The 144179-nt window shown below is 42.5% G+C and overlaps 9 protein-coding genes and 2 long non-coding RNA genes across 17 annotated transcripts; 4 read left to right on the top strand and 7 right to left on the bottom strand.

Annotated features, from left to right (window-relative positions):
- Window positions 1–51254: 51254 nt before the first annotated feature.
- Window positions 51255–52082, bottom strand: LOC121594139 (putative ATP synthase subunit f, mitochondrial). 3 transcript variants are annotated; one of them, XR_006004902.1, is made up of 3 exons: window positions 51967–52081; window positions 51465–51871; window positions 51255–51396 (listed from the first exon to the last, which is right to left on the bottom strand). XR_006004902.1 is itself a non-coding variant. In XM_041917141.1 (2 exons), exon 2 carries the CDS (start codon window positions 51843–51845, stop codon window positions 51522–51524), a length of 324 nt encoding a protein of 107 aa, XP_041773075.1. In that variant the 5' UTR covers window positions 51846–51871; window positions 51967–52082; the 3' UTR covers window positions 51462–51521. The 3 variants fall into 3 exon arrangements, 1 of the variants encoding a protein (XP_041773075.1); XR_006004903.1 differs by having other exon boundaries at window positions 51465–51877; window positions 51967–52057; XM_041917141.1 differs by lacking the exon at window positions 51255–51396 and having other exon boundaries at window positions 51462–51871; window positions 51967–52082.
- A 1236-nt stretch (window positions 52083–53318) lies between these two features.
- On the top strand, window positions 53319–54861 carry LOC121592869. The gene is made up of 3 exons (XR_006004702.1): window positions 53319–53765; window positions 53828–53922; window positions 54003–54861. It is a non-coding gene; the product is annotated as an uncharacterized LOC121592869 (long non-coding RNA).
- A 389-nt stretch (window positions 54862–55250) lies between these two features.
- LOC121594469 lies at window positions 55251–57565 on the top strand. 3 transcript variants are annotated; one of them, XR_006004982.1, is made up of 4 exons: window positions 55251–55661; window positions 55801–56078; window positions 56152–56297; window positions 56436–57565. It is a non-coding gene; the product is annotated as an uncharacterized LOC121594469 (long non-coding RNA). The 3 variants fall into 3 exon arrangements; XR_006004981.1 differs by having other exon boundaries at window positions 55251–56075; window positions 56436–57563; XR_006004980.1 differs by having other exon boundaries at window positions 55251–56078; window positions 56436–57563.
- Window positions 57566–65658: 8093 nt separating this feature from the next.
- On the bottom strand, window positions 65659–67112 carry LOC121593968. Its single transcript, XM_041916777.1, has 3 exons — window positions 66754–67112; window positions 66597–66691; window positions 65659–66515 (listed from the first exon to the last, which is right to left on the bottom strand). The coding sequence occupies exons 2-3, from the start codon at window positions 66616–66618 to the stop codon at window positions 66118–66120; spliced, it is 420 nt and encodes a 139-aa protein (XP_041772711.1). The 5' UTR covers window positions 66619–66691; window positions 66754–67112; the 3' UTR covers window positions 65659–66117.
- A 9311-nt stretch (window positions 67113–76423) lies between these two features.
- Window positions 76424–96964, top strand: LOC121591956 (histone-lysine N-methyltransferase E(z)-like). 2 transcript variants are annotated; one of them, XM_041913085.1, is made up of 6 exons: window positions 76424–76678; window positions 76761–77638; window positions 93224–93324; window positions 94561–95278; window positions 95354–95536; window positions 96641–96964. In XM_041913085.1, exons 1-6 carry the CDS (start codon window positions 76554–76556, stop codon window positions 96865–96867), a joined length of 2232 nt encoding a protein of 743 aa, XP_041769019.1. In that variant the 5' UTR covers window positions 76424–76553; the 3' UTR covers window positions 96868–96964. The 2 variants fall into 2 exon arrangements, with proteins under 2 accessions (XP_041769019.1, XP_041769020.1); XM_041913086.1 differs by having other exon boundaries at window positions 76590–76678; window positions 76747–77638.
- On the bottom strand, window positions 84374–85643 carry LOC121591957 (uncharacterized protein K02A2.6-like). The gene has a single exon (XM_041913087.1). It carries the CDS (start codon window positions 85641–85643, stop codon window positions 84552–84554), a length of 1092 nt encoding a protein of 363 aa, XP_041769021.1. The 3' UTR covers window positions 84374–84551.
- LOC121591955 (uncharacterized protein K02A2.6-like) lies at window positions 84374–89387 on the bottom strand. Its single transcript, XM_041913084.1, has one exon. It carries the CDS (start codon window positions 88960–88962, stop codon window positions 85804–85806), a length of 3159 nt encoding a protein of 1052 aa, XP_041769018.1. The 5' UTR covers window positions 88963–89387; the 3' UTR covers window positions 84374–85803.
- A 1089-nt stretch (window positions 96965–98053) lies between the features above and the next one.
- Window positions 98054–99036, bottom strand: LOC121592604 (protein DPCD-like). 2 transcript variants are annotated; one of them, XM_041914225.1, is made up of 3 exons: window positions 98886–99036; window positions 98263–98817; window positions 98054–98202 (listed from the first exon to the last, which is right to left on the bottom strand). In XM_041914225.1, exons 2-3 carry the CDS (start codon window positions 98764–98766, stop codon window positions 98074–98076), a joined length of 633 nt encoding a protein of 210 aa, XP_041770159.1. In that variant the 5' UTR covers window positions 98767–98817; window positions 98886–99036; the 3' UTR covers window positions 98054–98073. The 2 variants fall into 2 exon arrangements, with proteins under 2 accessions (XP_041770159.1, XP_041770158.1); XM_041914224.1 differs by having other exon boundaries at window positions 98263–99035.
- Window positions 99037–115358: 16322 nt separating this feature from the next.
- LOC121594854 (uncharacterized protein K02A2.6-like) lies at window positions 115359–119247 on the bottom strand. The gene is made up of 2 exons (XM_041918581.1): window positions 118925–119247; window positions 115359–116709 (listed from the first exon to the last, which is right to left on the bottom strand). Exons 1-2 carry the CDS (start codon window positions 119245–119247, stop codon window positions 115359–115361), a joined length of 1674 nt encoding a protein of 557 aa, XP_041774515.1.
- Window positions 119248–125733: 6486 nt separating this feature from the next.
- LOC121594853 lies at window positions 125734–127757 on the bottom strand. Its single transcript, XM_041918580.1, has 2 exons — window positions 125803–127757; window positions 125734–125755 (listed from the first exon to the last, which is right to left on the bottom strand). The coding sequence occupies exons 1-2, from the start codon at window positions 127755–127757 to the stop codon at window positions 125734–125736; spliced, it is 1977 nt and encodes a 658-aa protein (XP_041774514.1).
- Window positions 127758–137977: 10220 nt separating this feature from the next.
- On the top strand, window positions 137978–140136 carry LOC121594852. Its single transcript, XM_041918579.1, has 4 exons — window positions 137978–138189; window positions 138253–138658; window positions 138754–139061; window positions 140132–140136. The coding sequence occupies exons 1-4, from the start codon at window positions 138060–138062 to the stop codon at window positions 140134–140136; spliced, it is 849 nt and encodes a 282-aa protein (XP_041774513.1). The 5' UTR covers window positions 137978–138059.
- The last annotated feature ends 4043 nt before the right edge of the window (window positions 140137–144179 follow it).

Genomic DNA, 144179 nt, shown 5'->3' with positions numbered 1-144179 from the left:
CGTATGGCCTAATTAAGATGCAACATTTCAATAAAAATAAATAAAAATACATAGCAAAAACAAGATTTGCATCGCAATTCACTGCGGCCACGGCAAAAGCCGGAGACATTCCTTGAAGCACTGAGTTGAGATGTCGAAGTCGAAGCAATCCGAGACAGTGTTGAAGACAGCCGACATGCGGAACATAGGGTCAGACCGACCAGCACTGGAACGGGGTTGAGCGAGCCGTAGAGTTTCTGTAGACCTAAGTGTTCGGGATGGTGCATAGATATCGACTCGATGCAACAAAGGCGATGAGTCGATAGAGCCATTTAGCAATCCAGCGATGAAAGAGCACTGTGCATTGCGTCTTCTAACCGAAAGAGGTTCAAGGCCTAGAAGACGGCACCGCGCAGCATACGGAGGAAGATTATTGCGATCCTGCCAGGGAAGTAGGCGTAGGGCATATCGCGTGAGCTTACGTTGAATCGCCTCAAGTCGAGCAATTGAAGAAGCGGTAGTTGGGCTCCAGACTACGCACGAATATTCCAGAGCCGAACGAACTATACAGTTGTAGACAGCTTTGATGCACATGGGGTTGCGGAATTCATTAGTTGTCCGGATAACCACCCCAAGTAATTGATTTCCTAAGGCTACAACGTCATCGATATGCTGTTTAAAGTTCAAACTAAAGTCAAGCAGAACGCCCAGGTCTTTGGCATGATTCTGTCGATTAACTGCAGTGCCGTCCATGAAGTAGGTCCCAGTCACTGGGCTCCTGCATCGAGTAAAAGACACACAGTAGCATTTCTCGATGCAGATAGTTATTCCATTACGCTTGCACCACGAACAGAAAATTTCGATGCAGTCTTGTAGGAATGTACAATCACCTGTATGTGAATAGGCGCAAAAATGTTTGCTTCGTCGGCAAACAGACTGATACTGTCGGGAGGTAAAGCGAGGGTAACATCGTTGATAAACAATATGAAGAGAAGCGGGTCAATATTGCTTCCTTGTGGCACACCCGAGCTGCTGACTATTTCTTTGGACATGTGCTTATCAATTTTCACGATGTATGTGCGATTAATTAGGTAAGACTTAAGCCACTGTACGAGCGAGCTGGGAACTCCTAGCTTATCGAGTTTAGCGAGAAGAATTGCGTGCGGAAGAGAGTCAAATGCTGCTTTCAGATCTGTATAAATTGCATCGACTTGAGCTCCGGCATAAATTTGACCAGTGCAATAGGTTACAAATTCAACCAGGTTCGTGGTAGTCGACTTTTTTGGCACGAACCCATGTTGATACGGGCTTAGGTAGCTGCGGCATGCATGTAGCAGATGTTTGTATATTACTAGTTCGAACATCTTGGCAATGGCACACAAAGATGTAATACCCCGGTAGTTGATGGCATCTGTCCTGTCGCCCTTTTTGTAAATAGGAACCATCCAAGATTTCCTCCATGTTTTGGGAAAGTAGCCATTGGCTAGCGATGCATTGAACAATTTGGCAAGGATAGGTGCTACTGTCGTTTGACAGCGTTTCAGCACGGTAGAAGGAATTCCGTCGGGTCCAGGAGCGAAGGAAGGCTTTAGTTGCGCTAGGGCAGATAAAACGATCTCACTGTCGATGAAAGGAGTGCTCATGTTAATTGCGCCAGCCGGAGTGTTGACGAGAGCAGCATCAATGGTATCAGTATCATTTATGGCCGGTGAAAAGCAATCTGCGAAGCGATCCGCGAAGAGATTGCACATTTCATTAGTGTTGGCACTTGTTGCTCCTTTGTACGTAATGGATTTCGGTGTATGCGTGGATTTTGTTTTGCTGTTGTAGAAGCGCCAAAACGAGTCAGACCACCTGCAGAGGTTACGTTGAATTTTACTCAAATATCTGCCATATCGAAACCTGTTATAGCTGCAGTATAAAGAGTGCGTGTCAAAGTAGATCGAGCGAGATCTTTGGCAGCGGCGCGTTTGGTAGTGACGATAAGCAGCTCTTTTTACACGTTTGAGTCGTTTGAGTGTGCGGTCCGCCCCCTCTTCCCAAGCGAAATTTTTCGGGGATAATGAACACAAACTCATGCCATCTCTTTCTATTCATCAGCCCTACTCTCTCACACGCATCGATGAACTTTTACACATCTCTTTGTTCATTGTACTATATTTGAAGGGTTTAAAAGTGATAGATAACAATTCATGTTCATGAACTAGTTATGGTCAAATGTTAATGGTGTAATGTTTGTACCATGGTCGACCTGAGTTCAATTCCATTTTTTTTGTTTTTTTTTTATGATTTAAAGTTTTATTTAATTTTTAAAACATCCAGCTCCAATAACTTCAAACCCATTTACTCATTGTTAGAAATGCGTGTTTAATAGTTAATCTGTTATTTTTATTGTTTTATTTATTTCTTTTAATTCTTTTAGTATCAGTACCCCTTCATACAAACAAACCAGTAAATAGCACGATAATGAATAATAATATGGTGGCGCAACTGGCAAAGTGATTCGAAGTAGAACTAGCGATGTGGTTGGTAGTATCAAGGATGAAGCATGATCATGAGTGGAGGGAGTGAATCCGAATGTTCATTTCTATTTTTAGCTCTTTTTTGCATGGGTTCATCTTTCACGTGTGTTCACTATCCCCGAAAATGCTCTGTATTTCGTTGGTCTTTTCGGGGATAATTCGTTAACGAATTATCCCCGAAAAGACCAGCGAAAACCAGCGTGGTCGGGAGCTTGGGTTTGTCAACATCGTCGCAGCAGTTGGTAGATCGATCCGATATCGCAGCATATCAACTGCTGGCTCCCAAACCAGACCAAGCGTCGATACAAATTGGGGATCTTGCCATTCGTGAGTAGGAAGGATGGCCAGGTCTTCAGAAGGAATTCCGTTTAGTGCTTCGGGTACGTTCGACACCCACTTCTTCAACACGAATCCAGCCTGCTTGAGCATCTCGGAAATCTGCCTTTGCATTTCAATTGCATCTGCCAACTCATCTGTTCCCGTTAGCAGGTCATCCACATAAAAATCGTGCAATACAGGATCCACTGCTCGGGGGTATTGCATCTTGTGATCGAGAGCGATCTGCTTTAGCGTTCTTGTGGCTAAAAATGGTGCGCAAGACGTGCCATATGTAACATGTATATGTATATGTAATATGTTTGTAGTTGGAACGTCTGAATCGGCTCTGCGGTGTTTCCTCTATACCGAATGCGCAGGTATTCAGTGTCGCGAGAATCGTGGAGAATTTGGCGATACATTTTCTCAACGTCTGCTGAGAGTGCAACTGCGTGAGACCGGAAACGAACGATGATGGTGAAAAGATCGTCTTGGATCACCGGCCCAACCAGGAGTTTGTCGTTCAAGGAGTAGCCAGAAGATGTCTTGCACGACGCGTCAAAGACTACCCTGACCTTGGTGGTTGTGCTCGATTCCTTGAGCACCGCGTGATGAGGGAGATAGTAGTGTTCACACGAATCGTCCACCGGCTCGGTGAGTTGTTTCATGTGCCCTAAGTGCTCATACTCCGACATGAAATTACTATACTCCTCCTTCATTGCAGGGTTAGACTTGAGCCGCCGTTCCACCGCTAGGAGACGACGATCAGCGATTGCTTTCGATTCTCCTAAAACGACATTCGAATTAGGATTTTGTGGTAAACGTACGACATACCTACCAGATGGGTCTCTGGTTGTAGTAGAGATGAAATGACGTTCACACATGTCTTCCACCAGAGATAGAGCGGACTCGTCGAAGATGGTCTTGCTCTCCCAGAACCGCGTCAATATGGCTTCCAACGGACTGTCGCTCGTTGCCATATTGCATATCCGATGTTGTTGAGACGAATGTGTTGTGTTTCCTGCTACCGCCCATCCAAACTGCGTTTCTACCAACCATGGCAGACCCGAACCGAGAGATTGCTTGCGTCCGGTATGCAGCTCCCAGGACGTATCGCCACCGATGACCACATCGACCTTGCCTGGGATGTGATACGTGGGGTCTGCTAGCGTTACATCCGGGACGTTCCACGTAGACACGTTGATTGGTGAGGTGGGAATGTCCGCCGAGGGTGTATCCAGGATCAGAAACTCGAATGGGGTGGTGAATTGAAGGTTCCTTGAACGAACGATCGCCGTGGTCGAACCCTTTATCTGCTGCCTTGAAGTTCCGATGCCAGACACTGATACATTAACTCTCGCTCGAGGTGTTATGAGCTTCCGAGCTAACGTATCCGAAATGAAGTTGGACATAGAGCCCGAATCCAAAAGCGTGCCTCATGTTTCTCTCCATAATCGTCTACGATGAACACCCTTGCTGCAGGGCTAATGAACTTGAACGAGCGCGAGAATTCGAAATGGCGCGAATGATGACTTGCACCATGCTCGTGATGCGGAGCGTTCCGAATTTGGCGTTGCTCTTGATGCAGAGCGAAAGAAAACACTTAGCACGCACGTATCCGGCTCGAAGGACCAAAAATGTGAGAAAACCTCACGAATGTTCGTATACGTTGTACAACTCGTTTTCTTTCCCGATATTAGAATAATTTGTGCCGGTTATGAAAATAAAGGCGACCCGTTGAAATGTCCGTTTGCTACTGTATATTCAATTGTCAAGAGTTCATTACATAATTCATTTTGAGTTCATTCTGTTATCCTTATCTATGCCTATGAGTTCATTTCCTATCCTATTTCTAAATTGAGTTCGAATTTCGAATTCGAACTAATAAATTCAAATGATCAATCTCCAACAAGTAGTTTGAACTGTTTAAATAATCTTTTTTGGTAAAAAGACGAAAAAATAATTCACTGTTTTCAGTACACTGATGTACACAAAGGTTATCCGTGTAAAAAAATATTCGACCGCATGTCCTCGGCGCGGACCAGTGTGTTTCGATAAATGTGCCGCAGATTCAGCATTGTATCCGATGAATTCAGGTATCATCAACGTTTTCAAGCATCATACCGCAGTCTTGGCTTTGGCTAAGACAGATTCGGGAAGGGGTCCCGCGGTCTTGAGATAAAGTGTGAAACCCTGTAAGCGCTATAGAATGTTGAAGAGCAAGCCTTGAGTAAAATAGTAGGCTATGATTATTAATGTAAGATTCTAGAAATATAGTCTTGTTCCAACCAGCAACCTTTACACAGCTACTCTCTACAGGTTATGGGCCCAGACTCGAAAATTGATTAAAGATCCAGAATATCGAAGACTTGAATCTAGAAAGTTTAGTGAAAATGGCGCTTCCTAGCTCAAGCAATTCCTCGTCAAGTTTCGTCGGTTCGACAAGTATTCCCTCCATTGAACGTCTGCTCGGTCGGGAAAATTGGACATCCTGGAAGTTTGCTGCTAAAACGTTTCTACAACTCGAAGGACTTTGGGAAGTAGTAAAACCTGTGAAAAAAGAGGATGGAACTTTCGAAACGGTGGACGAAAAAAAGGATTTGCAAGCCAGATTGAAGCTCATCCTTTTACTCGACCCAACAATTTATGTCCATATTGAAGACGCGGAATCGGCTCGATCTGCTTGGGACAAATTGGAAATGGCGTTTGAGGATAAAGGGCTTTCTAGGCAAATCGGCTTGCTTCACAAGCTGATTAAGTCTGATTTGGATACATGTGGCTCAATGAATTCATACGTGAATCAGGTAATATCCACGGCAAACCAACTAAATGCCATTGGTTTCAAATTGCCCGACTTGTGGGTAGGAATGATTCTTTTGGCTGGTTTACCGGAAGAGTATCGACCGATGATTTTGGCTATGGAGAATTCTGGTGTTGCAATCACAGGCGACTATGTGAAGACAAAACTTCTTCAAGAGAGGCCGTTGCTACGTAACGAAAATGTTCAAGCGTTAGCCACTAACAAACGTCGTGAAGTTTTCAAGCCAAAACAGAAGCCTTCTTCGTCGAAAGGTCCGCAATGTAGGAAATGTGGCCGGTATGGTCATATTGCGAAATTCTGCAAGGATGATCGAAAAGGAGGAACAACGTTGTGTACGGTGCTATCGACATTTGGAAACAGTGAAGCTAACGAGTGGATTTTGGATTCGGCAGCGTATGCGCACATGACTAGCAACAAGGATTTATTGAGCAACCTGCAAAACGCAACAGGTAAAGTAGTTGCTGCTAACGGAGGAACTCTGGACATTGTCGCTCGTGGAACTGCTATAATACAACCGAAATGCATGGAAGAGATTGTAACGATCAGCGATGTAAAGCTGATTCCAGGTTTAACATCGAATTTACTTTCGGTTAGCAGGATGGTAGAAAAGGGATATACTGTTCAATTCAACACCAAAGGTTGCAAAGTATATAACCCTAGCGGCAAGTTGGTGCTTACTGGTATTCACAACAATAATCAATTCAAGGTGGAACAGGTAGCGAACAACATGCAGGAGGCTCTGTCGTGTAACACAGCAGAAAGTTTCGAATTGTGGCATAAACGGATGGGGCATCTGGGTGCTGTGAATCTCAAGAAACTTGCTGGTGGTTTGGCAACTGACATCACATTGAAAAATATGGACGGTGCGGATTGCAGAGTTTGCCCGTTAGGCAAACATTCGAAGTTACCGTTTCCGAAGAAAGGTTCTCGAGCTGAAAATGTCTTGGATTTGGTTCATTTGGACATTAATGGACCGATGGAAACGCACTCGCTTGGTGGACATCGATACTACATCACGTTCATCGATGACAAGACGAGGCGTATATTCGTTTATTTCCTTAAGACGAAATCTGAAGTAGAAGTTTTCGAAGCCTTCAAGAGATTCCACGCGATGGCGGAGCGTCAAAGCGGAAGGAAGCTTAAAACACTACGTACAGATAACGGTAAGGAATATATGAACAAATCCCTAACATCGTTCTTGCAGAAAGAGGGCATCCGCCATGAAACTTCGAACGGATACACACCACAGCAAAATGGACTGGCGGAACGTGCCAACAGAACTATTGTGGAAATGGCGCGGTGTTCGAAGGAAACATGACCAAAGGTTTTTGGGCGGAGGCGGTTTCAACAGCAGTTTATCTTATCAATCGTTCTCCTACACGTGGACACAATTTAACTCCTGAAGAAGCGTGGAATGGAAGAAAACCTGATCTTTCACATCTGCGTGTGTTTGGAACGAAAGCGATGGTAATGATTCCGAAGGAGATGCGACGTAAATGGGATCCAAAATCTCATGAGTGCGTTCTGACTGGCTTTGATGAAGAAACGAAAGGATATCGTCTGTACGACCATAAAAAGAAGCAAACGATCATTAGCCGCGAAGTATTTTTTTTAGATGAAGGTTGTTCATCGAACGTGACAGTTACAGCAATGCAAGAGCCAAGAAGAACATTCGTTAGACTGGACATCGAGGAAACAACTTCAATCCAACCTGTGCAAATCCCGGTTCCCAATTTTGCACCCGATGCTGGATCAGACAGCACGTTGGAAGAAAATGATGCAGAAACGGATGGTGAACTCGATGATAGTACGACAGATGACGAAAACAACACTAGTACAGAAACGATGGTACAATCTGAAGACGATTCGAGTGATTTTCTTGGGTTTTCCGGAAGCGATGTCGATGGCTTTGTAGCAGTTGCGTCTGGTATGTACAGTGGAACATATGCTGATCCTGTTTCACACCAAGAAGCACTCGCTAGAGATGATAGCAAAGAATGGGGGACTGCCATGCAGGAGGAGTATAACGCTCTGATGGAGAACAAAACCTGGACGCTAACTTCGCTCCCGAAAGGAAGACAAGCCATAAAATGCAAATGGGTGTATCGGACTAAATGCGATTCATCTGGAAATTTAACTCGATACAAGGCTCGTTTGGTCGTCAAAGGATTCTCACAGCGAAAGGGGGAAGATTATGATGAAACGTACGCTCCCGTGGTACGGTATTGTTCGCTGCGATACCTTTTTGCCCTGGCTATCAAGCATGATCTGATGATAGATCAAATGGATGCAGTAACAGCATTTCTGCAAGGAGATCTTGATGAAGATATTTACATGGAGCAACCACCTTGCTTCGTTGATGGACAGCGGAAAACGTTGGTATGTAAACTTAACAAAGCTATTTATGGTTTGAAGCAGGCGAGCCGAGTTTGGAACAACAAACTGGATGCAGCATTACAACGGTTCGGCCTGATACCAACTCAGTACGATCCTTGCGTGTATGTAGGTAGCGAAGGAGGTAAGATCATTATCGTTGCTATATACGTTGACGTCATGATGATTTTTAGCAACGATGTGGCATGGAAAAAGCAGCTGAAGAAACATCTTTGTAGTTGTTTCCGTATGAAGGATTTAGGAGCAGCACAGCACTGCCTAGGTATAAGGATTCAACGGACAAAAGAAACCATCAAGTTTGATCAAGAAATCTACATAGAATCTATTTTAAAGAGGTTCAATATGGATAAATGTAAACCAGTGGCAGTTCCAATGAACAACAGTGAGAAGCTGACCAAGGAAGAAAGTCCGAAGAGTAACAATGAAACTGCTGCGATGAAATATGTGCCGTATCAAGAAGCCGTTGGGTGTTTGATGTATTTGGCACAAAGTACTCGACCAGACATTCTGTACGCGGTGAACATGCTGAGTCGATTCAACAAAAATCCAGGACAAAAACACTGGAATGGAGTGAAGCATGTTATGCGCTATCTTCGAGGGACTTCTAATTTTAAATTGGTTTACAAAAAAAATGTAGATTCGAAAATTATCGGTTACTGTGATGCTGATTGGGGATCTGATCCAGATGAACGAAAATCCACCACTGGCAACATCTTTATGGCGCAAGGAGGAGCAATTTCATGGATGTGCAAGAAGCAACCGACGGTAGCCTTATCTACGTGTGAGGCTGAATACATGTCTGTATCGGCGGCGGTACAGGAAGCCTCATGGTGGCGCGGACTTTCTGCGAAACTGGCGAATGCGGATGAAGTGATTGAAATTCGTTGTGACAATCAAAGCTGCATTGCGATCGCGAAGAATGGTGGGTATCATCCACGAACGAAACACATTGATATTCGTCACCATTTCATCAAAGATGCTCTCAGCCGTGGGATTGTCACTCTAGAATATGTTAGCACGGAGGACCAGATTGCAGATGGACTTACTAAACCATTGCAACGGACTAAATTCGAGATTAGTCGCGAGTTAATGGGTATCTCTGAGGCTTGAGGAGGAGTGTTGAAGAGCAAGCCTTGAGTAAAATAGTAGGCTATGATTATTAATGTAAGATTCTAGAAATATAGTCTTGTTCCAACCAGCAACCTTTACACAGCTACTCTCTACATAGAAGCCTCCAAAATGTCGAAGGCGGCCTTGCGTGCAACTTCTGACACTCCGCAAACCAGCAAAACAGTGCAGGAAGTAAATTTAGAAACATGGGCGACAATAACGAAAACAAGAAAAAGGACGAATAGTGGAGACAGCAATGTTCAAACTATTATTAAGGGATTTGACGAGGGAAACAATAAAGTAACTCCCAAAATGAAGAAAATTAATGATGTGAAGGAGCCCATGGGAAAAAATAAAGAAAATAATAAAACTCTGGTTATTGTTCCTAAGGTGGTGCAGTCTTGCGATAAGACAAGAGCTGACCTACGCGCCAGATAGGATCCGAGGAAGCAGCAATTGTCGGAATTCCGCAACGGCAGAGACGGTCAAGTATATGCACAATGTCCTGCTCTGGCGAATTTAGACAGCATTAGAAAAGAAGTAGAAGACATTTTGGAAGACGATTATTCGACATCCTTACCTATGGGACGCGTTAAAATAATTGGAATGAATGAAAAATATTCTTCTTCTGACTCAGTGATCTTTTAAAATCTCAAAATGAGGGAGTTCCCTGGAAACAGGTGAATGTAATTGGAATGTTTGAGAATAAGATCTACAAGTACCAGAAACATAATGTGGTTTTGGAAATCGATCATGAAACTGATAAGTGTCTGGCAAAACTTGATAAAATCAATATTGGATTTGATCGGTGTAAAATTTCTTGATCCATTCACGTCATGCGCTGCTTTAAATGTGGTCAATTTAGCCATAAAAGCACTGACTGCCAAAATAAGGAAGCGTGTTCAAAGTGCAGTGGTGAGCACCGAACGTCGGATTGTACTTCATCTATCCTCAAATGTGTAAATTGTGTTTTGGCTAACAAATCCAGGAACCAGAAACTACAGGTACAACATGCGGCCAATAGCTATGAATGTCCGCTGTTTAAAAAAACATGTAGAGAGACGAATGCAACTTTCTCAATAGCAGCGAGGGGTGGAATTAAGGCGGTTCAGAGAGATTTTATATTTCAAAGTTGGCGGTCTTTCATCTAACCATGCTATGTTTCGTGAGACAGTAGAAAAAGTTCAACCCTTGTTGGTCTTGACCTCTGAAACCCACGTAACCGAGGAGGAGGAATCGACGAATGCCTATTCGAGCAATTTTATGTAAAAGGATATATGGTAGTGTCGTGTTTATCTCATTCACGTCACACAGGAGGTGTTGCAGCTTATGCCAGAAGTGACGTTGTCCTTAAAGTGATTTTAAAAGATTCATTGGAAGGCAATTGGTTTCTCGGTGTAGCGGTTTCTTGGGGTATAACGGTAGGCAATTATAGCATATTGTATCATTCACCTAGTGCGAGTGATTCGATGTTCGTAGATATTTTGGAAGAATGGTTAGACAAGTTTTTGGATCTTAGTAAGTTGAACATTATCGTCGGTGACTTTAATATTGACTAGTTAAATGTTGAAAAATCTGCGAAACTGAAAAGTTTAATGGATTCAGTAAACATGAACCAAAAAGTCAATGAATTCACACGAATTGCTAGGCAGACCAGGACATTGATTGATCAGGTATACAGTAGTATTGACTCAATCAAAGTCACTTCTGATCCATTATTGAAAATATCTTATCACGAAACACTTGTTTTGAACATAAACAATGAACGTTGCCAAACTATTCAACGGAAAGTTAAATGCTGGAATAGGTATTCGAAACATGCACTTTGCAATAATGTGTCACAAGGCTTGCAGTATGGTGCATCTGATCTTGATGAAGCTGATGACTTGTTATGAAACACATTGAAACATGCAATGAGCACCTTGGTGGAAGAAAAGACAATTGTTTCTAGAGAAACTAGTAGGTGGTATACTTTGGATCTTGCACGTGCTAAACGGAAAAGAGACAAAGTGTATAAAAAATTTAATAGAACGAATAGAGATAATGATTGGTCTGAGTATACTAAACTTAGAAACAGTTATAGTAGGGATCTCAAAAATAGACGTAGCGATTTCTTTAGCAATGAAATAAACAAGTACAAGAAAAATAGCAAGGAGTTATGGAAAGTCCTCAAAAGCATGTTACAACCTGATGAATCATGCTTTTCAGTTGTAAAATTTAATGGTGTGATTGAATCTGACGACTCCATAATTTGCAACAAGTTTAATTCGTTCTTTGTGAACAGTGTTTTAGATATTAATCAAAACATTGCTTCTGTCAGTGAACCTAGCTATTACGTAGATAGTGCTACTTCACGATACCTTTTCAGATTTCAGAAAATTACTCTTGAACAACTAAAAACCATTTGTTTCAACCCGACAAAAACGGCAGGTATAGGGAATGTAAGTTCAACAACCATACAGGATTGCTATCATGTGATCGGAGAGGACCTTCTTATGGTGATTAATCAATCACTAGAGAGGGGATGCTTCCCGAAATCATGGAAAGAATCATTGATTATACCTATTCCTAAAGTGAACGGAGCTGCCAATGCGGAAGATTTTCGCCCCTTAAACATGTTGCAGTAGTAAGTAGTTAAGGAGCAATTGGTTCAGTTTCTGAACAGAAACGAGCTGTTGATCCGAGAGCAATCAGGATATCGGGAAGGACGCTCTTGTGAGACTGAATCTTTTACTAGCGAGGTGGAAGTTGTTAATGGATAAGAAGGAATCAACAATTGCTGTTTTCTTGGATCTAAAACGGGCATTTGAAACAATATCTAGGCCATTGTTGCTTTCTACCTTAAGGCGTTTTGGTATTGTGGGGAGGGAGCTCAGTTGGTTCAAAAGTTATTTAAAAGAAAGAACTCAGAGAACTTTATTTGGTAGCTCTGTATCCGAGCCTATAGAAAACACCCTTGGTGTTCCGCAAGGTAGTGTTCTTGGACCAATTTTGTTTATCATGTACATCAGGTATGTCAAACTGGTGGCCCGTGGAGTATTATAGAATATTTTGAGAAGTACTGAAAGCACTGCAAACCAAACATCTGTTCAATCCTGTATTCAATTTTCCAGAGAAGAACAACCATTGTGTCGCTATATTTTTCTAAATTAACATTAATGTTCCCATAACATCTAACAAACTTATTCTATACGTACGTACAGAATAGCCGAGACCCTTAAGAAACATTAAATCGAATACAAACTCATTTTATGTTTCGATTAAATTTTGAATATTAGCATAATGTTGTGCAGACTCGATTGCACATTCTATATGGAAAAACAGATTTGCGTCTGTATATAAACAAAATAGGAATGAAAATAACAAGATACACACACTTGGAAACTTTGCAACAACTACTGATGGATTGTCAAACCAACAGTTTCACTCGTTGCCGTCCGAAGCCTATAGAGCCGTCTAAAGTCATTCGGAATGGAGTAATCGGTTGTCGCTCGAAGCGGCTAGTCTGCAGTCAGAAATGGTTCCGGTCGGTCCTACCGATCTTAATGCCTCTGACTGCCGAGTAAAGGCTTCAGTCGGCTCCGAATTGCTCGGCACAGATCTGTACGGCTCCGACCTTAGTGTGTTACATCATGGATATTCGATTGGAGCCACTTCTGTTTTTTTTTTCATAATTATCCCACCATAAAAATCAATCAATATCCCATATGTACGATTTATCGAAAGCGTTTGTAGCCAAGTTGAATTTATTTGCATCTCATATTCTACAAGACGAATTGTACTTTGCAACCTCCCCAAAAATCAAAACCCAAATGAAATGATTATGCTTAAGATAAAAGGATTTACATTGAGGATTAAAATAAACGAAATGCCGAAGTCCTGCAATACATAGCTTATTAATAGGTTAGCTCACACAGTCCTTTCCTTAATTCGCGAATCATTTCCCTTCAAGTGTCAACAAAAATATTTGCCAATCTTTTTGGGTTCACACACCACGAATCTGCGTTGGATAAAAATATCGTAATTTAACAAAATTACTCATAAACAACGGGATCTTGTAAATTAACGAAAACTTATGTTCAAACACGATTTATTAGAATTTTTCTCTTGAACTGTCAAAAAATTGCTGGCAAATATTTTTGTTGTTCATCCAGCGATGGATAGCTCAGATTGCTTATAAAAAAATTCGCAACAGGCAGCTAGATTTCCCCTACCTCAGTGAAAAAGTGGTGTTGAGCGATATTTTCTAACAGAACTGCCGTGTGAGAACGCGACAAATGAAAAACATCCAATTTTAATAATAAGGATAAAAGAGATTGCATGTGACTTTAAAAGTATATTAAACATTTTTTAAATAAAAAAGAGCACAATGAAAAATAACATCGCAATTTTTTTAATAAAAAACGATTCCAGATTTGAAGCGAAGAGTACAGTCAATTTGTTTAACAATAATGATTTTAAACAGTTTTTTATATAAATATTGAGGTATATTTTTATTCTCAACTTTGTGGCCCGCGAATCACTGATAATCTTTATTTGCGGTCCTCTGATGAAATGAGTTTGACACAGCTGATGTACATCAATGACATTATTATTATGATTATTATTATTTCGGCTTCGGTCTCCGGCTTTTGCCTCTGGCCGCAGTGAATTGCGATGCAAATCTTGTTTTTGTTCTGTTTTTTTTATAATGAACTGTTACATCTTAATTAGGCCTTACGGCCCGTTGAAGATTAAAATAAATAATAATAATAATAATAATTCCTGTCATTTAAAGTGTTAGTGCCCGTATCACTACGTGACAAGGCTCTTTCTCCTGACACCTGGCCTCTTGGCCTATCAGTACGTGAATTCATTGACTACCGAAGTCAACAGCCGAGTGCAAATTGTCATATACAACCGCCAATGGGTCTCTCCACCCCAACAACTTTGCCTACGGTGCTAAATATTCGGTCACCGCCACTGCTGGATCACACAATTTTATCGGCATACACTCCACGCACATCACCAACACCGCAAATCCACTAATATTCACCGGTATTCATTCCACGCACATCGATTGCGCACACTTACAATCACACAAATCATCCTGACACGACTCAAGAAACGAAGAACACCGGCGCTGAAACAACTTTAGTAAATAATTGCACCTATCAAACGATTGTTTTTCATGCAACAAACAATTTTTCAATGAGGCAGTGCTTGACGAAAGGCGCGTAATTAAGTTCATCATTATTAAGCGTATCATTAAATTGCGTAATGATCGTGAAACCAAAACAAATCATCGCCAAAGAACGGACACTACACTCACACAATCGCACGACTATCATGTCAATCCTACAGGGGTCGCCTGCCGTAATAATACTGACGAATTATTGTTCCTGTACCAAAACGTTAGAGGATTGAAGTCTAAATGCAATCAAGTATTCCACTATGTTTCTACAACCCACTATGACGTTATTATCTTGACTGAAACATGGTTGGATTCAACGATTGATTCCTCGGAATTATTCCCGGATTATACAGTATATATAACAGACCGCTGCAGCAAAAATAGTAAAAAATCAATCGGTGGAAGGGTTCTCATTACCGTTGCTTGGTATCTACGTGCAATACTTTGTCCTACACAGGATATCGTTAAGCATCTCTGGGTAAAGGTTTATGATAATTGCTCTAGAAGCAAAGTTCTTTCTTCAACAGAAACTTTAAACGTCATCTTTTAACTCGTCGTTTACTGCACTACTTTATTGCTCAAAATCTCACAACGTAGCAAAGTAAATTTTCGCGGCGGATCGTTAAAAAATTTCACGTACGCTTTCCTATGCTTTCTGACTTGATCTCATGGCGCTCGCGCGATGGTCGTTTTCGATTCGCGCGGCGATGTTTTTTTTCTGCTCCCTCGCAAGGTGGAATATAGAGGAGGTGTCTTCTTAGCGTTTGGCATGTTGCCATTTTGAGATTCAGTTTGACAACAGCCGTCGATATTTGTTTACAGGCAGCAGCTACATTATAACGTGTAAAATGTCGATTTATGGAGTGTGGATGCAAAATACGAATTTTTAATGCTAAAAAAATGTGTATTAAACGAAAACAATTCATATATCATATCTAAATACAAGCAACATTCGTCGCATTTGACAACTGCCGTCGATCCTGGTTTTGTGCTTTTTTCTAAAGCCTCGATGCCCAATTGTTCTACATGACGACACCTCCTTTCTACCCACTTTGGCTCCCTGTGGTAACGGCAAATCGGCAACGTTTCGGTTCGGCTGTCAACGGCATAACAATAAACACAAATTGTAAACAGCAATTTGTCACCATTCCCCGACCTCGTTGTTTTATACAACAATAATAAACGTACTTTTATCACAGGTGTAGTGTACATTCCTCCAGATTAAGCAAACAACACTACTACCATGCAAACTATCTGCTCCACCATAGATAATATTGCTTGTGCATCCACCGATACGCTTTTCCTATTCGGGGACTTTAACTGCCCCAATCTTTCCTGGAACACCGATGATTCGAACGTTCCTGCACTTCGAATCAATTATGAGAATTCACGTATTACGGATAACTGCCGCTCTTTGCTTGACTGCATCAACAGTAATGGACTTTCTCAGATCAACTTTATACCTAATGCATCGAATAATATTCTCGATCTCATAATTGTCTCTGATAAGATCCTACATTATTGTGCCCCACCGGTGATGTCACATTTCCCCATGGTTTCCGTTGATGTCCATCATCCTCCTGTTGAACTACACTTAACTGGTGCTGGCAATACAGCTCGTTCCTGGGGTTTTACCTCACCAAGTCGTGAGTCCGGCACACGTAACTACAGGCGAACTAACTTTATCCGTCTAGCTGAACTGCTGCAATCTACTGACTGGTCTTTCCTGGAAGATAATCCGGATGTTAACTCAGCATTGCAACTATTTAACTCAATACTACTGGCACTTATATCTGATTGCTGTTCTCTAATACCACCGCGTCGCAGTCCACCATGGTCTGATGCACGTTTACGCCGTCTAAAGCAAAACAAAGCGTCATGCTTTCGCTTTTACAGTACAAATGGTACACAACACTCCAGATTAAGGTTCATTGCTACCCATAATATATACACAAGCTATAACAGACAACTTCATACTCGTTATCTCATTTGAGTGAAATTTTCGCTCATCAGACACCCAACACGATTCTGGAGATATGTCGAATCAAAACGCGGTAACAGCTGGCTCCCCGCTGTTCTCACATATAACAACGTCTCCACAAGCAGTAAGGAAGGCATGTGCAACCTATTTGATGATCGTTTCAAAGACTGTTTTACGACGGATGATGCAAGCTTATCATTAGACGCAGCTTTAAATAATGTGCCCCGTGATGTTGTTGATATTGATGTACGCGATATTATTATCTCGGTAGATACTGTACTACGTGCTCTGCAGCAGGTCAAAACCTCATACTACCCTGGACCCGATGGCATTCCTACGGCAATCCTTGCCAAATGCCGCGAATTTTTAGCAGAGCCTCTGGCTCTACCAACTCTCTTTTGCACAAAGTACTGTGCCCACGACCTGGAAATCCTCTGTGATGTTTCCGGTGTACAAAAAAGGGGATAAAAGCTCTGCTGAGAACTATCGCGGTACAACCACCTTACCTTCTTGTGCCAAGATGTTGGAGATCGTCATACAAAACTCGCTAATGTATCACTGTCGTTCTTATATTTCTACACGCCAGCATGGTTTCTTTCTTCGACGCAGTGTTACCACAAATCTGGTGGAATTCGTCTCCAACTGCCACGCAGCCTTTACTTCCGGAGCTCAGATGGATGCAGTATACACTGATCTTAAGGCTGCGTTTGATTGTGTGAACCATCGCTTGCTGTTGGCTAAGCTCGCCCGGATCGGTCTCTCTACTCCGCTGGTGAATTGGTTCAGGTCCTACATCTCTGAACGTAACTACTACGTACAAATTGACGGTGTTTCCTCTAACGTTTTCGAGAGTTCATCCGGCGTTCCTCAGGGCAGCAACTTGGGACCACTGCTGTTCTCGCTTTTTATCAATGACGTCACACTGGCCATTACGGAGGCAGATTGTAAGCTTTATGCGGATGATGTCAAACAAACAAACAAACGTCAAACTCGCAACGTAAAAGACGCATTCGCATATCGCTCAGTATATTTTCTTGAAAATCGCGTTGTTTATCTAACTATTTTCCGGTTTCGGTATAATCACAGTATTTTAGAACACCGTTCCATTATCGTTGAATAGTGCGTTTGTCTCTGTTCACTCAAAATTCTCGCGTAAATTTAGTTTTTCGGATCGCATCTGAGTTCGCGCGTCCTGACCGCCATCGCTCTTGGTGCTGCAACGACAACCTTCACCGTTCCCGTAGAATGGCCCGTATTTGCAACGCCTGCACCATGGAAATTGCGGAGGCATCTATCAGCTGCTGCCTGTGCGACTCTCCATTTCATCAGCGCTGCACTTCGGTTCCTACTGATCTGTGCTGTATTGGCTGCAACAACGTATTTATGAATCCGCGCACCAAGTTCGTAAAAGACGCAGCCATGCAATCTGGCTTCCAGGCGGCAATTACAACAGTAGCCGAAAGCATCAAGACCGTTATGGAGCCATTGACTAATGAAATCAAAACAGGGATGAGCCAACTTGATCTAAAAACTCTACGTAGCAGTCACCCTCCCGCAAAAATTCGTCGCATAAATCCATCCAAACGTTTGTTTTCTGATGTCACTAAGGACAATCACGCATTGTTTACATTCGGTGCTACGAGCAATAAAAAAAAATAGCCAAAACAACAATACGAAGCGAATTGACGATATTCAACGCAAAACTCATGCACCACCTGTGATTACTGGCACAAAAAAGGATCTAGCATTTTTTCCTATCAAAATAGTTCCCGCTCATTCAACGGTGCAAAAATGCGCGCTGTATATTTCCCGGCTCTCTCCCGATACAACCAGTGACCAAATTGTAGAAATGGTCAAACAAGCTTTATCGATTGATGATGCTACTGCATACTGCCTTATTCGCCTGGGTACAAATACAGCGACACTCTCATTCCTGTCATTTAAAGTGTTAGTGTCTTTATCACTACGTGACAAGGCTCTTTCCCCCGACACCTGGCCCCTTGGCCTGTCAGTACGTGAATTCATTGACTGCCCAACTCAACAGCCGGGAGCAAATTTTCGTCTACAACCGCCAATGGGTCTCTCCACCCCAACAACTTTGCCTACGGTGCTAAATATTCGGTCACCGCCACTGCTGGATCACACAATTTTATCGACACACACTCCACGCACATCACCAACACCGCAAACCCACTAATATTTACCGGTATTCCTTTCACGCGCATCGCACACACTCACAGTCACATAAATCGTCCTGACACGACTCATGAATCGAGGAACACTGGCGCTGAAACAACTTTAGTGAATGTTAATTGTACTTACCTGACGAATGTTCTTCCTGCAACAAACGATATTCTTTCTGCTGAGGCAGTGCCTGACGAAGGGCGCACGCAGCTTGATGATCGTGAGACCAAAACAAACCATCGCCAAAGAACGGACACTACACTCACACAATCGCACGATTATCATGTCAATCCTACAGGGGTCGCCTGCCGTAATAATCAAGGACGATCAATGACGAATAATGACCTTAGCATTTATTACCAAAACGTTCATGGACTACGCACTAAACTTGAGGATGTGTACATTGCTTCTAGTGAGCTTGATCATGATATTATTGTTCTCACAGAAACATGGCTTGATGATACCATACTTTCGCAGCAGGTAATCTGTGACAAATACGCTATCTATAGAAGCGATAGAAATGCTAATAACAGTGCCAGACAGATTGGTGGTGGTGTCCTGATTGTTGTTTCTAAACGTCTCAAATGCCTTCCTGTGCACACCAATATAACGAGTATTGAACACTGCTGGGTTAAAATCCTGTTGCCTTCAAGTAAAATATTTGTCGGTGTAAGTTACATCCCTCCTGACCTTAGTACAAATACTGCAATTATGACTGCTCTCGACGAGGCTCTTGATAGTGTGAGTGTTTCTATGAACGACAATGATACGATGTGTCTGTTGGGTGACTTCAACCAACCAATGATCTCCTGGCGTGCTATCGATAGGCAATATGAACCCGCGTCATCCATGCCTGGTCAGAATCGCTTTTTGGATTTGATAAATTACCATTGCTTAAAACAAATCAGTGGCATAGTAAATGACCTAGGAAGGCAATTGGATCTTGTGTTCGTATCAAATGATTTTGAAGATAGCGTGCCTATGCAGTCAGTCTATGTCTCCCTTGTCGCGATTGTTCCGGTTGATAACCACTAGTTCCGGTTGCATCTCTAGTGAATTTAGCAGGGTCTCTGGTGTTCCTCAAGGCAGCATTTTAGGGCCTCTATTATTTAATCTCTTTATTAATGACATTGTTTACGCTATACCTGACTGCCCGGTTCTACTATACGCAGATGACCTTAAAATGTACTTTCCTGTGCGTAGTTCTAATGACTGTCTCCGATTACAAGGCTTTCTTTCTGTTTTTAATCTTTGGTGTTCCTTAAACTGTTTGTCACTCAATGTCAGTAAGTGCTTAGTTATTTCGTTTACTCGTGCGAGAACTCCATTATGTTTTAATTATGTTCTTTCTGACACTTTATTGCCTCGATCTGAAACTGTTAGGGACTTAGGCATTATTTTAGACACGAAACTTTGTTTAGACAAACAATTTGACGACGTAATTGCTAGGGCTAACAGGACTCTTGGACACATAGGGGAAAGCGGGGCAAAATGGGCATGTGGGGCAAAATGGGCACCCTCTATTTAAGCATTATTTGACTACAAAGCTACTTTCCAATGCTCAAAATGTATTCATTAGAGTGTTTTATGAACACCATGTTAGTTTCATAACCCTAACATAACAAATAACCAAGAAAAGTGCAAAATAAGGTTTAGTAGCATATTGATGTGACTTTTGTCACTTCATAAAAAAAGCTTAAACCAGTGTCACAGGGATGCGTTGAAGTTTTACATTATATATTATTAAAGATATGATATTTCTATACAATTTGTCTGAAAAAAGCAAGGAATCGTCTGAAAAAGCCCCAATCGAATGCGTATTTTTACTAATATAGCATAAAATACAAAAATGCTTCACGTGGGGCAAAATGGGCAGTTACGCTTGGGGCAAAATGGGCAGATACTTTTGACAAATGGTGGTTGGTGAGGCTATGGTGTTGTATTTGTCGCCTGATTAATGATAACATACACAGCTTCAAAAGAATCGATTTTGTAGATTTAAACGTGTAAAAACTGTTTTAATTTTGATAACATATTTTTGGAAGAATTTTAATGGCTTTCCTGACCAGCAAAACAAAAGATAGAACGAAAATACAATTCACGAAACGGTGCGCAAAAGCATAGACCATTACCTAAGCGCAGTTGTTGTGGCCCATTTTACCCCAGTGTTTTGACGTTTCATAGTTTGTTTACATATGCCCATTTTGCCCCAGGGCTATGCCCATTTTACCCCGCGTGTCAAAATAGCTTCTCGTAAAACATCAACTTTTATTTTACATTGTTTTCATGATTTTAATTTGTTTTCATTCTATGTGGCAATTTTAATCCATAGATAAATAATGGAGGCATACAATAATGCATGAATAATTGTGTTTTGTGGCATATTCAATGGAATATTCAGTAAACTGCTTAACATGCCCATTTTGCCCCGCTTTCCCCTAATTAGAAATAGCAAAATGTTTCATGACCCTCTCTGTTTAAAATCACTTTACTGTTGTCTTGTTCGTCCTTTGATTGAGTACGCTTCAGTTCCTTGGTTTCTGGAGCAAGTTACTAGAATTGAGAGGCTTGAGAGGATCCAGCGAAATTTTACCCGGGTAGCTATTAAGCGGCTTCCTTGGAGACATAACGACGTGCTACCAGCTTATCATACGAGGTGTCAGTTGTTAGGGCTTGAAACTTTGGAAAAGAGAAGAATGGTTGCCCAAGGAATTTTTATATTTAAACTATTAACTGGAAGAATCGATGCACCTCTATTGCTAAATCATGTAAATTTTTATGTCCCTACTAGACCTTTAAGAACTCGACAATTTTTAATAACTGACTTTCATTATCGTCTTTTCTGTGCTAGGGATCCGTTGTTATTAATGTCCAAGAACTTTAATTTATTTTCAAATTCTGTAGACCTGTCCTTTAGTGTACCGAAATGTACTAGCGTCATTCGAGATTGTATTACGTCTAATTTTAGAAACACATAGTTTTTAAGACATTAGTTTTAATTGTGTATGTAGGCCATGGAGGCTCGATACTTAAAATAAATAAATGTAAATGTAACTGTTAGGCTGTTTCGTGTCGTACGGAACACTTCTGACTCTATTTTTCTGCAAAGATCGGTTGATTTTTTTTTTCTGACTGATGCAACAATAACGGCATGGTCATTTCTGTTGATAAGTGTACGTCATTGTCGTTCTTTAGAATAGCTAGTCCAATAAGGTATAACTATAGCATATCAGGGACACAACTACCACGGTGCAATACGGTCAGGGATTTAGGAATCACCCTGGACCGCAAACTGGATTTCCGACAACATTACTGTGATATTTTAGACAAAGCTAACAAAACGCTAGGCTTTATTCATCGACATTCGAGAGAGCTCAATGACCCGCATTGATTGTTAACTCTGTATAAGTCCTATGTTCGTTCTATCCTCGAGTTTAGTTATACAGTTTGGTGTCCGTTCTCTAGTGTATGGTCTAATAGGATAGAAGCTGTCCAAAAGAGTGTTGGAGATTGATCATTTGAATTTATTAGTTCGAATTCGAAATTCGAACTCAATTTAGAAATAGGATAGGAAATGAACTCATAGGCATAGATAAGGATAACAGAATGAACTCAAAATAAATTATGTAATGAACTCTTGACAATTGAATATACAGTAGCAAACGGACATTTGAACGAGTCGCATTTATTTCCATAACCGACACAAATTATTCTAATATCGGGAAAGAAAACGAGTTGTACACCGTATACGAACATTCGTGAGGTTTTCTCACATTTTTGGTCCTTCGAGCCGGATACGTGCGTGCTAAGTGTTTTCTTTCGCTCTGCATCAAGAGCAACGCCAAATTCGGAACGCTCCGCATCACGAGCACGGTGCAAGTCATCATTCGCGCCATTTCGAATTCTCGCGCTCGTTCAAGTTCATTAGCCCTGCAGCAAGGGCATCGGTCGAATTTTCGTGATCGTGAATCGTGGTTTATTTTTCCCGCGTAAATTCGAATTGCTACAGTTTCGTGAACGTTCATATCGCGTTATAGACATTATCGTGAAAATCTGACGGAAGCTAAGATGGACAAGAAGATAAAATCTGCTCAGCACAAAAAACTCGTCGCAGTGGAAAACATTAAGGCGCTGGAGCGCTTTAAGCAGAACTTCAAACCCGAAAATGTAGGTGAAATCCCGGAGGTTATGGAGGGTTTGGAGCAACACAGACAGGACTTTTTTACCGCGGTGGCAAAGCTGGAAGAGTATGACGACACCAGTGATGCGATTCAAGCCTGTATTACTGACAGGATCGATATGGAAGAGCGCTGCCGGCGGCTAAAATCGTTCCTTAGAGAAAACCAGCGGAAGGAAGCCAATTCGCTCAACGACTCCTTATTGGCAAACTCAACCCTAGCGTTTGGACGGCCAAACACATCAAACATACGTTTTCCCAAAATCGAATTACCAACGTTCGACGGTGATTCGACAAAGTGGTTGTCATTCCGCGATCGCTTTGTCGCGATGATTGACGCAAGTGCCGAGCTGCCGCCAATTGCAAAACTGCAGTACTTACTTTCGACCCTGAAAGGTGACGCTGCGGTTCCCTTCGAACATGTTACTCTGACCACGGAAAACTATTCTGTTACCTGGGCTGCGCTGCTTAAGCGATACGACAACTCACGGATGCTCATTCGCGAGTACTGGCGACGGCTACATTTCCTACCTGCGATTGCAACAGAAAGTGTCGATGGCTTGACGTCGTTGGTAGATGAATTCGTGCGATATGTGAATGGGTTGCAGAAGCTGCATGAACCTGTCGACTCATGGGACACGCCTTTGTCCAACATGTTGCTGATGAAGCTGGACAATGAGACCATTCTGGCGTGGGAAAGGCATTCTTTGCATAAGAAAAAGGATAAGTACAGCGAGTTGATCGAATTCCTGCAAGACCGAATCCAAATCCTAAAATCGAGCCAGAGTATCTCGTGCGATCGGATTGTGGTTCCGATCAAGGTGGCCGGGGCATATCAGCCCACCGCACCACGGCGGTCGGTAACCAACGCTGCTTCTGTGCAAAGGAATACTCCCGTTTCATCGACCATTCAACAAGCGAGCTGTCCATTGCAGTGTGCAGATCATCACCTGGTTCGAAATTGCCCGGTATTTTTAGCCAAAAATACTCAGGAGCGGCGGGAAATCGCACGGTCAAAGGGATTGTGCTGGAATTGTCTCAGTTGTTCCCATCAAGTGAGATCGTGCAAATCCGAGTATTCTTGCCGTTCGTGCAAGGAACGGCATCATACGCTGCTTCATCAACCACCACAACAACCTACAGTCGCTTTGTCAGCCCAATCAGATGATGATATGGTGTTTCTCGAGACGGCTATTGTGTTTATCGTAGACGATTATGGAGAGAAGCATGAGGCACGGGCGCTTCTGGATTCGGGCTCCATGTCCAACTTCATTTCGGATACGTTAGCTCGGAAGCTCATGACACCTCGAACGAGAGTTAATGTATCAGTGTCTGGCATCGGAACTTCAAGGCAGCAGATAAAGGGTTCGACCACGGCGATCGTTCGTTCAAGGAACCTTCAATTCACCACCCCATTCGAGTTTCTGATCCTGGATACACCCTCGGCGGGCATTCCCACCTCACCAATCAACGTGTCTTCGTGGAACATCCCGGATGTAACGCTAGCAGACCCCACGTATCATATCCCAGGCAAGGTCGATGTGGTCATCGGTGGCGATACGTCCTGGGAGCTGCATACCGGACGCAAGCAATCTCTCGGTTCGGGTCTGCCATGGTTGGTAGAAACGCAGTTTGGATGGGCGGTAGCAGGAAATACAACGTATTCGTCTCAACAACATCGGGTGTGTAATATGGCAACGAGCGACAGTCCGTTGGAAGCCATATTGACGCGGTTCTGGGAGAGCGAGACCATCTTCGACGAACCCGCTCTATCTCTGGAGGAAGACATGTGTGAACGTCATTTCATCTCTACTACAACCAGAGACCCATCTGGCAGGTATGTCGTACGTTTACCACAAAATCCTAATTCGAATATCGTTTTAGGAGAATCGAAAGCAATCGCTGATCGTCGTCTCCTAGCGGTGGAACGGCGGCTCAAGTCTAACCCTGCAATGAAGGAGGAGTATAGTAATTTCATGTCGGAGTATGAGCACTTAGGGCACATGAAACAACTCACCGAGCCGGTGGACGATTCGTGTGAACACTACTATCTCCCTCATCACGCGGTGCTCAAGGAATCGAGCACAACCACCAAGGTCAGGGTAGTCTTTGACGCGTCGTGCAAGACATCTTCTGGCTACTCCTTGAACGACAAACTCCTGGTTGGGCCGGTGATCCAAGACGATCTGTTCACCATCATCGTTCGTTTCCGGTCTCACGCAGTTGCACTCTCAGCAGACGTTGAGAAAATGTATCGCCAAATTCTCCACGATTCTCCCGACACTGAATACCTGCGCATTCGGTATAGAGGAAACACCGCAGAGCCGATTCAGACGTTTCAACTGCAAACGGTTACATATGGCACGTCTTGCGCACCCTTCCTAGCAACAAGAACGCTAAAGCAGATCGCTCTCGATCACAAGATGCAATACCCCCGAGCAGTGGATCCTGTATTGCACGATTTTTATGTGGATGACCTGCTAACGGGAACAGACGAGTTGGCAGACGCAATTGAAATGCAAAGGCAGATTTCTGAGATGCTCAAGCAGGCTGGATTCGTATTGAAGAAGTGGGTGTCGAACGTACCCGAAGCACTAATCGGCATTCCTTCTGAAGACCTGGCCATCCTTCCTACTAACGAATGGCAAGATCCCCAGTTTGTATCGACGCTTGGTCTGGTTTGGGAGCCAGCAGTTGATATGCTGCGATATCGGATCGATCTACCAACTGCTGCGACGATGTTGACAAAGAGGCTAGCTTTGTCCTACATCGCCAAAATCTTTGACCCGCTTGGCTTGCTTAGTCCAACAATTATCATCGCTAAGCTCTTTATGCAACAGCTGTGGAAGTTGCAGGAAAACGGGAACATATGGTGCTTGCTGTTACGTCAGGGCAGAACACGATTCGACAACATCGGTACAGCTGTTGGCAGCTAAGTCTAAAGTAGTATCGTTGTCGAACACACACTCTATAGCGAGACTCGAGCTCTGTGCAGCGCGGTTGGCAACGCAACTGTTCCGGAAGGTCAGTCAGTCCCTCAACGGTGAATACGATGCTTTCGCTTGGACTGATTCCATGACCGTGCTACATTGGCTCAATTCAGCACCACGGAGGTGGAAGCCTTTCGTTGCCAACAGGGTGGCACAAATTCAAGGAGAAACTCGGATCAAGTGCTGGAGGCATGTTCCTGGTGTAGACAACCCAGCAGACGATGCATCGCGAGGTCTACTACCAGACAAATTGCAATCCTGTGAACGATGGTGGCATGGGCCACATTGGTTGAGCAGCAAACAGGAAGAATGGCCTATAAGAGAACCTGCAATTGAAGAAACCGCATCAATAGAAGAAGAACGTATTACACAATCACAAATAGCTGCAATGTCGATGGAGGACGATTTCAACAATAAGCTATTTGCACGGTTTTCAACCTACCTCAAACTTCGTCGAACCATGGCGTATTGTTTACGTTTTGTGCAATGCATGAGGACACCGAAACCCGCAATTATGTCACCGACAGCCAAGGGTCATGCTTCGATTCAGGACATGATTACATTGATTGCACCTCCATCTCGAGACGAACTCATCCAAGCTGAGCTTCAGTTGTGTCGGTTAGCTCAGCAAGATTCATTTGCGGATGATTTACCCGCGGTTAAAAACGGCAAGGATCTACCACGCAATTCAAAGCTGAAATGGTTGTCCCCCTTTATTGATGAGGCGGGAATCCTGCGTGTTGGTGGCCGGCTTCGCAACGCACAAATAGCAGAATACGCGAAGCATCCCATACTTCTTTCTGCAAAACACCCGCTCGCAGCATTGTTAGCAGTCGCGTATCACCAGAATTATATGCACACCGGTCCTGAACACTTATCATCCATCCTTCGTGAACGCTTCTGGATAATCGGTGGCCGTAATTTGACCAAGTTGGTTTTCCATCGGTGTCACAAGTGTTTCAAGGCCAAACCTACACTGGTGCAACAATCCGTTGCAGATCTTCCGACATCAAGGGTTACACCCACGAGACCGTTTGCTGTCAGTGGTGTGGACTATTGCGGTCCGGTATTGCTGAAGTCGCCTGTTCGCAATAGAAGTCCCACCAAGGCATACATCGCCATCTTCGTGTGCTTTGCAACACGAGCGGTCCACATTGAGTTGGTGAATGATCTCACTACGGCGGCATTTTTGGCAGCACTAAGGCGCTTCGTGGCTCGCAGAGGCAAAATCGCGGAACTGCATTCAGATAATGCCACTACGTTTAAGGGGGCTGCACACGAACTTCATCGCCTCTACGAGATGTTTAAGTGCAGCAATAGCGAACGCATCGAAATCTTCAACTGGTGTGCCAATGAAGAAATTCAGTGGAAGTTTATTCCACCTAGGGCGCCACACTTCGGAGGACTGTGGGAGGCTGCTGTACGATCCGCTAAACAGCACCTAATTCGCACGATAGGAAGTACGAGCCTCACTCAGGAGGGAATGGTAACATTGCTAGCACAGGTCGAACAATGTTTAAATTCAAGACCCCTGATTCCGCTTTCTAGTGAGCCTTCGGACACGCAACCACTCACTCCGGGTCATTTTTTGGTAGGGTCGAACATGCTGGCGTTGCCACAAGTTGATAGGAGTCAGGTGTCAGCCAATAGATTGAAGGAATTTGATTTGGTGCAAAAGCATATGCAGCATATATGGTCGCGTTGGTATCCGGAATACTTGCAGCAGCTTCAGGCCCGGGCCAAACGTTTAATAGTTCCACCAGTATCGCTAGAAGAAGGGCAATTGGTAATCATAAAGGAAGACAATATACCACCTACCTTGTGGCCAATGGGTAGAATAACACGATTGCACCCAGGAAAGGACGGCGTTGTTAGAGTAGTAACACTTCGTACAGCTGCAGGAAAGGAGATAGTACGCGCAGCAGCTAGATTGGCAATCCTTCCAAATCCAAACATAGGTGAAGACAATTAACCTCGAACACCAAAGTTAGGAGGCGATCAGCGCGAAGCACATGCGTAATGTAAACAATCACACCGCACATACACACGACACGATACACGAAGTGACAGATCGATACTTGCAACTTGTACAACACAACACCACACTTGCACAACATTTGCTATCTCTGAGGCGAAGTTAGATCGAGATACTTCTTCATTTTCTTATTTTTTTTCAATTGTATTTTCTGAATGTTTAAAGAAATACTTTCTTTGGTGGCCGGAATGTTGGAGATTGATCATTTGAATTAATTAGTTCGAATTCGAAATTCGAACTCAATTTAGAAATAGGATAGGAAATGAACTCATAGGCATAGATAAGGATAACAGAATGAACTCAAAATGAATTATGTAATGAACTCTTGACAATTGAATATACAGTAATAAACGGACATTTGAACGAGTCGCATTTATTTCCATAACCGACACAAATTATTCTAATATCGGGAAAGAAAACGAGTTGTACACCGTATACGAACATTCGTGAGGTTTTCTCACAAGAGAGTTACACGTATTGTCCTACACTTCACTCCGTAACGTAATGTAACCCCTCGTCCATCGTATCATACTCGTTGTTTGTTTTTTGGTCTGGACACACTTGCTAGTAGACGTGATAATGCCCAATGTACGTTTATGTCCAAACTTATTGTCAGTGAGATAGATTCGCCAGAACTTCTGGCTAGAGTCAACATAAATGTCCCTCCTAGAGTGTTTCGTAACTACAGACTAATAAGAACTGACCTTATAAGACGTGCATACAGCGAGAACGACCCTATGACTGCGATGGCCCGTAAATTTAATGAGCGTTACACTTCATTTGGCTGGCATCAACCTACAAGATTCTGTTGATCTGTCTTGACCTTGTATACTGCGTTTAACCTGCTCTTTGTGTCAGTTATTTAAGTTCTAGTTTTAATTCAGTGAAAACGCCGCTTGTTTGGCCAATCACTTAGATACAATAAACAATTAAACAATTAAACAATTAAATAATTAAACGGTCACTTTCCCCACGCTGTGTTGTGCGTGTGTGTGTCGAGACCCGAAAACTCGAGACAGATTTCGGCAAATTAAAAAAAAAAAATATTATTGCCACTATACACTGTGTTACACCGCTGGACATAAAAATAGGAAAAACAATTTTGTGTGCGTTTTTTTGTTTTTGGCTCAATGAATGCGCTAGATGTGTCATCGGCAAGAGTGCGAGGCGTACTGAAGTTGCAATCGCCGGTTTTTGCCTTTTATACTCCCATTTTTGGTGCGCTACTAACCTGAGTTACGGGTGCCGATGACGTGTCGCAGCAGTATAAAAGGAGAGCCAAATCGTTTTGCACTTCATTCTTCAGTCTGTGGTCAAGGTGTAAGGTTGCTGTTAAAAAATTCCACAAAATCATGATAGATCGCAGTAAGCACTTCACACCAGAGGAGTGGAAACACATTCAGGGGCTGTTTCGTGAGAACGTCCCAATAAAGACAATCTGCAAGGCGTTCGGCCGTTCGCGGACGTTTGTGGACAATGCCATTCGTAGCGATACTACGGGTGTTGCGAAAAGGTACTCAAAAGAAAGTTTCGTAGATATTTCTTAGTGGCGAAAAATCACAAAATTAGTTTTTTATTCTCCGAGTAACTGACGCGAAAAGAGGCCGGGAGTCCGTCCTTCGGCCCTTTTATCCTCTCACCACCTCCCGCCATCGCGGTTCAATCGCGATGGAGTTTTCTCCTGTCGAACAGTGGAACTCTACAACAGTTTCCTCTCTACCTTTGTGGTGTTCCCCAGAACCATAACAAACGCTGTTGTCATAAAATTCTCCCCATCAGTTTAGCGCCCCTGAGTGCTACACTCCTATGACGTTTGTTTCTGCTCGCTCTGTTCCCCACTGCTGTCATTAATTCCATGCGGTCTCCCTTGTTGTTCTTTAGACTCGTCACTCGACTTAACCTTTTCGCCTACATCTAGAACCGCAATTTTTGTCGCCGGACGTTCTAAAATTTCGTTTACCGTCTGCACTGTCGCTCTTCTGACTTGCCCATCCCTTGCACAAATTACGCTTAAAACTCTCCCCATCGGCCAACTGTTCCTCGGCAAATTTCCGTCCACAATCACTACGACATCATCTACCTTGATGCGCGGTGCCGGATGAAACCATTTCGATCTGCGGGTAAGTGTAGGAAGATAATCCGCGATCCACCTCTTCCAGAAAAGGTCCGCATTCCTTTGTGTGTCGCTCCAAGACTATTTAATCGATGCCGGGGAGTCATCGAAGAACGCCGTAGGTTTTCTTCCGTCTGAGCTGCTTAGCAGTAGGTGGTTCGGGGTTATGGGAAAGTCCAAGTCATCATCGAGCGGTATGTAGGTCAGCGGCCGGGAGTTTACCATCATCTCAATCTCCGTCATCGTGGTTAGTAGTATTTCATCTGTTGGTAAACGTGGTAAATTAAAATTACATAAAATCATTTTCACTGATTGCACCAGGCGCTCCCAACATCCACCAAAGTGCGGTGCGGCCGGCGGATTGAAACTCCACTTCAGCTCGGGTGAATGCTGAATCTCGACTGCAGTGCAACCCCATCTACTTCTTTCAGGGCATCGTTGAGCTCTCGTGCGGCACCAATGAAGTTAGTGCCCCTGTCACTAACAATTTCTCGCGGTGAGCCTCTTCTAGCGATGAATCGGCAGATTGCTAGGATACAAGAAGCAGTAGTTAGCGAATGGGCCAGTTCGATGTGTGTCGCACGAGTCGTGAGACAGGTGAACAGCGCTCCCCAGCGCTTTTCCGAGCGTTGACCCAGTACCACAGGTATCGGTCCGAAATAGTCCAGTCATGTATGTGTGAAAGCCCTTTGAGATACGGCTAATCTCTGGCGAGGAATGTTGCCCATCAACGGCGGGTTTGGTAAAGCATTCTTCACCTTGCAGTGCTGACAGCCACGTCGAACCCGGTTAAATTCCATCAGCAGCTTTGGTACGTAGTAACGTGTACGTAGTTGGTTTATCACCGTTCTGTGGCTCCGATGGCAGTACCGTTCATGGAAGTCCCCGATGATTAAGTCGGACACGTGATGTCGTCTCGGTAAGATGGCCGGTTTTGCCAATGACGCTTCTACAAAAGAACGTTCAGTTAACCGCCCACACACCCTTAATATCCCCTTTTCGTCTATCATAGGTGATAATTTATACAACACGCTGTCACGAGCGATCGGCTTCTTCCACGGATGATTTTGCTGCGCATCACTCTTGAGCCGCTTAATGTCCGATGAAAATCCAACGGCCTGAGTCCAGATGAGCAGCGACTGCTCGGAATCCAACAATTCCTGCTGCGTCAATGGACCATTGATCTTCGCTAACTGTTGAACATGCCTTCGCATGTTCCCGATGAAACGATGAACGTAACCCACCGTCTTCAACAATCTTTTCCACCGCGAGAATCACGCGAAATCAACTACGGTGGTATCTGCAACTTGATGCATTAAACTGTGGCGAAATTCTTCCAAGGTTTCACCTGGGTCGACAGGATTAACCGGCCACTTATCTTCCGATTCCCAGAGGAACTCAGGACCGCGGAACCACCTGCTGGATGAACACGAGTCAGGATTCCCTTGCCATTTGGTTCCGTCGTCGGCAACATTAACCTTGGTGGAGAGCCAGCGCCATTCATCCACGTTCGTTATTTCCACTAATTCGCTCACTCGAAATGCGACGAAAGCACTATATCGTCTATGGTCGGAGCGGATCCAGCTCACAACGTTGCGCGAATCCGTCCAAAAATCCTTTTTGTTATTTTCAGGCGATGCGCTTTCATTATGTGATCTGCAAACCGGGCTCCTATCAGTGCCGCTTGGAGTTCTAACCGTGGTATAGATAGTAGCTTCAGTGGAGCAACCCTTGTCTTGGATCCTACAATCGCACATTCTACGGCGCCGTTTTCCTCGTACCGTAAGTACACCACCACAGCCATTCCATATTGACTCGCGTCACTGAAAACATGCAACTGCACGTTTGTTGTATTGACTGATGTAATACCTCTGTAACACCGTCTGATGACGATTTTCTCTAGTTCGGGCAGTAGTCCAACCCACTTTTTCCATTTTTTCCCGGATTCGCCATCGACAGGGCTATCCCAAGTCGTACCGGATCTCAATAAGTCCTGTAGTAGAATCTTAAGGAACATCAGAAAGTGGCCAATGAGCCCCAAAAGGTCGTAGATCATCATCAGCGTGCTCAAAACTTCACGCTTTGATGGTAGTCTTTCTAATGTTAGCAGCTTCTTATCTATGCGTGGAGTTATTCGGAACGTAAACGTATCGTCCGAGGTATTCCACCCCATACCCAAAACCTTTTCGGTTCCTTTGTCGCGACTCATGTCGATGGATAGTTCGTCATTAGCTCCCCAACACATCTTTTGTACAACTTTCTTAGAGTTGGATAGCCAATTTCGGATTTCGAATCCGCCCTGCGCGTGTATAAAGCGTACGTTTTCTGCCAGTGTGACAGCCTCTTCAACTGTTTCTACGCTCGCCAACATATCAACCACATAGTGCTCGTGTTTAATGCACTCTAATGCGCGTGGGAATCGCTGGGCAAACCTCTCCGCGTTGAGGTTTTTAACGAATTGAGCGCTGGATGGTGCGGCCCCAAGCGGCCCCAAAAGTCATAACTGACACGGCGTAAACGCTAGGACCTCCGTCCAATTTATTACCATCGTCCCAAAAGATCAGCTGGCTTCGTTGATCGACAGGCTTCATGCGCACCTGGAAAAACATCTCACGGATGTCGCCCGTCACTGCAGTGCGAAACTCGCGAAATCTGTACAGTACTTGTACCAAACTAGTTAGCTGATCTGGTCCAGTTAGCAAAAATGTGTTCAAGCTTGCTCCATGTACCTGCGCCAACACCATCCTAAGTTTACCGGGCTTGTTCGGATTGTAGACGGAGAAAATTGGCAAATACCAGTCCCTTTCCCTTCTCTCTGCTAGTTCTCGTTCCGGCATCAGCCGAATGTATCCCTTCTCGATATACTCTCGCATTTTTGCATTTATGGCAGTTTCTAACACTGGATCCTTGCTCATCCTTCTTTTCAGGCACGCATGACGACGGAGAGCCATTTCTCGATTACAGGGGAGGCGTACGTTGTCGTACTTCCACAACAATCCTGTTTCGTATCAACCGTGTACTAACCGTGTATCGGAACTGAGCATAGTAATGGCTCTCTCCTCTTCCTTGGAAAGCAGTTTACGGGGAGTATTGATTCCCATAGAATCCAACGAAAAATATTCCTTCAACGCTGTGTTAATGCTTCCCCCCCCATTCTCATTACAGATACATAAGTGGAAGTTATTGTACGTGGTTCTACTTACGGTTGTCGGTGTAGCACATGGACCAAACACAGTCCATCCAAGTCTCGTCTTTGCGGCGATTGGTTCGTCGAAGCTCCCTTCAGCGCATCGTGACGGTTTTCCCAGGTGGATATTGTCCATGCCGATCAGGATTCGTGGCTTCACTCCAGCATAAGAAGCTATCGGCAGGCCCCTTAAGTGTGAATATTTCTTGGCCAGTTCCTCGAGCGGTAGCGTTTGTGCTGGAAGTGATAACTCGTTCACCGTGTGCACCTTTTGAAGATTGTATGTTGGAGCTCTTCTGTAGACGCCTGATATCCGCAGCGACACCATTAACGAATTGGCCTCCTCGCGTGTAGTGTCACCGGTCCATTTCAGGCACAATGGATGTGGAATGCACTCAATACCAAGTTCATCGATCAACCTTCGATCAATAAACGTCGCCGAAGAGCCTTCGTCCAAGAAAGCGTAAGTGTTGACATCCTTCTTCCCGCCGTATATCGTGATGGGTATGTAACGAAAGAGTGAGTTCGGTTTAGTGCTTACGTGAGTGTTCAGTGCGTGTTGTGTGCTGCCGCTGCGTTGTGTAGTGTCACATTCTACGTGAAGCAGTTGGTGGTGTTTCGCCTGGCATCCGTCCATGCCGCAAGGAGATCGGACGAAACACGGGCCTCGGTGTGTTCCGAGACATATATGGCACCGACGATGTTCGTTAATGTAAGCTCGACGTTCCTGGATCGTTAGCTCCTGAAACCTTGCACAATCTACGAGTGTGCGACATGAATCGTGGCAAAGCGCGCATGTAGTGGTACGGTGAACGTTTAGGTGGTGGTGGTTAGTGTGTGGTCGGCGCGCCGGTTGTGATCGCGTCGTTTCGGTGTGTTGCGTATGTTTTTCGAACGGGTTAACCTCGGTACTCGCGGCCACCGCAATTTCGGTAAACCACTTGCCGAATTCTTCTATGGTCTTCCTCGCTAACTTCACCTTATAGCGTGCCCATTCCAGGCGTCTCTCGGCTGGTAATTTTGCAACTAACTCCTTTAGCAATGCAACGTTGCAATTATAATCTTCTAAACCGGACGCCTTTATTGTGGCGCACAACTTGCGTACTGCCTTGCCAAAGTTCGCCAAGGTATCGAGCCTTTCGGCTCTGACTGGGGGTAACCTTCTCACCTTATCCACGAGGTTGTCCACTATCAGGTCGGGGCGACCATACTCTGTCCGCAAAATGTCTAAGACTTCTTTTAGACCATCCGGGAGTAGAAGCACGTGATCCACGGACTCTAATGCAGGTCCACGTAGCGCCTGTTGGATTCGAATCAGATTCTCATCATCCGTAAACCCGCACGCGGCCGTGGATCGCTCAAAGGCGGTGATGAACAAGGGCCACTGTTCCACCGTCCCTGAAAATACTGGCAGCTCTTTGGGAGTGTTTTCACGCGCCGCCTTTTGACTGGATGTCAATGGTAGTCCCACGGATGCACCTTGCGATTTAGGAGTCGGCGTTCTTGTCGGTGTCATCGTCGAACTAGTGTAGGGCGCCGCCGCTGCGGCCATTGCCCCTGACTTGTGAGCCTGGCTGAGTTATTTGGCCCGGTGTTCCGTGATGCTGACTTCCACCGCACGCCTCCATTGCGCGTATTCGCGTTCCATGGCGGCGGCTTGGTCTATCGCCAAGGTCCGGTCGTAGTCCGGAGGGGTGCTGTTCGTCGTTGGGGTCGAGGGTTGCTGACCCCGGCTTGCACTCGCTATCGCGCATCCCTCTCGTGAAGGTGCGGCAGCTACCCGCATCGCACCCGCTGTTGCTAATTTGCTTCCTGCTGGGGTCGAAGGTGAATGACCTAGGCGCTCACCGCCATCACGTTGAACCGTCGCGGTCTTCCCGACGCGTTTCGTGTCATGCAGCCAGACCTCCGTCTTCTCCAAGTAATCACTTACTCGGGTGTTGCGATCGGATATCTCCTCCTCCAACTCCAGTTCCAACAATACGAGCTCTAGCTCCTGTCGAGTTTTCTCGAGTTCGAATTGTTTCTTGCGGATCTCTAGCCGCTTTCTCCTTACTTCCAGGTCGCGGGGTAATACCGCGGGCTGCGAGGCTGATTCGTTCTTCCAGACACTATTTTCCCCGGCACTTTCGCGCCTTTCTGGAGAGTTCCGGGGCGTTTCCTCCGTATGCTGCTGCTGTGACTCAATCACCTCACAGCTTGCGTCCTGATTTGCTCCTGCGTCCATTTTCCGCAACGACGGGTTTCCACAGTTTGTCAAAAAAAAGGTCACTCGCGAGTTCGTGCTGCTCTCAACGGTGAGACTTACACAAGATTATACCGCGCGTGTAACGTATAAATTTTCGACAATCGCGAGTTCGTGTCACGACACTTATTTAAACCGCACAGTGTTCACTTAACTTAATAACGACTAGATTTTAAGAGTGTCTAAAGTGCGGATTTTGCGTAACACTAAAGTAAAGATTTACATACGCTGGTGCGTTTAAACGAATCACTGAGTGAAAATGTCCGTACAGTGCAATAATTTTGTGAAATGTTGCGAAAAGGTACTCAAAAGAAAGTTTCGTAGATATTTCTTAGTGGCGAAAAATCACAAAATTAGTTTTTTATTCTCCGAGTAACTGACGCGAAAAGAGGCCGGGAGTCCGTCCTCCGGCCCTTTTATCCTCTAACCACCTCCCGCCATCGCGGTTCAATCGCGATGGAGTTTTCTCCTGTCGAGCAGTGGAACTCTACAACAGTTTCCTCTCTACCTTTGTGGTGTTCCCCAGAACCATAACAAACGCTGTTGTCACAACAACGGGTAAGTCGACCGGTCGTCCGCGAAAAACTACGGCTAACGTTGACACGCAGATTGTTGAAAAGGTCAGGGCGGACCCTTTCACAACTTGCACTTGCATCAAGCAGGAGCTTGGTTGCAAGTTTCGTCGAAGACGGTGTCTTGCCGTTTACGCAAGGCTGGGTTCTGTGCCCGGAGACTACGGAAGGTTCGGAAGCTACCCGCACCACGTATAAGCGCGCATTCGGTTTGCCGAAGAATATTTAGCTGCATCCATCTTTTGGTGGAGCAAAATCATTTTTTCGGATGAGTCCAGAATCAATCTGGATGGTTTGGACGCCATTAAATACGCCTGGCGCTGGGGTTGCTTCTCCTGGCACGGCCCGGGTCCTTTGTTCCGTATCATCGGGTCATTGAACTCGGAAGGGTACAGAAAAATACTTAGTCGTAAGATGTTGCCATAAGCTCGACAAACATTCGGAGACGAAAAGCATTACATGTGAAGTTTGAGTGGTCACCAAGGTGGAATATAGAGGAGGTGTCTTCCGAGCGTTTGGCATGTTGCCATTTTGAGATTCAGTTTGACAAAAGCCGTCGATATTTGTATACAGGCAGCAGCCGCAATATCACGTTGAAAATGCCGATTTATAAAGTTTAGATTCAAAATACAAGTTTTTAGAGCTATACCAATATTTGTAAAACGAAAACTATTGATTTATCATACCCGTATACCAGCAACATTCGTCGCATTTGACAACTGCCGTTGATCCTGGTATTGTGCCCAAATAACCAAATCGTCCTTAACCCACTTCCCAAATAACCAAATCGTCCTTAACCCACTGTAAAACCACTTCAAAACCACGTGGGTTTGTGGTGGTCGATTCAGTCGTTAACCCACCAAATTTTAGAACAATCGGAGCTGCCAGTTCCGTTCCGATGTATTTATCTTGCCCACCCTTAACCCACCTTTTCCAAAAATGTTTTGAGGAAAAGTTTGGTCAAGGGTTGGCTTAGGTCAATATGCTGAACAGTGTAGGATACGTATGTCAAAGAATAGAAATTGTAAACAATAACAAGTATCAGAAGGAAGAACTGTCAGTTGTCGGCAGGGGGAAGACTGCGAGAGACTAGAGTAACCGGCAGTTGGCTGGTAGACACCGAAGCGAACGGACTAAATAAACAGAGGAATTCTACATTTGGCGCAGCCGGTACGAAAAAAAAAGAAAGGAGAAACAGAAGTGCTAGACGCGGTAAGGTGGAAAAGTTGCTTAGACTACGATAGTCGTATAGCATCCTAGTTTACAGGGTTTCCCACGATTTATTGGTCAGTTCCCATGATTTTTTGGTGCGTTCCCACGATTTTTTGGTCGTATCCCATAGATTTTTGGTTCGTTCCCATAATTTATTGGTATTTTTCGATTGGATATCAATACAATTGGACCAAAAAATTCTGCGAAACGACCGAAAAATCGTGGGAACGCACCAACAAAATATGGGAACCTACCAAAAATTGATGGGAACCGACCAATAAATCGTGGGAAACCCTGTAATTTTACAATATATAAGTGATAAACGAATTTGTGAGTAGTAATTGTGGTAATAGTGTACTTGATACTTAGTGTCCATAACTGATCGATTGCTCAAATGGTAAAGGAATGGAATAAAAATGAGAAGAGGGGTAAGAGGAAAGAAAGTTAGCGACAAAACCACGTTGATGTAGTTTCAGTCAAAAAAATGACGATTGTGCTAAGTGAAAATAGCGAGTCCGGTAAATGACCGAAGCGCACACCACCAGATTTTGTTGCGAGTCCGAAAAAAAAAAAAGAAATCTCAAAGCGCACTGTGAAGAATAAAGTAGAAACAGAAAACGTGGTTCACGAGACAATAGCGAGTCCGAGAAAAAAAAAAAAGAAATCTCGAAGCGCACACCACCAGATTTTTTTGCGAGTCCGAGAGGAAAAAAAGAGATCTCGAAGCGCACTGTGAAGAATAAAGTAGAAACAGAAAACGTGGTTCACGAGACAATAGCGAGTCCGGTAAATGACCGAAGCGCACGCCACCAGATTTTGTGGGGATCGTGGAAAAGACTTCTAAGCACACAAACGAGTATAGGGCAATACTGAAATAGTGTGGGTGAAAGCAACGGTAAAGGACGGAAAGGTTATGAGTTAAAATGTGGCCAGAAGTGTGTGTCAAAAAAGTAAAGCAAATTAATCTATTATCTTGGCGGAAATAGAAAACGGGGGGTGATAGAGAGAAACAAATTGAATAAGGGTTTTATTTTTATGTGAATCATGGAAAAGAATGAAGTAAGTTGAGTTATAATTATAATCTTTGTATTTTCTACAGATGGAACAGCATTTTCAAGTGGAACCGTTTAATGATGCCGTAGACAGCTCGGCACTGAGGCGAGAGTGGGAAGAATGGCGTAGGTCGTGTGAAATTGTTATGGAATTGAAACAGTTTGAATCACAACATGAGAAGCTGTTGTTTATGTTGGCCCGTGGGGGCAGAGGATTATAGCGTATCTTCTACAATTTGGCTCCGGTATTAGGAGAGGTATATCCGGATCCCCCTAAGCCACCGATGGCACCTCAAGAAATTCCCGAATATGATAATGCAGTTAAACGCCTTGACGCGTTCTTCATTGGGAAGCGAAACGAAAGGGTTGAACTCGAAGTATTCCGGTCAGTTACGCAAAAAATTGACGAACCCTTCAATCGCTACATGTTACGTCTGCGAACACAAACTGCTAGTTGCGATTTTGGGGATCGCATAGAAAAAGAGATTCTCCAGCAAATTACGGTTGGAGCAAGTGATGAGAGAGTTAGAGACAAGGGTCTAGAAGGAGCGATGGATTTGACCAGTCTAATCAATTACGCGGTCAATCGGGAAGTGCTGGTAAAACAAAAGGAAAAAACACACCCCTTTAAGGGAGAGGATAATGTGCTAGCTGTTCATTATACCACAGAAAAGAAAGCATCATCTTCGGGGAGCGATTATCGGGGACGAAACTGGAGAACAGTTAACAGATCGTCTTTGGATTGTAATCGATGTGGTTCATGGAGACATCAAGAGAATGATTGTTATGCTAGAAATTCTCGATGCAACAGATGTGGACAATTGGGGCATTTTGCAAGGAAATGTACTGGTGGACAAAACAGGCGAGTAATTCAACCAGCAGATCGGTATCGGTGGCAGAAACCTGAATGGACCAACGCATTGCGAAATGAGGTTTCTGAGGCAAGAACAGGACACGCGAAGAATGCGAAGAAAAGGTAAAGTGACAACTTTTAATGATTTAGGGCGCTGGTTGATACCTTTCTATTGATTGGGGTATGTCGAATTCTTGTGTTTCTGTTAGTTGGTATAATTTTGGTTTACATTACTTAGCATGAAGAGAAAACGGAAATTATTGTAGGGAATTATTGAAATTATGATGTTCGTAAATTGGGGAGTAGAAGTCGTAAAAATAATAATAATAATAATAATAAAAATAAAAAATAAATAAATAAGGAAGCTGAATATTCAACTATGCTAAAACTAATGACATTATAATACCTTATATTTTAGCCACATAACACCGATGATGGAATGATCGAGGGATACATCGACCAAGTATCGATTGTGTTTCTGATCGATTCGGGCGCCATGATCAATACAGTGACCAAGGAAGTATGGCAGAAGCTAATTAAAAATAAGGCCAGACTTGTTAAAGTGAAATTTAACCGTAATCGTCAGGTTAATGCGTATGCATCCAATATACCATTAAAGGTGTTAGCTGTTTTTGAGGCCTGGGTAAAAATTAACGAATCGAAACCAAAGGCATACACAGAACTCTTTGTGATAGAGGGAGCTAATCGATGTTTACTTTGCAAAAAGACAGCAGAAGAGTTAAGAATATTGAAGGTGGGATAAGAAGTTAATACCTTAGGACAAAGAAAAACCCCGTTTCTAAAATTTCCAGGCATTCAGTTACAGTTATCGATAGATCAGGCTGTCATACCTAAGAAGCTAGCTTACCTCAGGATACCCATTGCAATGGAAGAGAAAGTTAATCAAAAACTACTAGAAATGTTGGATGCAGACATTATCGAAGCAGTTATTGGGCCTGCGAAATGGATATCACCAATGGTGGTAGTCCCCAAGGGTAAAGATGACATCCGTCTTTGTATTAACATGCGATACCCAAATAAGGCAATCCAACGGGAACACTACCCTCTCCCGATCATCGATACACTCCTTAACAAACTAAAAGGGGCCAAAATATTTTCCAAGCTTGACATCACGTCAGCCTACTACCATGTGGAGTTACACCCAGATTCTCGTGAAATTACAACCTTCATGTCAGGAAAAGGGCTAATGAGATTTAAGCGGCTAATGTTTGGGATAAACTGCGCGCCTGAAATATTTCAGAGAATCAAGACGGAGATGCTAGCTGAGATAGAAGGAGTAATTAACTATATAGATGATATTGTTGTATGGGGAGCATCCATTCTCGAACATAACACACGTTTGAAACAGGTGTTGGATAAACTAGAGCAAAATAATGCACTGCTCAACAAAGAAAAATGCATGTTTCAGGTTGAAGAGCTAGAAATACTAGGATTTAAAATCAATTCAAAGGGCATAAGACCAACAGAGGATAAAATTGAGACGATAAAAAATTTCAGGCGTCCAGAAACAAAAGAAGAAGCACGTAGCTTTTTGGGCCTAGTTAACTTTGTGGGTCAATTTATCAAACATCTTTCCTCGCGGACAGAGCCCCTAAGAAACTTCATTAGAGGCGAAACTTACGTGTTTGGAGAAGAACAACATAAGGCGTTTGATGATCTACGCAATGAGTTAGCAAACACAGTGCACAGTTTGGGTTTTTTCGATCCTAAAGACGCCACTGATTTGTATGTGGACGCGTCAGGAGTGGGCCTGGGGGCAGTACTAACGCAGAGAAATAGTAACGAGGATCCCAGGATTATCAGTTTCGCATCACAGGGCCTCACAGATACCGAGAAAATTTACCCGCAAACGCAGAGAGAAGCGTTAGCTGTGGTCTGGGCTGTAGAGAAATTTTACACATACCTATTCGGAATACAGTTTACAGTGTACACGGATCATAAAACATTGGAATACATATTTGGGGGAAAGCACCAAGAAGGAAAACGGGCCTGTACCCGGGCCGAGGGATGGGCACTACGGTTACAACCGTATGATTTTACAGTTGTACATGTTCCAGGCCATAACAATATTTCGGACATCTTGTCGAGGTTGTGTCCTCCCTCCAATATACCCTTTGATGAAGATACAGAGCACTATGTATGTTCTATTGGCACAGGACCATTGACCATAACGTTAGAAGAAATCAAAGAAGAAACCTCTTCGGATACTACAATGAAAGGGCTTAAGAAAGCTATGGAAACACACACATGGCCACCACAGTTGTTTGCCTTTCAGGGCTTTGAAAAGGAACTAGGAGTGATAAATGGAGTGGTAGTCCGAAATGACCGCAACGTGCTTCCAAAAAAATTGCGACCTAGAGCGCTGGATATCGCCCATAGGGGTCATCCAGGAGTAGCAACAATGAAGAGAATTATCAGAGAGAAAATATGGTGGCCGTACATGGATCGGGATGTTGAAAGTAGGGTACAGGAATGTGAAGGATGCGCGTTAGTAGGTCAAAAAGGGCCACCGGAACCAATGATAAGGAAAGAAATGCCAGAAAGAGCTTGGCAAGATCTAGCAATAGACTTTTTCACTGCAAAGGAGTGTGCCACATTTTTAGTTACAGTTGACTATTACAGTCGATTCCTCACGGTTACGGAAATGCATGCTACGACTGCCATTAAAACAATTGAAGCACTGAAAGGTATATTTCATTGCCATACTTGTCCTGAGACAATTCGATCTGATAATGGGCCACCTTTTAGCAGCGAAGAATTCTTAAGTTACTGTGGAAGTAAGTGTTGGGGAGTGCCCTCGTGTAGACGGCCTTACAGATGCAGATGCTGCATGGGCCTCCTTCTCTCAGGTGACAGGGACTGTCACCTGGAGACGAAGCAAGCACGAAGAGGACACTCCCCCACGAGCCGAGCCGAGAGATAGACGTGAGCGGGTCTCCGTCTAAGGATTTGTTGATTATAAGTTTCATTGTAATAGATATAAGTTTTATAATCGGAGACTGTTTATGTTTTGTTTACCGTCAAGTAAAGTTGAGAACGTAGACATAACAACTGGCGACGAGTTTTAAAGTGATCGTGTTGTTTTGTGTCCGTCAAAAGCAACATTTGGAACCCGAAGTTACATAGTGCGCGTCGTATTTATTTATTTATTCGTGTACGTGCGTTCGCGTTAAGTGTTTTTAAAATACCACCAAGACGAAAAAGGGCTAGAATGAACAGCCAAGGCGACCAGGAGGCGGATGAGCAACGTAGGCAATCGCAGCAATGGTTTCAACACGCTTTGCCTCCAGGACCGGCAAATCCTGCTCCAATACCAGCGATGCCGCCATTTCAGATGCCAACGGCCGAGAATGGTGTACCGCCATCGCAACTTGCAGGAACGTCGGGTCATCAACCTACGCCGGGAACGTCGGACGTGATGCAAATCGTGCTGCAACTCCAAACGCAAGTGAACAAATTACTTTTAATTCATCGTGAAGGTAATGTTTCACAACCACCGCTTGTATCATCGCCAGCCCCAAACCACGAGCAAATTCTAGATTCGCTTAGTGGTCATATAAAAGAGTTTCGCTTCGACGAAGAGGAAAGGGTTACCTTCGTGAATTGGTTTTCTCGATACGAAGATTTATTCGCTAAGGACGCTTCGAAGCTCGATGATGCAGCAAAAGTGCGGCTATTAATTCGGAAGTTGGGCAGTAGCGAATACAACAGATACGCCAGTTTTATTTTGCCAAAACATGCTCGCGATTACACGTTCGACGAAACCGTAAAGAAACTCACAGCTCTTTTTGGCAGCAAAGAGTCCGTTTTGAGAAGACGTTATAAGTGTTTGAATACCACTAAAGCATATAGTGAGGATTATCTGTCCTTTGCTTGCCGGGTGAACAGAGCGTGTGTGGACTTTGAGGTAGGCAAAATAAGTGTAGAACAACTGAAGTGTCTCATCTTCGTGTGCGGGTTACGGAACGAAAGCGACGAAGAGATTCGTACTCGACTTCTTTCACTAATAGAAAACCGGCCGGAGGTACGCCTTGAAGATTTAACGGAAGAGTGCCAACGTGTACTAAATTTGAAAATGGATAGCGCAATGATAGAAAAAACACCCATAGAAAAAGTGTTAGCAGTAGCAAAGGGCAATGATCGACAATATGGTAGAAGACAAAATGGTTACGAGAATATTCAACACACACAACAGCCAAACTATCAGTATGGCCGCGCTAGAAGCTGCTGGCTGTGTGGAGGCGACCATCATGCAATAAAGTGCAATCTTAAAAAAATATAAATGCTCCATTTGCAACACTATGGAACGCGAGCAGAAGAAAAAGTGCGATCAGAAGCGTTACGATTATGGAAGTTGGAAGCGGGCGAGGAAGAAACATCGATGTGCTGATAAATCGAACTAGGGTGAGAATGATGGTGGATACCGGCGCAGACATAACCATCGTTTCATCGAGATTGTGGCAACAGATGGGGGAACCAGTGTTGAAACCATCAACGATAATGGCAAGAACGGCATCGGGGGAGCAGCTGAATCTACTTGGGGAGTTTACTGCTGAAATTACACTAGCCCAACAACGCGAAGATTGTGTGATACGAGTGGCCTCGGAGAACCTCTCACTTTTTGGAAGAGATGCGATGGACATTTTCAACCTCTGGAACGTACCGCTGGCAACTGTTTGCAACCAACTGTCTTCGGTGAGCATGGGTTCTAACTATTTTAAAGATTTTGAAGATCTATTTTTAGATGAACCAGGCTGCTGCAAGAAAGGAAGAATCCAGTTGGTCCTAAAAGAAGGCGCGATTCCAGTTTTTCGTCCTAAGAGACCGGTGGCGTACGCTATGATGGCAGTTGTTAATGGAGAACTGGATCGGCTGGAGCGAGAGGGAATTATCACCCCCGTAGATTATTCGTCATGGGCCGCGCCTATTGTGGTAGTGCGCAAGGCCAACGGATCAATACGCATCTGTGGAGACTATTCTACGGGGCTGAACGATGCGTTGCAACCCCATCAGTATCCGATTCCGCGCCCTGAAGACATTTTTACCGCATTAGGACAGTCGAAAATTTTTAGTCAAATAGACCTATCAGACGCTTTTCTCCAAGTAGAGGTAGAGGAAAATTGTCGCGAGCTCCTTACCGTGAATACCCATAGGGGTTTATATGTATACAATCGCCTTCCACCCGGTATAAAATCTGCGCCAGGGGCCTTCCAGCAACTCATGGACACTATGTTGTCGGGATTGAATGATGTGGCCGCATACCTGGATGATATCGTAGTAGGTGGAGTTGATGAAACCACACACATACAAAATCTGCGAGCAGTGTTTACCAGACTGCGTGAGCATGGGTTTAAGATTAGACGAGAGAAATGTACGTTTATGAAAAAGGAGATAAAGTATTTAGGACATATTTTGGATCGTTACGGGTTGCGACCAGACCCTTCTAAGGTTGAGGCTATAATCAAGATGCCGGCTCCAAAGCAGCTATCTGAGGTGCGATCCTTCTTAGGTGCAATCAATTTTTACGGTCGATTTGTACCACAAATGCGCAATCTGCGGTACCCCTTGGATGAGTTGTTGAAAAAGGAAGGGGCATTTCAGTGGACTCCTGAGTGTCAAAATGCTTTTCAAATGTTCAAACGAATTTTAAAATCGGATCTACTTTTGACACATTACGACCCAAGTAAAGAAATTATAGTAGCTGCTGATGCTTCTTCTGTAGGCGTCGGAGCGACGATTAGCCATCGCATGGAGAATGGAACCTTGAAAGTAGTACAGCACGCAGCAAGAGCATTGACAAAAGCAGAAATGAACTACAGTCAGCCAGATCGCGAGGGTTTAGCCGTGAAATTTGCTGTTACAAAGTTCCACCGCATGATTTATGGGCGTAGATTCATGTTACAAATGGATCATGCTCCGCTGTTAAGAATTTTTGGTGCACGCACAGGTATACCAATTTACACAGCAAATAGGCTCCAGCGTTGGGCTTTAACGTTGCTGCTATATGATTTTAAAATTGAGTACGTGCCAACAGACAAATTTGGTAACGCTGATATATTGTCCCGACTGATAGAAGAACACGAGCACCCAGAAGAAGATTATGTTATAGCGAGCATCGAATTAGACAATGACATGAATGCTATTATAGATAACGTAACTAAAGCAATGCCGCTAACATATAGCGATGTTAGGGAAGCAACTAAAAGAGATCCTACGTTGACAAAAGTATCAAAGTACATTCATGAAGGTTGGCCTCAGAGAAAATCAAACGACATAATGTTGAGAAGCTTCCAGGCACGAAGCGAAGCTTTAAGCACACTTAGAGAATGCATCTTATTTGGAGAGCGATTGGTCGTGCCAGAAGCATTGCGTAGGAAATGTTTGAGACAACTACACCTTGGACACCCCGGAATACAGCGTATGAAGTCACTGGCGCGAAGCTATGTTTACTGGCCTGGTTTAGACTCGGAAATAGCTGAGTTAGTGAAGTCGTGTCCACAGTGCGCAGCAGCAGCAAAATCTCCTCCACATAGTACGCCAATAGCCTGGCCCACTACGTCTGCTCCGTGGCAAAGAGTGCATGTGGATTATGCGGGACCAATCGATGGATTTTATTATCTCCTTGCAATCGATTCTTTCTCAAAGTGGCCAGAGATAGTGCAAACGACCAAAATCACGACTCAAGCAACGATTCGTATTTTACGTGGATTATTCGCAAGGCTGGGTATGCCGAATGTACTAGTTAGTGACAATGGCACTCAGTTCTCAAGTGCGGAATTTGGAGAATTCTGTACCACCAACGGGATAGAACATATTAGAACCGCTCCTTACCACCCCCAGTCGAATGGACAGGCGGAGCGATTCGTAGACTCTCTTAAGCGAGGGCTAAAAAAAATCAGCGAGGGAGGAGCATCGGCTCAAGAGTCACTGGACATCTTTTTATTGATGTATAGAAGCTCACCCAATAGGCAGTTAGAAAACGGCAAATCACCAGCGGAACTGATGCTTGGGAGAAGAATGCGTACCTGCATGGAATTGCTTCGTATACCTCCCGAGTCTGAACCAGAATCTCCCGTGCCTCAACATCGCGTTCGCTGTTTCAAACGAGGCGATTTGGTATACGCAAAGGTCTATGCACAAAACAAATGGAAATGGAAAAAAGGTGTTATAGAAGACAGGATGGGGAAGGTCATGTACCAAGTAGTCGATGAAGAAGGGAAAATATTTCGGTCACATATTAATCAGTTAAATCCTCGTTACACTAATTCTTATACCCTTGGAAATTCTTCCAGCACATACACACCGTTTAAACGTGCCTTGGATATGAGTATCTTGATGAATGGTATCGTGGCTGTAACCAGACCAGACCCGGCTCCAAATGTCTGCGCGCAACCGTCCGATTCGACACTAGTAAGCGCAGCAGCTACGTGCTCGCCAACACCGCAGGTTCCTTGTTCACCACCATCAAGAGAGATTGCCATACGTTCGGAAACATTCCCGGAAGACATGCATAGTGAGCCTGCGATGCCAGTGCAGCCTCTACGCCGTTCTTCCCGAACACGAAGATCGCCGCGTTGGATGGCTATGTACAAACCGTATTAAAGCAGGGGGGATGTTGGGGAGTGCCCTCGTGTAGACGGCCTTACAGATGCAGATGCTGCATGGGCCTCCTTCTCTCAGGTGACAGGGACTGTCACCTGGAGACGAAGCAAGCACGAAGAGGACACTCCCCCACGAGCCGAGCCGAGAGATAGACGTGAGCGGGTCTCCGTCTAAGGATTTGTTGATTATAAGTTTCATTGTAATAGATATAAGTTTTATAATCAGAGACTGTTTATGTTTTGTTTACCGTCAAGTAAAGTTGAGAACGTAGACATAACAGTAAGAATATTCGACTCATACATACTTTTCCATACTGACCGCAGATGAATGGGTTGGTTGACCAACAGAATAGAGGTATCCTTCGGACGCTAAGAATTGCCAAAGCAACGAAAAACGATTGAAGGAAAGCTATTCAGGAATACGTGTATATTTATAATACAACGCCCCATTCGGTTACAGGAAAACCTCCAATGGAACTCCTAACGAGTAGACCTGTAAAAGATTTACTACCCTCATTAAAAACGGACCCTTACTGGAATAGGGACGAAGAAGTTCGGGACAAAGATAGGATGAAAAAGTTGCATGGGAAGTTGTATGCTGATAAAAAACGACTTGCGAGAGCAGCTGAAATCAGTGTTGGAGACACCGTATTTATAAGGAACTATGAAATAGGGAAACTGGAGCCAACCTTTCGATCAGAGCGTTTTACTGTAACACAAAGAAACGGCACAGAAGTAATTGTCGTTAATGAGCAAGGAAAAAAGTATCGTAGGCCAGTAGCCCGACAGACAAAGAGAACGAAATTTTCAGGCGAGGGGTAGGTAGAAACACGCGGTGGGGGCCCGGCCCAAGATCGGATCCGAAGTCCGTTGTTTTGGGCTCGAAATTAAAAATGGCGGATGGAGCGCTACCACGGAGAGAATGCACTCTCTTGCTTGCCTTTAAAATACACGAGGCGCTCTCGCTGTAAAGAACGCTCGCTCGCGCTGTTTCATCATACCCCTTCCTCCCCGTTTCTTTCGGCTTGCGCTGCGCTGAACTGGTACCCCCTCCCACTTGATTCCAGCGAATTGCGCTGCGTTGGACTGACACCCCCTCCCGCTCGTTTCTTTCGTAGCACGCTGTGCGCTTCCCTTCATTCGGACTTGGTGCACCCGAATCAAAACAAAAACTTGAACACATTAAAGTTGGTTTATATTTTATCACTTTTATTGCAAATAAAGGGGCATTTTCGCACATAGCTTCACACAATCTTGCCACAAAATCACACACATTATTTATATTCAAAAAATCATCTTATTTAAAAAACCGTCTAACTGCATGAATACCGTTGTTGCTGTTCAATGCAGTAAACAAATATTGAAATAAAGCAGCGCAAATCACACATTTAAGATAAATGGTGAAAGAAAAGCGCAGCTTCATTTCAATGTGCACATCACTTCAACACTTAGCGAAACTTCGATCGCCCGGGACTTAGGCTAACACGCGCGCGGCCTTTCACGGCGAACGCTTGAGCTGAACTGACGAATTCGTGTGGTGGCAAGAAAGGGAGCGCACAGAGGAACACTCGCTGCACTAGTGCGAGCGAGACACCGATACCCGCATGCCGCTGCGAGAAAACCAAACTGAGCGCGCAGGCTGAAAGTGAACGCACACATTCACACATGTGTAATTGTGTGAGTGCAAAAACTGTGTAGAAACCAAAACACGCTCGCGCCTCCGCGTAATTCCGCGTATTTCCAACCGTCTCCCCATGCTTCTACATGCCCCTCGCCTGAAAGTCCCACACTTTTTCATTCTCATTGCTAGTAGGGAGCACACGTAAAAAAATGTCCTATAGCTAGCGAAATACGAGATGCCCCACAGGGCGAAGGCACAACTATGGACGCTCCCTTAATAGATAATTCATTTAAGGAAAAGATAGGACATAAGCAAAATCGAGATGAGACCCCAATAAGTAAAAGGCCAAGAAGATGCATCAACATGCCATCGAGATACAAGGATTAAGTTTTTTTTTTTAATTTTATATGCGCTGTTAAACGGAAAGTATTAGTATTTCGTAAACCTGAGTTCTCGAGATATCGAATTGACCTAGTTATTGTTATAAAGTTATTCATAGTTTTGGACTGGGTAAGGGATGTAAGATACGTATGTCAAAGAATAGAAATGGTAAACAATAACAAGTATCAGAAGGAAGAACTGTCAGTTGTCGGCAGGGGGAAGACTGCGAGAGACTAGAGCAACCGGCAGTTGGCTGGTAGACACCGAAGCGAACGGAGTAAATAAACAGAGAAATTCTACAAACAGGATTTTAACTCCTAGGTTGATTAAATTCATTCACTTACATCACTGCACTTCAACTTCAGCAATATTATTAGTCTATAAACTATGCACTGACCAGCGAAATGGAAGAGTTCATTCGCAAGTAAACAAACACACATATACATAAAACATGTTTGTTTTACAACAAACCAACTTAAACACACACGTTTAATTGCTTCCTTTGCACAATTAAATAACATTTTAACACAGGTGAAACATGTTGAGCAAATAAATTGCCCGTGCATAAAAATCTGACTTCAACAACATTGAAGTGGCTGCTTCTGTGGCCGTGTGGCTTAACCCACCAAACTGATAGTTTTTTAGCTTTGTTTGATGGAATTGAATTTTTAGTACAAGAAATTGATGGCGTTTTCGGTATCTTGGTTATATGGGTGCTTTTTTTAAAGCCTTGATGGCCGATGCACTAGACATGGGCAAAATGAATCAGAACTGAATGATTCATTCCAATCTTTACACTGAGTGAACGAGTACCGCACCGCCAGATAAATGGAAATGATTCTTCCGCACGCTAGCGGTGCGGTATTGATTCTCCGTGCGGACGCTCTCCCTATCGACTATGAAAGTGTGCGATACATCTCCGCACGCTAGCGGTGCGGTATTGATTCTCCGTGCGGACGCTCTCCCTGTCGACTATGAAAGTGTGCGATACATCTCTGCACGCTAGCGGTGCGGTATTGATTCTTTGTGCGGACGTTCTCCGCGCCGACTATGAATGTGTGCGATACATCTCCGCACGCTAGCGGTGCGGTATTGGTTCTCCGTGCGGAAACTCTCCATACCGATCATGAAAGTGTGCAACAAACCACCGCACGCGGTGCGGAGTTCATTCTCCTACTCAGAAAATCAGCATGCTTTTTCGATCTGATAGTGTGTTAACTAGAACGAGAAAGCTTCTGTTATCCATGTCTTCTTTCCCGTTCCGCAAAATAGCAATACACTCTCGCTCTATGTAGTTTTTTTTCACCAGACCGAAACTGCAGGTAATTTTCCATATGTTTGAAGCACCCGATGTCGGCTCTGAATTTATGAAGAAGATTCTCCTCATGGACTATAGTTAACCACAGTTTATTAAACTGTACGATTAATTGAATGAGTGTTATGAATCCGTTGTTTTGAACGGCGATAAAGAAATAAAACAAATCGTGATAAATTTAAAGTTTACATGAGCATTAAAACAGCTTTAATTTCCTTTCTCTATGTTTGTAAATGTAACTTTATAAAAATAAAAAAAATAAAATCGTTTGGATATTTTTACAGCATATAATCGATATTTAAAAACGTACCGCACCTCAGGTAGAAAGAAAGGTGCGAAAGAATCACCGCACGCGTTCAGTTCATTCCACTGAGTGAACTGGACCGCACCTGATCTTTATAAAGAATCATTTTTCCCATGACTACAATGCACATATAAGCATCAACGCATACACCACAACACCCAATCAGCGGGCGGCGGAAGACACGGGCAGAAGCTCAAGTAAGGCAAGGCAGGGTGAGGGACGGAAAAGAAGCGGACGAAAGAATGGGCGTCAACATTTTTGAAATTTTTGACCGTTTTTTTTTTTGCCCCGCCGCCAAAAATAGTTCGTCCATTTCGCCGCAGGCCTGCGCAGGAATCGCTGAAGTCCCGCGCGGGGATCGGGCCAAAATCTGCGCTGGCAGATTTTGGTACATTTCCTGCGCTGGCCAGCGCAGATTTTAGTACATTTCCTGCGCAGGAAACTGCTCGAATTTGCACAGCGGGGAGTTTGAATTTATGATATCGTGTATTTTATTTAAAATAATGTTCGATAATGAAATAATTATATTAAAAAAAAAACAGTACACAATGTAGATATTCAAAATAGGTTAGTTGTGGAATCTTTGGAAATGTGTGTTTAACGGTTATCAGCCCAGATATTCAAAAAAAATACATAATTTTCTTGTCAATGACAACTTTTAACTGTCAAAATCAAAATCGTCGTATCTGCGAATCGTCGTAACTCGGGGGACGCCTGTATAGGCAAACTGAGATTGCGCATCGTCTATTGCAGGGGTCTCCAAACTACGGCCCGCGGGCCGCATGCGGCCCTCAAGAGCTCATAATGCGGCCCACGATGACTTTGCCAGAGTTAATATAAATAATACGTTATTTTGACTTTTTCAAAAAGAATTGTATTTTTTACTTTTCTTAGACAACAATCAAGCTTTGGTAACTCGAAGCTGTACAAGTAACGTTAGTATTCAAAACGGGATTTAAACGTTTAATCATCATTTAAAGGTAGCGTCAAATGGCCCTCAACATAGTTATTTTTGAAGCAATGCGGCCCGCGAGCTGAAAAGTTTGGAGGACCCTGGTCTATTGCTATGGTAATAAGGCCTTAATCAATCCTTCACTTAGATCTGCCAAACAAACATACATTTATTGATTTTTCATCATTACATAATTTGCATAGATTGAATGTTTCATTTTTATCCTTCACTACAGGTTATATGTCGCTAAGTGAACTACACTCCATTAATAGCGATGATCTTCTTGCTGGAATAAGAATAAGATTGAGTTACATAATTCTACACTATGAAAGTTTCTGTGATAAACAAGCGTACCATACAACACCTAGCATTTATGTAATGATAACCATCGTGCAGACGATTTGCCAACATTTAGTGGTATTTGTAGTTGCGGTGATGCTTCAGTTTTCCATAGTTTATGGTATAGAAGAACACCATTCCTCCGACGATGACTTGAAAAAACGGAGCAATTCCCGTTCGCTTCGGCTGCATATACTTGTGCTGCCATCTCCAAAAAGCGCGACTGAAAACTCCTGCTATGGCACGAGGATTTTTGTCTCGTCGTCCAAACCAAGCGCCCAAATCGCCAAGTTTTACCTGACCGAACGGAGCATCAGCCTTCCCGTAAAATCGGGCTGGATCGTAGGGCCCATGGATCTTTGGATTGTACTCTGCCGGATAGTCACCGATAGCCATTTCCACTTTCCTTTTCTTTTCCTTTACTGGACCAGTTAGACGATAATGAAAGAAGATGTCAAATATTTAAAGGTATCAACGTTTTATGTAAGCAATGATCAAAATCAGTGAGTAAACTTACTTATTCTCAGAATTATGACTTATTTCTCGTACGGCAATGGAAGAAAACGTGAAATAGAGAGAGAAGGATAATTAAGTTTGGCAAATTGACTACCAAGGTCTGCGTAGGAATCAAGGTGCATAAAGTAGACCAGGTGGTTGAAAGTGGCTTTTGGAAAATTTAGGCGGCGCTCTGGCACCAATCGAACACGACATCTGACTCGAACCAAGCCATATACAGGATTTCTCAAGCCAGCTCAACATTGTAACACTATTTTTCGACACGTTAAACGATTGTCAACATCGTATATACAATTTGAATCCGTAAACTCTTTTCGATTTGGTAACACAAGGTTTTGAACGCGTAAAATCCCAACTCGAATCTGGAAAATGTATAATGGGTGACAAGACAGCCAACATTGCGTGCAAAACATTTAAAATAGCTATCAAAAATATTTGTAATGCTTCACAATCAATTATAACATACACTATACAAGTTTGACACATAAAAACTATAACGTGTACACAATGCATGTGTATGCACTGTATGTGTTTTGGCATGCACGTTTGTTTACATTTTTCAATGTTAATTTTGAACGATTTTTGTGTTATCATTGATGTGAATAACTAGTTAATTATTTGTTGAATCTTCTCCCTGCAGATGGATGTACATAAAAACAATGAAAATGCTTCATTTTCGAGATGAAAAGATAGGCGTATTGCAGTACATCATGACAGGTCTGTACGAACAGCTGACAGAGCACCTATCGAACAGTGTCGTGTTTGTTTGTCTCGTTCGATTGGTCCCAGAGCGCCGCCTATGATGTGAGATTTTGTCATACGATGGAATCAATTTAGGAGCAAGTACCGTAAAGATATCAGGTCAAGTTATAAGCAAGGTGGACTATAGAGGAGGTGTCTTCTTAGCGTTTGGCATGTTGCCATTTCGAGATTCAGTTTGACAACAGCCGTCAATATTTGTTTACAGGCAGCAGCTACATTATAACGTGTAAAATGTCGATTTATGGAGTGTGGATGCAAAATATGAATTTTTAATGCTAAAAAAATGTGTATTAAACGAAAACAATTCATATATCATATCTAAATACAAGCAACATTCGTCGCATTTGACAACTGCCGTCGATCCTGGTTTTGTGCTTTTTTCTAAAGCCTCGATGCCCAATTGTTCTACATGACGACACCTCCTTTCTACCCACTTTGGTTATAAGCCCGTTTTGACAACTAGGTGGAAGAAGAATCGACGAAGAAAACTGACAGTTAGTTTTCCGCGTTTGGCGAACGCTTCTAGTTCTCGAAGGAAAATTTCCATTTTAAATCGCGGGCTGTGTTCTAATAAACTAAAATTTTCACCCAAATTGATCTCCACCTAATATTGACCATGCAAAACGTAAACAATCCATCAATACATATACAAGCGGAAAACCGTCTGCCAAATCGGTGCCCAGGGGGGGGGATCACCAAAAGCGCTATAACTACACCTCATGATACATTCCACCCTGGCTCGGATTATTTGATCCAACCGGTAAAAGATTTTTTAAGGCCCCCCCTATGACAATCGAAGCAGCCCTGACAAGAAAAACGAGATAGTGTGCGGTTGATCGGTCATGCAATCTGTCAAATTTTCAAAAAATACAGTGTTTACATTTTGAACCGAACGATAGCTCTCACGATCTACAACGGCGAATGATTAAAAAAAGGCTACTTCGGTGATGAAAATGTTGTGTGTAATGTGTACAATAAACAGCCTAAAAATTATAAATGGTGGTAGAATCGACTTCGCACGCCTGAAAGCCGTTTAGGGTAAGTAAAGCATAGCTAATGTTTGTAATATTAAATCAATTAAAGCGGTATTTTCTATGCAGCTGTTGTGCAACCGTGTTGAGCCGGCGATAGTTAGAAAGAGGGAAGAAAGAATGCCCGCAATCAAACTAAACGATGTTTGATCATGGAAAACAAGGTAAGTTGATAATGAACGTAATCCGCACGGTATCAAAAACTCCTCGCGTTTATTTTTTTAACCACTGGTTTTTTCTATAGTTAAAAAGCATACAAAGCTCGCTCGCCGTTGGACGCTTGGACAATTACTTTTACAATCATTCGGTGATCAGTTTGCGAAACGTCTTGCCGCACGCCTGGTACAGGCCCTTCTTGTCCGCGTCGGTATCGATCGTGGACTGATCGTTCGGCAGCGTCAGCATCATCACCTTCATCTGCGGGTAGTTGTGGTACGGCACAGTTCCGGTCGCCATCTCGATCGCGGTAATGCCGAACGACTAGAAGCCGTATCCGTGGTCCCGCTCCATCTCCTCCGGCGCCATCCAGCACGACGTGCCGATAAACGTGTGGTACACCTTCTGCCGCGACATGTCTCCATCGGTGGCGAGCCACGCGCTCATCCGCTATATTTAAGGAGCCGTCGTCGCCGGGCAGTATGATGGCCACATTGATGTCCACGTAATGAGCAATGCGAAATGTGCACTCAATTGGCAAGCGCACAGCAAGATCCAGCAAACGTTACCGACAGTCTTTGTCGCCGTGAAAATGCTTCTAATGCACGGGTGAGTTGCATTATAACTACAAGCATACGTTTTTTTTTCCTTTCTTTAGTTTCAGCTAATCCCAGACGAACGATCGAATGACTGTTGCTTCGGAAGGGAGGTCGTATTACAGATACCGACTTGGACATGATCCAGTCGATCGGTTGCAGTTGCTCCATGGTGCTTCGGATAAGGCAACAACGGAGAAGCTCTCCGGACGCTCCGGAGAAGCAGATCGAGATCGGCGAAGCGGTGTAGTGTTGTGATATAGTGATTGTGTGTACATTTAACCGTAGAGTTGGCAACCAGATTTACACACGTAAGTTGGCAACCGGCATACCCGGGTATTCCACACGTTTTGATGCAAAAAATTAACGATTTTCATAGGTAAACAATGCTTTCTATATTTTAATGCTGTAAGCAAGTAATGCCGACAATATACTCTCTTCTATTTCATTTATTCATTAAGTTTTTTTCATTTTTTTGATAAAAATAACGGTCAAATTGAAATTTGGAATCGCTTGAATTTGACTCGAAAATAAGCACAATACGAAAAGAGGAAGAAGAGAAACGTCATTCTCCATACAAAATGTATCGAATACCCGGGTATGCTGGTTGCCAACTTACGTGGTAAAGTTTAAAAAAAAATCAAAATAAAATACTTACAGGCTGTTTAAAATTACAACTTATGCACAAAAAAATCATAAATTAAAAGTTGAGAGATTACGGAAAATTTCAGGTCAATAAAAGCAATGAATCAAAAGTTATTGCAGTTCGAAGTTGAAAAAAATACCCGGGTATCCGGTTGCCAACTTAAAGGTTAAGGTGTAAAGGGTGATTAATGCTAGTAACGTTGTGTAATGTTATGCAGAACAAAATGCAGCATAAATGGCGATGAGCCAGCATTGTTCAAAGGTGCCGGATGTTATACGTTAGAGCCGTTCTTTGTGGTGTGATGTGTTAACCACCTTGCTGCCAGTTATTAGGATTAGGATTAAACCAGTATTAGGATTAGGATATAATTAGGATTTAAACCAGTGCCGTTGAATAAAATGGTGTACAACAGGTTAGAAAACATTCGGTGTATTTTGTTTTGTTTTTTTAAAGCTCTTTCGATTACCTATTACGGAAGCAAATATGTTTCACTAATGTGCAAAAGGTAAGGAATTAGTGATCGCGTTGGTAGGTAATTGCTCGTTTACGGTGTTTCTCCATTTGTATTTATTGTTTCTCGCCCGCTGTGTTTGCTTCCCCATTTCTCATAATGGTGCGTACGTTTCATTAACAATGTGCATTAGATGGTGATGTTACATGATAAGTAAATGTTGAGCGTGTTGGCGGGTTTAAAAAAAATATTTTACTTGTCCTGCTCCGTTGGTTGTCTGGTTGTCTGGCTGGCTGGCTGGCTGGCTGGTTGGATGGCAGAATGGCTCACTGGCTGGTTAGTGCAGACTATGATCGGATGCGCATTTCCCTACGCCGCAGTGCCGGGTGCATCATACGTCGGTGTTGGGTTGCTGTTACTGGGCCGAGCGGATGCGCGTGCACACGTGGGAATAAACGACACGCAACCGTGGTGATATCACAGAAACTATATATTTTGTTCTATTTCATCATAAAAAATTCTTGCCATTAATTTCTCTTTTTAGGTATTTTATATTGCATCGGTACGATTATCGTGTTCAAAGGCTTTTTCGAGAAATGCCAATACATAAATCGGTTAGTTCGTTTATATCGGTTTCTCAAACCCCTGCAAGCAATGGTCCATCATTTCAGTCTTACACTTTTGACGAACGTAAGTATAAAAAAACACCTTAATGGATTGGTATGTTCAATTCCTACTCATGGCCTACTCATTTTCATTTGGTTGTAAAAATACTGCCTATACATTGTTTCATTTTGGTTTTCTCCCTCTCCATCTATCTCGTGATAGGAATGCCTGGTCGCTAGCTGCAGCTTCCCATCGATGTAGGCACACGATCTTCGAGATTTTACTTCACCTGATCTAGCCATCGCACTCGCTGTGCTTCCTCGCTTCTAGTACCGAACTGAGAGCCGCTCGAACACCTAGCTGCTGGGGCACGAGGCTGCCTTCTTCACAACATGCTCCAGCCATCGCAAACAGCCATGTCCGGTGCGCCATATGGCTTCAGTAAGCTCGTGGATAATCATTCGCATCCACACCCCATGCTCGAATTCACCGCCAAAGATGATCCGGAGGATGCGTCGGCCATCGTGTTACGCCGCTGTCCTTTGCATGCTGTAAAAAAACATACCTATTCATCGTCGGCCAATGGTGCAGCACGAACGCAACGTGATACATCGTGACATCATCCGGAAAACTTGCAGCTGGGGCACGGTGGTGATCTGAAGATAGCTGATTTCGGTTGGTCCGTGTACGAGCCGACCTTGTTCCGGTACGACGCTGTGCGTTTCGCTCGACTATTTATCGCCCTAGATGGTACATGGTCAGCCGCACACAAAAACTGTCGATCTCTGGAATTTGGGCGTGCTGGCGTAAGGCCCCGTTTTTGGCGACCACGTATGAAGAATCGTACCGTAAAATTATGAAGCTGCAGTTTAAGATGCCGCCAGATGTAACGAAGCCGGCGGCCCATCTGATCTCGCGACTGTTCGTTAAGGATCTGGCCAGCCGTATGCCGCTGAAACATGTTGCGTCCATCCCTGGATTCTGCTGCACGTGCACAAAAAGTAAATAGGAATTGCTGCTACCATGTACCATTTATAGTTATGTTCTCACTAAGTATGTTTATAAGATACCTGTACCTTTTAGTTTTTTAAACCCTATCTCTTATAAGAAGTAGTGGTATTTGAATTGAATATGAACAAGGCAAGTGTAATGATAAGTAATGATAATTGTTATTTGTGTGTTCACTCAAATGTTATTATACTTTCTTCATGTTCAACATCTGTTATTATTTCAATTATTAACAATAAAATATGGCAAAATATTTTTTAAGCTATAGATCGTCTTTGTATTGAATGAGTGCAATTGATGGGTTTTGCATTATGATGATCAATACCGTGACCAGCCTCTCGGGGTGCCTTTGGTGCCTCAGTTCTGTATAAAGGAGAGCGTAGAAGGGTATGGCTATATTCTTTTCGGCGCTGCCATGCACCTTTCGGTGCAACGATAAGATAGAGTTAATGTTTTTTTTGCACCACTGAAGCACACACCAACCAGCACACACCAACCAGTGATTGGCTATCCGGTTAGGTGATACGAATAAGTCTTGTAAGCATTTATACATAACGTCAGCATGACCACGTTTGTCGGCTGTAGCGGAAATAAAGCATAACAATTATTTATTTGTTACGATATAAATAGGAAGAAAGTGCAACGCTGTGCGGTCCCGTGATACAGTCATCTATTTGTACGACCTAATAACATGCCTGTCATGGGTTCAAAACTCATACGGTCCGTCCCCCCGTAGCAAGGATCAACTATCCGGCTGCGTGGTACCAAATCAGTTTCGAAAGCCTGTACAGGTCGACATGTTCGCGTCGTTAAGCCAAAAAGAAAGAAAGTGCTGCGTTGTCGTGATGGATACGGTAAAAGTGCTTCCGTCTTAACAGAAGCTGTTCTATCATCTACCAAAATTGTTGTGTGAGAAATGGAACTAGCTTGCAAAAAGGTTTGGTCAGTTTGATTCATGAAAAAAAAATCAAAAATAGTTAGATGTTTTTACTTCTCTTTTTCCGTTTTGGACATAACTGTTCTCACTAATAGTATGCCTGTACCACTAATTGATTTATCAATGTAATTAAGCTATTGATTACCCACATCAGGATAGTCAGTCCTATGTATGAGGGGGGCGGTCCATACGGGACTTGAGCCCATGACGAGCATGTTGTTTGGAAAACTAGGTGTGCCACTCAGCGATAGCAGTCGACGGCTTCCGTATGATGTGTGCGTGGAAGGATGTGCGTGAGTTACAGGTCGCTGACCAGACGATTGAGAGAGAGATAGTGCAAAATAGAGGGAGATCTAACCTACAGCGCACATGCAGTGAGTATTCAAATAGGACTAACGGGCCCGTGCTATTCATTTATAATTAGGGAATAAAGGATTTTATATGTTTGTGTCAATGCAAAGTAATAGTTTTCATCATTGTAGTAACGTCCATGCATCCGACATCAAAGAAGCCAAAGCAATCAGAAACCGATTGAAGATTTTAAAGCTCGCAGGCCACAGCGGGCATTAAGCACTGTTGTGGAAGGTCAGTGTTTTACGAACATGAGCCCAACTGAATAGGAAAGGACTGTTCGAAGGGGAGTGGTTAGTACCAACATGCGATCGTCCTGATGATAGTTTTAAGAGTGTGTTCCTTTAGTCAAATAATTATTGTTTAAAATACGGTCGAGTAAAATACGTATGTTTGTCAATGATAATAAAAGGTCAAGGCTAAGTATGTAGAGAGAAAAAATAAATAAAGAAAAATAAAACATAGTCCCCCGATCCTGTTAGTATACGATCGTCAACAATTGACGTCGCATTCCAGCTAGCACCACGAGGAGGTAGGATTTGGAGTTCCAAGATAGCGGTTGCATAATAATACATCCGCTTCCTGGCATTAGCTAGCCAGCTGGAAAGAGCTCGATGAATTTAAAGTGTTTAAAAATACGAAGAACAATATGTTAATACTTACTCAAACTCCTGAACTGACTGGATGGCACGCAAGATGGTAATGAAATTGTTGGGCTGGGCTCGCTTAAGCTGGTACTCGCGTATATATTCTATTAATGCTCCCCGGTTTGTGCCTTTAGATCTTAAAAAGGGCTTGACCCAGCGCCATAAATTCTCGATGGTCTGTGTGTGTACTAATGGATCGCTTGGGTCGACAAAATTTTCGGAATGGTTTATCATCTCGTGCTCATACCCTTTTCCGTCTAATCCGATGTAGGCACGCCAACCATCCGTCACAATTGTCGTTCCGGGGGCCAATCGCTGCACCTTATGCGCAGCGCTGCATTATTATGCGCTGTAATCGATTCCGACCCGCGGGTGTAACGAGTTCGGGTCGACCCGAATGATGAGTAGGTGACAAGCGACTTCGACCCGTTGGTGCAGCGATTTCTGGTCGAGTATTGAACCTACCTTGACCCGACCTGAAATGCACCAACGTGTCGGAATCGAGACTGCTTTCTTGCACCTACCGCATTTCCGGAATCGTTGCACCTACTGAACCTCCTTGAATCTTACGGGTCGTTTCGAACGACTCCGAGTTGCTTCCGGATGTCTCCAATCTGGTTGGTGCGGGTCGAGCAGGACATCACTACTTCACAAACCACACAATCAATCGTCGATATCGGTTGAGTGTGTTTAAATGTATTGTACTAACGAATGAGTAAAATCGGTTATGTGTGGAAGTGTAGATCGCGCGGGAAAATATTGCTCCGTATGTAGTTGAATGTTTTGATCAACAAAGTGGTGTACAGATTAAAGATTCTCTCTTTTTGAAAGTTTTATTTTCAGGACAAACCATTTACCATGGATATATTTGCAGCAGTCAAAAATTCCAGTGACCTGAAGAAGCTAACCGCGGATGAGGAAGGGTTGGTTCGTCTTTTGCAGGAAGCGGAACTCTTGCCGCCAACGCAACAATGCAGCAAGTGCAAGAGACAAATGAAGCTGAAGGTAACCAAGCGCTCCAATGCTTGCAAATGGATTTGCAAGCATACTTTGAGCTGCACCGGCTGGGAATGTACTTTCCGCACGGATAGTATTTTCAAAAATTCGAGGCTGTCTCTATCCCAGTTGATGGAGATAACCTTCGAGTGGTCTCGAAATACGACGCGGATGGTTGCGGAAGCTGAATGTGCAGCCGGTAATTTATTTTTAGTATTTTTTTCAATCAGTCGGTTTTGATTATTTTTTTGTTTTGTTTTACAGTGAACCTTCTCTTATTTGACACCTCTTTAATTTGAGAAACCTCTCTTATTTGAACATTTTTTACAGTCCCTTGATTTCCAGTACATTTTTGTCCCTCTAATTTGGAAAACCTCTGTAATCTGTATCCCTCTTATTTGTGTATGGTGTTGCCATGGTTATTAAAAGATGTATGCTCAAATTGGCGATTCTGTTCACAGTTTCCTATAGCAACAGTTAAGGCTGCATACTAATTGTTCTGTTTCTTTCTAGTTTGTATGGACGTTTCATTCACTTTCAACCTCTGTAATTTGAAAACCCCTCTTATTCGACAGTCCCATCGCCTATCAAATAAGAGAGAGTTGACTGTATTTTTATCTCATTGTAGGTAAGACAGCCATTCTAAAATGGTTCAAAATACTCCGTGAAATAAGCGTTGAATATGTGGAAACCCACCGACAACAGATCGGAGGCGAAGGGCTCACTGTGGAGATCGACGAGTCCGTCATTACCAAACGGAAGTACGACAGAGGACGGATCGCGGACAACAACCAGGTTTGGCTGGTCGGTGGTATTTGCCGGGAGACAAAAGATATTTTTCTGGAGCTGGTTCAGAAACGCGACGCTGGCAACTTGCAGGGCATTATAATGAACAATGTGGCCCCCGGAACGACAATTGTGACGGATGGTTGACGTGCCTACATCGGATTAGACGGAAAAGGGTATGAGCACGAGATGATAAACCATTCCGAAAATTTTGTCGACCCAAGCGATCCATTAGTACACACACAGACCATCGAGAATTTATGGCGCTGGGTCAAGCCCTTTTTAAGATCTAAAGGCACAAACCGGGGAGCATTAATAGAATATATACGCGAGTACCAGCTTAAGCGAGCCCAGCCCAACAATTTCATTACCATCTTGCGTGCCATCCAATCAGTTCAGGAGTTTGAGTAAGTATTAACATATTGTTCTTCGTATTTTTAAACACTTTAAATTCATCGAGCTCTTTCCAGCTGGCTAGCTAATGCCAGGAAGCGGATGTATTATTATGCAACCGCTATCTTGGAACTCCAAATCCTACCTCCTCGTGGTGCTAGCTGGAATGCGACGTCAATTGTTGACGATCGTATACTAACAGGATCGGGGGACTATGTTTTATTTTTCTTTATTTATTTTTTCTCTCTACATACTTAGCCTTGACCTTTTATTATCATTGACAAACATACGTATTTTACTCGATCGTATTTTAAACAATAATTATTTGACTAAAGGAACACACTCTTAAAACTATCATCAGGACGATCGCATGTTGGTACTAACCACTCCCCTTCGAACAGTCCTTTCCTATTCAGTTGGGCTCATGTTCGTAAAACACTGACCTTCCACAACAGTGCTTAATGCCCGCTGTGGCCTGCGAGCTTTAAAATCTTCAATCGGTTTCTGATTGCTTTGGCTTCTTTGATGTCGGATGCATGGACGTTACTACAATGATGAAAACTATTACTTTGCATTGACACAAACATATAAAATCCTTTATTCCCTAATTATAAATGAATAGCACGGGCCCGTTAGTCCTATTTGAATACTCACTGCATGTGCGCTGTAGGTTAGATCTCCCTCTATTTTGCACTATCTCTCTCTCAATCGTCTGGTCAGCGACCTGTAACTCACGCACATCCTTCCACGCACACATCATACGGAAGCCGTCGACTGCTATCGCTGAGTGGCACACCTAGTTTTCCAAACAACATGCTCGTCATGGGCTCAAGTCCCGTATGGACCGCCCCCCTCATACATAGGACTGACTATCCTGATGTGGGTAATCAATAGCTTAATTACATTGATAAATCAATTAGTGGTACAGGCATACTATTAGTGAGAACAGTTATGTCCAAAACGGAAAAAGAGAAGTAAAAACATCTAACTATTTTTGATTTTTTTTTCATGAATCAAACTGACCAAACCTTTTTGCAAGCTAGTTCCATTTCTCACACAACAATTTTGGTAGATGATAGAACAGCTTCTGTTAAGACGGAAGCACTTTTACCGTATCCATCACGACAACGCAGCACTTTCTTTCTTTTTGGCTTAACGACGCGAACATGTCGACCTGTACAGGCTTTCGAAACTGATTTGGTACCACGCAGCCGGATAGTTGATCCTTGCTACGGGGGGACGGACCGTATGAGTTTTGAACCCATGACAGGCATGTTATTAGGTCGTACAAATAGATGACTGTATCACGGGACCGCACAGCGTTGCACTTTCTTCCTATTTATATCGTAACAAATAAATAATTGTTATGCTTTATTTCCGCTACAGCCGACAAACGTGGTCATGCTGACGTTATGTATAAATGCTTACAAGACTTATTCGTATCACCTAACCGGATAGCCAATCACTGGTTGGTGTGTGCTGGTTGGTGTGTGCTTCAGTGGTGCAAAAAAAACATTAACTCTATCTTATCGTTGCACCGAAAGGTGCATGGCAGCGCCGAAAAGAATATAGCCATACCCTTCTACGCTCTCCTTTATACAGAACTGAGGCACCAAAGGCACCCCGAGAGGCTGGTCACGGTATTGATCATCATAATGCAAAACCCATCAATTGCACTCATTCAATACAAAGACGATCTATAGCTTAAAAAATATTTTGCCATATTTTATTGTTAATAATTGAAATAATAACAGATGTTGAACATGAAGAAAGTATAATAACATTTGAGTGAACACACAAATAACAATTATCATTACTTATCATTACACTTGCCTTGTTCATATTCAATTCAAATACCACTACTTCTTATAAGAGATAGGGTTTAAAAAACTAAAAGGTACAGGTATCTTATAAACATACTTAGTGAGAACATAACTATAAATGGTACATGGTAGCAGCAATTCCTATTTACTTTTTGTGCACGTGCAGCAGAATCCAGGGATGGACGCAACATGTTTCAGCGGCATACGGCTGGCCAGATCCTTAACGAACAGTCGCGAGATCAGATGGGCCGCCGGCTTCGTTACATCTGGCGGCATCTTAAACTGCAGCTTCATAATTTTACGGTACGATTCTTCATACGTGGTCGCCAAAAACGGGGCCTTACGCCAGCACGCCCAAATTCCAGAGATCGACAGTTTTTGTGTGCGGCTGACCATGTACCATCTAGGGCGATAAATAGTCGAGCGAAACGCACAGCGTCGTACCGGAACAAGGTCGGCTCGTACACGGACCAACCGAAATCAGCTATCTTCAGATCACCACCGTGCCCCAGCTGCAAGTTTTCCGGATGATGTCACGATGTATCACGTTGCGTTCGTGCTGCACCATTGGCCGACGATGAATAGGTATGTTTTTTTACAGCATGCAAAGGACAGCGGCGTAACACGATGGCCGACGCATCCTCCGGATCATCTTTGGCGGTGAATTCGAGCATGGGGTGTGGATGCGAATGATTATCCACGAGCTTACTGAAGCCATATGGCGCACCGGACATGGCTGTTTGCGATGGCTGGAGCATGTTGTGAAGAAGGCAGCCTCGTGCCCCAGCAGCTAGGTGTTCGAGCGGCTCTCAGTTCGGTACTAGAAGCGAGGAAGCACAGCGAGTGCGATGGCTAGATCAGGTGAAGTAAAATCTCGAAGATCGTGTGCCTACATCGATGGGAAGCTGCAGCTAGCGACCAGGCATTCCTATCACGAGATAGATGGAGAGGGAGAAAACCAAAATGAAACAATGTATAGGCAGTATTTTTACAACCAAATGAAAATGAGTAGGCCATGAGTAGGAATTGAACATACCAATCCATTAAGGTGTTTTTTTATACTTACGTTCGTCAAAAGTGTAAGACTGAAATGATGGACCATTGCTTGCAGGGGTTTGAGAAACCGATATAAACGAACTAACCGATTTATGTATTGGCATTTCTCGAAAAAGCCTTTGAACACGATAATCGTACCGATGCAATATAAAATACCTAAAAAGAGAAATTAATGGCAAGAATTTTTTATGATGAAATAGAACAAAATATATAGTTTCTGTGATATCACCACGGTTGCGTGTCGTTTATTCCCACGTGTGCACGCGCATCCGCTCGGCCCAGTAACAGCAACCCAACACCGACGTATGATGCACCCGGCACTGCGGCGTAGGGAAATGCGCATCCGATCATAGTCTGCACTAACCAGCCAGTGAGCCATTCTGCCATCCAACCAGCCAGCCAGCCAGCCAGCCAGACAACCAGACAACCAACGGAGCAGGACAAGTAAAATATTTTTTTTAAACCCGCCAACACGCTCAACATTTACTTATCATGTAACATCACCATCTAATGCACATTGTTAATGAAACGTACGCACCATTATGAGAAATGGGGAAGCAAACACAGCGGGCGAGAAACAATAAATACAAATGGAGAAACACCGTAAACGAGCAATTACCTACCAACGCGATCACTAATTCCTTACCTTTTGCACATTAGTGAAACATATTTGCTTCCGTAATAGGTAATCGAAAGAGCTTTAAAAAAACAAAACAAAATACACCGAATGTTTTCTAACCTGTTGTACACCATTTTATTCAACGGCACTGGTTTAAATCCTAATTATATCCTAATCCTAATACTGGTTTAATCCTAATCCTAATAACTGGCAGCAAGGTGGTTAACACATCACACCACAAAGAACGGCTCTAACGTATAACATCCGGCACCTTTGAACAATGCTGGCTCATCGCCATTTATGCTGCATTTTGTTCTGCATAACATTACACAAAGTTACTAGCATTAATCACCCTTTACACCTTAACCTTTAAGTTGGCAACCGGATACCCGGGTATTTTTTTCAACTTCGAACTGCAATAACTTTTGATTCATTGCTTTTATTGACCTGAAATTTTCCGTAATCTCTCAACTTTTAATTTATGATTTTTTTGTGCATAAGTTGTAATTTTAAACAGCCTGTAAGTATTTTATTTTGATTTTTTTTTAAACTTTACCACGTAAGTTGGCAACCAGCATACCCGGGTATTCGATACATTTTGTATGGAGAATGACGTTTCTCTTCTTCCTCTTTTCGTATTGTGCTTATTTTCGAGTCAAATTCAAGCGATTCCAAATTTCAATTTGACCGTTATTTTTATCAAAAAAATGAAAAAAACTTAATGAATAAATGAAATAGAAGAGAGTATATTGTCGGCATTACTTGCTTACAGCATTAAAATATAGAAAGCATTGTTTACCTATGAAAATCGTTAATTTTTTGCATCAAAACGTGTGGAATACCCGGGTATGCCGGTTGCCAACTTACGTGTGTAAATCTGGTTGCCAACTCTACGGTTAAATGTACACACAATCACTATATCACAACACTACACCGCTTCGCCGATCTCGATCTGCTTCTCCGGAGCGTCCGGAGAGCTTCTCCGTTGTTGCCTTATCCGAAGCACCATGGAGCAACTGCAACCGATCGACTGGATCATGTCCAAGTCGGTATCTGTAATACGACCTCCCTTCCGAAGCAACAGTCATTCGATCGTTCGTCTGGGATTAGCTGAAACTAAAGAAAGGAAAAAAAAACGTATGCTTGTAGTTATAATGCAACTCACCCGTGCATTAGAAGCATTTTCACGGCGACAAAGACTGTCGGTAACGTTTGCTGGATCTTGCTGTGCGCTTGCCAATTGAGTGCACATTTCGCATTGCTCATTACGTGGACATCAATGTGGCCATCATACTGCCCGGCGACGACGGCTCCTTAAATATAGCGGATGAGCGCGTGGCTCGCCACCGATGGAGACATGTCGCGGCAGAAGGTGTACCACACGTTTATCGGCACGTCGTGCTGGATGGCGCCGGAGGAGATGGAGCGGGACCACGGATACGGCTTCTAGTCGTTCGGCATTACCGCGATCGAGATGGCGACCGGAACTGTGCCGTACCACAACTACCCGCAGATGAAGGTGATGATGCTGACGCTGCCGAACGATCAGTCCACGATCGATACCGACGCGGACAAGAAGGGCCTGTACCAGGCGTGCGGCAAGACGTTTCGCAAACTGATCACCGAATGATTGTAAAAGAAATTGTCCAAGCGTCCAACGGCGAGCGAGCTTTGTATGCTTTTTAACTATAGAAAAAAACCAGTGGTTAAAAAAATAAACGCGAGGAGTTTTTGATACCGTGCGGATTACGTTCATTATCAACTTACCTTGTTTTCCATGATCAAACATCGTTTAGTTTGATTGCGGGCATTCTTTCTTCCCTCTTTCTAACTATCGCCGGCTCAACACGGTTGCACAACAGCTGCATAGAAAATACCGCTTTAATTGATTTAATATTACAAACATTAGCTATGCTTTACTTACCCTAAACGGCTTTCAGGCGTGCGAAGTCGATTCTACCACCATTTATAATTTTTAGGCTGTTTATTGTACACATTACACACAACATTTTCATCACCGAAGTAGCCTTTTTTTAATCATTCGCCGTTGTACATCGTGAGAGCTATCGTTCGGTTCAAAATGTAAACAAACTGTATTTTTTGAAAATTTGACAGATTGCATGACCGATCAACCGCACACTATCTCGTTTTTCTTGTCAGGGCTGCTTCGATTGTCATAGGGGGGGCCTTAAAAAATCTTTTACCGTTGACTCTAGTGCATTTTGACAATTCGTCACTTGACGTAAGGTCCCCAGGATTCAAACTTTGTTTACATTTATTAAATTTGTTCATTTAATTTACAGGGTTTTCGAGGATTATATAGACATGTTCAGCGAGATGTAGATTTGTTCAGGCATATAATAGACTCTTTCAGCGAGATATAGATTTGTTCAGGCATATATTAGACTTTTTCAGCGAGATATAGAATTGTTCGGATGTAGGTGTAGACATGTTCGGTTATACTGTAGAGCTGTCACTTTCGTACCCCTTGGACTGCAGTTTGGATCATTCTCATCAGAAGGTAAAGAAACGATTTTCGTAAAAATTTGTTTGTTTTAACTAATTCATGCATTAAACAGCTTGGGGAATGATTATTAGCTACTTTTAGGACTATTAAGAATGAAAAATTGAACCCTGCGGCACAGTGTGTAAACAAAACAACGACAGCTCTACAGAATCGCTGAACATGTCTACGCCTACTTCCGAACAATTCTATATCTCGCTGAAAGAGTCTATTACATGCTCGAACGAATCTATATCTCGCTGAAAGAGTCTATTATATGGCTGAACAAATCTACATCTCACTGAACATGTCTATATAATCCTAGAAACCACTGTACAGGCGGTCCCCGAGATACACGGTACCTCTTATACACGGATTCGGAGATACGCGGTTTTCTAAATTTGACAATTCTTTGAGCAAATTGTACTGATTTGACACATCAATTGTAAATTGCCAAATAATTTCCGTTTTGATCGAATGTTAAAAACAATTTCAAATTGTTTAAAACTGTTATATTCAGTCAGAACCATATCAAACAATTCATAAAGTGACTAAAACCGCCTCCTACTTGCAAAATTACACGAAAATTAGTGATATTTTAGCTGGAAATCACGAGATTCGACTTACGCGGAAATTCGAGTTACGCGGTAATTTGCGGCCGTTTTCGGTCCCCATTAACCGTGTATCTCGGGGACCGCCTGTATTGAGTTCTTATTTAACATTAAAACATCGATTAAAGTGTGTTATTTTGTGTTATTCTATGAATTTATTCTATAATTCATTGTGTTTTCGACATTTTTGATGATAAAAACTAAGAAATCGTAACTTTTTTCAATTTTCACATTAATTCCACACTATCTACGAGCCGCATGGACAATCTACGTGAAATTAGAACTCTTACTCACATGATTTCAAATTTCGTGCTTAAACAAATCATCAAATCTTTTGTTAATATATCTCATTTTTTCGATCAAATCAATAGACACACAAAAATGTACATAATAACAAAGAAATCTGTTCTATTTGCTAAGCTTTGTGTGCGGAAACCAATGATTAACGGTTTTAAAATGACGTAAAGTCCCTCAACTATGGCGACCCCCCAAAGACCCTTATACATCACCTGAAATTTTTAATCCACCTTGGTTACGATGTAACGCTGGCAAATGTCATATTCTCTTAAGAAACTCTATTTGATATTAAAAGGCTTTAAAAAACTGTTAATAATCAAATAGAGTTTCTTAAGGTTACTTGGGTAATTAGCATGTTATCGAGATAGCAAATTGTTCCTTCGCAACCAGATAGAGTCTCATCGATCGCCTTTTGAAATAACTCTGGAGCTGTTACCAAACCGAACGGCAGCCGCTTGAAACAGTACAACCCTGTCCGGGTCCTAATTTCACCAAAAAATCGTCCCCCGAAGGCATTGGATGATGTTCCCTTAATACCGCTTCGTTGACTCTTCTGAGATCAAGACACAAACGAGGCTCTCCGTTTGACTTTCCCACTACGACCAATGGCGAAACCCTTGTCGTCGGGCCTGTTTTTATCTCGATTATATCCCTTTTTAACAATCCATCTAACTTCCGATCTACCCAAGTAGCACAATCCTGTTAAGAAACCGTTAAAAGTATGCCTAATAGTATTACATTTAGCTTTCCATACAGCAGTAATTCCAGGGCTTAAAAAACTGCGTAACGCTATTCTGGCTTCGTCAATGTTTCGTTAAATTTTAAAATTTAGCCGGTATTTTTAACGAAAAATATTAAACTTAACGAATAAATCGACAGGGATGGCTGTATTGCTCTTTCTCTTTTACATGAATTTTCTAGATATTCGTTAAGTTACAACAAGTGTTATTATTTCATGGAATAAATGCATAAATGCAACACACATACTTTTATTCGACATTCAATCATTTTGCCACGGCATATTATCACTTTGTCACATAAGTTTCTTTCATTCCATGGGTATCTTCCATTATATCAGCATGGAGGTCTGCTGCAGCCGTAGACGGAAAGCATGATATCCAAACGCTATCCGAATCGAAAATGCTGCGAAATATAAAACTTATGTAGCTCATGTGAAGAGATTTGTAACATCGATACACTGACCTGTTGTAAAAGCTTGATGATACACAAATTAGACAATATCTGATAGAAATTGTCGCAGACGCTTGGTTTTGTTGTCATCTACACATAATACACACGAAGCTTGACGAACTTTTTGACATAAGAAATGGAGGCGCCATGTACGTGACGATGTACAGTATGTCTCAAAAATTATCTTCATCAAGAGTATATTATTTTGCACAAAAAATATTTTTTTCATTAAGAATTCCTTAGCAAATATGATCTCATTAGCAAATATGGCATACCCTTCATCAAACTCATTGCACATGATATTTAAAAGTATGAAATATATATTTTTTATTTTCAAATTACTTTTTTTATCATCACCAATTAAAGTGAAAGAAAAAAGTAAAACATATTTCACGTACCGTTAAACAAACAAATATTTGTTGTGAAAATAAATACGCATTATTATATAGAAATAAGAATAGAAAATGATCTATCCTAATATTGAAACAATGAAACTGGTGTAGATAAAATTTGAAAAACACTGTGTGTTATAATGACCCGAATCGAAAAAAGAGGGTAACGGAATACGTCGTTATGCTGTAACGCTGACAAATGTCATATTCTCTTAAGAAACTCTATTTGATTTTTAAAGGCTTTAAAAAACTGTTAATAATCAAATAAAGTTTCTTAAGGCTACTTGGGTACTGACTCCTCCAAAGGTATCGGAATTCGTCGCATCGGCTGATAGACCGGGATGATCTGTGGGTTTATCTTGATTTTTGTTGTTATGCCCTTCATTTTTGGAAACAGATCTACTTGCACTCTGTTTATGTCTAGCCCAACTTTCAAAATACCTAGTTGCTTAGCCGTCTTGTCACCCAGTAAGCAACGTTGTCCTTTTTCTACCACAAAAAACTCCGCTTGAATGCGTTGGCCCCCTACAGCAACCTCCGCAACAAAAGTGCCTAATATCGTGAGTGGTTTTTGGCTTCCTTATGCTCTCAAGATCTTCGAACTCCCTTTCATTGATGAAACTACCGCGATGTTCCGATTTTTTAATACCTCCCACATTTCACCAGGAATTAAATTGGCATCAGCGCCTGAATCGACCATCATTTCATGAGAAACTCCTCCAAGCATACAAGATATTACGTTTGACTCATTCCCTGAATAGAATGCATAATACACTTTCGAACCATTTGTTTTCTCCTCAGTTTTCGGTTGTTTTGCCTCTGATGATTCGTCAATTGCTCTTATTTGACGTTAAGTCGAACCTTTCTCCATAAACTTTCGGCACTTTTGTTCAAAATGACCAAGTTTCTTACTATTTCTACATTCCTTCCCGCGAGCAGGGCAATTGAAAGATGCCGCGAAGTGTCCTACACGTCCACAATTGAAACAAGCCTTTTCGTTACGCTTGTAATAAACATGGAGAATTCTTTTACGATTCTCGCACCTATGCTGGAGAAATGCATTCATTTCTGCCAACCTCCTTTTTTAACATGGAGAATTCTCTTACAATTCACGCACTTCTTCTGGAGAAATCCAATGATTTCCGCCAACCTCCTTTGCACAAACATGGAAAATTCTGAAACAATTCTCGCACTTCTCTTCTTCTTCTTTGGCTCAACAACCGATGCCGGTCAAGGCCTGCCAACACACTTGTGGGGTTGGCTTTCAGTGACTTATTGATTTCCCCCCATAGCAGGATAGTCAGTCCTACGTATGGCGGCACGGTCTATTTGGGGCTTGAACCCATGACGGGCATGTTGTTAAGTCGTACGAGTTGACGACTGTACCATGAGACCAGCTAAAAATTCTCGCACTGCTTCTGGAGAAATCCAATGATTTCCGTCAACCTCCTTTGAGCAACCCTGGAGAATTCTAATGCAATTCTCGCACATTTCCTGGAAAACCTATTAGTTTTCGCCACTTCATGTTGGTAAAATGACGCTTTACCTAATGATGCTGCTCATTGTAACTTTTCACAATAGAATAATCCATATTATTCTAACCTTTCCACGATGGGGTCGAAGACATTTTGTGTGTAAAAGAGAGCGACGCTTCACATAACCACACTTTTTTCCGCTTATAGTTCCAAACTTGTCCATTACGATTACAGCTTCATTATACACTTTTTCACGTATAAAACTTTTAACTTTATTCACTCTAGGAAAATTATATATTCCTCAACTTTTTTCCTTGTTTTCTGCGTTAAATTCCAAAAAATTCTGCGTTAAATTGCAATTAACAATTGCATAAGGTCAATGTAAACGCCAAAGGTGTATACATTAAGTAATATGCTACAACGTCAAAAAGATTGCAGCTCCGAGAACTGAAATCTCATCGTATTAATAAACGATGCGCAATCTCATATTGCGCATATATTTATCTGTCAAACGGATCGGTTTGATATATTTATCTGTCAAAAAAAAATTAATATATCTCGGACTTATAATCTTGACAACTCCTACACAAACCGTTGCACAGAGCAGATCAATCCTTTCAATAGTTTAAAAAAAAATAATCCTTTTTCAACCAGAACCGATAAGTACCCAATTTTGGAGTGGCGAAAAATAAAAACAGTTTAAAAATAAAGTGTCGTGTTGTTTCCATTTTCAAAGTATCCCTACAAAAAAAAACAGATACATACATACTGAGTGGAAAAAAAATCAATCAAAGTTGTAGAGAGGGGAGAGGAAGATGGGGGTCATAGACCCGGGAGGAAATAAGACTTTCGGGTCTTATTTCAGCATCTTGGGGGAAACATCTAATAAAAACACCAAAAAAAGAAGAAAAATAAGAGGTGAGCGTATCAATTTAAATTTCAGTGAAACAGTCAAGAATGAAGAGGTGTTTACCCAAATAGCCAGAATTGCTTAAGCAGCTCATTTTGGCACGCTAAAGATCGCTGCTCTAATTCACCTTTTGCAGTAGATAAACAGCATCAAAGTTCTATGTGGGTCTTTCAAACAGCGCCTAAGCAGCTTCCTTATGCCACGATGCCAGGGATTATTTTTCTTTGTGTTTTATTTTCAAGCAAGCGTCATCGATGAAATAAACAACAAGATTTGTTTCGTTTAAACACATGTGTATATTTTTAAATTTTTTGTATTGATGAATTACACAAAATTTCACACAATTTACTGGTAATTCACAATCACTTCACTCAATATTCATTCTTCAATTAACGAATCTAACTTGTGCAGCAGCAATGAGATTATTGCCGGCGTCCGTCTTTGACACTTTGACAAGAGCCATCTCGTACCGATGTCATGCATTAAAAAGCTATAAAGATCCACCAAGTTCGGTACGCTTTCTTAACAAGCCTTCAAGTTCCATCATGAACCCTACACATAGTGCTAATCAGCCGCAAAGTTCCGAAAAGTACCATGTGCCTGTTAAAAAGCTCCTTAGTTCCGCAAAGTACCGTCTATCTCTTAATCAGCCACAAAGTACGATATCGGAACGATTTTTCGTTAAACAGCCCTAAATCAGCTATAAAGTACGAGCTGGCTATTTGGGTATGGTGGTGGAGAGTAAAACTCCCGGCAAAAGTGTGGCATGCTACAACCCATTCCTGTTCGCAAAGGCAACTGAAATGGCGATTGGATGTAGGCCATTACAAACGTCCATACTTAGAGACGGCAAAATACTGATGCGTGTTAAAAATGAAACCGAAGCCAAAAAACTAAAAAAAATAATTTAAAACACGGTGATTGTGCTATCGAAGTGGATGTTTACGAACACAAAACGCTAAATCAAAGCAAGGGAATAATCAGAAGTGATGCGTGCAGGTTTTTGAGTGAAGAAGAGCTTCTAGAAGGTCTTCAACCGCAAAATGTATCAGAGGTATACATAATGAAGAGAAAAGGCCAAGATGGTGTTCTCAGAAACACAAGAACCGCCATCATAACTTTCAAATCTACAGTGCTTCCCAGGAATATAGAAATAGGTTACCCATATAACAATTTTCACCACAAATTCACCTCAAAACCTCTTGATTTCAGCAAAACAAGAGGTTTGGTGAATATGACGTCATATGCAAACGGCGGTTTGCGAAAAAAGGGGGTGGGGCCACGGTCGTGCGTGGCTTGTACCTGTATCCGCTCTGTTCGCTCTGTATTTGTATTTTATGTGTGTATTGTGCACAGTTGTTCTTGGTGCGTTGTGGCTTTTAATCTGAGGGCGGATCTTCGTTTCTCTCGCACGTTTTTTTTCGCTGCGTTTCTTTGCTGTGATTGAAGAGAATATTGGAGGAAGAGCGTAATCATTTAGGTTTTCATACTTTACCGGCGTTGTGTTGGATGTCAATGTTTTCGGTTATCTTGGTTGCACGTACCTGCCTACGCTATGAGTGAACAAAATACTATTCAATGCGTTCTTGTTTCTTGCCATTAATCTCTACGCAAAATAAGTGGCCGAGCGAGTCTTGGAGATCGAAAGGATTCTTTGAGTTCGCCAGAAGGTCTCGAAAAGAAAAACCCTAGCGCGCTCGCAAGTCAATTTGTCTTTGTTTTCTTCTCCATCTGAGAATCATGAATGTTGCCATTTAGGGCCAAGCTACTAGCGATGGATAAATTTGAAAAAACACCGCAATCGCTACCGAATTACTCCACAATAATCGCAAGTTGTGAAAGGTAGATGCAATCTCGGTAATGTTTGGTGTCATCTGTTGTAGCCGACCAGGACTGGCCGGTTGCGTTAGTCGGTAACTTCAGCCGTCGTATTCGTTGGATCCATCCGAAGCCGATTCCAAACAGCTCGTGACGGTTGCGGATGGCTTCGGACGGTTCCAGGCGAATGCGTCGATGGGCAAAGCTAGTCATTCAAACTTTCCGATTTTACGTACAAAACGGCCGTAAATACAAACGGTACCGTTGCGCAAAAAGTTTTTTGATTGATTCAAACGATCATCAGCGAAGACCTACCGGCTTTTTGATAAGAGCGGCATGTATGAAAATTGAGCAAGCTATAGCAAGCGCAAATATTCTTGCTCTTCGTATGTGTGGCTCTTCTCTTATCCCCTTAGCTACACTCTCTCCATGTGTTGTCACGCTCCTTGTTTTATATCACTCTTTCTCTTTCTTTGTCACCGCTCATTATAGCATCCTCGCTCTCCGTATGTGTTGCTGTTTGCTTCCTCCATAGCTTCTTCTATTTCTTCCTCATCATTTGTTACTTCTCGCCATGGCATTTTCGCTCTCCTTATGTGTTGCTCTTCGCTTCCCCCTTTATTTCATTCCCCTCTCTCTGAATTAACAGAGCCTCTCGCTCGTCGCAACCTGTTTCTCGCTACCTCGCACCCCGTTTGCCATAGAAATAATTCCCCATTGTTATATGGGAATGAGGTAAAGTAATCGATGTGTTAAAATCATGTTCAGCATATTGACCAAAGTGGGTTTAATATACAGGTGGGCTTATCCCGAACAATTTGACAGCCGTGCTGTAGAAAAATGAAAACGAAATGACAGGAGGGGATTCGATCATTTGTTGATGTATGCGTGTGAATTTCAATGGCTGTTTCGGTTGATGTGTCGTAGTGTGGGTGAAAAACTACGTATCACAATCGAATCCCCTCCTGTCATTCGTTCATCTAATATGGGCTTCCCGCCAAACCTATAAGCCCACCTAGTCCCTATACCCACTTTGATATTGACCTTAGCCCGCACTTGATCCATCTTTTTCTTGTCAACATGTTTGGAAAAGGAGGGCCAAGCGTGGGCAAGGTCAATACATCTTATTAGAACTGACAGCTTCAGTTGTTCTAAAATTTGGTGGGTTAACGACTGAATCGACCACCGCTAACCCACGTGGGTTTGAAGTGGCTTTACAGTGAGTTAAGGCCGATTTGGTTATTTGGGACTGTACTAAGGAATTTAACCCAACAAATGATTGGGACGCTCTAGCAGCAATCGAACGCGGCATCGAACATGAAAAATATAAGAGAATTTACATGTTCGATGTGATAACCCACAAATCGAACTTGTGAAGTCCTATTTTTTACAGCACGTTCGATTTCATCAAGTGCAGACATGGGCCTTAGTTCCCATATAACCAAGATACCGAAAACGCCACCAATTTCTTGTACTAAAAATCCAGTTCCATCAAACAAAGCTAAAAAACTATCAGTTTGGTGGGTTAAGCCACACGGCCACAGAAGCAGCCACCACTTCAATTTTGTTGAAGTCAGATTTTTATGCACGGGCAATTTATTTGCTCAACATGTTTCACCTGTGTTAAAAATGTTATTTATTTGTGCAAAGGAAGCAATTAAACGTGTGTGTTTAAGTTGGTTTGTTGTAAAACATTCATGTGTAATATGTGTATATGTGTGTTTGTTTACTTGCGAATGAACTCTTCCATTTCGCTGGTCAGTGCATAGTTTATAGACTAATAATATTGCTGAAGTTGAAGTGCAGTGATGTAAGTGAATGAATTTAATCAACCGAGGAGTTCAAATCCTGTCCAGCATATTGACCTAAGCCAAACCTTGACCAAACTTTTCCTCAAAGCATTTTTGGAAAAGGTGGGTTAAGGGTGGACAAGATAAATACATCGGATCGGAACTGGCAGCTCCGATTGTTCTAAAATTTGGTGGGTTAACGACTGAATCGACCACCACAAACCCACGTAGGTTTGAAGTGATTTTACAGTGGGTTAAGGACGATTTGGTTATTTGGGTTGTCTCTGTTGAACTTCTGGTTCTGGTTGCTAGTGATTTCCATATAGAGTTTAATACATTAAGTGATTTTGGAAATGGTTATATGACTTTTTCGTCAGTATTACGAAAAAATCTGTGTCAAAAATCTGATTTTCGATAGGATAAATGAAAAATCGATAGTTTTAGGGGGCTCATCTGTGAATCGGTAGGCATATCAAAAATCGGTAGGAATACAGATAAATCGGTATTTCTGGTCACTCTTCTCACAGACTGCTCTAAGTTGTTTAGTGGGGTTGGTTAATATTTTACCTTGTTTCTATATAGACCTTTGTATATGGCTTGATTTTGATGAAGCGTATTGTTGACAATAGCTTATTGAAGACATAATAGCAATTTTTCTCCTTTTGTCTTATTATTGAAGAAAGGCTATTACATTACATATAATAATAATAAAAATATATTAAAATTCGTGTTGTTTAATGATGTTGAAGCAAAAAGTTTCACTGGAATGGAAGAAACGCGTTAAAAATGAATACATGAAAATTCGGCTGAGTAAGCGTCATAAAAAGGTGGATGATGTTCGATCGGCTTGGAATCGAAACAGGTAAGTTAAAAGCTCTTTCGTGGTTGATCATAAGGAGGTAATGGACAATTCCACTTATTGAAATTGAGTACTCTATCCTCAGACAAGCCTTGTTAGGTATGTTGGTTGCGGAAAATGATGAGTGGCTCTCTACTAATGCTACCTGGTTGCAATGCGAGGTGGAGCAGCTACCTCATGTTAACTGCATGAAAAAAGCGGTGGTAATAGATCATGAAGGAAATCATCAAAGTGTGTCAATTCGAGTGGTAAATGCTGTTACAACGATTCCAACTATGTATACATGGGCTCCAACCCAACAAAACTTTATGGTTGAGGATGAGACTGTGCTTCACAACATACCGTATATGGGCGACGAAGTTCTCGATAAAGATGGTTCATTTATCGAGGAGTTGATTAAAAATTATGATGGTAAAGTACATGGTGATAAGGAAGATAGTATTGATGATGCTATGTTTGTTGAACTGGTACATACATTGATGCAATACACAAACCAGGAATCAAATATTGACGAAAAAACCGCACACTCTAAATCGCCTATTGGAGAAAAATCGCACATTTCGATTCATAATTTTGATCAAAGCATTGGAAAAGCTTTGTCGAGTAAAACAGAAAAAGAAAACAATTGCGATGAAAACTTGACATGTAATGATTTGAATACAAACAAGGAGTTAAGATTGCCCCAACCGAATGCCATGAAAAAGAATCGACTCAATGTAAACGCTTTTCCTGCACCGATCATATTTCAAGCTATCAGCTCACTGTTCCCTGAGAACGGAACAGGAGAAGAATTGAGAGATAAATATATTGAACTAACTGAGCGTGTTGATCCCGAAAGACCACCAGAATGCACCCCAAATATCGATGGCCCAAGGGCGGAATCTGTTTCGCGAGAGCAAACTCTTCATTCTTACCACACATTATTCTGTCGACGATGTTTTAAATATGACTGCTTTTTGCACCGTAAGTATGAGTAACTATCATGCATCCATTACATGTATAACACGTAAAATTTAGCGATTTTCAGGCATTAGTTTTAATAGTACAATTTCACATTTCTGATGTTTGTTCTATTTAAAAAAGAGCACATATAAAACTCGTTTTTCGTAAAACATCCTATCTTTTCCCGAGTTACGCAAATAATGCGTTCCGGAGGCATTCGCGTAAGTCGAATAACATTTACCAACTAAATTTAACAGGTATTTTTTATATACGTTTTAAGAGATGTACACGATTGTCGAAACTTGACAGTTATTCAAGAAAATTGTACACGCGGTCCCCGAAATACACAGTTAATGGGGGCCGAAAACGGCCGCGATATACCGCGTATCTCGAATTTCCGCGTAAGTCGAATCTCGTGATTTCCATCCAAAATATTACTAATTTTTGTATAATTTTGCAAGTAGGGGGTGGTTTTAGCAACTTAATTAATTATTTGATATGATTCTGACTGAATATAACAGTTTTGAACCTTTTGAAATAGTTTTAAACATTCGATCAAAAGGGAAATTATTTGGTATTTTACAACTGATGTGTAAAAGCAGTACAGGCGGTCCCGAGATACACGGTACCTGATATGTTTCTATAGTTTTAAACCTTTTGAAATGGTATTTCACATTCAATCAATACGGAAATTATTTGGTATTTCACAATGGATGTGTCAAATCAGAACAATTTGCTAAAAGAACTGTCAAATTTATAAAACCGCGTATCTCCGAATCCGTGTATAAGTACCTTGTATCTCGGGGACCGCCTATACTGATTTTAGACATCAATTGTTTAAAGCCAATAAATTCTTTTGGTCGAATTACAAAAACATTTTGAAGAGTACAAAATTGTAATATTCAGCTTAAATTATATCAATTAACTAATTAACTAATGAAGTGACTATTATTGAACTTACTATTTCAGGCAAAATGATAAAAAAACTACCTATAATTTGATTGAAATTTTCGAAATTTGACCTCGAATACTAATTCAAGATACGCGACTTCCTCCGGTCCTCATTCATAGCGTATATACCCTACCAGCATTAAACGGCTTTGAAGGCATTCAGAAGGCATTTAAGGCCTTAGTCGCCTTAGAAGGCGAATAAAGATTTCAACCGAAACTTTCACGGCTGAAACGGGATCTCTTCGAAATCTTTCAACTTTTTGATTCAACGAGAACAGATAACTTGCCGCCATCTTAGCTTGTTTATATACTGGTTTTGCACCCTCACTAATGTAACTGCCAACTAGAGTAGTGACAACGCTTTTAGTTCCGTACAGAGAAAGCGTGTGTTCAAATCCTAATTTTTATTATCTTTTTTCTGTGTTTATTTCTTTTTAAATTAATATTTTCTTGCTATAATTAGAACAAATCAAATTTATGTGAAGCGAAATTTTAAAAACACCTTTTTAAAAAACATAATAATGACTATGTTTACCCTTCATAATCAGGATGGGAGAAAAATGTATCTCATTTCTCCTTTTACTAGAGTTATCGAAATAAGTTTGATATATTAATACCTTTCAACGGGTTGGTCTTTAACAACCGAATAATGCAGACCATATTTAATAAAGTGAAATAGCTCAGAGCTTAACGCAAGAGAACATAACACGTAAATCGTGCTATCGAATCTCACGCACATATCTGGGAACACTACAACAGCGCAGTGCCGAAGACGCTTGTAAGGTTTTCTTTTGACAGTTGCAATTTCAAATTTCAAATCAAAAGCGAAATTTTTCAATGACATATTTCAAAGGCATTTAATTACTGCTAAATGCACTGCTGATCGCCTTCAATTCGCCGGCGATTATAAGGCGATTAGAAGGCATTTAACGGAAATTTGCGGGTAGGGTAGATAACTTACCTGTATTGTAAACTAGTTATTGGTTGTTGTTATGTATGAGTTAAACTTTTAAACCCGCAATTAGACACTTTAACGTCTCTTTTGACCTTGTAAATAATGAGACTGTCGTTGTCAAGTTGGATTCCGGCGTACTAGGTATGTTTTAGGGTTTAATTGATTCGGAACCTTGCATTGACCTTCGGAAATGCATTTGTTGGAACCTTACAACAGCAAAATAGGATGGTTCCAACGACCTGTCGACATATGCGTTAGGAATTGGTGAGAGAGGAAAAAAGATGGGAAAAAGAGAGAATATGTTTAAGGAAATAGGCTAAAAAGACTCGCAAAATTAGCCAGAGCGTTATTTACAAACGAACTGGCGGAATAAAAAGACATATTTTTTGGCAACAGCTAAAGTACAACCAAAAGGCTTTAACGTGTTCGGCATTGAATTATTTTTCCGCTTCGTTTTTTAACAGCATTGTTTGTATAACTAAATATAACTTGTATAATAACTGTAATTAACTTAAATTACACAATTTTATAATTAATTCTTAAGTTATTCAAAATATACATGATAAAAACTAATTTTGCCAGTATACAAGCAGCAAAACATTTTTTTAAATACACCAAGAATTTATTATGTCATATGGGGTCACAGCGTACTATATACACTATAAAATTGTGGGGTCACACTCACCATCTTACTACGTAGTTACTGTGCTTTACAACAGTAATTGTGCTCCACAGTAAACAGTGCTAGTTGACCCTTTACTAATTGTTTTAGCGTGCAGCGATGTGGTGCGCTATTATGAGCGGATTCCACACCAGAAAAACAGACCAGTAACAAACCTGTATTGTGATATAGTTTTTGGTCAAAAAGGGTGCATTAGTGACTTAAGACATGTAGAAAGATATACACTAGTGCCACACACGTAAAAACGAAACATACACACAGACGACACACATAGGTAAAGTACTAAAATGTGTCGTGTGTGTCGACAGAAACAATACAAACGACATTAGAAAGAGGGGGGTGGAGGGTGGGTTTCGCCCCAGGAGAAAGTAAGGCTTTCGGGTCTGTTTATGGAATGTTAAGAGAATATTCCTTTAAAACGAAAAAAAGAAATAAACACTCCACCAATAGAAACGAAAAATTAACCTTCATTGACAAGTATGAACAAGAAGAAGTCTTCATGACCGTTGAAAGTGTCACCACATGGAAAGTGTCACCACATGGATTACGTTGAGCTACGATCAATCCATTCCTATTTCAAAAAGTAACCGAAATGGCGATTGATCATAAACCAACACAAACAACCCCACTTAGAGATAGCTGAATCCTGATAAAACTAAAAAAAAGGAATGATGCGGAAAAGCTTAAAAAACTTCAACTCAACTGGGGCCGGTCTGGTGGTACGTACGACTTAATAACATGCCCGTCATGGGTTAAGTCCGGAATAGATCATGCCCCCATACGTAGGACTGACTAGCCTGCTATGGTAACAATAAGGCACTGAAAGCCAAAGATCACTTAACTAGAGTGGGTACAAGGCAGGCCTTGACCGACAACGGTAGTTGTGCCAAGAAGAAGAACTGGGGTCCAGTTAATATTAAAATTATAGTCGAAGAACACAAAACCCTAAATACATGCAAAGACCTGGTACGTTGTGATGTATTTAAATTTAAGAGCAAAAAAGAACTGCTAGAAGGCCTTAAATCCGAAAAAGTAACGGAGTTGTATATATATTAAAGAAAAAAATGCAAACGGGGATCTTACAAATACTAGGACAGCAGTCCTAACATTTAACAAAACAAAACCCCCTAAGGACATTGAAATAGGTTATTTCAAGAAAAAAGTAGAGCAGTACATTCTTAAGCCCAAAAAATGAATGAAGTGTATGCGCTTCGGGCATATAAAAAGCAAACACAGAAATTGTAAGTAAGTGAATCAGAAGAGAAACTTCTTTTGATAACAGCACATAAATTAACTCAGGCGACTCACAAATATATCTAAGCGATATAGATAACAAAAAACAATGATACCAGAATCCATTTAACCCACACCAAAGAACTGAAATGAACGACATTAAACTAATCCAAACAAATATACAATCATATAAAAAATAAAGAATTGAAATACTTATTAAACAAGAAAGAGATCCACGGATTATGCCTCCAAGAAACCTGGATAAAACAAGATAAAACAATAACAATACTAGGTGACAATATATTAAAAAAATGATAGGGAGGATGACTACGGAGCAAGCTGCATTATACTTAAAAAGGGTATAAAATACGAGGAGATCAAAATTGCAGATTAATCAGAAAAATACAAATAACGTCCATAATGCTACTAAGTCATAAACTAGTCATATTATCTATTTATATAGCTCCTCAAACAAGCAACATGGAACTACAATCTATTATCAATCAAGTGATACATAATACCTAAGATATAAAAAAGTCATTATAATGGGAGACTTCAATGCTCACCATACATTGTGGGTGGACGATAAAATAGACAGAAAAGGCGAAACCATATTAGGGGGCCTTCACGATTCTAGTTAGTTTTTTGTATGGAGTTTGACAGTTGGAGGCTGAAATCATGTAAACAATCCATACAAAACCACAGAAAAAACTAGCCTGCGATTTTCAGTGTAGAAAATTTTAGCCTAAAAGCTAGAATTAGATTCGAGTACCTGCTCGAAAACACGGTGTTGTTTACATTTATCCCAAGGTGCATTAAAGAGAGCAGGTGGTGGAATCTGGAATCAAAGTGTGTGTAGTCCAGGTGGTCTCATAGCATTTTATCATGACCAATTTTAACATCACTTTTTGGCCAAACGGGTGAAAACTTTTTCTCAAACAAGCTTTCTGGAGGCTTGACGAATACTCAAAACACTCTTAAAATCTTCATTCAGATGCAGAAGCGATAAAAATCAGCCTTCTAAATTCATACACCTTGGGATAAGCCCATCTGTATATTATACCCACTTAGATAGCTACTCGAAAACTGCTATACAATGCAAACAGCTGACAGGCTGAAATTTCAGCCCACGAATTTCAAACGGAAAGGGCCCCTTAGACGGATTCCAAAACTCACACATGATAAATCTACCAAACAATACATACACATGCATACCATCTGATACCAATAAAAGACAAACATCAATAGATTTAACGATTGTATCTTAAGACATTTGACTGATCCTTAAAAAAGAAATCTCGGAATTACTTACAGGGTTTAGCAGTCCAATAAACAATCATGAATTTCATTTTGTTTATACTGCAACAACCACTTAAAACCGTGCTAAATCTGGCAGTTGCTAATCGAAGACGAAAATAGTGTTATTAAATTGGACAGAGTAGCTTACATCATCTGAAGTGTGAGCAAGTGGTAGACAGCGGTGTCTATTCAAAACGACTATTGTTATAAACAAGTGGACTGTTCATTATTGGACTGGTAAACCCTGTATAATAAACCAAAACCGGATAAACAAAAAAAACCCTGTATAGGAGGCAGTAATCACAAGACAATCGAATTTACAATAGAGTCAAACAATAAAATACAACCAACATATGCTTACCATAAAAAATATATATGAACAAATTAAACAAATCGGCCACCCTAAAATTAACCAATGGATTAACAAAATGAAAAAATACCAAAGCTAACAATAAACACAAGGTAATACATAAACTCAAATCCTGATGGGATATACAACTACAATAAGCTTTTATAAAAGAAACAAAGCCAGGGAAATATTAAACAAACAACGCTCTCTAGAACATGCAATAGGACACAGAAAAAACTGGAATTTTTAGGCAGCGCATTAAAAACGTAAACGAACACATTTTCAAAATAAAATTAACAGCATAAACAAGCAAACAAATATCAAAGATCGATGGGACCTAGCTCACAATATTAACAAAAGCAATCGGCAAAGCAAGGAATCGAACATAATACACAACGACGAATTAAACACCAAAGAATTGCTACAAATCTTTGAACACTTTGAAAATAACAAAAAAATCTAATTTCTAAATACAAACTAATCAAACTAACACATCAAACATAAATTTAATCAGTCAAGAAAAATGGCATAGTATACTAAACAACAAGAAAACACAGACTCTGAGATTCATAAATCACAAATAAGAGCTCCGTAACTTAAATTGAAACATTTCAAAACACAATAAAACTGCAACGATATGCATTAAACCTATTGAAATGATTTTTAAAATTCGATGAATAGGGTAATTATTTGGCATTTGACAATGGATGTGTCAATTCAGTACAAATGGCTCAAAGAAATGTCAAATTTAGAAAACCGCGTATCTCCGAATCCGCGTATAAGAGGCACCGTGTATCTCGGGGACCGCCTGAACTCCAAACCAACAAGAACAAGAACAGAACAAACAAAAAGTTTAATATACTTTTATAGTCACATACAATTTCTTTTATCCTTATTTTTAAAATGGGATATTTTTCGTTTGTTGCGTTCTCATACGGCAGTTCTGTTAGAAAATATCGCTCAACCCCACTTTCCACTGAGGTAGGGGAAATCTAGCTGCCTGTTGCGAATTTTTTTATAAGCAATCTGAGCTATCCATCGCTGGATGAATAAAAAAATATGCAATTTTTTGACAGTTCAAGAATAAAATTCTAATAAATCGTGTTTAAACATAAGTTTTCGCTAATTTCCAAGTCGCAAATGTTCTGATGGCATATTCATTTCTTATAACAAGAACCCGTTGTTTATGAATAATTTTGTTAAATTACGATAATTTTATCCGACGCAAATTCGTAGTGTTGTGTTCGGATGGCCGAGAGTATACAATTTATATTTACACCGAACACGTAATAAACAATACACAATACTTTATTACACGATCAGCCCTTGTGTTCCCGACGGTGTCCCACGAGCGTCTGGCGCTCTCTCGTCTGCTAACCGCTCATCAGTCACTCAGTGACTGCATACGTCCTTAACGCCGAATGTAGGGAGCCTTCCACTTCGTGACCACAACATCTCCCCCTTTTTAATAGCGTAGGTACGGATCGAACCGACGTGGAGCTCTTCTAGACCGAGAAGAGCGACGTGGTGAACGTTGATGCTGAGGAATGGATCGATGTGGGGGAAGAGATGGCGGCTCAGTTGGAGTCGTCACTGGCGGTGCAAGTTGTGTTGGATAAACATCTGGGAGCACTGATGGTGTAACGGGTATGCTCCAGGAATCCAATAATACATCCAACGGTAATGGATTGAAACGTTCCGTCATGGGACCCTGGCTGTTTAATGGTCCACGCCTTTTCAGTTGATTAATGTGTCTAATGACGCTGCGATGACCAGTCAGTACCTCGTAGGTAACATTTCCACGTTTCCGAATCACTCTTCCTGGAACCCAATGCCAATTGTTCCTACTATACGCCTTAGCATAGACAAGGTCATCACGCTCGAACGATCTTTCATTCCCTTCTCTAAAATCATGTTGAATTTTCCTTGGGGGACGGAGTAAATCAAAACACGTTCGTATAGGTCGTCCAAACATAACTTCAGCAGGTGTTTTGTTTTGCTCTAACTGAGGGTTTGGCGTGGTTCGATATGTCTGTAGGAATAGGTCCAGTGCTTCCTGCAGCGGTGCTCCTCCTACTCTTATCTTGGTTAACGAGCGCTTAAACGTATCTACGAATCTTTCTGCCTGCCCGTTTGATTGCGGATGAAACGGGGCAGACGTAATGTGATGCACACCATTACTCAAACAGAACTCTGAAAACTCACCGCTGGTGAATTGTGTGCCATTGTCGCTCACCAGTGTCGTGGGCATACCGAAACGCGCGAACAACCCTCTCAAGATGCTAACGGTTATGCGGGCTGTGATACTAGCCGTCCGGATGATCTCTGGCCACTTAGTATGCGCATCGACTACTACCAAAAAATAGTCTCCATCTATTGGGCCCGCGTAGTCCACATGGACACGCTCCCATGGCGTTGTTGTCTTCGGCCACGGCAAAGGATCAGCATGAGCAGGAGATTTTGCTGCCAGAGCACATGAATGGCAATTACTGACGAGATCGATGATGTCTTCATTTAACGACGGCCAAAACACATAGCTACGCGCAATCGCCTTCATGCGCTGGATACCAGGATGTCCTCGATGAAGCTGGGACAGACATTGCTTGCGTAGTTTCTCTGGTATTAACACTCTCTCTCCGACCAAAATACATCCTTCCACCGTTGAATAGTCTTCCTTCCTGCTATGATAACGAGATGAATCTGCGCCAAGGGCAATGTTACGTGGCCACCCGTTTTTTTATGTAGTAATGCAACTTCCTTGCTATAGGATCACGATTCGTTTCTCGAGCGACCTCTCTAAAACTCAAGGGAAACGTAACTAAAGCGCTTGTTGCAATAGACTTTACATCCATCTCTAGTGCAACAGAAGCGATTACACAATCCTCATCCGGTTTATCATGCTTGTTAATTAGCCTGGAGAGTACATCGGCATTTCCGAATGATTCGGTGCGTACATATTCAATGCCGAAATCGTATGACAATAGCGTGAGCGCAAAACGCTGCAAGCGGTTGGCAGTGTAGACTGGGATCCCTTTTTTCGACCCAAAGATCCGCAGTAGTGGACGATGATCTGTCTGAAGCTGGAAACGCCTTCCAAATATCATCTTGTGGAATTTCGTTACCGCGAAGATGATTGCCAGTCCTTCACGATCTATTTGGCTATATCCTTCTTCCGTTTTTGTAAGTGCTCTAGAGGCGTGTTGAACCACACATGTGGGAAACATGTGGCTAATAGTGGCACCAATACTTATTGATGATGCATCTGCCGATACTATTATTTTATGCCTTGGATCATAATGCGTTAACAACAAGTTCGATGATAGCAAGGATTTAAATCTTTCAAACGCTCTTTTACAATCGGCGGTCCATCGAAATTGTGCATTTGTCTTCAATAAGTTATCCAGTGGATATCGCAACTCTCGCATGTTTGGGACAAATCTGGCATAATAATTTATGGCTCCTAGAAAGGATCGGACGCCGCTCACATCTGTTGGTTCTGGAAGCCTTTTTATGACATCGATCTTCGCTGGATCGGGGCGCAATCCGTGGGTGTCGATGATGTAACCCAAATATCTTAGTTGCTGAACCTTAAAAGCGCATTTTTCCGATCGAATGCTGAATCCATACTCTTGAATTCTTTTCAAAACTGCCATTAAATTTGCTTCATGCTCTTGTTCAGTGGCTCCTCCGACAATGATGTCGTCCATGTAACATGACACTCCTTTTACACCAGCCAGCATTGTGTCGATAAGCTGCTGGAACGCTGCTGGAGCAATCTTAATACCAGGCGGCAATCTATTGTAGGTGAATAAACCTCGATGCGTATTGATGGTGAGTAAAGATCGGTAGGCAGGGTCGATTTCTACCTGTAAGAAAGCATCGGATAGATCAATTTTGCTAAATATTTTGCATTGCGATAGTCTAGCGAAGATATCTTCAGGTAATGGTAAAGGATACTCATGTTGCTGCAACGCGTCATTTAGTCCAGTTGAGTAGTCCCCGCAAAGCCGAATGCTGCCGTTTGCCTTGCGGACGACGACGATAGGTGCTGCCCATTCAGAGTAATCCGTTGGAGATATTATGCTCATCTGCTCTAGTCGATCGAGTTCCTTGTCGACTAACTCCTGTACTGCATAAGCTACCGGTCGCTTTGGGCAAAATACTGGACGAACGTTTTCCTTCAGCTGCAGTTTTACACTAGCCTTTGTGCACAGACCCATGCCGTTGAAGACCTCTTGAAATCTCCGCTCAACCCTCTTAGAGTAATCCTCAGATGAAATATGCCTACAAAAAGCATCCATGGGGGTAGAACCAAGTGCGAACAGGTCTATTAAGTCTGTTCCGAGCAATAGTATGTCTGCCTGTGCTACTCTTAAAGAAGCCACATGAGTTACGCTTCCGATGGTAACATTCGCTTCAAACTCTCCTAACAGAAAGAGTCCGCTTCCTGATGCTGTTCTTGCGCTAACTGTTCGTTTTAGTTCAGGCTTTCCAAGACGTTGCCATACGTTTCGATTAATGATCGTTATATCAGATCCTGTGTCGAACTGCAATCGAGTGCTTACATTATTTATAAAAATATTGATATATTTTCGCCTTTGCTGAACATTCGTTGTATTCACCGAAACCACTCGTGATGAAAACTTGTTTCTGTATGTTGGACTATCTGAATAACGTTTCGGTTTTGGACAGTAACCGTCTCTATGACCCTTTTTCTTACAGACACGACACACATTCGACATAAAAGGACAATCACGCGCCCAATGATTTTTTCCACAAAGCCAGCAATTTCTTCCAGGTAGGGTTTGAGGACGCTTATATTCGTGCTTTCTGCTCTGGAAATTTTGGCGCTCAGAAAACTTTGGTTCGTCAGTTTTCTTTTGCACAGCGAAAACTTGTTCGGTTGCTGCTTTCTCGATCATAGCACTGTCTTTTTTTAAGTTCAAAATACGCTGGCAGTCTGCTGTTAAACTTTCCAGTGTTGTGTCGTTTCGGTCGTCGATCTTTCCAAGTAGACGTGTTCGAATCTCGACGTCTTCTTCGTCCCGCAGTCCGCATACGTATATCAGACACTTGAATTGTTCCTCAGTTAATTTTCCAATTTCAAAATCTACACAGGATCGATTCACACGACAAGAATATGCCAGATAATCTTCGCTACGTCGTTTCATTAGGTTCAAGCATTTATAACGCCTATGCAACAATGACTCTTTCACTCCGAATAACGATGACAGCTTTTTTATCGTTTCGCTGAACGAAAAATCACGACAACTCTTTGGCAATATGAAATTGGTATATCTTTCATATTCTGCTGCGCCCAGTTTTCTTATGAGGAGCCGCACTTTTGCGCTATCATCCAACCTTGAAGCATCTCGTTCAAACAAATCCTCATATCGAGCAAACCACGAAGCAAAGGTCATTTTTGCTTCCTCCTCGTAGTGGAACTCCTTTATGTGGTGCGATAAAGAATCGAGTATTTGCTCTGCAAAAGGTGCGGAAGTTAATACATTTTCTGGGGGCTTGGCAATTGCCGAATTATTTTGCATTAATGTGAGTTGGCTTATCTGTTTCTGCATTAAAATGATCAGTTGCATCATTTGCTCCGATGACGCTGCTTGGTGCGATGACGTTGCTTGGTGCGATGACGCTGCTTGGTGCGATGACGCTGCTTGGTGCGATGACCCTTCAACAAAATTCTGCGATGGCGCTGGATTCTGGTATGCTGAGGGCATTGCACTTTGTAGATTTGGTGGCACTGCTACTAATGATGGCTGCTGCGGCTGCTGCGGCATACTTGCTGCACCGGGAACGCTGTACCAATTTTGCGATGCTCGACGCTGCTCTTCCGATGGGGGCTGATCTCCTGGGCTGTTCATTCTTCTCCGCTTCCGTAACGAAGGAATTGTTGCAGTACGCACAGAACACCCGATAAAACAAATTAAATACGACCCGAGACACGGTACGATCACGCGACGCACATACACACGCGCGACGCTAGCACGAGAGTTATAGCAATGACTGACACACGCATAACATGTAAACTTTACTCGAAAAACTCCCAAAAGTCTATTTTGTTTTCCTCGTCGCCACTGTTGTGTTCGGATGGCCGAGAGTATACAATTTATATTTACACCGAACACGTAATAAACAATACACAATACTTTATTACACGATCAGCCCTTGTGTTCCCGACGGTGTCCCACGAGCGTCTGGCGCTCTCTCGTCTGCTAACCGCTCATCAGTCACTCAGTGGCTGCATACGTCCTTAACGCCGAATGTAGGGAGCCTTCCACTTCGTGACCACAACACGTAGTTTGTGAACCCAAAAAGATTGGCAAATATTTTTTTTGACACTTGAAGGGGAATGATTCGCGAATTATGGAAAGGACAGCTAACCTTTTAATTAGCTATGTATCGTTTTATCCTTTTTATACCTATTTCCAGCTAGGTTCGAATCTCGTGCCGTTTGTATCGAATCGCAAACTGCCTGCTTCGAATCGGATGCCACTACGATCGAATGCGTGCAACCATGGTTGAATCGCGTTCCACTGCGGTCGAATCGTGTGCCACTACGATCGAATCGTGTGCCGCTATTATTGGATTTCTGAAAGGTAGAGCATAGTAAACGGTTTGTTTACGGTTGCAAACTGCTTCCTTCTTCGCGGATGGAAATTCTTTTGTAAAATTTTAATGAAAGGTAATTATTCACTGATTACACGTAAAATACTTGTTATCAACGAATATCGTGGTCCCTTGTTGATGGTAAAATCCTTGTTTTCAACTAATATTCGGTGTTCGTTGTTGATGGTAAAATCCTTGGTTTCAACCAATTTTTGTGAGGTTTACCTATAATCAGAGAATAAATCCCTTTAATTAGTATTTTACCAACGAAATGCCGTCTGCGAAGAGGAAACAGCTTTCAAACGTAAACAAACAGTTTACTATGCTCTTGCTTTCAGAAATCCAATGGTAGCGGCACACGATTCGATCGTAGTGGCCCACGATTCGACCGTAATGGAATGCGATTCAACCGTACTGGCTGGCACGCGATTCAACCATGGGTGCACGCATTCGATCGTAGTGGCATGCGATTCGAAGCAGGCGGTTTGCGATTTGAACGTAGCTGGAAACAGGTGTACTAATCTAAATCCTTTCATCTTAAGCATAATCTTTCATTTTGGTTTTAATTTTTGGGGAGGTTGCTAAGTACAATAATTCGTCTTGTAGAATGTGAGATGCAAATAAATTCAACTTGGCTACAAACGCTTTCGATAAATCCTACATATTGGATATTAACTAATTTTTATGATGGGATAATTATGAAAAAAAAAAAAACAGAAGTGGCTCCAATCGAATATGAAAGATGTAACATACTAAGGTCAGATCCGTTCGGAGCAATTCGGAGTCGACTGAAGCCTTTATTCGGCAGTCAGAGGCATATCGGTAGGACCGACCGGAACCATTTCTGACTGCAGACTAGCCGTTCCGTGCGACAACCGATGTTTCCAACGGTTCCGAATGACTCTAGACGGCTCTATAGGCTTCGGACGGCAACGAGCGAAACTGTTGGTATGACAATCCCTCACTAGTTGTTGCAAAGTTTCCAAGAGTGTGTATTTTGTTTTTTTCATTCCTATTTCGTTTCTTGACAGTTGACGCAAATATGTTTTTCCATATAGAATGTGCAATCGAGTCTGTAGAAAATTATGCTAATATTCAGAATTTAATCGAAACATAAAACGAATGAGTTTGCCTTCGATTTAATGTTTCTTAAGGGTCTCGGTTGTTCTGTACGTTTGTGTAGAATAAGTTTGTTAGATGTTATGTGAACATTAATGTTAATTTAGAAAAATATCGCGACACAATGATTGTTCTTCTCTGGAAAATTTAATGCACTTCAGCAAATAGTAATAACAGATGTTTGGTTTGCAGTTCTTTCAACACTTCTCAAAATATTCTCGCGGGCCGCCAGTTTGACATACCTGCCTTAAAGCAACTAATATTACCGACACCACGCTTACAAACATAATATATAGGGACCAAAACGAACACCGATAGAGAAATAATTAAAAAATAACAATAACTAGAAAAAATAACAAAAGACAAGACAATCGAATCCATTGTATACACAGGCGGTAGTCCAAAAAACAAAGCAGGAATATGAATATACATAACAGACAGTGGCGGATTAAGCGTATCGGGAGCCCTGGGCGGTAAGACGAGTTTAAGCCCCCTGTAAATTATAAATGGTGTTCGGTGGTTTTGCACTGAACTTGCTGTTGGGAGATTGAACAGGAAACTTAAAATGCCGTGGAGGGGGGTGGGGCGAGGGGTCCCCTACGACCATCAGACAGAGATCCTATTTTTTTTACTCGCTGCCTCGGGGCCCAACGTCCATCCTTTCGGGGGGCCCTTGTTGATAGTACTCTGTATTATTAATATTTCAGTGAAATATGACGCAAAAAAACCGGATGTGGTATTTTAATGCACTAAATGCAATGACCAAAATAGACCGTAGATTGAACAGCTAAAACTAAACTGGAACGAAAAAACAGGCGACACTTTAAAAAAAATCATTAAGTACTTGTCGAAGAAAAACAGAGATATAAAAAACGAAAAAAACAGGTTTAATAGCATGGAAGGACGAATCTTACAACACTTTTCGAAAGAAAAGAGTTTGGAATACGAACCAAGTCCTCACCGAACTACAAAAAAATGAAAGTTTAAAAATGATAATCATTACACAAACATAACAAGAAAAACAATTTAAAAAACTGCAAAAACAGCAGTAGAAAAAAAAAACTATCTACATTTTGCTATGACAAAAAATAGTATAGTCACAATACTACGACAATATCAATAAAAAATAAATAAAAAAACAACCAGAAATAAGAACCAAAGGTCATAAGTGTAATAATAGGACATATAATAGAATAGAAAAAAAGAATCAAAAGAAATATACATGAGGCTGGAAATAGACGAACCGAGATCGTCGCGGTACCGCGAAATTCGCGCCTTGTTTATAACAGTTGTAGAACAGTTGGGCTGTCAAATCTTCCGCGCCTCCGATCGCGCCTGCTGTTTCGCAGAGATACCCAACTTCGGTATTCCTGAGATTTTCGCGGTAGCGCGAATCGATTGTTTTTACTATTTCTGACGAATTTTTGTAGATAAACGTTTTGTATTTTATTTTGTATAAACTACGTGAAAAAAAAAGTTGATTCGCCAATTGATAAAAAATATTTCTTCTTGACACATTCAATCGTTACCAGACCTCGGATGGTTCCATACACGAACCGCGATTATCTCACCTATCTGTCAGCTTTTATAACAGAATTGACAGCTAAAGTCATACGCGGTTTTCGCGGTACCCCAACGATCTCGGATCGTCTATTTCCAGCCTGAGAAATTAACGACAAGCGATGAAATCAAACCAAACCAATAACCAAACCAGCAAGACAAACTGTGATACCTCAACTCTGTGATATAGAAAATATGACAACCCAGCACATGAAAGAGAAAAAAAAAAGAAATAGGCCGAAAGGCCTCCTCTAACAACAGATAGTCTATCCTCTGATTACGCTCGACCAATCATTTAGCATAGGAGGGACATCTACCACTTTAAAGAAAAAGAAGACCGTTTGTACATGAGTTTGACAGCAGGGGGAATTCTGTGGCCGCGAAATTTCGGTCCGTGTATTTTTGGCCTCATAGATTTTGACTCTTCAACTTCGAACTTCATGTTGACAGATATTATACATATGACCTTTTCGACATACGCCTTGCTTTGGGACATTTTTTCAGTCCCAAATACAGTCGTGTCTCGGGGGTTACCTGTAGTCTGGTTATAGGATTTGCTCCACTGTTTCATAGTTTGGACATAGTCGTTGCTTTTCAAGAAAATTGTCAAAAAAGCCCTGCAGTAACGCACTGTTAGTAGTTGCTAGAGTATTATAGAATATTATAGAAGAATTAATCACAGAGATTAAATAATGCGATGATGATACGTAATCACTTCGCTATTTGGGAAGAGCAACAAAAAATGAGTAAAATTTTAGCATTAAAAACAATTTTATTGGTTTCAAGCAAACGTTGTAAATGTCATGAAAATCATATTACTATTTCTATGGTGTGCAGGTCTGCAAGCTTGTCATCCTGGTCCTAATCTCCAAAGACGTAGATGGCCTGAGTTAAAACCACCTGGCAAACCATGCGGTGAAGCGTGCTATCTTCTTTTGGTAAGTTATAAGAATCCTTAATAGTGATTTAAATTTGTTAGATGAAATTGGAATTCGTATGTCAAAGCACGTTTGACAGAACTACCGTGACTGAAAAAATTAATTCGGTTTGCTCTATGTACATTCTGTGCCAATAAGAATTAAACTGCCAGAATGTTGAACAAAATATCAAGTCCATATTCATTTCAATGAAAGGTAGAACAAAATAGGGGCCGACCTGGGGGTACAGCCGTCAATTTATACGACGCACCAACATGCCCGTCATGGGTTCAAGCCCCGAATAGACCATATGTAGGACTGACTATTCTGCTATGGTAACAATAAGTTAATGGAAATGAAATGTCAGATCGATGTGGAACAACATTTTGCATGCGGTGAATAACAATGTTTACATTCGAAAGTGACTTGAAAAACCCTGTAATGAACAGATAACCCTTCCAACAGTCACAAATTTAGAGAAAAAACAAGAAATCGTAGATTTTGAACTGTATGTGTGAATTGCTTTCTAGGGTCAAGTGATAGATTTTCAATATTGGTTTGCTTTTTATGCCATCAGACCAATGGATTAATCTCCAGTTCTATCGATTTTTGAATATTGTACCGATTCACAGACTTTACAAGTATTGCTGTTTGCAAAAGAACAAAAGAACCAAAATCAAGTTCACGTTCACAGCAATGAACGACTCAGTTTACTCACGTTCACTTAAAAGAACTAAAATGCCCACATCTTTTATGGAATCATTATTTTCGACTTAAAAAGTTAAAATAATATTTTAATTTAAATATAAAATAATATTTTAATTTAAATAATCAAAATAGTAAACTTTTTGCTTTAGTCTTTACAATGCATCCCTGCGATGCATCTCGTATTTTAGACTCCTTTTCTAAGCCTGATGGTTTACAGGGTTTCTCTAACCAGCTCAACATTGGAAACGAAAAATTCAATCTCGTAAAATACATTTCAACAATAATAATGGAAACTCGAATGATCTGTCAATGGTTGCTCGATATACGCACGATGTTCATTTGACTTGAATAGGAATTTTACGGATTGAAACTTACAGTGTTGAGCTGGCTAGAGAAACACTGTATAGCAGGCCTAAACAGACTATGGTTGTTAAGCCAAATAAGAAGAAATTTGTTGGCTTTACTACAGTATGATCTATGTCAGTTATCAGCAGTGCATAGTACTAATGAATGTACAAAAATTAAAAATACTTTCATTCTTTTTTCTAGGATGATGTAAAGCAACTGACATCTTTCGATAATATAGGCAAATCTCCCTTAATGCTGGATTCCGGAAATGAAGCATGCTCTGAAGATAGTAACGACAGTAGTCAATGTAGCAAGGATGCCACGTTAACAAAATCATCGAAAAATGGAAGCAACTTATTTGAAATCTTTGACCTAAGAGATACAGAATGGAACGGCTCAGATAAGTCATTTTTTCGCACGTTGCAAAAAACATTTCTTAACAACTACTGCGCCATCGCTGAAGCAATGCTGACAAAAACATGTCAACAAGTGTATCGTTTTGTTCAACAAGAAGCAGCTGCTTGCTTACCAATTGAGGTGAACAAGGATAATACACCGCCGCGCAAGAAGAAGAAGAAGCATCGTCTTTGGTCTGTGCATTGTCGTAAGATTCAGTTAAGGAAGGAAGATAGCTCAAATCATGTTTTCAACTATTCACCTTGCGATCATCCGGGACAATGCGATGCGAATTGCCCATGTTACAGTGCTCAAAATTTTTGTGAGAAATTTTGCAACTGCAGTAGCGACTGTCAAAATAGATTTCCTGGATGCCGCTGCAAAGCTCAGTGTAATACAAAGCAATGCCCTTGCTATTTGGCCGTACGTGAGTGCGATCCAGACCTTTGCCAGACGTGTGGGGCTGAGCATTACGAAATTGGTAAGATAACTTGTAAGAATGTGAGCGTGCAGAGAGCTTTGCGTAAGTATTCAATATTAGTTATATTGCATTATTTAAAAGCAAAGTGACTTTATAACCATCGTTCAAATATTACAGACAAACATCTTCTGATGGCACCATCTGATGTGGCTGGTTGGGGAATATTTCTCAAAGAAAGTGCACAGAAAAATGAGTTTATCTCAGAGTATTGTGGAGAAATAATATCGCAAGACGAAGCTGACCGCCGCGGCAAAGTTTATGATAAGTACATGTGCAGTTTTCTCTTTAATCTAAACAACGGTAGGTGAAGTGTTATTTCTCTACGGTACAGTCCGTTCCCGAGTTACGCGGATATTCGAACGCAAAAAGCGCGTAAGTCGAATTTCACGTTTTTTGACTAAAATACTTTTGATTACTCGGAGTCTTCGATTTATTTTGTACTTTTATACACTTTATCATTTATTTGATATGATTTGTGCAGAAAATTCAAATATTTATGCCTTTTAAGCGGTTTCAATTTGTTAGCAAAAATGCAATTAATACCGAACTTGAAGCAAATTGTACTGATTTGACATTTAATCTTTCAAATTTAGAAAACCGCGTACAGTCTGTTCCCAAGTTACACGGTTCTGGACATACGCGGATTCGGAGATACAGTAGAACGTCGATTTTCCGGGGACGGATTAACCGGAGGGCGGCTTAACCGTACGCATGAATTTGACAGTTGGTCAATCGTGGCGAACATTTTCTGTGATGGTCAGGTTAGCAAAATCATTTGCTGTGCAGCTATGTAGTGTCTAGTGATATCTTTAACTTCATTTTTGATATAGAATAATTGTTAAATCCCTCGTTATTGATAAAAAAATATTTCAGATGTGATTAATCGATTGGTTTAAGGTGAATACTTAGTAAAACCAGTAAATTTTGTAATTTTTATATCTATTTGACATTTCTTGGACCTTTATCCGTGGAAATCGATTAACCGGCATCCGCCCGGTCCCGAGCTGCCCGGATAATCGACGTTCTACTGTACGCGGTTTTCTAAATTTCACAGATTAAATGTCAAATCAGTACTATTTGCTTCAAGTTCGGTATATATTGCATTTTTGTTAACAAATTGAAACCGCTTATAACCCAGAAATACTTGAATTTGCTGCACGAATCTTATAATTAATGATGAAGTGTATAAAAGTACTAAACTAAGTCAAAAACTCCGAGTAATCAATAGTATTTTAGTAAAAAAAAACATGAAATTCGACTTACGCGGATTCGTCGGAAACGCAGAAACCGCGTAACTCGGGAAAAGACTGTATATCCGAATCCGCGTAAGTCGAAAACCGTGTAACTCAAAACAGACTGTAATTATAAAACAATAATCATATATAATGTAAAACTTTCTTTTAGATTTTGTCGTTGACGCTACAAGAAAAGGAAACAAAATTCGTTTTGCGAACCATTCTATCAATCCAAACTGCTACGCTAAAGTAATGATGGTGAATGGAGACCATCGAATTGGTATATTTGCAAAACGTGCAATCCAGCCTGGGGAGGAACTTTTCTTTGATTATCGCTATGGTCCTACGGAGCAGTTAAAATTTGTGGGAATTGAACGAGAAATGGAAATCCTATAAACTCCAAACACTACTTTTTTCTAATTGCTAGATTCTTGATTTCACGGTTGTCATCTGTGTCCTACGAACTTAATAAAAACTTGCTGGAACTCTGAAAGACTGGTACAATTATAATTACAATAGAACGTCGATTATCCGGGGACTGATTAACCGTCGGGCGGCTTAACCGTGCGCATAAATGTGACAGCTGCCCAAACATGCGTCGAAAATTTGCAGCGATAGTCATGTAAGCAACCATTTTGTTGTACAGCTCTGTAGCGTCTAGTGGTATTTTCGGAATTAATTTTTGTTCATGAACAGTTGCTAAACCTCTAGTTATTGATTAACATAATATTCTACTAACGATTAATCGATAAATTCAATGTGAATTAATCATAAAATTTGAAAAAAATATAATTTTTATATGAATTTGACATTTCTTGGCCGATTATCCGTGCAAATCGATTAACCGGCAACCGTCCGGTCCCGAGCTGCCCGTATAATCGACGTTCTACTGTACAGTGGAGCGCCGATCGGGACATGACCTCGGCCGGATATGCGAATAACACGGACAATACAGGGTTTTCGAGGATCTTATAGACATGTTCAGCGAGTTGTAGATTCGTTCAGGCATATAATAGACTCTTTCAGCGAGATATAGAATTGTTCGGAAGTAGGCGTTGACATCTTCAGCGATTCTGTAGTGTTGTCATTTGTTTTGTTTACACTATGTGCCGCAGGGTTCAATTTTTCATTCTTAATAGTCCTAAAAGTAGCTAATAATCATTCCCCAAGCTGTTTAATGCATGAATTAGTTAAAACAAACAAATTTTTACAAAAATCGTTTGTTTACCTTCTGATGAGAATGATACAAGCTGCAGTCCAAGGGGTACGAAAGTGACAGCTCTACAGTATAACCGAACATGTCAACGCATACTCCCGAACAATTCTATATCTCGCTGAAAGAGTCAATTATATGCTCGAACGAATCTATATCTCGCTGAAAGAGTCTATTATATGCCTGAACAAATCTACATCTCGCTGAACATGTCTATATAATCCTCGAAAACCCTCGGTTATCGGTTACCTTTGTATTGAACTGTAATTTCTCAACAGCACGGAAATAAGGTACCCGAATAAACGGCGCTCCACTGTAGTTAGATAAATTTGTTTTGACGTTCCTCACAAAAAATATCAACTAGAAAGATTTTGTTTCGATTTTTATTCTTATTGATGTATCATGGGGCCATTCAAGAGATTTTCACAAGAAACACTATTATATTCCATGGTTTCCACATCTTGAAGCACTGCTAAAATAGCTCGTTCCATTTCTAAAAGAATTGCTGGCTTCTTAAACTGCAAAAATATATCTATTAGTAAAACCAAATTGACTATTGCGGCACGTGTAATACAAACCGTTATTATAAGTGTTGCGTTTTTGTAAACTACATTCAAGTATTTTTGCTTTGGTATAAAGTTACACCGTTGAAACTCTGGCACATGTATTTTCTTGAAGTACTTCTTGTTAGAAGTTTTAATGGTAAGAGTTTTGTCGTGCTCACTACATGTTATAGTATAAGTTGTAACAGGATACGGTAGATTTCTGATTCTCCATTCAATAGCATTACGCGTCACTCTTTTGGTAAGCAAAGGTTCGGTACAACATTCTTTTAACATTTCTTCATTCTCTTTAAGTCCTGCAGGTATTGATTCCCCAAGTTCTAATACCCAATCTTCTTTATGCAGTAGGGTACTTTTATTTTTCCAGGCACGCCGCAAAACTACACCAGTTTCTGTACTGTATTCTTCGGCCATTTCCTTGCCATCAGGAAATCGATAGTGCACTTTTCGCACATTTCCTAGTATCACAGATGACTTATCAGCACTTTTTACCAAATTCAACCAATCCTCAAAGGACATGGTAAGATTGGAAAAATCCAATAACACACCGTAAAGTTGTATTCAAATGTGCTGTTGAAAAAAACAAAAAAAAAGCAAATTGAGGTGATATTAGCAATAGAATTCGTGCTTGTATTCACCAAAGTGAGTGCGTTTAGCAGGTGTCCAGTTCAATTCGACGTCAAAAACAAGGTTGATTAAAGAGATCAGGTGGTGTAATCAAAGTGGGTATAAGGGCGGTGGCAACGCTGATCGGATGCGATTTTATCGGACCAGATCAAGGATAATGTATTTAGAAGGTTGATTTTTATCGCTTTTGCTGAGCGACATTGTGGGGGACATCTGTCACTCTCTGCATATAAATTTCATTACCCCGCACCAGCCCTCCACGATTTTTATACCGGAGCCCCCGGAAGAGATATGTCAAGTCGAGAAATGTCATTTTGCTCTGAACAACAAGGTGTTTGGATATTAGGAGGTGAAGTGCTTCAGAGCAAATTGACATTTCATGACTTGACATAACAATACTGGTGGCTCCGATATTAAAATCGGGTAGGGCTACAGGGGGGTATAGAAAATTGTAGCGATTTGACATAACAATACTCAATGATGACGCCCGGCAAACTCGCTAATAATTCACCTCCTCAATAAATAAAACTTGCTGAACAACTTCAGCTTGTCATTTATAACACCTTGGACCAGATTTATATGCGATTTGACAAATAACGTCGGACGTGCTATTTCGTCGTCCGACGTTATCTGTCAAATCCCATATAAAAATTTGACAGGCCGTCCGATAAAATCGCATGCGAAAAAGCGTTGCCACCGCCCTAATATACAGTTGGGCTTATCCTGAACAAGGTGTTATAAAATGACAAGATGAAGTTGTTCAGAGCAAATTGACATTTGACATAACTGTTCAGAGGCTCCGGTATAATACGGATGTCACACGAAGCGTAAATTTTGGCGTAAACTAAATTTCAGCCATACAACCCAATAATCTTTTGACAGGAGGTTTATGCTCTCCCATACAAATCAAGCGTAAACTTTTTTAATTTACGCCTCGTGTGACGTCCGTATAAAAATCGGGGAAGGCTCAAAGTGGGTATATGGACTAGGTGGGCTTATAGGTTTGGCGGGAAGGCCATATTGGACGAACGAATGACAGGAGGGGATTCGATTGTGATACGTAGTTTTTCACCCACACTACGACACATCAACCAAAACAGCCATTGGAATTCACACGCATACATCAACAAATGATCGAATCCCCTCCTGTCATCATTATATAACGCTACTGCTATTCTTATAGTGGATTTTATGTCATAGCCTTCATATTTGTGTTTGTTGGTATTGTAAATTTCGGTAATTGTGCTATGTGTTTTTTCGATCTGCCCATTCGATTCTGAACATGAAGCGTATTTTAATACTACACCTAATGAACCTAAATAATTTTTCAGTTGGGTTGATCTGAAAGTTGTTTTGTGGTCAGTTATAATCTCTTTCGGTATACCGTATTGAGAAAAATATTGGGAAAGCTTTCTCTGTACCTGTACAATATTTTTGTTCTTTATATGAAACATTTGTAGGTGTTTCGAAAACGAGTCTATCAAAGACAAAAAGTTCACATTGCTAATAATGTAAATATCCATGTGTATCCTTTCTAAGGGTTTACTAGTTATTGGTCGCGGAGATATCTTTATGTTGTATGGTTTGCGCTCATACTTGTGTAATTTACAAATTTCGCAGTTGTTAGTAAATTGTTTGATCTGCTTTTGCATACTCGGGAAGAAATAAGCACGCCTAAGTTTACTTTCAACTTCTGATATTCCGCGATGTGCTCTTTCGTGTTCAGTAGATATAAGAAAATCTCGTCTTTGAACATCAGATACATCTTCGACTATAGTTTGTGTCATTACAAAATGGCCTTTGATTGAGAAATTATTTTTAAACGTTTCTTGTATTAGCTGAATCATTGTTTCTGGTGCTAGAATCGCTGTTTGTTTGCCATTATGGATATTTTGTAAATGAAATATGATATCTTCTGTTTCAAATCTACTTTTTGTTACTATTGTTCTTTGAAAATTCCGGAAGGGTGTTTCCGTTACCATCGATGCGCCTGCATCGGACATTTTGAAAATCAACTGATTTCTATAATAGTTAATAGGCCTTTCTGATATGTGGATGAAATGATCGCTTGAATCATCGGCTGAATGATTGGTCCCATCAGAAATAGTGCTTTCAGGTCTATTAGTTTCCAAGGAGTGCCTCTGAACAAACAAAGAATTTTGTGTTGATGTTTCATTAGCGTTAATTTCTTGTGGTATTCGACTAAGCGCGTCAGCTACAATGTTAGTTTTTCCTTGTCTGTACTTCACTTCATAATCGTAATCCTCTAACTCTAATCGCCAGTTGAGTATTTTTGAGTTTTTAAACGACGTTTTAATGAACACTAACGGTTTATGATCCGTTACTAAGGTAAACTTATTTCCATATAAATATGGTTTATACTTCCTTATTGCTCAAATTATAGCCAGGGCTTCCTTCTCCGTAGTTGAATAATTACTTTCTGTTTTGTTAAGCGTTCTGTTGGCAAAAGCTATCGGTCTTTCTTTACTGTCTTGAAATTGCGACAAAACAGCACCTAGTGCATAGTTGCTCGCATCGGTGGTTAATATGAACGGTAAATCAAAGTTAGGATATGCTAAAACCTGCTGGTCTGAAGTTATGATATTTTTAAGTTCAATAAAAGCTTTCTGAAAATGTTCGTTTTCAAAATTTACTATTGAGTCTTTTTTTAAACAGCTAGATAAGGGTTTTGTAATTTTCGAATAGTCTTTAATAAATTTTCGATAGTAACCAGTTAGTCCTAAAAACTGTTTTAATTCCTTTTGTGTTGTAGGCAATTTCCAACTCAAGATTTTATTTATAATTTCTGGATTAGGCTTAACCCCTTTTGAAGTAATTATGTGCCCTAGAAAATATGATTCTCTTTTAAGTAATTCACACTTATCTAACTGTATTTTTAAATTGAAATTTGCTAACCTTTTGAGAACTACATCCAAATTTTTCATATGGGAATCTAAATTACTACCAATTACAATGATGTCATCCAAATAGACGAAACAAATGGAACCAATGAGACCAGTAAGAATATGGTTCATCATTCGTTGGAAGGTTGCAGGTGCATTTTTTAAGCCAAATGGCATTCTGGTAAATTCAAAATGACCCTGTCCAGTGGAAAATGCCGTCTTTGCTTGATAAGCGGGATCCATTCTAATCTGATGAAAACCAGACTTCAAGTCTAACGTAGTAAAATAGGTTGACTTTCCTAAATTGTCAAGAATCTCATCGATTTGTGGGATAGGGTACCGATCGCTTATCGTTTTTTCATTTAGTTTGCGATAATCTATAACGACCCTTATTTTCTTTTTCCCTGAGGTGGCGTTCTTTTTCGGTACCACCCAAATTGGCGAAGAGTATGGGCTAGACGAGTGAACAATTATTTCACTATCAAGCATTTCTTGAATGTGTTTATCTACTTCAGATTTGAAATGATGAGGAAATCGGTAAGATTTCGAATACGTTGGTTCGTTATCTTTTGTAACTATTTTGTGTTGGATTACACTTGTAGAGGAAAGCTTCTCACCTTCTTTCAATAACACCGAAGAATTTTGAATAATTGTATTCAACAAACATTCTTTTTCCAATATTGTAAGATGTTCTGTTCGGATTAAAGATGCTATTATGTGTTTATCTAATTTTTTACAATCACGTATTGGAATAGGTGTAATAGTTTCGTAATTGTTTACTTTAAGATCGAATGTTCTTATGTCTTGAGGGTGTTTTTTACGTAAACTTAAAACGTTAACCGTTGATTTGCCCTTTTCTGCTTTATATAAACCTGGCTTAATTAAACACCCTTTGTAAAGAGTTTGAAATGATGGTACAAACCATTCACCATCCTTTATTGTATTGATTGTAATTAAATGATTGTACATTCTTTGTGATGGAAAGTATTTATTGAAAGGAATTGTAATGTCATTAATAGTAATAACTTCGTTTGGATAATCGATAACAGTATTATTTTCTGCAAAATATTTGGACCCTATTATTCCATCAAAAAAATTATGGAAATTCACTAAGTAATATTTTTGATTAGGTAAGCCAAAACCAAGGAGGTTAATGTGTCCCAACATGATGTTCACCAGTTATATTTTTAACACTTGTATTATTTATGGGTACCAACATGTGCTCTGGAATTATGCCACTCCGCAAAATGTTTTTGTTTGATCCAGTATCTATTAGAATATTCAAACTTCTATTTGATTTCACATTTTTACAAGTTAAATATGGAAGAAAGTCTAGGCTGGATTGGTTGTTTTGGTAACTTCCCAAAAATTTGTCAAAATGTCATCTTCTTCACACTCTGAAGCTTCAGCAACAAGTGAAGGTATTTCATTATTGTTCATAATATTCCTGTTAATTGTTAGCCGACTTTTAGTTGATGGATCAACTTCCATTTTTTCTGTAACAGTTTGGTATTTTATTTGTTCAACAGGATTGACTTGTGAATATGTTTGACCTGTCCTATGAGCATTTGTATAAGTCTTTTTTGTATTCATCATGATTGGAAAGTTGTTCGATGCTTTGTTAAAAGTCCCTGTCTTTTGAAATTTTGGTTGTGTCAATTGTGATGATATTTTTTCGTTTGCGGTGAATTTGCAAAGGAATGCGTAAGCACTTTCAATAGTATCAGGCTTAGCAGCTTTCGCATAACCAAAGTAAGGATGCTTGAGCCCTGCAATAAATGCGTCTACATCTTCTTCTATAAATTGACAAATAGCTGTCCAACTTTCATTGCAAATGCTATTTTGCTTTGCGATAGTTTTAATGTTTAGCATTAATTCTTTTGTTTTCTTGTAATAAACATGAATACTCGTATCATCACTTTGTTTGTTCGACCAAAGCTGGGCTTTATATGTGGCCAGTTCTTGACGATCACCAAAAGCTTCTATCAGAATTTTTTTTACTCCCATAAAATCTAATGGATTTCCAGCTAGGCACAATGCATCCTTAGCATTCCCTGTTATTTTATTCAATATTGATTGCACATACATATTGTACACCTGGGGGCTCACTAAATTTTCAAAAATCTTAAGCGTGTTTTCTACTACTGCTATCCACGACTGTAACTGTTTACGATTCCCGTCATACGATGGTATCGATTTAATTGGATCAGGGATCCGAAAAACATCGTCGGTAACAGAAAGCGAGGAAGCAGGCATTGTAACAGTGCTTGGCAAAAACGTGTTTTCGGGGTTCGTCAACCTTTGCAGTGTAGTTTCATACGATTCCTGTTTTGCAGATATTTGTTGTATATTCTGATTTAACGTGTTTATCTGTGTTATCAAACTGGTTAACACATTTTCTACCGATGGCGTTTGCAATTGAGATTCTTCGAGTGACATTGTTCCTAGTTTTATATCTAAATTAGCTATCGGTATGTGTGCTAAATTACCCGAATCAATTGAGTCAACACTGTCACTGTATTCGCTATCACTCACTAAATCACGCCTGGCAAATAAAGCTTTATGAAAGTCACTCATACAAATTGCACACCGAATCGAAGTAGAAAGCAAAAAAAACTCATGGAGGCTGTGTGTAAAGTATTGCGGTTTTGTGTAGGGATTTTGCGTCTTTAACGATCGATCGGAGATGAAATCGCGCTTAATTTCAAATCAAACGGATTTCGGGTACACTTATTCAAAGATTCACTATCACTAAGAGAGCGTGTCCAACGGTTACGACGAACGGTCGAACCGTTCTTAGCTAACACACACGTACACACATTCGCTTAACGGTGTCGTACGGTCTGTTTACGTGGTGCAGTCCTCTTCTATGGTGCAGCGTTGATATGCCTACTCATTGGCATATAACTATATATATATATATATATATATATATATATATATATATATATATATATATATATATATATATATATATATATATATATATATATATATATATATATATATATATATATATATATATATATATATATATATCTGCAAATATATATATATATATATATCTGCAAACAGGAATCGTATGAAACGTCCGGACTAATATCGCCCACTGTGCACTCAACCTGTACCCCGAACGCAGCGGTATAAACGCGTTATATCTTGACCGCTGGAGCACCCGGTGTGCTAGATGAACTGTCATAGAATAAAGCTCTCTTCTTGGCGCGACATTGAACTGAACAGACGTAAGCCACTGACTTCTGTGTATAATTAATTGTGTGCTCTTCCGAATTGTGCTAAATATTATTAACCTTTGTTTCTATGACCAAAAATACACCCTCATCTTTATGACCACCTACCCGGGTAGGTAATACATTTTATAAGGGAATTTGTAATTTTATTGGTCAAAAAATTTCTTGTTTAACTTATTCTATGCAGCTATAATAACAAAACTTGTTTTCATGTTATAAATTTATGAAGTATGGCTTTCAGTTACATAAATTGAATGCAAAGCAATTAGTTCAACTGACACTAATACACCGCCATGTCTTCCCGACTGTCGGGGCAATCATTTATTCTAAGTGACTTAAGAAGAATATTAAGAGCTAGAAAACTTTTGGAATAGATTCTATAAATATAACTACATGCATTGCTATACATATCATTACAAAATTAGCGACTAATTCAAACCAAAATCCTTTATTGTATGTATTACCTACCCGGGTAGGTGGTTATAGAAGTAAGGGGTAAAAGTTGATTTTATTTTTTAAAGCACATTTAAAAAAATTGAAAAATTCTGAATTTTATACAACTTTTTTAAAACATGTTTCTCTAGGCATTCTAATTTTTTTGGATCGTTTCGATAATCCATTAAAAAGTTATAATAAAAAGAATAAGCAAAACATACCCGGGTAGGTGGTTATAGAAATGAAGGTTAAAACGGCCAATTAACCTTCCGCCACCCGTAAAACGCTTGGCCCTTACATCTCAGAAGTGGGATAACCAACAAAAAATCGCCTACAAACCGCCTGCAAGCCACTTAACCAGCTGGTATACGTGTGTCTGTGTACGTGTGTGCGTGTGACATAACGCCATTTAATAAAATGGTAGGCAAAGACGAACTTCGCCGGGCGCTCATCGAAGCCGGCGTCGACGTACCGAATACCGCCATCGTCACACTACTTCGGCAACTTTACGCCTCTCTCGAGCTGGTCGCTCGTTCCCCCCGTGCGGCGCAGCCCACCACCTTGGCCATGGCATCGGTTTCCGCTTGCGCAAACCATCCCGAGGCCGCCATTTTGTATTACCCTCATGAAAATGGTGGTGACGCCGTTAATGATGCCGCTTCGACGAACAACACCACCGACGCCAATGCTAATCTGCCCTCCGCCCAAGGTGTAGCCGCCGCCCTTCCCCGCGATTCCGACGATATGGAGGCTCACATCGAAGCGCTGCGAATGCAGCTACAGTTAGCTGAATTGCTTCAGAAAGTGCATCAACTCGAGGCGCAGCAACCGACCGCCATTTGTGTAAAGGATTTCGAATCCTTCATCGAGCCGCTTGATGCTGAGAAAAAATCCGATGTCATCCGCTGGTTCCGTGATCTGGAACGCGTTTTCTCACTTCACCGAATATGCGATGCGGACAAATTCTTGTTCACTCTTCGGTTCCTCACAGGCACAGCAGCTAACGTCGCAAAAGAATTTGCCATCACCACTTACGACGAACTGAAGATGGAGCTGATCGACAACCTTCATTTCGTCGCTACTCCTAAATCTGTGTACAGCCAACTCCGCCATCGCCGGCTGCAGCCCCAAGAATCTGCCCTCCGCTACCTGTTTGACTTGCAGCGCCGTCATCGAAGGCTTGGGAAGCCCGTCAATTACTTCAAGCCTGCATTTCATGCCTCTCACGATGGAAGATTTCCGGAAGAAGCTGAAGCTTTTCGAGTCTTGCCGTCACCTTCGTACCATCAAGCCCCTTTCCGCCAATGTTCGGGCCCCGATGAACAGCCGTATGGAACGGCCCCAACCGTCGCAGGAACCTGTCCGCTGCTTCAACTGCTCCTGATTTGGACACCTTCAGAGTGCCTGCTCCAAGCCGAAGCGCCCACCCGGCGGATGTTTCCACTGTTTCCAGACTGGGCACGTCTACCGTAATTGCCCTGAACGTCGGGCCAACGCTACTGTTGAGGGCGGTATTCATTCGGACGATACTCTCGGCACAAACCAAGAAGTGGGTTTGACATTTTCACACCCTTCTATTAAGCGTACCATCATTAGAGATCATTCTGTTCGAAATTCTTTTATTATATTACCTGGAATTGCGTGGCCTGTCATTATTGGTCGCGATTTACTTAAATCTCTTAACATTTCTCTTATTCATCTTTTTTAAAATCATGTATTATGTTGTGATTCTTACACTTTATTTATGATATAATAGGAAACACGGTAAAATAACATATAGGACGATACGCGAATACTGGTGTGTGTGGGTGTGCAACCGTCCGTTGCCCTTGAGCGCTCGGTATCAACTCTCGTGCGGCTCCGGTCCGTGTTCGCCAATACGGGAACACTCAGGCACTCAACACGATCGTGCTTCAATAGTCGACAGGCGAATGTCGACGTCGAGCAGCTGGCGCTGCTGAGGCTGCGTTCCCACAACATCTCCCTTCTTTTAATACAGCAGGTACGGGTCGAACCAACGCGGTGCTTTTCTATCTCTAAAAGAGCGGCGTGGTGGTGGTACCGGCTGTGCTCCTCGATGCGACTCTTCAGGGATGCAATCACGTTCAGGAGGTGGTGATGCTGATGATTGGGGGACGTTCCTGTAAGATGATGATTCAGCGGACGACGGTGATAGGTTACACGGAGCTGAATCGGACGGTGGCGACAACGACGATGACGATGAAGACGATGAGGACGATGATGACGATGAATCAGGTGACGACGACGGAGGCATAAGGTTCCACTCATCCAAGAGAATATGTAGCGGCAAAAGGTGTTGATCACGCTTACTAGCTTGCTGGTTAGAAGGGACCCGACGACGTAGTTGGTTGATATGGCTTCGTATAATCTTATGGTCCTCAGTCATAACACGGTACATTACATTGCCGCATTTCCGCAATATTCTTCCTGGCTTCCATTTCCATCCGTTTTGCGAGTAAATCTTTGCGAAGACTAGATCATTTGGGACGAAATTGCGTCGTTGCTCATCGTTATTGGTTTCTTGCGGTTTAGGCACAGGGCGTATAAGCTCTAAACAAGTGCGAATTTGTCGTCCGAACATTACTGTCGCTGGCGCTTCGTTATTTGGCACTTGAGGATTTGGCGTGGCGCGATATGATTGTAAAAACGTGTCAAGTGCATCTTCTATTGCAGTTCCATCGCTCGTGATTTTGGTTATGGCGCGCTTGAATGTATCCACGAAGTGTTCCGCTTGCCCGTTAGACTGAGGGTGGAACGGGGCGGAGGTGAGGTGCTCTATGCCGTTACAAATACAAAAATCTTCAAATTCGGAACTGATGAATTGGCGACCATTATCGCTAACAAGGGTTACTGGCATACCGTATCGCGCAAACATGGTATTAAGAATTCGTATGCTCGCTTTGGAAGTTGTGCTGGCAGAGGTAATAATCTGGCCATTTAGAGAAAGCATCGACTACGATTAAGTAGGAGAAACCGTCGATGGGGCCAGCATAATCGATGTGGATACGTTGCCACGGTGCAGTTATCTCAGGCCATGGTACCGGGCTAGCGTGTGGGGGTGATTTCACTGCGGATGCACAAGCGTTACAAGATGCTACAAGTTCAGCGATATCAGTGTCTATCTTCGGCCAGTAGACGTAGCTTCGTGCGATCGACTTCATCCTTTGTACACCTGGATGGCCGTGATGTAGTTGACGCAGGCATCGTTGCCGGAGAGCCTTTGGTATGATGACTCTCTCCCCGAATAAGAGACAGCCTCCCATCTCTGATAAAGCTTCCTTCCTAGCGTAGAAGCATGCCAGCTCACCACTGAACGTACTGTTACGTGGCCAGGCTTGTCGTACAAACTGTATGACTTTGCTCATAATGGGATCGGATTTAGTAGCCGTTGCGACATCCGTTGCATTTAATGCAACTGAACTCAATGAGTTAACGACGACTGATCGTATGTCCTCCTCTAGGCCGATGCTAGCAATCACGTAATCCTCCTCTAACTTTTCGTGATTTCGAATCAGTCGCGAAAGGATGTCGGCGTTCCCAAAATTGTCGGTCGATACGTAATTGATGTCGAAATCATACAGCTGTAAGGTGAGCGCGAATCTCTGCAAGCGATTGGCGGTGTAAACGGGGATGCCTTTCTTGCTGCCGAAAATTCTCAAAAGTGGCTTGTGATCCGTTTGTAGAGTAAAATGCCGTCCAAATATAAAATTATGGAATTTCGTCACAGCGAAGATAATTGCCAAGCCTTCCCGATCTATCTGGCTGTAGTTTTTCTCTGCCTTTGTTAGTGCACGGGACGCATGCTGCACAACTTTAAAAGTTCCATCGGGGAACTTGTGACCGATTGTTGCGCCTAATCCGACGGATGACGCGTCCGCGGATACAACAATCTCACGCCTTGGATCGTAGTGCGTCAGGAGCAGTTCCGATGAAAGGATTCTTTTGAACTGCTCGAAGGCTTTTTGGCATTCAGGGGACCACTTAAACGAACTGCCTTCTTTCAGTAGGTTGTCCAACGGGTATCGAAGCTTGCGCATGTTCGGGATGAATCTTCCATAATAGTTAACGGCGCCAAGAAAGGAACGTACACCACTAACGTCGATTGGCGCTGAAAGATCCTTTATCGCAGCTATTTTGGCTGGGTCTGGACGAATGCCGTGGTTATCGAGGATGTGACCAAGGTAGCGAACTTGGCGTTTGTTGAACGAACATTTCTCCGGGCGGATGGTGAAACCATACTCCTGAATGCGTCTCAGGGTTTCGTTTAGTACGTCGTCGTGTTCCCGTTGTGTTCGTCCACCAACGATAACGTCGTCCATGTAACTCGCGACACGTTCCATTCCAGCAAGCATTTGGTCCATAAGCTGCTGAAATGCGCCTGGTGCTACTTTAATCCCTGGTGGCAGGCGATTATACAGGTACAACCCTTTATGCGTGTTTGAGCAAGCGGCGACTTTGCTCGGCAATGGGGACCTGTAAGAAAGCATCAGATAAGTCAATTTGGCTAAAAATTGTCGAGATACCCAGTTTGGTGTAGATGTCCTGTGGCAGTGGCAGCGGATAGTCATGGGGGTGGAGTGATGCGTTGAGTCCCGTCGAATAGTCTCCGCATATTCTCAGTTGTCCATTCGACTTGCGTACCACTACAATCGGTGCTGCCCACTCGGAGTGCTGGACTGGTGTGATGATGTTGAGCCGCTCCAGTCTATCAAGTTCGGCGTTCACTGCGTCGCGCATGGCATAAGCTACGGGACGTTTTGCGCAGAAAACTGGACTGCAATTCGGCTTCAGGTGTAGTGTAACCTCAGCTTTCGCACAAAAACCCATCGTTGATTTAAACAGGCCGGGAAATTTTCGAACGATTCCCTCCGGAGTAGTAGCTGTGCTGGTAACATTGTTACACAGCTGGTCTATAGGCACAGACCATAAGGAGAAAGCTTCAGCAAGGTCGATTCCCAGCAAGGCCAAATCTCCTGTTGCCACGAAAATTACAGCTTGCTTCTCCTGCCCGTTGATTCCAACCGTTGCTCGAAATTCGCCATCCATTTCGAGTTTGTCACCAGATGCCGATTTCGCGATTACAGATGATGGGAATAATTGCGGGCTGCCGATGCGTTTCCAAAGCCGACGACTAATCACGGTGATGTCCGATGCTGTATCCAGTTGGAGCCGAATTTGTGAACCGTTGACCGAACACGATAAAAATTTCCTCCGATGATGTAGGCTGTTCACATTCACGGTGACACTTTGCATATTGGCTCGTTTACGAAAAGTCTTCTTTCGATGGGGCTGCTTCTTGGTACGTTGCTGCTTACAGAAACCTTCGCGATGGCCGACCGATCCGCATTGTGTGCATGTGTGCGTCTTGTAAGTGCACTCGCGAGTCCAATGCAGGGATCCACATAACCAGCATGGGCGACTAGGTTTACCTGTACGCTGTTCGTTGGTGTAATGAGACGGGCCTGTGTTGGTGCGCTGATTCCGATTTGCGTTACGTTGAACGGAAAATACTTGTTCACTGCGGTCACGTTCAATCATCGCACTATCCTGACGCAAATTCGTCATACGCTGACACTCTGCAGAAAGTTGGTCAAGGGTTACATCCTGGTTCTCCTCGATGCGATGTAAAAGACGTGTACGAAACTCGATGTCTTCTTCGCCCTTCATACCGCAAACGAACACTAAACACTTTAACTGCTCTTCCGTTAGCCTTCCCAGCTCAAAATCGACGATGCCACGATTGACCCGGCACGCGAAAGTGATAAAATCCTCGGTGCGAAGTTTGGTTAGCTTCAAACACTTGTATCGTCGATGAAGCAAGGATTCTTTCGTGCCAAATAAGCTGGTCAATTTAGCAACTGTTTCCTGCAAACCGTAATCACGCGGATGCTTTGGCAATATGTAGCTGGTGTAACGGTCGTGTTCAGAGGTTCCCAACTTTCTCATCAATAAACGCACTTTTGCCTCGTCTTTCAAGCGTGCAGCGTCTTTAAGGAAAAGGTCCTCGTATCTCGTGTACCATGCAGCGAAAGTTGAACCGTTTTCTTCGTCATACCTGAATTCCTTAATGTGACCGCATAAGGAATCGAGTATTTGCTCATGGGGCGTTTGTTCGATAGGCGCTTTCGTTTGCTGCATTAATTGCAACAAAATTTGCTGCTGTTGCGCCATCTGCTGTTGCATTAGTTGCAAAATTTGTGCCGTTGCAGAATTATCACTTTCCGGAACATTCTGTACTGACGATGCAGAAAATGGTGGGACCGAACCATTTTGCTGTACGAACTGGGTCAGTGGCACTTGGGGACGTTGACCTGTATCTTGCGGTGCGTGCACTGTAACCGGGGCCATCACGTTTTGCCAACCTTGCGATGATCGACGTTCATCTTCTTCTTGGCTCATCCTGCGGCGCTTCCTTGTCGGTGGAATAGCTTTGCACTACGCGAAATTCACTTCCGATAAAAAATTCGTCACAAACTTTAAAAATCCTCGTCGCCAACTGTTGTGATTCTTACACTTTATTTTTGATATAATAGGAAACACGGTAAAATAACATATAGGACGATACGCGAATACTGGTGTGTGTGGGTGTGCAACCGTCCGTTGCCCTTGAGCGCTCGGTATCAACTCTCGTGCGGCTCCGGTCCGTGTTCGCCAATACGGGAACACTCAGGCACTCAACACGATCGTGCTTCAATAGTCGACAGGCGAATGTCGACGTCGAGCAGCTGGCGCTGCTGAGGCTGCGTTCCCACAACATATTACTAAAACCCCGTTGATGGAACTTCAAGAAGTTTATACAACTCTTCCAGAAAAATTAGAAGATGCTATTAGGAGTATTTGCTCGCTCGATGTAATCGAAGCCGAAAATGAACTGGATTTAGGAGGTACTCTATCCTTAGAGCAGCGCTCAATTGTTATTTCTATTATCGAGAATTCATACCTCAAATATATTTCAAACACTAAACTAACTAAACACTAAACACAAACACTAACTCGTCGACCCGACGCAATTCGACGACTCGACAAAACTCGACGACAACCGCATTTTATCGTTATAATTTTGCTGAAGCTGACTATATGAAATTGAACGACATGATATCAATGTTTAACAATAGCTTTCATTGTTCCAATTTTATTTCACTTGACGAAGCAGTATGTTCATTCTCGTCCTTCATGCTGCAAGCCTTTGTTGTATGCGTCCTAAACCTAACCCCCCCTGGGCGGACCGCACACTCAAACGACTCAAACGTGTAAAAAGAGCTGCTTATCGTCACTACCAAACGCACCGCTGCCAAAGATCTCGCTCGATCTACTTTGACACGCACTCTTTATACTGCAGCTATAACAGGTTTCGATATGGCACATATTTGAGCAAAATTCAACGTAACCTCTGCAGGTGCTCTGACTCGTTTTGGCGCTTCTACAACAGCAAAACAAAATCCACGCATACACCGAAATCCATTACGTACAAAGGAGCAACAAGTGCCAACACTATGTGCCAATTCTTCGCGGATCGCTTCGCAGATTGCTTTTCACCGGCCATGAATGATATCGATACCATTGATGCTGCTCTCGTCAACACTCCGGCTGGCGCAATTAACATGAGCACTCCTTTCATCGACAGTGAGATCGTTTTATCTGCCCTAGCGCAACAAAAGCCTTCCTTCGCTCCTGGACCCGACGGAATTCCTTCTACCGTGCTGAAACGCTGTCAAACGACAGTAGCACCTATCCTTGCCAAATTGTTCAATGCATCGCTAGCCAATGGCTACTTTCCCAAAACATGGAGGAAATCTTGGATGGTTCCTATTTACAAAAAGGGCGACAGGACAGATGCCATCAACTACCGGGGTATTACATCTTTGTGTGCCATTGCCAAGGTGTTCGAACTAGTGATATACAAATATCTGCTACATGCATGCCGCAGCTACCTAAGCCCGTATCAACATGGATTCGTGCCAAAAAAAGTCGACTACCACGAACCTGGTTGAATTTGTAACCTATTGCTCTAGTCAAATTGATGCCGGAGCTCAAGTCGATGCAATTTATACAGATCTGAAAGCAGCATTCGACTCTCTTCCGCACGCAATTCTTCTCGCTAAACTCGATAAGCTAGGATTTCCCTGCTCGCTTGTACAGTGGCTTAAGTCTTACCTAATTAATCGCACATACATCGTGAAAATTGATAAGCACATGTCCAAAGAAATAGTCAGCAGCTCGGGTGTGCCACAAGGAAGCAATATTGGCCCGCTTTTCTTCATATTGTTCATCAACGATGTTACCTTCGCTTTACCTCCCGACAGTATCAGTCTGTCTGCCGACGACGCAAAATTTTTTGCGCCTATTCACAACACAGGTGATTGTACATTCCTGCAAGACTGCATCGAAATGTTCTGTTCGTGGTGCAAGCGTAATGGACTGACTATCTGCATCGAGAAATGCTACTGTTTGAAATTAAATTTACTTCACACTTTATGAATTTGATCGCGCCAGTTTATCGACGGATAAAAACATTTCTTGTCGTTTATTTATACTTAATTCCACAACTTCACAATTCCGCTTCGTTCGTTTTTGTGTTCTTGCTTTCTTGGCGTCTTTGCTCGGTCTCATCCTTCCTCGCTCTCTTCTGTCAATTCTCTGTAGTTCATATTCACGGCAAGGTTGGATCGTTGCAAGGTTGGATCGTTGCAAGGTTGGATCGTTTTCAAAATTACAGTTAACACGACATTAGTGTTTTGACGTTCGTTACACTCCCCCCCAGTGTGCCACTGTATGTTGGCTTACTTTTCAGTATTCCTACGAACGTCTAGTACCGCTAGTTTTACCGCGGGTCTCTCGTAGACTGCTCCAGTTGATGTTTTTACTATTGCTGAGCGGACCTGTCCGTCTGCACTAACCTTTCTTGCTATCACTCTTCCTCTTGGCCAACAGTTCCTTGGCAGCTTTGGATCAACTATCAGCACGATATCGTCGATTTTGATTGGAGTAGCTGGAGTAAACCACTTCGATCGTCGGGTTATCTCTGGCAGATAGTCACTCAACCATCTTTTCCAAATTGATTGGCTATGATCTGAGAAGTATTCCAGTTCTGCCGCTGGCTAGGTCCATGATCATCTAGTTGCACTAATGGTTTACTTCCGTTCGATGAGCCTAGTAAGAAATGGTTGGGTGTTAGGGCAGGTGCAGCATCGTGATCAATAGAGACATGAGCAAGTGGTCTTGAGTTTACTACGTTTTCAATTTCAATGAGAAGGTTGTTGAGAATTTCATCTGATAACTTCTTGGAAGTACACGCCGCCATAAGGTTTGACTTTACTGTGCGTATTAACCTTTCCCAACTGCCACCCATGTGTGGTGCTGCTGGTGTAATAAACTCCCATTCCGTATCGGTGTCTACAAACTCTTTTGCAATATCCTTTTCATTGAATTCTTTATCTAGCTTCGCTAGTTCTCGCTGTGCACCAATAAAGTTTGTTCCGCGATCGCTGTAAAATTTTCTTGGGCGGCCACGCCGAGAGATGAAATTTCTTAGAGCTATTATACAAGAGCTCGTTGTTAGAGTTTGAACTAACTCAAGATGTATAGCCCTAGTCGTGAGACAGATAGCCAACTTTTATGGTTTGCAACTTATTACTTATTTATTTTACAAATTAAATATTACATAAAATAGACGCGTTTACAAGACACGCACTGTACAAGATAAAACGGGACGAGCACGCGCTACGTCCGTCCGGGTCGGCGGATAAAAGATGAAGAGGCCGATCCCGAGCCCTTCGTTCCCGAACTTCGTACCCGAACGCGTACGTCAAGCCCTTGTCACGTGGCGACAGGGTTGAGTAGCGGTGCTGCGCTCAGTTTTTCCCAACACCTCCCCCTTTTAATTCAGCCGGTACGCGCTGAACCTACGAGGCAGTCTTCTACTCCTAGAAGAACGTCGTGGTAGTCGTGCCTGCTGGTGGTTGACGTCCTCGACACCCAAGGATGGATGTGCTGCTTCCCGAAACACAGGGGCTGCCGGAGATGATGCTGAGACATCCGGCTGCGATGGGGACACAGGCGCTGATGGCTCGGACACGGGAGTGGAGCTTTGTTCCGCGGGCAAACCCCACTCCTTTAACAGGATCTGTAGTGGCAGATTATCTTCATCCCGCTCTCCTTGTTTCCTAGAGACTGTAGTACGACGACGGAGCTGATTCACGTGGCGCCGAAGCCTCCGTTGCTCCGTTGTGATGACTTCGTACATTACGGTGCCGATGCTGCGGATGATCTCCCCTGCAATCCAACTCCATGAATTGCCGCGAAATATTTTGGCGTAAACCAAATCTCCAGGACGCCATTTGGGGAAAACGCTATTCACTGAAGACTCCCGTGATGGTAAGGGCCGCAGCAGATGATGAACCGTCCGTGTCGCCCGGTTGAACATGACTTCAGCAGGCGTGTGTTGGTCCAACATTGGATTCGGGGTGGAACGGTATGTTTGCAGGAACAGATCCAAAGCCTCCTTAAGCGATGCCTTCTCGACTCGAATTTTCTTCAAGGCCCGCTTGAAGGTATCCACGAACCGCTCGGCCTGGCCGTTCGATTGGGGATGGAACGGTGCAGTCGTGATGTGTTCAATGCCGTTAGCGTCGCAGAACTCCTTGAAGACTTCACTGGTAAACTGAGTCCCGTTGTCGCTGACCAGTGTGAATCTGGCAAATATTCCTCTCAAAAGAATAATTGTGGAATGTGAGGTTATACTTGCTGTTTTCGCGATTTCGGGCCACTTCGTGAAGGCGTCAACTGCGACCAAGAAGTATGCACCATCGATTGGTCCGGCGTAGTCGATGTGCACTCGCTGCCAGGGAGCTGATGGTTTTGGCCAGGGCGCAGGTGCAGACATACGTGGAGACTTTGCTGCGGCCTGGCAAGCATCATAAGTAGCGACGCAGCTAGTGATGTCGTCGTCCAATGATGGCCAGTAGACGAAACTGCGCGCTATCGCCTTCATCCGCTGTATGCCTGGATGTCCCTGATGGAGCTGCTTCAGGCACCTCGTCTGCAAAGCCGCGGGGATGACTACCCTCTCCCCGAACAAAATGCAGTTCCCAACGGTTGTTAAGGCGTCCTTTCGGCTGTAAAAGCGTGCCAGATCCTTGCCGAATGTGACGTTCCTTGGCCAACCGTCCGTGACGTATCGATATACGTTACGAAGTAAAACATCGTTGCATGTAGCTTTTTCAACTTCTCTAAAACGAATCGGAAAAGTGTTTAGTGATTTTATGGCTACAGAACTTACAGCTTCCTCAAGCTCGATGCTGGCGATCATATATTCTGGGTCCGGCTTAGCATGCTTGTCAATAAGCCGGGATAGTACGTCTGCGTTGCCAAATTTGTCCGTTGGTATGTACTCGATGTGGAAATCGTACAGCTGCAATGTTAGTGCGAATCTTTGGAGCCGATTCGCCGTGTAGACAGGGATTCCCTTTTTGGAGCCAAAGATTCGTAGCAGGGGTCGATGATCGGTTTGAAGCCGGAAATGTCTACCGTACAGCATTTTATGAAAACGCGTCACCGCAAAAATGATAGCCAATCCCTCGCGGTCTATTTGGCTATATGCTTCGGCTTTTGTTAATGCACGGGACGTGTGTTGAACCACTTTTGTTGACCCGTCTTTAAATGTGTGACTTATTGTTGCACCCAGTCCGACGGAGGAGGCATCTGCGGCTACGATGATTTCAGCTCTAGGGTCATAGTGAGTTAAAAGCAGGTCAGATGTTAAAATACGTTTAAATTTGTTGAAGGCCTCCTCGCACTGCTTCGTCCAGAGGAACTGGTTACCGTCCTTTAGTAACTCGTCCAGGGGGTACCTCAAATCCCGCATCCTGGGAACAAATTTGCCATAATAATTAATATCACCCAAAAATGAGCGAACCTCCTGTATGTCTGTTGGTGCTGGTAAATTATTAATCGCATTTATCTTTGTCGGGTTGGGTCTGATTCCATTACGATCGATTATATGGCCGAGGTATTCGATTTTGTGCATCCTAAATGCACATTTCTCGGCACGGATAGTGAATCCAAACTCCCTTATGCGTTGAAGCAGATTGGCCAAATTTGTATCGTGCTCTATTTCGGTTTTGCCCCCAACGACTACGTCGTCCATGTAACCTGACGTATCTTGCAGACCGGCGAGCATCGTGTCGATGATTTGTTGAAAAGCCGCGGGCGCGATTTTTATGCCGGGAGGCAAACGGTTATAATGGTAAAGTCCCCGATGCGTGTTTATCGTCAAGAGAGGTCTGTAACACTCCTCGATCTCGACTTGCGAAAAAGCGTCCGACAAATCTATTTTGCTGAAATATTGGCAGTGGGCTAATTTCGCAAAAATATCGTCTGGCAATGGTAGGGGATACTCATGAGGCTACAACGCATCGTTTAGCCCGGTCGAATAATCACCACATATTCGAACGTTACCATTGCTCTTACGAACGACAACGATTGGAGCGGCCCAGTCGGAGTAATCAACCGGCGTTATTATTTTAGCTTTTTCTAGCCGTTCGAGCTCATCGTCGACTACTGCCTGCATTGCATATGCAACTGGCCGTTTTGGACGGAAAACGGGTCGACTATTTTCTTTAAGCTGCAATCTGATTTGCGCTTTCGTGTAGAGCCCCGTGCCATTAAAAACTTCCGGAAAACTTTTCTGCAGATTCTCAGGGATATGCGTGTGAGTTGAAATTGTAGCACAAAACGTATTCATAGGAACTGATGCAAGCTCGAAAAGATCCACTAGATCTGCTCCTAATAAAAGAAGCTCACCCGGCGCCACGCGAATGATCGCTGGTTTTGTGACATAATTTATTGAAACTGTTGATGAAAATTCCCCCAAAAGCTTCAGTTCTTCGTTAGAGGCAGTTTTCGCATTTACTGAAGGCTTCACCAATGATGGTTGCCCTAATTTCCTCCATGCTGTTTCGTCTATGACGGTTATGTCAGACGCTGTATCCAATTGCAGGAGTATGACCGTTCCATTGATGGATACATTGACAAATTTGCGGTTTGCTTGTACGCTGCACACCCTAACGGTATTAGTAGAAAAAAATTGATTTCTTCCCCGGCGAACACTTTTTCGATTGCAACAGCGATTTTCCCGATGACCAGCCTTGTTGCATACTCGACACTTTTGTGTAGCTTGCGGACAATCTTTTACCCAATGCAGTTCACCGCACAGCCAACAAGGATTGGACGGCTTATCATTTCCTGATCGGCCATCGTGATTTCCCCAGCGCGGGCGTGATCCCTTTGCGCGAAAATTCGGCTTGATTTTGTATTGCATACACGTGCTCTCCCTTTTCGCCCACAATCATTGATTCAGCCTTGCCAAAAATTGATTTCAGCTTCTCGATTGTGGCTTCTAGCGTAAAATCACGAGGATAACGGGGTAATATAAAATTAACGTACCTTTCGTGCTCCATTGCACCCAGCTTACGCATGAGCAGCCTCACCTTTGCGGAATCGTCAATCCGTGCAGCATCATTGATGAATAAATCCTCGTACCGTGAGTACCAGGCCTCGAACGTGATTCCGGCTTCGGCCTCGAAGCGGAACTCGGTGATGTTACTGGCCAATGCATCAAGGATTTGCTCCGGGTTGGGTGGACCCGGCTGGAACTGCTGCTGTGTGTGTGATGCTGTTACCGGTTGTGATACCGGCTGCTGCTGCTGCTGCATTAATTTTGTCATCAACTGTTGCTGCATTTGCTGCATTTGCTGTTGCTGTTGCATTTGATGTTGCAAAAGTTGCATTAATTGGATCATTGAGGGCTCACCGTTTGCGCATGAATTCGACAGCGATGGCGGGTGCTGGCTTGTGGCTTGCGGGAACGATGGCGCTTGCTGGCTTGTCGCTGGCTGGAACGATGGCGCTTGCTGGCTTGTCGCTGGACTTTACACTTTTTTTCACTACTAAAGTCTTTTTCCTTTTTACTCGTCGCCACTTTTATGGTTTGCAACTTATTACTTATTTATTTTACAAATTAAATATTACATAAAATAGACGCGTTTACAAGACACGCACTGTACAAGATAAAACGGGACGAGCACGCGCTACGTCCGTCCGGGTCGGCGGATAAAAGATGAAGAGGCCGATCCCGAGCCCTTCGTTCCCGAACTTAGTCGAGCAGCGCCGAGCTTAGCCGAACGCGTACGTCAAGCCCTTGTCACGTGGCGACAGGGTTGAGTAGCGGTGCTGCGCTCAGTTTTTCCCAACACCAACATTACCCATCTCTTTTGGTTACTTCTGCCCACTGCGACTTCTATGGGTCCAAAGCAATCGATGCCTGTATGTGTGAATGGTCTGGAAAAAACTTCTAGACGTCCTGGTGGTAGATCACTCATGCGCGGTGGGTTCGGTTCTGCTTTTTCATTTTTACAATGTTGGCAATTCCTACGTACGTTGTTGAACAATGGGCGGAGCCGACTAATGCAATACTTTTGACGCAATTCGTTTATGACTGTTTCAACATTGAGATGGTGGTACTTAACGTGGTAGTGTAAAACTATTAGTTTTGTAACGTAATGTCTGTTAGGCAAAATAATAGGAAATTTTGCATCTTCTGTGGCATAATGACATGCTGCTACTCGGGATTTCATTCTTATAACTCCTTCTCGATCAAGCCAAGGAGAGAGTTTATATAATGCGCTTGTTTTTGGGAGCTTTAGTGTATCACTATTTTCGGATGTTGTGAATCGTTTAAATTCATTATACTCCATGCCGTAGCATTCTCTCTGCGCTAATTGTATAATATAATTTTCCGCCTCGCCTAATTCACTCGTTCGCAATGGCCCTCGATTGACATGTACTCTGTTACGAATATTATGTACAAATCGCTTAATCCATCCCACCACTTTTGTTATTTGCCGCCAGCTAGAATATTTCTCTACATGTATGCTTGGTGTGGCAGAAACCGTATGAACTAACACATTAGCTTTTAGTTCATTATCTGTTGAGTTATTTACATTATCAGCATAAAGCCATTTATGTTCGTCTTCATATAAAAAATCAGGTCCCTTGAACCATCGACTATCATTAGATAGATTTGGCGGGTGAGTCCATTTTGTAGCATCATCGGCTACATTTTGCTTGCTGGGTATATATCGCCATTCCTTACTTTCCGACAACTCAAGGATCACAGTTACGCGGAAGCCAACGAAAAGACTACATCGGCGGTGATCGGAATTAATCCAACATAATACGTCTCTTGAATCACTCCAGAAAATTTTGCGAGATATTTTGATCTTTAAAGCCTTTTCAACTGTGCTTGCTAGTCGAGCTTCAATAAGAGTTGCTTGCATCTCCATTCTGGGGACTGACGTTAGTTTCAATGGTGCCACCTTTGTTTTTGATGTTACGATGGAACAGCGAACGTTTTGTCCATGAACGACTCTCAGAAAGACAATGGCCGCCATTCCGCTCCCTCCAGCATCTACGAATGTATGTAGTTGAACATCTTCAGCATCATTGATGGAATATTGCTGGGAATAGCATTGGGTTATTGTTGTGATATGTTGCGCTACTTAACAACGGCTTACAACGCGGGAAGGGTTTAAGCTTAAGATGTAGGTAAAAACCGTGTGTTCACTAATAATATCTTTTCCCTTCTGCCTGCCCGTACCGAGTGCCCGACCGCCGCTCGGTTCCCGCTTGATGCCCTCTCATTCTCCGAGAGACCCGACCTCCTACACTCACACATCACACGAAGACCCTTGCCTGTCGTCGGTGAGTGGCCTAATGTGTTAGGCAGGTTGGGCCATAACAGTTATTTTTACATGTTCGATTTGTGGTAGAAGTTTTATCCATATCATCCACTTCTTCAATTCTTCAATATGTACTGGTTCATCCCAATCAACTCTTGAGCGCCAAACATCCTGTAAGACCATCTTGAGGTATCCTAAAAAATGTGCAATTAGCCCGAGAGGGTCGAATATGGACATAAGGACTTGTAGCATTTCTCGTTTAGTTGGTGATCGATTTCCCGTTAACAATGATGTATCATAACGATGCCACCACACTTTATACGTCAGCACGTCTAGGGCAGTGTCCCACCACATGCCTAGAACTTTTTCTACGTGACTTTTTGATGAAAAGTTCATAAATTTTTCGGTAGAAACACTTCCATTAACATACGCCTCAACGGATTTACAGTTGCTTATCCAATTGCGCATTTCAAATCCTCCAGCACTGTGAACAGTTTTTACGTCGTTTATCAATTGTAAGGCTTCACTTTCTGTTTCAACACTCACAAGCAGATCATCAACGTAATGAGAATGAACGATAGCTTCGTATGCTTTGGGGTGAGTAGTTTGAAAACGTTCTGCGTTCCAATTTTTCACGAACTGGGCAGTGCAAGGTGAACAACATGCACCAAAGGTCAACACGGTCATAGCATAGCAACACGGCAAGTTCTCCATCTTGTTCTGTCCAATAAAAACATTGATACATTTGATCCTCTCTACGCATGCTTATCTGGTGAAACATTTCACGAATGTCACCTGCGATCGCAATTTGACCCAAACGAAAGCATTGTGATAAATTATCACTAAAAAGTTGGCTGTGAAATACGGATTGCCGAAAGCCGAAGAGAATGGTAAAAACCGTTGTGTTCTTTGCGCCAATAAATTTGCTACTGTTTATTCACTTGTCATTTTTATTTACATAGTTCATTTGCTAGTTCATTTCATCCTAATCCGTAACTGATCTAATTCAATTGAAACATTTCACCATTTGACACAATTCATGAATACTTGCAAGTTCAATTATTCCAATTTTCTAAACTAACTACAATTCAATTTAATTCAATTTCCAACATTCCGGCCACCAAAGAAAGTATTTCTTTAAATTATCTGAGAAATTAAATTGTAAAGTAATAAGAAAAAGGAAATAGTTCTGCCTAAATTCTCCTGATCAGTAAATGTTGTGCATGTGTTGATCTGTCACTGAGTGTCGTGTGTATGTGCGGTGTGATTGTTTACATTTGTATCCTCGTGGTATTTCGCCTATCATTTCATTCGTTGCACGAATCGAGGTTAGGAAGTATCGCAATTCTAGCTGTGGCTCGAACGATCTGTTTTCCTGCTGCTGTGTATAGTGTTACAACCCTAACGATACCGTCCTTTCCTGGGTGTAACTTTGTGATCCTTCCCATAGGCCATAAGGTAGGTGGCACATTATCTTCCTTGATTATTACCAGTTGTCCCTCTTTTAGCTGTACCGGTTGAGCCATGGAATGTTTTGCGCGGGCCTGAAGCTGTTGTAGGTATTCCGGATACCAACGCGACCAAATGGATTGCAAATGTTTTTGCACTAAGTCGAACTCCTTCAACCTATTCGCTGGAACCTGGCTTCTATCAACTCGCGGTAGTGACAACATGTTTGATCCAACTAAAAAATGTCCTGGGGTTAGCGGTTCCGTATCTGAAGGATCACTCGATAGTGGAACTAAAGGTCGAGAATTCATGCACAGTTCAACCTCAGCTAACAAGGTGACCATTTCTTCCTGAGTAAGGCTCGTGCTACCTAACGTGCGGATGAGATGTTGTTTCGCTGACTGTACTGCCGCCTCCCACAAACCACCGAAGTGGGGTGCCCTAGGTGGAATGAATTTCCACTGGATTTCGTTGTTGCTGCACCAGTTAAACACCTCGCTACGCTCCTTTTCACTGCACTTGAACATTTCATAGAGGCGATGTAGCTCGTGTGCAGCTCCCTTGAATGTGGTAGCGTTATCAGAATGCAGCTCAGCAACCTTCCCTCTGCGAGCCACGAAACGCCGTAATGCTGCCAGGAAAGCTGTTGTAGTGAGGTCACTCACTAATTCGATGTGGACAGCTCTAGTTGCAAAGCACACGAAAATAGCGATGTATGCTTTCGTCGGACTTCGATTACGTACAGGTGATTTTAGGTAAACCGGTCCACAGTAGTCGATGCCAGTAACCGAAAACGGCCTTGTTGGTGAAACCCTTGAAACAGGAAGATCGGCTACGGCTTGTTTCACCAGCGTGGGTTTGGCCTTGAAGCATCTGTGGCACCGATGATAAACAGCCTTCGTAAGATTGCGTCCACCGATTATCCAAAACCGCTGACGAAGGATGGATAGTAAATGTTCTGGTCCGGAATGCAAGTACTTCTGATGGTATGCCTCTGCCAATAGCGTGGACAGCTGATGCTTCGAAGACAGTATAATTGGATGCTTGGTTGAATCGGGTAAATTTGCATTGCTAAGTCGACCCCCAACACGCATGATTTCTGCTTGGTCGATAAATGGCGATAACCATTTTAGCTTCGAGCTACGTGATAGCTCCTTACCATTTGCGATATGGTGTCGATCCTCTGCAAACGAATCCTGCTGGGCTAAGTGACACAACCATAACTCGGATTGATCTAAATCATCGCTTGTAAGTGGCGGAACTGAAGCAATGAGATCCTGAATTGTGCCATTCGTTGTAAACCTTTCCGATGGTTTCTTTGCCCTCAAACATTGAATGAACCGCAAACAGTATGCAGCAGTTCGACGAAGTTTTAGGTAAGTAGAAAAACGTGAAAATAATCTGCTGTTAAAGTTGTTCACGGTGGCTACTGCAGCAACTGGTAATTTTACTTCTCGTTCATCTTCCGTTGATTCGCCTTCTTCTCTTACAGGTTCTCTTTGTGGCCAGTCGTCTTCCATGCCACTAAGCCAACGTGGCCCATGCCACCACCGATAACATGATTGTAGTTTGTCCGGAAGAAGACCACGCGATACATCGTCTGCTGGATTGTCCACGCCAGGAACATGATACCAGCATTTAATCCCCGTTTCAGCTTGAATTTGCGCCACTCTATTCGACACAAAGGGCTTCCAGCGTCGTGGTGAAGATTGCAACCAGTATAACACGGTCATTGAATCTGTCCAACCAAATGCATCATATGTACCGGGAAGTGATTGGCTGATCTTCCGGAATAGTTGCGTTGCTAATTTCGCTGCACAGAGCTCAAGCCTAGCGATTGAGTTGGTGTTTGTCAACGACACAACCTTTGATTTAGCAGCCAAAAGTTGCACCGAAACCCCTGAATGAGCTTCTGCTCTGACGTAGCAACACGCACCATATGCATTTTGCGAAGCATCTGCGAAGACATGCAACTGAACCCGTGTAGCCCCTCTAAGCGATATGAATCTAGGAATGCGTATTTCGCGCAGCAATGGCAGTTTAGAGTGAAACGCTGCCCATTCCCTTTGGAGATGTGGTGGAAGCTCGCTATCCCAGTCCCAAGGCTTCCCGTTTACCTTCAATGACCTCAATTGTTGCATGAACATTTTGGCAATAACGATAATTGGGCTCAGCAAACCAAGCGGATCGAAGATTTTGGCAATGTACGATAATGTCAGCCTCTTTGTTAAGACGGTTGCAGTAGTTGGCAGATCAATCCGGAACTGAAACATATCTACTGCTGGTTCCCAAACAAGTCCCAGTGTTGACACAACTTGAGGATCATGCAACTCTTGTGTTGGTAGAACTGCCAAATCATCTGATGGGACGCCCTGGAGTGCTTCTGGTACGTTGGATGCCCATTTTTTTAACGCAAAGCCAGCCGAATTAAGCATTTGCGAAATCTGTATACGTATTTCGATTGCATCTGAGATTTCCTCTGTTCCCGATAATAGATCATCCACATAAAAATCACGAAGTACTGCATTTACTGCCAGTGGGTACTGAGTATGGTGATCATGAGCTATTTGCTTCAATGTCCTCGTTGCCAAGAATGGTGCGGATGCGGTGCCGTATGTTACTGTTAGTAATTGGAAGGTTTCGATTGGTTCGGACGGATCTTCCCTGTAACGTATACGGAGGTACTGATGGTCTCGCTCATCATGGAGAATCTGGCGGTACATCTTTTCCACGTCGGCAGATAGCGCAATTGCACGTGATCGAAAACGAACGATGATTGAGAAGAGGTCGTCTTGGATTACCGGTCCCACCAATAGCTTATCGTTCAATGAATACCCTGACGAGGTTTTGCAAGATGCATCAAATACAACTCGCACCTTAGTAGTTGTGCTCGTCTCTTTGATCACCGCATGATGTGGCAGGTAGTAGTGCTCGCATAAATCGTCGACCGGTTCGGTAAGCCGTTTCATATGACCCAGACGCTCATACTCTGTCATGAATTTTACGTATTCCTCTTTCAGTTTAGGATCAGCCTTTAAACGTCGCTCAACGGCTAAGAGTCGACGATCAGCAATTGACTTTGACGATCCTAAAACGACACAAGGATTAGAGCTTTGTGGCAAACATACAACATACCTGCCAGATGCATCTCTGGTTGTGGTTGTTACAAAATGCTTCTCGCAGGCATCCTCTTCCGCCGATAGTATAGGATCCTCAGTGAATGTTTCGATCTCCCAAAAGCGTTCCATTATCGATTCCAGTGAAGGCGTGACGTCGGTAGATAGGTGGCATAGCTGCGAACCATGAGAACCACCTAACGATGCATTTCCTGCGACAACCCAGCCGAAAGCAGTCTCCACAAGCCATGGTTTCCCTTCGCCGAGGGAACGTTTTTTACCGGAATGAAGCTCCCAGTATGTATCTCCACCGATGATGATGTCGATCTTGCCAGGCACATAGAACGAAGGGTCAGCAAGCGGCAAGCTCGGCATTTCCCATGATGATGCATCAATTGGAGCCGTTGGTATGTGCATAAAGGGAGAGTCCAAGATGAGCAACTCCAGCTGAGATGCATGAGTGTTGATCCTCGATTCGACGGTTGCAACGATCGAACCTTTCATCAGCTGTGACGCATTTCCGATACCTGCGACGGACACGTTGACCTTGTTGCGAGTCGTCCCGAGAAGCTTCCGAGCAAGCGTGTTAGAGACAAAGTTCGACATAGAACCCGAGTCGAGAAGTGCTCTTGCTTCATGTCTCTTTCCGTATCCGTCAACGATGTATAGCAGAGCCGTTTCCAAAAACACCATACCATCATTGTTTTGAATAGCCATCGCGACCGTTGAGTTAGGCGTATGAACGGGTTCATGCAATAGTGTATGATGACGCTGATGACATATACGACATGTATAGTCCGATTTGCATGCCTTCACCTGATGAGAATCACCCAGACAATTCCAGCACAGATGCTTTGAGGAAACAAATTCACGACGTTGATGCACATCCTTGCCATTGAACACCGGACAGCTACGTAGAAGATGGCCATCAGCACACTGCAGGAGACACTTGTAACTTGATGTAACCGTTGGTGTCAACCGCGAAGATGCTACATTTGCGATCGATCTACGTGCTTGTGGAGGACGATTGGAGCCGGCCACCTTACTCGAACGTTCACCAGATTCACTCGCGAAATTGTTTGTAGATTTAAGGATTTGTATACGGTCTTCCACAAATTGTATCACATCACTATATTTGTCCCTTTTGAAATGCACTGAATGTTTTTCCCACGCCAAAAGTGTCGCACGGTCTAGCTTCATAAGAAGCATGTTTGAGAGTGGCGTGTCCCTTGAATCCACTGGCTCCTTCAGCTTCACAAAACCGTTCACATATCGCGAAAATTCGTCCACTAGGTTTGTCAGCTTGTCCACACACTCTACATGTACAGCGGGAAGATGGTGCAACTTGCGATAATATTCCCGCACGAGTAACCGAGAATTGTCATAGCGTTTTAGAAGCTGTGCCCACGTAACTGAATAGTTATCGTCTGTTAATGCAGTGTGTTCGAAGGGAAGCGCCGTTTCTCCCTTCAATGATGATAGCAAGTATTCGAGCTTTGCTATCGATGGAAGCTCAGAGGAAGCGTCGATCATAGCGATGAAGCGATCGCGGAACGAAAGCCATTTCGTATGATCCTCATCGAAGGTTGGCAGCTCGATCTTTGGAAGGCGTAAGTGTGGAGTGTTTGGCCGACCAAATGCGAGCGTAGACGAAGCCAAACCTGTCGTTTCGTTTAGCGACACTTCTTCCTTGCGTAAATTTTCCCGAAAGAAAGATTTAAGCTTCCTGCACCGTCCTTCTATCTCGATTCTTTCTTTGATGCACAATTCGATAGCCTCATTACTGTCGTCGAGCTCTTCAAGCTTGGCTATCGCGATGAAAAACTCGTCCTTATGCCTGTCCAAGTCTGCTGACGCCTCCGGGATTTGCTTGGCGTCATCGCCGGAAAAGCTCTCACGGAACCGTTCGAGAGCACTGATGTTTTCCACTGCGATCCTTTTCTTTAGTTGGAAGGCTTTTATATTCTTATCCATTTCCACAAACACTCACGTTACGAGAAACCGAACCGAAACAAATTTACGTGGCGCGAAATTTGAAAATGCGATGGCGATCGATCGTTGGCCGTTGCCCCTGATGCAGGGCGATTAGCGATGGCGGTAAACGACGACGATGAATCAGCACACTTGCTGCTCTTGATGCAGAGCGAATTCCCGAGCTCTTGATGCAGAGTGATGAATAGAAAATCCGTAATCACAATCCGGCTCGAAGGACCAAAAAATGTGATAAATTATCACTAAAAAGTTGGCTGTGAAATACGGATTGCCGAAAGCCGAAGAGAATGGTAAAAACCGTTGTGTTCTTTGCGCCAATAAATTTGCTACTGTTTATTCACTTGTCATTTTTATTTACATAGTTCATTTGCTAGTTCATTTCATCCCAATCCGTAACTGATCTAATTCAATTGAAACATTTCACCATTTGACACAATTCATGAAAACTTGCAAGTTCAATTATTCCAATTTTCTAAACTAACTACAATTCAATTTAATTCAATTTCCAACAAGCATAATAATATGTTCAATAGAGAACATAAAAGATCCGGTCCTTGCAATAACATACAATTCAACGATAGGCCATGCAAAGACTTTGCTGCTGCGTCCCAAACAATTCTTATCTTTCCTGGTTTGTTGGGATTTTTAATAGGGAAGATAGGTAAAAACCATTTTACTTCGGAGATTTCATTTGAATCCAATTTTCGAACATATCCTTTATGATAATATTCTGCTATCATATTATGTAGAGTGTGGTTTAGCTGTTCATCTCTTTTCATTCGTCGTTTTAAGTTGCGGTGACGACGTAAAGCCATCTCTTTATTTACTGGTAGACCGACGTTTTCTAATCTCCATAGTAAACAGGATTCATAACGAACTCCGTTAAAACGTGTGTTATTTTTTAACATTGTTATCGCCCGTTCATCATCTTTAAACGCTAAGTTGTTTTTTGTTGCTACCCCAAGACTATCTAGATCGAAATATTCTTTCATTGCTTGGTGAAGGTCACTGTCATCAGGCTCATGAAGCAGGTGAATTTTCAATCGATTGCTTGTACACGTTTGCGTCTCTTCGTTCACAGGGCCATAGATCGTCCAACCCAATCTTGTTTTTACGGCAATCGGTTCTCCAAATCGGCCTTCTCGCGTTTTCAATGGAGTAGTTAAACTTGAGTGTTGTGAACCAATGAGAATACGAGGCTTGGTGTTGGTATATGAGACCATCGGTAGTCCTTTAAGATGTTTAAAACGCTGTCCAAGCTTCTCTATGTCCAGTGTTTGTGAATGAAGGTTTAGTTCGCTTACCGTTCTTATGTTTCGTAAACACATTTGCCTTCCACCGGATTCACCATGAATTTGTAAATTCACTATTAATGAATCTGGTTCTTTTCGAATGCTTCCATTCGACCATTGCAGTTCCATAGGGCGGGGGTTCCAGTAAGCTGCAATTCATTTGCTAGTGCTTGATCAATTAGTGTAATCTCAGAACCGTCATCGAGCAATGCATAAGTTGAAATTTGTTTTTCTGGTCCTATAATCACCACCGGAACATATTTTAGGAGTACCGATCCTTGATCACCGAAGTGAGTGTTATTTGCTGTTCTATTGTTAGAGGTAGGAGACAACTGTTGCTCTTGAATTGGTAAATTTCCATTGTTTCTCTGCTTGTAATGTAGCAGAGGATTATGTTTATACTCACAGCCGGACACTCCACGTATTTTATCAGAGCAATACGGTGGGAGATGTTTCTTTAGACAGATACGACATATTCCATTACTCTTCACTAAAGCCCATCGTTCATTATGTGCCATGCGCAAAAACCCTTCACAACAATTCAAGGAACTGCAGTTAGCAGTACAACCCACACAATGACTTTCTTCTCTAGTTATTTGTTGGTTATTTTGATGAGAGTCGGTTGACACGTCATGTGCTACGATACTTTCTCGACGATGGCCACTTGGAATTTGTTTCTTGGAAAAACGTTCATAATTAGATAATGAGTGCGCGTTAACTTGTCTACCGTTATGGTTTCCATATGGTACTTTAGAGGGTTTGGAAGGGTTTTCTTTTATATTCGGAAACGCTATAGCACTGGTGGCCGAGGCCAGTTGATATAACCAGGAATTAAATGTGGCGAGACTTATGTCCTGAAGATTGAAACGATATTCTGCCCAGCGCAATTGTAAATGCGGTGGCAGGTTGTGCACCAATTGATGTAATAAAGTAATGTTATATAAATGATCGGGCACTTTTCATGCCCGTACGGTGGCACAAAAGTTCTGTACGGCTACTGAAAATTCTACCAAAGTCTCCAGCTTACTTTCGTCGACTGCTGGAAGCACAGTTATTTTATCGGTTATTGTTTGAACTATGCGTTCGGGTTGACCGTAGAGCATCCGCAAAGTTCCGATAACTGTGCCTACGTTCTCAGGATGCATTAATATGCTTCGTACATCTTCTAACGCTTTCCCATGGAGGCAGTTCTGTAAGCGTTTCAAATTTTCATGGGCGGTAAAACCACACATTTCCGTGGTGTTGTTGTATGCGGATATAAATAACGGCCATTCTTCCGGACTGCCGGCAAATCGTGGCAGATCTTTCGCTAACGATTTCCGTGCATCTTTTTGTGCAGATGATAACTCCGCTTGTATTGTATTGATGTTCTGTGTCGGGTTTAGAACCGTATGTTGTGGTACTGTTTGCGGTGGTACCGCATGGACTGGTTCACTTTTCACGAATCTATTCTGTGACTGCGCGTTTTCTTCTACCCAGTCTTCTACTCTTAAACATTCTATATTACTTGCAATGCTTGACTCGTCATCTGAATCATCGGGTATTTCAGTGAGAAGGGCGTACTTCTTTTCGATAAATTGCATCTCGCATCGTCTTTCTTCTTCTAGCTTTGCAAGTAAAAGTTGTTTTTCTCTAGCGGTCGATCGTACTGACGATGCTTTTGAAGAGCGAGAACGCGGAGGTTTCACCGTTTTACATAGTAGCTCATTGCCTTTCATGTTCGATGACGAAGCCTGCTGGTCGTTTGGCACATTTTGCGGCGTGGTGGGTGAAGGATCTTGACTTTGTTCCAAGGCCAGTTGGCTTGATATAGTTTGCGCGATTGTATTTTCTGCCATCTCAGCCTTCGCCTTACTTCGTGTCATACGCTCGCTTGTCGACATCTCACCTAACCTCACTTAGTGACGAACGGCACGAGGTGCTGAAATAAATGTTTTTATAAAGTTTGAAATTAAATTTACTTCACACTTTATGAATTTGAACGCGCCAGTTTATCGACGGATAAAAACATTTCTTGTCGTTTATTTATACTTAATTCCACAACTTCACAATTCCGCTTCGTTCGTTTTTGCGTTCTTGCTTTCTTGACGTCTTACCTCGGTCTCATCCTTTCTCGCTCTCTTCTGTCAATTCTCTGTAGTTCATATTCACGGCAAGGTTGGATCGTTGCAAGGTTGGATCGTTTTCAAAATTACCGTTAACACGACATTCGTGTTTTGACATTCGTTACAGCTACTGTGTGTCTTTTAGTCTATGGAGGAGCCCAGTCACTGGTACCTACTTCATGCCCGCTGCGCAAAGCGACGGAAGGCGTTATGGCGTTCTGAGAATTTTATCATGCCTTCCTTTTCTCTCTAACGGCAAATTTGTCGAGCAGCTCGTCGAGCTCGTCATCGAACATGAAAGGCAATGAGCTACTATGTAAAACGGTGAAACCTCCGCGTTCTCGCTCTTCAAAAGCATCGTCAGTACGATCGACCGCTAGAGAAAAACAACTTTTACTTGCAAAGCTAGAAGAAGAAAGACGATGCGAGATGCAATTTATCGAAAAGAAGTAGATTCGGCATACTGGAAAGTCCACTGGCAGTCCCTGGGGCCTGCCATCGAACTGAACGTGTTAAGCATTAAGCATAACTTTGTTACCCTAAGATTTTGCTTTCGTATGCTGTAGATTACATAGATATCCTGAGCCGTCTGCGCAAGGGTGTGAGTGTCCGTATGTGTGCAAATTTTCGCCAAAATTTCGAGAATCGGGGTCCCTAGGCGGAAAGACAAGTTGAGGCCCCTGTAAATGGTAGCTGCTGACCGGGAGGAGAGGGAACTGGCCCACAGCTGTTGGGAGATTGAACAGTATACTTAAACTGCCGGCGGAAGGGAGGGGGGGGCAGTGGCCATGGGACTCCTACGATCATCGGTCACAGGCCCTTAAATTGATGGCGGCATAGGGGGGGGGGGGGGCAAATGGTTCTCCAGCCACGGGGCCCCAACGACCATCTTTCCGGGGGTCATTGTTGCTAATACTCTGTCCACTTGTAAACATACGGCATACTACAGACTAGAGATCTTCGGCGACCGCCTAGTCCGCCTACCGTTAGATCTGCCGCTGGTTCATGACGGTGTTTTTTTTATCGTGGAGATGCATCCTTCCCCCTGCCTGCTGCGTATGCACCGGGCAGGAGACAGTGTGGCAGTATGCAAGTTGCACACTGGATAGGAGCGGGCCCGCGACACCGCCATCATTCCTCACATCTGCATGCCCGTCGTGGGTTCTAACCACGTATGAACCGTCCGCCGTAGCAAGAGGTGACCATCCGGCTACGTGGTATTCAAGTCCTGAAAAGGCCGGCATGATCGCGTTGGCTATTACGCCAATAATAATAATAATAATAATAATAATAATAATAATAATAATAATAATAGTAATAATAATATAAAGAACTTAGCATAGCAGTGCACACCCGGGTAAGAGTTTGTCTTGACTTTGTTGCTGCCGGGCTACCGCTGTGACGCGGCAAATGCACGGAATGCACTCGATCAAAACATGAACCTACCGATCCGAACCCATTCCAAGGCATTGCCGGTCAATCGGCGTCATGATAACTACTCCAAACCAACAAGCCACCAGATTCTGGACGGACAGGTGCAGCACCATACGCGCACCGTAATAAACAAATCCAGAATCCTCTTTTGTATGAATTCAATTCAAAATGTTGTTTCCACTTGCGTCCGCTAGCTGAATTAGAAATAAATGTGCAACATATCACACGCACGTTTGCTTAGATCGTGCGTCTTTTTAATACCCCCAACAGCAGAGCCGATCGCAAAGATGCCAATGCTAATGGTTGTGTTGTCGCTCAGGTAGCGATATCGAAAATGCGTGGTACTTTGTAGCCGCAGCGGATGAAAATGTACGCATCAGAATCAAATAGTTTTGGGGTTTCCAAACGCACGCACACACACAATGATACAAACACGCGCGCGCAAACTCGCACACACACACACACACACACACACACACACACACACACACACACCACACACACACACACACACACACACACACACACACACACCACACACACACACACAATATATATATATATATATATATATATATATATATATATATATATATAGCCTTGCACGCTTAGTGTGTGCGACAGTGTGCGTGTACACATTGTCGTCCCCCTGGACGTTGACCGATGGCAGCGCATCTGCCACGGTAAGTCCAGGGGTCGGCACGCACGGCTGCCCACAACATCTCCCCCTTTATTTATCCGGAGGGGTCGAACCGACACGGGATATTCCACTGAGGGAATACCGGTGTGGTGACACCCTCCGGCCGTTGCTGCTGAATACTGGAGATGCTGTGGCGCGAGCGCTTTCCATACACCACGGATACCCTTTTCCGCTTCGCTCTCACCCTTTTCGCGCTTGTTCCACTACTGCGAAGATTGCTTGAAGCGGTGGTGATGCTGCGTGTGTCTTCGTCGCCTTTTACCGCACCGCTATCGTCCTTTGTCGTGCTTGAGCCGCGACGACGATGACAAACCTGCTGGGGCGGCGGATGCTTTGTTTGATGATGATGCTATGCCCCTCGCCCTTCTTGCGAAATTGGCTGGAGAAGACCTTCACCAGTCTAAGTCTTGCACCCAGGGCGGCCTCGCCCTCCTTGGACACTGTGACACTGTTGCTTGTTGCTGCTGCGCTCTGCTCCTGATGCTGATGCTGGGCGGCATGGACCCTCGCCCTTCCTTCACACGTTACTGTTGCTCGTAGTGCTGGGTCCAGGGCGGCATGACACCTTCGCCCTCTTTGGACACTGTGGCTGCCCCCGGGGCGGCATGACACCCTCGCCCCCGTAGTACAGGGCAGCACCCGGGACGGCATGGGTCCTCGTCCCTTTTCCACACAGCATCCAAGGCGGCATAGATCCCTCGCCCTCTTAGGACACAGTCGGGGCGACTATGGGCTACGAACGACGAGATCCGTTCGCCGCGGTTGTCAGAAGGCGCTCACTTGGCGCTCAGTTTTAAAATAACGTACCATTGAGAGACCGTAAGAAGCGCGTGAAAGAATGAGTTCTACCTGCCGGGGTCGAACGTTCCCGTTTGTATGGAGAGAAATCCGCGAGGTTTTGCGCTGCGGATTTGAAACGAATGTTGTTTTCAATGTAACGTTTTGCTTTAAATTTTGCTTTAAATGATTGAAGTAAATTGAACATAGAGGTATGTAACATTTTGAAAATGTTTTGTGATCTATATATATAATATTATATTATATTATATACCTACAAATATAAAGTACATAAAGTATTATGCAATAACATAATAATATATATGAAGATTAATGTTTTTCACATAAATTTGTTACACTGCTGAAAACTTTAAAGAAAAATATTGCAAAACATTTTCACCATGTAAATAACGTTTATAACTCTTTAAAATAAAATCAATCAGTATTTTTATACATTTTTATAAAGTAAATCCAATCCTGTCGTCCCTCCTAAATTTGAACTAAGTTCAATTGAAATTTCAAGAAAGTGAGTAAAGCTGCCTTATAATTGATAACAAATCATCCAATAATGATGTAACGAATGAAATCCAATACCAACGGCAAAAAAGATCAAAATTCAAAACTTTACCATCCTTGAATCGTAGATATAAACGTCTTAAAATGATTGACAGTTATATCTCATGATTCTCATTCTCTCATGAGCGTCGAACGGATTTCGTCGTTCGAAGCCGGTACTCGCCCCGAGTGGCATGACTGCTATTGTACCTGCAGGGCGGCATTGACCCTCGCCCGCTGAAGCTGGGGCTGCAGCCTGGCGGATGACACTCTCGCCCATAGCCCGGCAGCAAGGCGGAAAGCTTCCTCGCCGATGACGCTGCCGGCGTTGCTTGGACTGCAGCCCGGCGACCTTCGCACGTCGCCGAGAGTGAGCACCGCTGCCCATTCGGTCCCCTTGATGGGACGGCAGCCGGGGGCCTCGGTCTTGGCGGTGGCGGCGGCCCAATCCTTCCACGGAATCCCAGACCTTTGCCATCGCGATGGCCGCTGCGATGATGCAGCGAAAGACGTGCCCAATCGCGATGGCGTCCGCGGGTTCGTACTGGGATCCCCCTTACGCAGGAGGATCCTATCCTCGTCGCCACTGTTATGGACTGCGTTCTTTGCACTTTACTTAAACACTTATTACTTTATTCACACATATTAAAACATACATGAAATACTTACTTACTTACTTATCCGGCACTACAACCGCTTTGCGGTCTTGGCCTGCCTCAGGAGTGTCCGAAACCGCTCACGGTCTCGCGCCTTCGTCTGCCAGTCCGTTATCCCGGCCTTAATGGCGGACGCCTCCACGCCATCTTGCCACCTCAATTTGGGCCTACCACGCCTCCTCTGTGCTTGTGGACGGCCTAAAAAGACTTTACGGGCTGGGTCGTCCGTTTCCATGCGTATAACATGGCCAGCCCACCGGAGCCTGGCGAGCTTTATACGCTGTACGACAGTGAGGTCGCCGTACATCTCGTATAGCTCGTCATTATAGCGGCTCCTCCATTGTCCTTCCACACATACGGGGCCAAGTATCCTTCTGAGCATCTTCCTCTCGAACGCGGCTAAGAGGGTGTCCATGTCTCAGAGGCGTATGTGAGTACTGGTACTATATAGGTACTATATAGTCCCAGCTTCGTCCGTCGCGACAGGTTCTTTGAGGTAAACTGCTTTTTCAGGCTGTAGAATGACCGGTTGGCAGCCAGCATCCTTGCGCGCAACTCAGCTTCCATGCTGTTGTCGTTGCTGACCTTTGACCCAAGATAGGTGAATTGTGGGACGACCTCAAAAGTGCGTTCACCTATCTGTACGTCACGCCTACGTAGATTCGGATTATTTATTGGTAGGTCCGCTGATGTTGCCACCATCAGTTTGGTCTTTGCCTCGTTTATCTGCAATCCGAGGCTCTCTGCCGCCTGCTCAATCCCTTGGTAGGCTTCTGCTACATAGGAGAGCCGCAGACCAATGATGTCTATATCATCAGCGTATGCCAGGATCTGGGTTGACTTATAGAAGATGGTTCCCGTAGTCTCCACCCTCGAGTCGCGGATGGCCCTCTCTAGCGCCAAGTTGAATAGGAGACAGGCAAGCCCGTCCCCCTGGCGCAGACCTTTGGTGGTAGCAAAAGGTCCTGAGAGTTTTCCATCCACCCTCACCTGGCATGTGACGTTGGTCATAGTCATTCTAACTAGCCTTATCAGTTTGGCCGGGATTCCAAATGAGCTCATAGCGTCGTACAGTTTTACCCTGGCTATGCTATCGTATGCGGCTTTGAAGTCTATGAAGAGATGGTATGTATCGTTTTTGTATTCAGCCATCTTCTCCAAGATCTGCCGCATGGTGAAGATCTGATCAGTGGTTGATTTTCCGTTTCGGAATCCTCTTTGATAGTTTCCTACTATCTCTTCGACGTGCGGGACAAGGCGATCCTGAAGGATCAGGGAGAATATTTTATAGGCGGTATTCAACACCGTAATACCCCTGTAGTTGTTGCAGTCCAACCTGTCTCCCTTCTTGTATACGGGGTAGATGATGCCGAGATTCCAATCACAAGGCATCGATTCGCTATCCCACACCTCAGTAACAATTTGATGAATCTCGTTTTCTAGTCGTGCACCTCCATTCTTGACCAGTTCAGCTGCAATTCCGTCGGTTCCGGGTGCCTTGTTATTTTTCAGCCGACGGATAGCCTTTCGTGTTTCTTCTATGCTAGGTGGCAGTAGCATGACACTATCTGCTAGTGGCGCTTCTAGCTGTTCGTTTAACTGGTCGTTGAGTAATTCATCAAAGTACTGAGCCCACCGCGAGAGGACCTCTGGCTGGTTACTAACCAGATCTCCATCCTTGTTGCGACAGCAGGTTACCTTAGGTACCACGTTGTTTCGGTGACCTGCTATCGCTTGGTAAAACTTTCGTGTCGGTCCGTACGCCTCTCTGGTTTGCTCGAGTTCCCGCATGTTTTGCTCTTCCAAAGCATGCTTCTTAGAGCGGTGAACTCGTTTCTCTTCGCGTCTGAGCCGTGAATATTCCTCTGCGCATGCCCGCGTTCTATGCCGTTGCTGCATTGCTCGGTATGCAGTATTCTTACGTTCGGTCACTTGTCTGCATTCATCGTCGAACCAGCCAGATTTGGTGTTGCCACGACGTGGTGGGAGTATATTTCTTGCACAGTTTATTATTTTTGTTTTTAGAGCGTTCCACCTCTCGCTCGTAGTTTCATATCTGTTTTCTGGTAGTAGAGACTCGTCTAAAGCGGCTTTGAATTCCTGTTGGACAGTAATGTCCCTTAGAGAGTCCGTGTTGAGCCGAGGCTGCGTGTTTTCTCCGCCCCCATTGGTGCGGGGGCGGGCGATTCTACAACGTATCACTAAGCCAACCAAGTAGTGATCGCAATCGATACATGAAATACAAACACGTTAAAACGTACAACACTTTACAACGTAGGCCGCGCGCCAGCCGCACCGAGCGCCCCTGCCGAGAGCTCCTGCTCGATCGGCCTTCGTGCACACTCTCTGCTCGGCGCTCGGCACACACTACCCACCAGACAAAGCCGAAGTCGCTCGAACCTTTTACTCTGTGCCAGAGCGAGAAAGCATGTTCTCTTCGTCAATTTTTTGACTGCGGAGCACACTGCCTGTGACTGTATGCGTGTGCGAAATCAGTTGATGGATGAAGAATGATGATGAGGGGTAGAAATTTACTTCGTTTTGGTACCCGTTCGTATTTGGAAGCAGCCGATCGTGTTTGAAGATTTACATTTTTGAAAGTATGTGTGTGTTACTTCAAGTAGAAATGAAAAATGCTTTACGCATACCACTTCATATCGTTGCTGCAAATAATAAAAATCATTTCTCGTCAACGCCGGCCGGCTAAACATCGTTGATAGCTTTGACAAGTTTTAAAAGGTGATTTAAGTTATTTGTGATTCGAAATGGCATCTAAACGTGACAAGCAAACCGGGTCATTGTATCAAATTCGTGACGCTATGAACAAAGTACTCGAGCAGGAATGGGAAAATGAAGAACGTGAAAACACAACTGCCGCGTTTCAGCAGCTAGAAGGTAGGTTCCGTTATCGTTGTGTTTTACTGGATTTTTACTAAACTAAGTTTTGCTTACTTATAGAAAACATGGATGTGAGTTTCCCATATCCTGGATCAGGAGTTGACATGTCCAGCGACAATAATATTGCTGATCCTGTTTTGAGCGATAGCGAATTTTCATCCTTGACTTCGAGTGATGAAGAAGAGTCCAATGACAGTGATGAGAATAATATGGAATGTCCTAATGTGCCGAATGGTATATCATTTGAAGATGGACTCAGAAGATGGGCTTTGGAAACAAATCAGAGACATTGTGCCATTAACTCGTTGCTGGCTCTGGTTCGAGAAACAACACCGTATAAAGTGCCAAAAGATGCACGGACATTTCTCAAAACTCCGCAGTCAACCGAAAAGAACAACATTAGTACAACCGCCGGTCGACAATTATGGTATTATGGAATAGCTAAGAGACTACAACAATATTTCAAGTAAGGTAGTTTCCAGTCCTAATATTTATACATTGATCCTAATATTGATACTTTGATTCTAATGCTTCGTGTATTTTATATTTTTTTTCTTATAGAAACAAAACCCCTAAGGTCGATTTAATGAAATTAGACTTTTCAATGGATGGTTTACCGCTTCACAAAAGTGGTTTAACCCAATTTTGGCCTATTTTAATGAGAATACACGGAATGCCTAAAACACCAGTGATGGTGGTGGCTATTTACTGTGGCGAATGTAAACCTGATTCGGTAGAGGAATACTTAAGAGAGTTCGTCACAGAATTCAATGAACTGCAAATCAAAGGACTTTTCATAAATGGCAAAAAGATAAAAGTGCTACCAAGAGCAATCATAGCAGATTCTCCAGCTCGAGCGTTTCTAAAAGGTAAGCATGAATTAAGGGAAAACTTGTTATGTTTGTAATAATGTTTATGGTATTTTTCTACTTTAGGTGTTGTCTGTTTCAATGCAGCAGAGGGCTGTTTGAAATGTCTTAATATAGCTAAAAAAGATCCGGATACAAAACGAATGTATTTCGAAGGAATAGGTGCAACCAAGCGAACAGATACGTTGTTCAAAGGAGGTGCATATCCTTCTCATTGCAAACATCACACACCTTTAATAGACCTAATGAATTTCGATATTGTTAGAGATGTTATAACTTCTGATCCACTTCATTTATTCTATTTGGGAATCATGCGGAAGCTACTGAATGGCTGGATGAGTGGAAAGTTCGGAAAACATAAAAAGTGGACTCCTCTGCAGAAGCAACAAATCAGCAAATTTCTAAAAGAGTCACAGCTCCCATCGGAAATTCATCGCAAAATGCGTGGATTAAAATACCTTCCGTTTTGGAAAGGTTCGGAATTTCGGTCATTTCTGCGTTATATTGGTGTTGTAGTTTTAAAAAATAATTTACCTATCGATAATTATAATCACTTTATGCTTCTGTTCTGTGCTGTTACATTTTTATCCTCTCCAATTTATAAAATCTATTGGAGGTATGCAGGAGAGTTGCTCAATAAGTTTGTGATAGATTTTGATAAAATTTATGACAAAAGTTTAATGTCTAGCAATGTTCATATTTTAGAACATGTTTTCGATGATGTTGATAGATTTGGTGACTTGGAAACGATTTCCGCTGATATTTTCGAAAATGAATTACAAAAAATGAAAAATGGATTGCGTCATGGAACAAGAAGCTTAGAACAAATCATAAATAGATTGGCTGAAACAGAGGAAATAAAGACAGCACAGGAAATAATTGAACCAAGTTTTCCTAAAATTAGCGCTAGAGGTAATTCCGTACGCTTTTACATCACACCTGATTTTGTGTTGAAACCAACTGATAGGGACCAATGGTTTATGCTAAAAGATAACACTGTTGTAAAGTATAAAAGCGCAACTTATGAGTCTGGAGAATATGTATTGTATGGATGCCAATTCCTTAAACAGCGTGAAAGCTTCGTAAATCCTTGTTCGTCCTACATGTTACATATAACGACAGGAGATTTAATTTATTTATCAAGCGATTGCATTAAGGTATCTCTTTCAGAAGTGCTATGTAAAGTTTGTGCTGTTGTATTAGAAAGCGATAGCTATATGTTTATTCCACTCTTGCACACTTTCATTCAATAATTATAATGTACTATATATAAAAATGGGGCGGTCCCGTGGTACGGTCCTCAACTAGAACGACTTAATAACATGCCCGTCAATGGTTCGAGCCTAAAATGGACCGCCCCCCCGTAGCATGGATTGACTATCCGGCTGCGTAGTAACGAATTAAGTCTCGAAAGCCTGTCCAGCATGTTCGCGTAGCGTAGGACGCCATATAGAAGAAGAATATATAAAAATAATCGTGTAATTTAATTAAGTTTGGCTACGCAATAAACAATAAATGTACGTTTAAATGCTTCATTTTATTTCATTAGAAAACATTATGCTAACATTACAAATTCACAGCTCATTTTATTTTGGTATTCATTTTCGTATTATGAGTTCGCATTGATTTACGCACATCTTTTTAATTAATGCCATGGTTCTGCTTTACGTTTGATGCACATTACTTTTCTATTTCCAGCAAGGTCCAGCCTTTCTTTGGCATGCGGCAATTTTGTTTTAAAGAATTTGGCAACGTATCCCTCTGAAATTGTGTTCAAAGGGGTGCTGCCAATTTCTTTAAAAATTTTTATAATTGCCTTATAATTCGCCAATGCTATTTTAGCTGTTGGGCTTCGACCCTTCCAGCTACAGCTAGGCATAAACTCCCGGGTGAACATTACATCGATTGCCTCGTGCAGTCGATTATCCGTATCCCCAGATGATATGGTTGATTCAATCCACTGTTTTACAGTGTTGAAAAACATAACGTCACCCAATTTTTCCTCCATGATTGTCAGCTCTTCAGGGGTTGAAATAGGTTTCAATAAAGATTCCATCTCTTTGTCGACCTCTGCCACTTTGTGTGGCATTTTAACGCAATCTTTTATATGGTCGACAGTTACTTGCAGCAAAGCAGTACGTTTGTCCAATTTATTTACTTTGCTGTCGAGTTGATCGAGTCTTTGCATAACTTGATCAAACATACTCTTGCAAAAACCTATAACCTCCGTGGCAATTGAAGATGTCGCTTGACTTGATAAGGTGTCAGCATCTTCTAAAGAGTTTTTCCTCATGACCGGTATTTGTTGCTCGAATGCAATCGAAGCCGCATCTTCTTCTGGAACGGATACGGGGAATTGGCTGGCCAAGCCATTCTGAGCCTGGCTTGAAAGGATTGCTGGTTGAAGGACTAAGGAAGGATTGCTGGTTGAAGGGCTTTTCTCGGCCGAAGAGGTAGAAGGACGTGGGGTCTGCATTTTTGAGGTTTTTTCCAAACTCCATACTAGCGGTGGTGGCATGGAAGAGGTTAAAGTCGGAGTTTGGATGTTTGCCGGAATCAAAAGTTCATGTTGCACGGACTTTCTTGGCACAACTTTCATGACATCCATCATGGGATTGTCAACAACGTAGGCTTGTTTGGAAGGATTCATGATAATTCTAGAAATAAAAGATATTAAAACTTAATCAATAGCACATATGATTATAAGCAATATATAGAAATAAATACTTACGCTGCTCGGATTTATATTAGTTGTTCGGTAGTAACAATGTTTGGAACAAGATACACGATTCAAATTGGAGCGTTCTTATCGCGTTGACATCTGAACTTAAAGTAAATCGAGTGCCGCGCCTGCTGATCAGCCGGCGCAAAACAGCAAGAAACAGGAACAGAAACAAAAGGCTTTGCACGCTGGTAACACTAAACAAACTAGTAACGCTGGTAAGCACACCCACCCACACACACACACACTCACCCACCGACACACACACACACACACACACTCACCCACCCACCCACCCACACACACACACACACACACACACACACACACACACACACACACACACACACACACACACACACACACACACACACACACACACACACACACACTTGACAAAAACAAAGCCCACGCGCAGATCGAGGTATACGGGCTTGTGTGCAATGAGAGAAGTAGAACAACTAGAAAATGTTTTCATTTTTTTTCTTCTTCTTCTTTGGCATAATAACCGTTGTTGGTCAAGGCATGCCTGTGCCACAAGTGAGCTTGGCTTTCAGTGAGTTATTGATTATCTGTAGCAATCCGATCAATCCGATCACACACGGTCCATACGGGGCTTGAACCCATGACGGGCATGAGAATGTTGTAAAGTCGGACGAGGTGACGACGTATTTAGTAAGACCGGATGCGGGGTATGGTCCATTCGAGACTAGAACCCACAACGGGCATGTTGATGAATTGGTACTAGTTGACAACAGTATCACGGAACGCCCATTATAAAATATTTCTAATTTATTGTATAATAAGTATTATATATTATTTATAATATAATTTTATTGTATAACATACATATTTTTATATTATATTTCTTATACAATATATAGTATATTTTACGCTACATTATTAAAATAGATTATATATTATATAATCTCATATTTAAAAATTATATCATTGTTATATAATATTATACAGATTTAGGGAATGTACAATACACATGTCTATTATATTCCTCAAAACGTTGCAATTTTCACACCTATAATTCGTTCATGATAAATCGACCTCTGCCTCTAAATACAAATGCGATTATAACGCACCCAAATGAAGTATCATAAAGTGTGCAAGTGATAAATATATGTCCTACTAACGTCGAACGCCAACGATCGAATCTCTCCAAGTAAGTATAAATTCCATATGTGCATCCATATATATATATATATATATACATATAATAAACAACCAATATTTCTCCCTCTCACTCAAGTTGTAGTCAAAAAACATCTGGCTCTACATCGAAATGATCGCACACTCACACGCTCACCCCATCCCCACAACTGATTCACACCAAAAATCGTTCAAGGCCATTCGATAATTAACTGTGCACAAACAGTAGCAGGAAAGAGAGCGATAGCCAGACCTGCGATATATTTTTGATTCTTGCACGCTAGCACATGTGTGTGTGTTGTTTTGCTTCTTTCCCATTCGAAACCCGAACCAACTTCGGCTTTTTACACGAAGAAAGGTTCGAGCCATCGCTTCCGCTCAACGTCGAGCAATGGTTCGAGCGATAAGCTCCCTCGAACCCATCTCGAACCTTATTTCCTTCGAGCGACTTCGGATTTGTCTGTTGGGTAAGCCTTGCGCGCTTAGTGTGTGCGACAGTGTGCGTGTACACACTGTCGTCCCCCTGGACGTTGACCGATGGCAGCGCATCTGCCACGGCAAGTCCAGGGGTCGGCACGCACGGCTGCCCACAACATCCAGTACTTGCGTCGGCGTTCGATTTCGGCTGGAAAATGATCAAGCAGAGCTCCTCGGATGTGAACTCACTTCAGCGGCACCTCCTCATTCACTGTGTTGTTAGTGTAATAATTTTAATCAAATCGGTGATATTCTTAGCATACGAGGCGTGTAATTTGTTAGTTTCTCCGTAGTGCAAATATAAAAAGATGTTTTGTAGATGGATGAAAAGGTAGATAGTTTTTGTTTTATATCCTGGTTTTATTATTTTCATATCCGAAAGCACTAATTCTAGATAAAGCCACCAAATTCCAGCACCTTTCATAATCCACCTTTGGCGCAATTGACACCGCGCACGGGTACGGATTTTCTAACGGGCACGGCATGCTGACACTTAGCGTCTATCCACTGCCACCAACAACAGCCTGTATATCCGCCTCCGGAGATCACCATTAACATAGGATTCCCCTTACCATCGAACAGCGTAAAATTGGTCATCTGGACAAGAAACTTAGGCAATGTCCGCTAAAAGTCGTACTGACTCTTCCTTCCCTTCTTCCAAATTGCCCCAAATTCCGGTGCCGGCTGTTTGTGGGTCTAAAGTGTTTTTCTAGAGTAATTAATAAATACATTATGAAGCGGTAATCCTTGCATGTGTA

Source organism: Anopheles merus, chromosome 2L (assembly GCF_017562075.2).
Source record: "Anopheles merus strain MAF chromosome 2L, AmerM5.1, whole genome shotgun sequence".
NCBI classification, from domain to species: domain Eukaryota; kingdom Metazoa; phylum Arthropoda; class Insecta; order Diptera; family Culicidae; genus Anopheles; species Anopheles merus.
The sequence above is the reverse complement of the archived record's forward strand: the minus strand, read 5'-3'. Positions and strand labels throughout refer to the sequence as shown.

Coding starts and splice junctions, on each gene's coding strand:
- LOC121594139 (XM_041917141.1), bottom strand. CDS start 51,845: ATGGCTATCGGTGACTATCCGGCAGAGTACAATCCAAAGATCCATGGG.
- LOC121593968 (XM_041916777.1), bottom strand. CDS start 66,618: ATGTTTGATCATGGAAAACAAG. Junction 66,516..66,596: donor GTTTGATCATGGAAAACAAG/GTAAGTTGATAA, acceptor TTTTTTCTATAG/TTAAAAAGCATACAAAGCTC.
- LOC121591956 (XM_041913085.1), top strand. CDS start 76,554: ATGATGTTGAAGCAAAAAGTTTCACTGGAATGGAAGAAACGCGTTAAA. Junction 76,679..76,760: donor TCGGCTTGGAATCGAAACAG/GTAAGTTAAAAG, acceptor CTCTATCCTCAG/ACAAGCCTTGTTAGGTATGT. Junction 77,639..93,223: donor ATATGACTGCTTTTTGCACC/GTAAGTATGAGT, acceptor TATGGTGTGCAG/GTCTGCAAGCTTGTCATCCT.
- LOC121591957 (XM_041913087.1), bottom strand. CDS start 85,643: ATGAAGGCGATTGCGCGTAGCTATGTGTTTTGGCCGTCGTTAAATGAA.
- LOC121591955 (XM_041913084.1), bottom strand. CDS start 88,962: ATGAACAGCCCAGGAGATCAGCCCCCATCGGAAGAGCAGCGTCGAGCA.
- LOC121592604 (XM_041914225.1), bottom strand. CDS start 98,766: ATGTCCTTTGAGGATTGGTTGAATTTGGTAAAAAGTGCTGATAAGTCA. Junction 98,203..98,262: donor ACGCAACACTTATAATAACG/GTTTGTATTACA, acceptor ATATTTTTGCAG/TTTAAGAAGCCAGCAATTCT.
- LOC121594854 (XM_041918581.1), bottom strand. CDS start 119,247: ATGCAACAGCAACAGCAAATGCAGCAAATGCAGCAACAGTTGATGACA. Junction 116,710..118,924: donor GGTGCAATGGAGCACGAAAG/GTACGTTAATTT, acceptor GATTCGTTTTAG/AGAAGTTGAAAAAGCTACAT.
- LOC121594853 (XM_041918580.1), bottom strand. CDS start 127,757: ATGGATAAGAATATAAAAGCCTTCCAACTAAAGAAAAGGATCGCAGTG. Junction 125,756..125,802: donor ACCAGAGATGCATCTGGCAG/GTATGTTGTATG, acceptor GTGTCGTTTTAG/GATCGTCAAAGTCAATTGCT.
- LOC121594852 (XM_041918579.1), top strand. CDS start 138,060: ATGGCATCTAAACGTGACAAGCAAACCGGGTCATTGTATCAAATTCGT. Junction 138,190..138,252: donor CGCGTTTCAGCAGCTAGAAG/GTAGGTTCCGTT, acceptor GCTTACTTATAG/AAAACATGGATGTGAGTTTC. Junction 138,659..138,753: donor AGACTACAACAATATTTCAA/GTAAGGTAGTTT, acceptor TTTTTCTTATAG/AAACAAAACCCCTAAGGTCG.